At 42.4% G+C, this 144,179-nt stretch overlaps 2 protein-coding genes across 11 annotated transcripts; one reads left to right on the forward strand and one right to left on the reverse strand.

Moving 5' to 3' along the window:
• The first annotated feature begins 2,331 nt into the window (after nucleotides 1-2,331).
• Nucleotides 2,332-99,984, forward strand: PIGG (phosphatidylinositol glycan anchor biosynthesis class G (EMM blood group)). Of its 10 annotated transcripts, XM_065860586.2 has the most exons (13): nucleotides 2,332-2,553; nucleotides 6,739-6,944; nucleotides 7,407-7,616; nucleotides 9,100-9,288; nucleotides 10,794-10,932; nucleotides 13,344-13,556; nucleotides 24,528-24,745; nucleotides 26,726-27,007; nucleotides 36,039-36,496; nucleotides 44,571-44,762; nucleotides 50,678-50,987; nucleotides 68,643-68,806; nucleotides 98,804-99,984. In XM_065860586.2, the coding sequence occupies exons 1-13, from the start codon at nucleotides 2,394-2,396 to the stop codon at nucleotides 99,027-99,029; spliced, it is 2,967 nt and encodes a 988-aa protein (XP_065716658.1). In that variant the 5' UTR covers nucleotides 2,332-2,393; the 3' UTR covers nucleotides 99,030-99,984. The 10 variants fall into 10 exon arrangements, 7 of the variants coding, with proteins under 7 accessions (XP_065716658.1, XP_065716659.1, XP_071658555.1 ...); XR_010653155.2 differs by lacking the exon at nucleotides 50,678-50,987 and having other exon boundaries at nucleotides 2,333-2,553; nucleotides 98,804-98,940; XM_065860587.2 differs by lacking the exons at nucleotides 44,571-44,762; nucleotides 50,678-50,987; nucleotides 68,643-68,806; nucleotides 98,804-99,984 and adding an exon at nucleotides 40,344-40,405 and having other exon boundaries at nucleotides 2,333-2,553.
• Nucleotides 99,985-138,454: 38,470 nt separating this feature from the next.
• On the reverse strand, nucleotides 138,455-144,081 carry TMEM271 (transmembrane protein 271). The gene has a single exon (XM_065861373.2). The coding sequence runs from the start codon at nucleotides 143,883-143,885 to the stop codon at nucleotides 142,797-142,799; it is 1,089 nt and encodes a 362-aa protein (XP_065717445.1). The 5' UTR covers nucleotides 143,886-144,081; the 3' UTR covers nucleotides 138,455-142,796.
• Nucleotides 144,082-144,179: the final 98 nt, after the last annotated feature.

Raw genomic sequence — 144,179 nt, forward strand, 5'->3', positions numbered from 1 at the left:
CCGATTCATCTCCCAGGTGGATGAGCTGCACTGTGCTCTGTAGAAACACTTGCTGGTTCAATGAAACAACAGCCTTCTGAGTGGCATGAATTGCACGTTATTGCACAACCTTTCCTGACACTGACATAAATGTTTAACCTCCTGTCGCAGGGGAGTAATTTAGGGTTCTGCTTGCTGCAGAACAGTGTTTAGATTTCTTAAAGAGAAGCGTGACCTTAAAGAGTTCGGTGCCTGGTTTGCTGTGTTATTTACTGCATGGGGGAAATATCCCAAGCTGAATGCTGCTTACCTTCTCTCCAGGCACAAACTTTCAGGTGTCTTTCCTCCCCGATAACCGTTTGCTCCAGGGGGCTGTGTCTTGGAGCTCCAGAGAGAAACTTTCAGGTGAGGCCATAACCTTTGTGGTGCAAACTGTCAGGATTCCTCTTTCCCTGATAACCGTTCGCTCCAGAATCTGTATTTTAGAACTCCAGCAGCAAACTTTCAGATGATGCCTTATGACCATATGCACAGCAGACTTTCAGGAGACAAGATTGTCAGAAAAAAAAAAAATCTAATGGAGCAGAATAGCAGAAGGGCTGGCTCAAGCTGGGTACTTGTGCAGAGGTCCACGCAAGCATAGAAAACTACAAACTTTTATATAGTTACAAGCCATTCACACCGAGCCTCACTCCAATAGCAAAATTTTGCCACCAGGTCCCTTGCTCCCCGTGGGACCCCTTTTCCCTGACTCCACGTGGGCCTCTGTTTTGTTCAGTTGTAGACATTTTTTTTGGTCCATATCCTTGAAGGTGTCATTTTGTCTGGATAAATCCTTTCTTCTTAACAAAGTGCAAACAGGCCCCGCACTGCAGATGCCTGTGTTGTCTCTGTTGTTGTTTTCCCAGTCAGCTGCATTTTTCCCAGCAAAATGCAAGCTAGACTTTATCTTGCGGGTGTTTAATGTAGTGTGCAGTTGCTTTTGGTAAATATGAGCTTAAAATTTTAGCAAATCTAGTCTACTAAGTAACATGAATCGAAGGGTATATTAAAAATCATACAACCCTATATCTCTAAAGAATCCATTACATTTGGTGTGCATCTACTTAAGCTAAATTACTAATATTGAACTTGAATTGGGCTCATCCACTGACCTCTGAGTAGTAAATCCATTGCCATACAGCTCACTTATTTAGCAGGGAGAGCTCAAAGTGGGCTCATCCAGGCTGCCGTATTTATAAAATGAAGGGGTTGACTCGTAGTCAAATCGCACACAGTAGAAAAAGTATGCACGAGACTCTCTGCACTCAGAAGCCACCGGCGTTCAGTGTGCCGTTCTGCTTCCCTGTGGGTCTCCTGGAAGTTCTTGGCCTGGCTGTGGCTCAGGCCTTTACCTCCTCTGGAGTCTGGACCAAACAGCTGCTGGTTTGGCTGGGGGGGGGTTGAGTGCACCTGCCATACCTCCTAAAGGCTATATGATTTAGCACCTCTTGGCATAAACTGGTGCACACAATGCTGGCTGTATGCTTACAAAATGGGGAGCACACAAACATTTCCTCTGAATTCTCCTGAACTGACCAACTCTCAAAGGGCATAAATCTGTTATGCACAATGGAAACTTGTAAAGTGGCGACAGAAATGCACAGCAGGGATTGTGAATATGTTATGGTATAACATACTCGGATAGACAACTACTCGGTCAGATCTAATCTTGTGCAGCACTCAGATTTTTTCCTAATGTCTGATGCCTGCAATTAAGTGCAATAATGAACTTGAAAGCATTTTTCTACAAGAACTTGCCAAAGGCTTCAAACCCGTGTTTCAGAGGAGGTAGCTCACAGCACTGCTGGTTCCTGGAGCAAACAACAGCTCTTAGAATGCACAAGCAATTGGCAGCAGCACAGGCTACCACTAGGCCCTGACATCGCGGCATTTTCCTGTTCCTTCAGCATCGCAGTCCCGGGACGGGCGGCCTCACCCGCAGAAAGGCGCACAGCTGACCAGCTCGCCAGACTCCACCCCGCTGACAGCCTCCCGGCCCGCCGCAGCCCGCGCCATCCTTTAACGCAACGGCCTTTCTCCACCCGCTCCGGCGCCTCCCCACCGCCAGGGGGCACTGGCCCCAACCTCTAGCCAGGCCTAGCTGGGCCTTGCGGCACAGCCGGGGCTGCTGGGAAGCTCAGCTCCTCCTCCATTCTGACTTCCCATTGGCGAGAGTGAGGGGATCTACTTCCGGATTGTGGTCACACCTCTCACGAAGGGGGTTGTCTGGCAGCTAGCCAATAGTAGTGCTCAATGGACAAGCAATATGGCCCCTGGTTGGTCAGCGGCGGGGACGGGGTGGGGTGAGCGTGAAAGGGCGGAGCGCCGCGGGAGAAGTGGGGAGTGTTGGGGATCGGTGGCGCCGGCGAAGGATGCGGCTGCGCTCGGGCGTGTTCGCCTCCTCTTGCCTCCTCATGGAGGCCCTGGGGGTCGCACTGTTCCTCCGCGGCTTCTTCCCGGTGCCGATCAGGTCCCTGTCCCGCAGAGAAGTCCGCGGGGACCCTCCGGCCGAACCAGCCCCGTCCGGCCCAGGTAACCCGAGCAGCCCGGCCGTGCCATGGCCGCAGGGCAGGGCCCCTCCCCCGCGGCCCCGCACGGCGGCTCCTTTTCACCAGGGCGACCGCACCCCCTCCGCCCACAGCCCTTGCAGCGGTTATGGCCGTAGCCCTGGGTCCGGCCTTGCCGTCCCCGCTGTTCTTCGACCGGGTCCGAAGGGGCGGGGGACGGGGCGGCGGGGTCGCTGTCTTGCCGCTCACCGTTTCGTCTGCCGCCGTCAGTTTGTGTCAGGTCTCTTGGGCTGTGAGATTGTAGAGGCAGGAGCAGCCGGTGCGAGCCTCGTGCTGTGAGCCCCCTCGGTGCTGCAGGACGGTTTGGTGTGGCGCCGTCGTGTTTCCAGACCAGTTTACGAAATAGGTTAGAACTTAAGTAATTTTGCATGTAGTTATCGATCACTGCCAGCAATATCTGCGCATGGTCACAAAAAACCTTAGGCATCAACTGTTGTGTTTTGGGAGGTTGTACTTTTTTCGTTTTATTCCTCTTTCTGTATCTCTGATGCAGCCATCATACCCATATACCACTTCCTGTACCCGCTCTTGTTAACTTACTGGTTGTGTTTTGCTTGAGAAACATTGTTTTGGATGCTCACTGAGACATAAGAATATCTTACTGCTGCTTTAGGGAGACTTTAACGCTTCATGAGTGAGGAAAGCAACTGGTTTCAGTTTAAGTGTATAAATGTGTTCCGCAGGGCTCACAAAAGGTTTAAATTTTGGCATGCCATGGGCTATCCTAGATATAGGTAGGCAGAAATGGAGTGACAGTGGAAGTATACTTCCTTTCTGTAGTTCTTGGATTACAGTTTGCTGGCAGAGTGATCTCTTGGTCTGGATGATAAGCTCTAAAGGCAAGTAATTGCTTACGAAACCATGATACAGAAGGCTTTCAGCCTACTTTAGATCTGTTAAGAAAGGAATATTTCTTCAGTGCTCCTGTATTTCCTGGATGTCTCACTTAGTTAGCCCTGACTGCCATTGAATCCATGCTGTCTTGCCTATGGGATGACTGTTAAAAATGTGTAGTTGCTCGTATAATAGTGAATCCTTGCAGCACATTGTTGTGGGAAGGTTTTGGTAGAACCTATGGTTTTGTTAACTTTGCGCAGAAGTTCAGCTTCATTTAAAGTAACTGCTAAATAACAATAGCAGGGATAAAAAGACATCCTACATGCCAAGGGTTGCACAATGTGTTGCTTTAGCTATCTTATGATAAGTATTTTCAGATGGCATGTAATTGTTTCCTAATTCCTTTGCACTTCTCATGTGTTGCTTTTCCATGCAAGAGACGGAACCTGACACACCAGTGTGACACACACAACTTTATTGTCAGACCGGGCTAACTTTATACCAAAGCTGCCCTGTCCACACGCCTTGCAACAATGTAATTGGTTGTAACACATGCTATACAATAGTGGTAGGCTGCATGTACTGTCCATGCGCTCTGCACGTGCGTGTGCGGTGATTGCTCATTCATTGTTACCATTTTATGGGGCTCCTTTCATTTCTTTTGTCTCTGGCTTCACCTCTCAGCCAGGCTGGCGACAACTCCATCTCCCTGGGGGAGGGGGTCTCTGCCACTACATCTCCCCCTCTTTTATTTAGTATAATATTAACAATACGCCGTATCATGCTTTGAAGACTGTGCGAAATACAGGGTAAGAACACTAAGGCTAATACAATTACAATTAGCAAGAACAGACTTGTTTTCAATATTCCTTTTAACCAAACAAGATATCCAACCCAAAAAACCCAACATCTTCTGTTATATTCATGTTCTGCAAATTTTTTATCTTTTTATCTTTTAAGTTCAAACAACGCGTACAATCAAACTCTTCATAACTGTGACCATGGCCAATAACAAAAAATTAATTGGTTCTCTGTTTTACAAAGTGGTATTCTCAACACTGGCTACGTCTGTTGCTAAAAGTGATAACACCTATGAGGTTAAGGGTTATCATCATTGCAGTCGGTTTCTTCTTTGTTAGCTAGCCAAAGTCTCACCCACTTTGCTGGGATCCGTGAATTTTTATGGTTACCTGTAGAAACACAAACATATCCCCTTCCCCAGGTTATTAATGACATAGGACCTTCCCATTGTTGTGTTGTCGAATTAAACACACTAACCTTAGGTACATTTTCAGAAAAACCTTTGACATTTTTGATATGGTGCATAACAACAGGTTCCATTTCAGTCTCACTTTTAGGGTTAAGCCAGTTCAGCACATACAATGCCTTCATCAAAACCTCTTCTGGATTCACACCAATCACACCTTGTTTTTTCAAAATAGACAAAAGATTTTTCAAGGTGCAGTATGCACGCTCAATAATTGCCTGGCCAGTAGAATTATAAGGGACTCCGAACAGGTGTTGTACCTTCCACTGGACTAGGAGGGTTGCAAGTGTATCAGAACAGTACGTGGGACCATTATCTGTTTTGATCTATGTAGGAACACCCATGACAGCAAAAGCTTGTAATAAATGGTGCTTTACCGCTTTTGCATTTGCTGAGGTCAAAGCTGTAGCCCACAGCAGTCCTGAACAGGTATCTATGGACATACGAATGTATTTTGTTGGCCAAACAGTGCAAATTCAGTAATATCAGTTTGCCATATCTGACCTGGCTGCAAACCCCCAGGATTTACTCCATTTTGTTACAGGGGCACTATGCGGGCACAATCAGGACAAGCTGCAATAATGAATCGAGCTTGTTCTGTGGTAAGTGCAAACTGTTTTCGGAGTGATGCTGAGGATTGACAGAAGAACTCCTGAGCTTGTCTGGCTTGTTCAAAAGGAGATACATCTGTCACTGCCACAAGTTTGTCTATAATGTTGTTTCCCTCAACTAGACCACCGGGTAGGTTAGAATGGCTTTTTATATACATTATAAATACTGGCGCTGCCCTATAATCTAACACGTTCCACAAATCTAATAATGCCTCAAACAACAAGGAATTGGAAACTCGCTGCAAAAGCGCTCTATGTATTCTTTGTACAACTCCCACAACATAGAGACAACCTACTACCAGATTGATTGGGCAGTTATGCCATTTTTGTAATGCTGCTAAGCGAACTGAGATCAGTTTCTTTTAAGATGTCCTGTCTGTCCACAAGTAAAACACTCTAGGCCGCGAGAAGGAGGGCTTTGGCTTTTGATTGCAGGCTTAAATGCTGCAGCCAAGGCCGCAGCATGGGCTTGAGCATGTATTTTTGCCATTTCTACCTCCTGTTGCATAAGCTGTGTGCAAGCTTCCACTATCTCTGCCAGAGCAGCAGTTTTTCCCGAGCCAGCTAATATCTGTTGACATTGGGTGTTTGCATTCATCATGGCCAAATCTTTCCCCACAGCAGCTTTTGCCTCTGGAATCAGGTTAGGAGAAACATCTATAGCTTCTTTTAAACGGTCTACAAACTTAATATATGGTTCCCCAGGGGATTATGGACTTCGATTTGGGCTCTGCAGCTGCCATCACTGAACTGTTCTGACCCACATTCTTCTACCTTGAAGGGTGCAAGTGCACACAGATAGTTTTCCTTTCAAATTTCACTGAAATTCTGTGTCTCTTTGTAATTTTATTGTTCTCTTGTGGGGGGATTTGATTGAGAGACATTGCCTGAGATATATTCTGATGTGCAAGATTGGGTGTTGGAACAGGTGAAATGCTACATATTTTTTCTAACACAAGTTGCCTGTTGGATATATAGTTCAACTTTACCATTAATAAATCAATAATATTAATATATAATTATGCATTCATATTTTAACTATTTTATCAATATGTTAATATTGATATATTAATGAATTAACCAGAGAGAAGGTAGCAGCTATCTCTTTTTATTCCTTTGAATATTCTCCATTCCATAGCTTTTTCTTGATTCTCCCAGTTTCATATCCTGCATTTGATTCACATTTTGTTTTCCTTCCTAGATGCGGTATTGGATTTTGCTGTTGTTGTTGAGTCTTTGTTCTGGGTGTCCTGAAAATTCAGCTTCCTCTGATTACTTTTCATGTTTGCTATTGTTTAAAACTTCTTGCTTCTGAATGTAAAGTCAGTAAAGAAGTTTGAAGCATTCATTTTTGTGGTGAAGTTGTCCTTTAAGTTTTGTCTTGCCACTGTGAACATTTTTGATGACTTTTATACATCGTTTTTTCAATGTTTAGGAATGGTTTCTAACTGGACCAAAATTCCACCACCACTTTTCAAAAAAGTTGTCATTGTGCTGATAGATGCTTTGAGAGATGACTTTGTGTTTGGATCAAAAGGCAAACAGTTCATGCCATATACAGCACAAGCTGTTGAGAAAGGGACATCTTACAGTTTCATTGCTGAAGCAAAACCACCCACTGTGACTATGCCTCGAATTAAGGTAAGTGTTTTTAGTTTTGGATTTTTTTTTTTTTCCTACTTAGGGTTGTTTCATTTGACAAAGTTTTGAAGACTGGATTATTTAATATGCTTAGAGTTGGCATAAAGCAGAGGTTGGCTGTGTTACTGTAATTTGTGGCTGAGACTCACTTAGCCGTGTTAGGGCATGTGACAGAGTCCTGATTTGCCGTGGCCCAGAGGTGCTTCCTGCAGGAATGGTCAGGTTGGGGGATAGAAGGAAAGTAGAGAGGCTGAGTAAGAGGAAGAGTCATTGCCTTGGTTTGTTTCTTTATTTGGTAGCTTTGTGGTGGGAAGGTCTGTGAGAATCAGTTAAAGGCAGTTAAGGTCCTAGTAGAGGCTTAAATGATTGACATAAATTTTTCATTTGTAGTCACAGGTAGGCAGTAACCTCTCAGTTTCGATTTCTGTTAATACGTCTTCATTCTTTTCTTGTTTTCTGTAGGCTTTGATGACAGGTAGCATACCTGGTTTCATTGATGTTATCATGAACCTCAATTCTCCAGCTCTGTTGGATGACAATCTGATATGGCAGGCAAAAACATCTGGGAAAAGAATAATCTTCTACGGTGATGATACTTGGGTTAAATTGTTTCCAAAGTATTTTGTGGAATATGATGGAACAACATCCTTTTTTGTGTCAGACTTTACAGAGGTAAGAAGCTTTATATAGTCCTAGGTTAAATAATGTGAGTACAAACATAAAGTGGCAACTTTTAAGAATGAATGAGTAAAACTATAACTGTTCCAAAATTGTTCTGGCAATTGAATAGAAATTAGATTTATGTGTGTTTTCAGTACTGGCAATGTGGGGCTAAGCATTTTGGTCTCCTTCATGGATATGCTGTGGGACGTATTTGGATGATACAGTATCAGAGTGTTGCTGTATAATTTTCCCAAACATATGATATTCTCACAAAACTTGTGGTAGGAAGTTAGACTGCTTGCTTTCTTTAAAAATTCAACTGTCCATGTTTGCAGTTTGCTACTACATGTGTATTTGTATGTGTCATCTGTAAAAGGCCCATTAACGTATAATCTTGGTCACTTAGAGGCATTCTTTTTATAGTATTGTATAGCTTTTGTAGTTGCAATATGAGTAGTGTTTCAGTATGTTATCAAAGAAGGAGTGCAACAAGTAAACGAAACAAATTGTGAAGATTCTTATTCTGGGCACAGTAAAAGAGTGAATTGGTTCATATATGAAACTTTTATGATAATTTGTAAAGCCTCAGGCCATTGACCTGCTGCTACTGACTTATTTTATTACCATGTTTAAGGAAGTTAAATAAGTGTCTTACCGTTCATGTTAGACCTTAATTAATTACTCTAATAAGACTTGCAGAAACTTCAACATGGAGAGGAAAAATGCAAACATGCTGCTGGGTCAAGCTCTTTATGGAGTCTTTATGCTTTCTAAATGTAGTCCGTTAAACAGAAAGCTTTTTATAGTTTTGTAGGTAGTTATATCCAGAGTCAATAAAGTGGTGTTGCATATGAAATTTTGTAAGGATTTTTAACATCCATTGAGGAGTACATGCAACTAAAAATACGTTGTCAACCTGGGGAAAACATGTGAGTATGAGGTAGACCCCACGTAGCACTTTTCAAATAATTTGTCTCCTTATGTCTTCAGTTCTTTTTCTCATTGCAAGCACAATCTTTACATGTTTGCACAGTAGCAAAAACTGAATTAAAAGAGCAAGAGTGTATTTTTTTCCCAGTGCTTCCAAGCACCAAACAGAGGCTTTTCCCTGTACCTCCTTCTTGTGAAGTGGTGAATCAGGAGCGTGAAGCATGAAAGTGACTGAAAATTTATTGAGTTTTTAGAAGTGTCTGTGGAAACATGGCAACCCATTTTCTTTGTTTGTATGTAATTTGATGCTTCATAACCAGAAAAGAGTGAAGTGTGGTGAAGAATCTGTTTAGTAATACAGATTTTTTTTGATTGTCTGGCATTGGACATATCGCTCTGATTTTTTTATTTTTAAATTTTTTTTCCATGTTAACCTTGTGAGTGACTGTAATTTTCATCAGCATCTACAGAATTTTCATGGGTAATATGATCTAATTTTTATATGCTTTTTACAAGGGGGGAATAATTTTTACCTTTCAATTGTTTTCCTTGTATTTGTGAGGTTGATAATAATGTTACCAGACATTTGGATAGAGTGTTGAAGAGGGAAGACTGGGATCTCCTTATACTACATTACCTGGGGCTGGACCATATTGGACATATGACTGGGCCAAACAGCCCATTAGTGGGACCGAAACTTAATGAAATGGATAACATCCTGAAGAAAATTCATACTTCTCTTATTTCCAAGGTAATATAGCTCCTTTTTGGATAAATGTATGTTAGTTGTGGACTAACTTTAAAATGCTTGCTCATTTGTGGGTGGTAGCTTGTTTATTCCTTGACCAAAGCATGTATTCTTCTGTTCTTTTCCTTCCCTGGCAATTCCCCACTTAATAGTATAGTGTGTAGCATTTTTAAGCATTTACTGATTGACCTTACTAACATCTGTTAACAGTCTCTACTGAACAGCTGTGGGGAAAAAAACTCCCCCTTGGTGTGCAGGAGAGGAGAAGAATGCATGCCAAAATCCTCTTATCACTCATGTACTAAAATGGTGGTTGGTGTGCTTCTTAGTGATGAAATTCAGCAGAAGGAATAATGGGTGCATATAGCTAATGGGTCTGATTTCTACAGTTGTGAAGGCATACCTATTTCTTAAATATTGAAGAGATTAAAATGGAAATGGTGGTTGTAAACAGCATTTTTCTTGTGCTGAATGTAGCACATAAATTACCCAATCTGAATCTGTTTTTTAGATTTGGAAATATAGGATGTTATGTATCTAAAGAGTCTGGATGTTGAAATACCAAGACGTAGTTCCAAGTGGTCTGAGGCTTTTTTCTTGGTTTTGGCAGCTGCAATTAAGAATTGTTGTTCATAAAATTTCAAATGGGTACTATCAGAAGTTAAATCTTGTTTGTGGAAGTTATAATCTCCTGAATGTTGCAGTGGTTTTGCTTCAGTTTGTTAGTATGTTTTGCTTTTGCCAACTGTATGCAAGCCCTTATCTCTGTTTTAGAATACAGAACTAATAAATCGCTTTACTTTTGGATTAAACAGGTAGTGATAATAACTAGAGATGACAAAAAGATGCTTTGTTATAGAATGGCAATATTTATTGTTTGATGTTTTTGATTTGTTAGCCCAAAATTGTTGGTTAAGCCTTACTTATGCTTCTGTTTCTCTTCCTTCAGAAAAATAATTTGACATCGGTCATGTCAGATTTCTACCCCAAAAGCACTTGGGAGACTAGAGACTAAATAGGATTAACTTCTTGTATTAAATTCCTATTGTGTTAGTATTTACAATATTAATAACTTAGCATTTACATTATATTATATTAAAAACTCAAGCTGAAAAAGTGAAAGGAGGGAATAGTTCTCTGTTAATGCTGCTGTTTCTGGACTCCTGATTTTCTTCCCACAGTATGATGACTTTTGTTTAATCTTTCTGTCTTTTTTTTTTTTTTGTGATTCTGTAAATGATGTTTTTTTTTTTTTAAACCTTTATTGTGTTTTTTGTAACATACTGGCAAGTATGTAAGATACGTATGTGTGCCTTAGCTGCTAAAAATGAGTATTACACTTAATCGCAAACATCTGTTGTAAGCTACCCTGGGTGTTGTGAGAAAATTTTTAAAAATGAAATTTATTTTGAGAGATATTAACGTGTGAAAGTGATAAAGATTGTGAAGCACTATATATATGAATCTTGTTTGTACAGTAACTTATATTTATTTTTGTGACTTGGCAGGAAGAAGCTTCTCTGCCCAATTTGCTTGTTGTTTGTGGGGATCATGGGATGTCTGAAACAGGTAGTCATGGTGGTTCTTCAGAAGGAGAAGTACGCACACCGCTGCTGTTTATCAGCTCTGCTTTTGAAAAGAGAAGTGGTAAGGATCAAAGAATCTCGGCTTTTTTTGGAACATGTTGCCGTCTCTAGTTTATATTGGCTCTAGAATTCTTTCTGAAAAGTGCTTCGATTTGATCAAGAGATATCTGGCAAGGCCCATTCTGTGTGACCTAAGACTCTTTGCCAGAGTTTGCATCTGTGTCATGGAATAAACTTTGTAACCGCTGAGAGAACTGGGTATTTCTCACATTATAACCTTCTGCAGCACTGTCCTACTTGAGTGTTGAGAGCTAATGAGATCTGCTGTGGGGATCCTGGAATACTGGTAAATGGATAGAATTAGAAGTAAAAACCTATTTTAAGTGATTTTTAAGTTTTATGTTTCTTGGCCAGAATATTACCCTGACCTCCATTCTTCCCTCTCAGGCAGCCAGGATAAAGGGATGAATGACAGTTTTTCATGCTGAGAGTGACAGGTGAAAGGAAGAATTGCTTTTGTGAAAGAGTGAGAGATGACAGTAGTGAAAACATGAGTATTGTTTGCTAAGTGTTAAGGAACGAACATGATGATATTTACTGTTTTGACCAGGCTGTTAATTTTAACCCACTGATGTGAGTTTATCTGTTTCTGAAACTCATTCTTTAATTCTGTAATATAGCTTAAGGTAAGAGGAAAGAAGAGAATATCTAGTCTAATTTGTAGAATCTTACTTAAGTAAACTCCTTGACTGAGTGAATCAGTAAAATGTAGTTATACCAGGTGTGAGTATTTTCTTCAAAATAGTACTTCCCTCTACTTTTCATTCTGCTTCCTGCTCATTTCCATATGATTTCCTTGGTTTTAAAGCCTGTTTGGAGAACTTTGCCGTGTTTATCTTGCTGGAGGCTCATGCAGCACAGTGGAAGTACGTTTATCTATCTGTTCTTTATAAAGCTGTTATCCAGCTGCAATAGAAAGCATTACTGAGGAGTCATTGAACTCTTTTCAGAAATAAAAACAAAGTCAAGAGCTGACCAAAGCTCTCAGATAAGTTTTTGCTTTATAAATTTCGCTGGTGTGTGTTGACAACTGAGATACACAAATGTAGCTTCTGTAAATGCAATCTCTTGTTCATTTGGAGTAGTTTCTGTTAGGTTTAAACTGGCTGTGCACTTTTTATAATACAGTGAAATACATATTTCTGTTCACCTCTGTTTTGGGGTCAAGTTTGTAATGATTACAAAATCATGACCATGTAAATTTCCACAGCTTGCTTCTCAATGCTACAGTAATCAGAATTTTCATGACTACTCCTTATGATTCTACTGTACTGTGGTTAATTTGGTAGACCTCAAAATAGTAATCATGTGGGCTTTTGCATTAGTATGCTGTCAGAATATTACTTTTGTAGCCTTCTGCAGCGATGTGTCACCCATGATTGGCTAAATGCATTTGGCAGTTTGGCTTTTTTTAACCAGTAAAGAACCTGCATATGAAGATGAAATCTGAAAACTGCTGACACACAGGCACTCATGCAAAGAGGCTTTGGGGATTATAGATGGCATTCTGTACCGGTACGGGATTAATCATAGATGAGAAATGAGAAAGGTTCGAGTACTCTTAAAGGGAGCCTTGAGAGTAATAAAGACTGTAGAATTCTTTGTGCTGTACTTAAGTCAAAACACTCAATGCCTGGAGTTACAAAGAGAATTAAGTGAAAGCATAGTTGAGAAACATGGTTATATAACTAGTAAAGTACACAGAGACACAACAGACAAGACAATCTTAAACGAAGGGTTACTTATGTTAGTGAAGTTACTGATGTGTAGAAGTCTGTGGGACTGAAGGCTAATCCTGATAACTGCAGTAAGGTGATAGGATTCTGCATAGAAGCCTATAAAAATCACTGGGTTTGCCTGTATGGAGCCATGGATTTAGGCATTCAGCATTCTTAACCTGAACTCTAATTCTGTTTGCCTAGCAACCTAATATTAATTAAATATTGAGCTGCTGTTAGTCTATCAAGAAGCTTCTAGAATGTTGTCAGCATTGTTTTAGATTCTCATTCTTCATCCATTCAATTAGTCTACTGTAGTGCTTGCTGTTCTTTCTAATGCAAAAATTATCAAACCCTCCTAGGATGTAGTCTGCAACTGGATATTAAGGTGATCTCCTGGACTTTTTTCTTACTTGTACAGCATTCATGTTATGTTTACAGTGGTTGCTAGCAATGAAGAGTGATACTTGCAGAGAGTTGAATGAATTTTGGTTTTACAACAGCAGATGACAGCAGTTAGAAAAGGTAGTTAGCTTTCTGTAGATCACTTCAAATAGCTGATCTAACACATATGAAAAAATTTTGAAACTAACAAGATCCCAGCTGTCTCTGGAGAAACATAACGGGCCTGTTATTAAAATACTTTTTTTCCTTTATCTTTTATCTTTTTTTTTTTTTTTTTGGTTCATTTTAGATCCTCTGACCCAACCTGAACTTGTGCAACAAACTGATTTAGCTAGCACACTGGCAGTATGTCTTGGTCTACCAATTCCAAGAAACAGTGTTGGAAAACTTATATGGCCAGTTGTGGGAGGCAAGACAATGAGAGAACAACTACGTTTTGTACACTTGAATGGGTTCCAGCTTAGCAGACTGCTGCAAGAGAATACACCTGTGTATGAAAAAGGTAAATCAGCTAAAAAAAAGTAATATATACAAAAGGAGATTGTTTATTGGGCTTTTAGATTTAAGAGTATAGCATGGCACTACAAATTCAGTTGAGAGCAATGTTCAGAGAAATTATGCTGAGCACAGTCTTACTGTAACCTACTCTGGCACACTACCTCTGAATAAAGTTTTTTTAATGACCTGTACTGATCCTGGTAGGCAAAAGGGCAGAAATAATGATGAAAGAGTAAGATTGAAGTAAAATTGCCAGTGTAGTGGTTTTATAGCTGCTGTTTGTTAAGTATCCTATATAGGGCACTGATTCTGAGCTATTTGGAGGAGTAGCACAATGGACTGAATTTTCTAGTTTAAATAAAAAGATGCTTCAATTAAAGCTGGGAAACAGTGTACAGAGTGTTAACTTTTTATTTATTGTTATGTATGAATTTACTTGGAGTGAGAACCTAGAGAACTGCAAAGTTGCTTCTTAAAATTCATATATGTGACTAGCAAAATGTAGTATTTCATTAGGAAGGATGATACAAATGGCAATACAAGTAACCAAGTTAATATGATAATTATGTGAGAAAAATTGAGTCAGAGGATGGAGAATATTTTACTGTGAACGTTAGAAGATGTTTTTGTCTTAAAGTGACTGTGAGGCTTGAAGTCCTTGCTAATTGATTTATAATTTGTTGAATCATTAAAACAACGACGTGAGAATGCAGAGCTATGTTACAAATAGGAATAATTAAAGTGGATAACAACATGGACTTTATCAAGATAATCATTATAGGTCAAGAATTAGTTATCTTTCAACATCACAGCTTCTAATCATAATTAAACCCTGTCCAGGAGTCTAACAAAACAAATGCAACCTATGGTAGCAACATGTCAATAGCAAGACCCACGCTCCATCTATTCTGATTTTTTTCTTTTTCTGCACAGATTTCCTCACTTAACCCATTTGTGTCAAGTGATGAAACTTGCCCTGTTGGTAGAGTTCAGGATATCACTGTGCTACTGAAAATTCCAACACAATGCTCCATCTGATAGTATTTCTGCAAGCACTGGTGAAACAGACTGAAGTTTCTACCAGCTTCTGCTTTCTGTCTTCACTTTCATTTTATTTTTGTCCAGGAACAGCTTACTTTCAACTTCTAGCTTTCATCTGAGAAATAAAATCAAAATTGCAGAGCATAGAAATGTGAGAAATCTTTATGCTACTTGTTTGTGTCTGCAAACTGCTGTTAGAGGTTCTACCATACTGGAAATGGGTTGGGTGGCAAAGTATCCATTGATGAGCTTCTCTCCTTTCAGTAATGGAGAGCCTCAGTAACATGGAACAAGATCCATGTCATTGTAGCTTTTTTTGGAGAGTTTTAAGGTGACTTCTCCCCGTTGCTGTAAACTTCTTAGAGGGTCTTGTGTTTTTTTTGTTTTGTTTTTTTTTTTTTTCCTTTGGAGTATCCTAGATATGCAAGGCTGTAGCTCAACGCTTTGCTCAGGACTATTAAGAATGGCTGGGAAAAGAAATGTGCTCTTCGCTGAGTGTTGTTGGAATTATGTGGATACTTCAGGCCCTAGAAATATTAAAGAAAACGTCACAAACTCAGTAAGTAATGCTGCATGTATTTAAAAGCATGCATGAATAGCCCTTTATTTTGGCTATCCCACTCTAGACACATACACAAATATGCATATCTGTGGTGATTCCTATGGGAAAGGAATTAACTTGCAAAGAATTCATTATATTCAGTAATGAGAATCATCTTCAAGAGGTATACCCATTTTTAAAAGGGCAAAAAGGAGGACCCTGGTAACAAGTGACTAGTCAGCTTCACCTCTGTGCCTGGTAAGATCACAGAACAGGTTCTTCTGGAAGACATGTCAAAACACAGGAAAGACAGGGAGGTGATTAGGGAAGGCCGGCATTACTTCACCAAGGGCAAATTGTGCCTGACTGATCTAGTGGTCTTCTAGTGGACAAGAGAAAAGCTGTGGACGTCTGTAAGGCATTTGATGTGGTCTCCCCCATCATTCTTGCTGCCATATGACAGGTTTGATAAATGGACTCTTAGATGATCAAGTAGTTGGCTATGTCCATAGAGTTACAGTCAATGGCTCGATCTCCAAGTAGAAACCAGTAACGAGTGGTGAAAGGTGTCCCTGCCTGTGACAGTGGGAATGGACTACATGATCTTTAAAGGTACCTTCCCATCCAACCCAAACCATTCTGTGACTCTGTGGTTGTAAACTGGGAAGGTGAGGAGGGAGAGTTCCTGTTCTTGTGAGAGGGCAGTGGCAGTGCATGCAGCTCTGCCTGGGAATGGAAGTCACCATTGAAGTTGAGAACTTCTGGATCAGAATTAGTGGACAGACCAACATGGGCGGTATTGTTATGGCTGTATGCTACAAGACAGTAGGATTGGAAAGAGTTAGTAGATCTTCAGGCTTGAGGAAGCCCTATGTTCACCATCTGTGGTGCTCATGTGGTGCTTCAACCATCCTGTTGCAGTTCAGGCTAGGTAACTGCACAGTGAAGTGAACCGAAAAGTGGCTCAGCTGCTGAGCTCACATAATTGTGGGTCAGCAGCGCAAAGTCCACCTGGAGGCCAGTCACCAGCAATCAACTCCAGGGCTTCATACAGGCCAATACTGTTACACATGACCTTGGTGGTGGGACAGAGTGCCTCCTCAGCAAGTCTGCACACAGTAGAGAACTGGGAGGAGTGGTTGATGGAGTAGGTGGGTGTACTGCCATACAGAGACACCTCAAGAGGCTGAAGAAATGCACTAACAAGACTCTTAAGATTCAGCAAAAGGAAATGCCAAATCCCACATCCGGAAAGAAGTAATCCCATGCACCATCACGGATTGGGTACTGACTGGCTGGAAAACAGCTCGGTGGAGAAGGACAAGGGGTCCTTGGGGACACCATCCTTGTGGAAGGAAGGCACACAGTATCCAGGGCTGTATTAGGAGGACAGTCATCAGCAGGTGAATCCTTCCTCTTTTCTCTGTTGTGGTGAGACCACATCTGGTGTCCTGGGTCCAGTTCTGGCCTCCCCAGTAAAAGAAAGGCATTGATATAATGTAGTGAGTGCAGTAAGAGGCCATGGAGGTGATAAAGGGATTGGAACATCTATCATACAAGGAGATGCTGAGGGTGCTAGAGCTGTTCAGCTTAGATAGGAGGAGACTCAGCAGGGATCTTATCAATGTAGGTCATGTGTGATGGGAAGAGATAAAGGAGATGGTAAAAATAAAAAACAGGACTACTTAATGGTGCCCAATGAATAGATGAGAGGCAGTGGCATAAATTTTGTGTGAGACAAAACTTTTATGTAAGGGTTGTCGACCACGCAAGTTGCCCAGAGAAGCTGTGAAGTCTCCATACCTGGAGATGTTCAAGACCTGAGTGGACGCAGTTCTGAGCAATCTTCTGTAGCTCATGCTACTCTGAGCCTTTGGTTTTTATTTGTGGACCATCTGGGCACTCATCAGAGTTGTGCTGACAAGTACTAGGCCATACCATTTCTGAGTTCCACAGACAAGATATGCTACCAAGTTTTTTTGAAGGAAAGAAACCCCAGAAGATAACCCAATTAGATATCTTACTTGCATTTGTTGCTGCAGGTTCAAGCTTTCCAAAGCACATTCTCAGCTAGGAACATCTGTTGGATCATCACTTTTCAATTGAGTGCTAAAAGAAACAGCTATGAGCTTCTGTTTAAAGTGAAAGATACTTACAGGGATAGCCTAGGTCTTGCTGGTTTTTTAAAAAATATTATTTTCAGCTCTTCAGCTCAAAAAGAGTAGATTCTTCTGAAGGGGAAAACAAGGAATTCCTGCAGAGAGTATTGTAATTTGCAGCACAGAGATAGGGCACCAGTTATTAGTACCTTGAATGCCATGGCTGAGTCATCATAAGAAAAGATGTACTCGTTGTAAACTATAGCATAATGTATACATTCTTTTTCGGTGCAGTGTTCGTTTCCTTTTTAATGCAAAAAGTCAGATGTCAACTGAGATGAGTCACAAGTCAGATAGAAGGCAGAATGACCTTTACATGTTGTTTGATGAAGAAGCCGTGGAGTTCCCTGGATTCAGCCACTTTGTTAAGAACAAACTGGCACAGTACACAAAAATTTATTTGTCTTCAGGTGTTTTTAAGTGTATCTGTTAATAAACAGCAGAATGGAGACAGCTGAGTAATGTTTTAATTTTTTTTTTCCCCCCAATATTTGTTCATACAAATGTGCATTTTCAAGCCAAGAGGTGGAAAAACAATTCATGGAACTTAGGTTTTGATTTATTGAGGCACAAAGGAATCGTCAAGGTTAAATCTATCCTCAGGCACATTAAATTATTGATGAGAAACTTGAAGCTTGACTAAGGGCTTCATTATTTTAAAAATGTCATGCTAGTAAATGCTAACATGAGGCGTTAGGCTTTCTTTTGATAGAGAGGGCACATGCAGCTTAGAAAGAAGTCTGGAAAAGGAGAATGAAGACAGCTGGCAAAAATGAACAAGCTGAAAGGAGACATATCGAGAAACACAGTTTGGTTTTCTGTGCAAGTTCATACCTCAGTGTAAGATGGGCAGCTGTAGGTATCTAGTAATGCTTCCCTCATGTTCTGAACATGCATCTGAATGATGAACTAGGATTGTTTCTTTGGAAGGCACTTCACAGTGGAACGAAGAGTCACACCTGAGAGCAGGCTGGATGTTGTTACTAAAAGGTGTCCACTCTTCCATTTGGAACTAATCCTGAACTTGTATTAGATGCATGTGTTGACTGAAATAATTTGATTGTTACTGGGAGATTTATATATTGAAACTGGAAAAGTCGCTTTTACATTATCCATTTTTTCTTATATATATGTGTGTGTGTATTTGGGGTTTTTTTGTTTGTTTTTTAATGGTTGCTTACTGCGACTGGGACTGAGTGAAAATTTTATCAAACAGATTGTGGTAATGTTGGAGGGAGACTGAAGCAGAAGTTCTAATGTAGTATGCAAGTAAACCATCACCAGGGCTTTGGGGAATCTGTAGCTGGGCAAGCTCACTTTGGATTTTGCCTCAAGTTTAACTTGTCTTGTCAGTATCCATGCAAGAGGATCTTGGAGTTGTTACCCACCAGTTGCCAAAATGCTTCTCCAGCAACTAAGGGTCTATGACCCTTCTCATTTTATAGTTACTATGTGTAAATGTGACATTGACCTGTGGTCCTTTATTCCTTTCTGCAGGATCTTGAAATCATTCACTTAATGTATATCAAAGAGATAAATGTGGGTTTGACTAAAAGTCATGTTTGACAACATGGAGAGAATGGGTTTGATTGGCAGTAGCGTAGAAAGAGGTAGATGAGATTTAAATACAAATGCTAAAAGGAATAAAAAGAGAGACTGGGCAAAAAGCATGAAAAGGAAGCAGAACAGGAGGAGAAGGAGGGAGAGAATTTATTTAGATTTCAAAATACAACTTGAGCTCTTTTAACTGTTCTGTTTAATAAAATAGTGCCACGTCAAATCTTAATTTGATTAAAGCTCATTTTAAGTGATCCTTTCTGAATTTCCTCAAAAGTACGAATATTTAACTCTTATTTCAAATTACTGGAGGAAGAGCTTTCTAGGGAATTCACTGTTCAAAGAACTATGGCAGGGAAATGAAAGTCTCCATGCACACTGGCAGCTATCTTGATATACAAGTGTTTGCTGCTGGCTGCATTGTAATTTCTAGCGGATACCTGCAAGCCTCCTGCATAGGAGGATTAACATGCTTTGGAGTCTGTTAGAAGTCCTGGAAGACCAGACTGGACATTCTGAGTTAGACATTGCCTTCTAAAATTTTCACTTTGAATTCAGCCTGTAATAGATGACAGTGTGTCTTGTAGTGATAAGAAACTTACAAATGGTATACACAGTTCTTTCGTAACTGTACCAGAATTGTGAATAGAAATATTTGTTTTCATTCACTTGAAATAAAATTAAAAATGTTTCTGGATTTAATAATGTACTTTTGCTGAAAAGGTTTAACAAAGAACATACTGGGTTTTTTTTTCCAAGACTGATACACTCTTGATCTACTAGGAGTAAGAATCAGCTGTAATTTTAGTCTTTGTGATATCAGACTTACTTCAGTCATTACTTTAACCCTTGTCTGAAACTGTACAGCAAATGTTTTGCCCTACTTTTAGCTGAGAAGTTAAGGACTGGAAGATGGGAAGGTAATGACAGGCTTGTTACATAAAAATTTCCAAATTGGCCTGTTTGCCCCTAAGTAGTCATTAACTGGTAAGTGAAATCACAGGGAAATATCAAAGATTATTAATGTGAAGTGATCTTGCAAGAAATGCAGATATATGTGAATGTTCACATATAGCATAATGTCCAGTGAGATACAAGTTATACTCTTGCTTTCCTTGTGTTGTCGACTGAAACGTGTCTTAAGCGCTTTCAGGAACAACACCATTTTCCACGTGTACAATGAAACACAGAAGCTGACCTAAATGTTCTATTTTAAATAAATGTTTTTGAGATTAAATTTACATGAATTGAATAGAATGCTCTTCAGGTTCATGTAGGACCCACCATAATAATTTTGGCAGAAATGGTTTTGATTTTTTTTTTTACCTGTATGAGTGCTTACATTTTTTTCTATGTGTGAACAAAATTATGCTCTTCTGTTTTCGCCTGCAGAATCTGGTTATTGTCATTGCTGAATACATTCTTTTGAGAAGAAGAAAGCCTATCAAGACTCAGCTTGTGCTGCAGCCTTTTGTGTAAATGTTTAGTCATGGGAAAGTTGATAATGAAATCTATAGTAGTTGATGGGAGAATAAAATAATACAGTGCTTTCCTGTATCCTTTGAATCAACTTGAATTATTGTCTCTCCACACCTGCCATTTGATGTGTATGAACCAGAACAGATGGTGTTCTGGATTCTGTGGAATAACCAGTGAGAAGAAAGGCATGTAGGAGAAAAGCTACTGCTGCTCTACTTGCAAAGGACTTCTAAAATGTAGAGCTTGACTGTTCACTTCTTTCTTGTGTCTTCTGTCATCTTCACTCAAGCTTTTAAAGTAAATTCAGTGAGAACAGAGTAATGCAGATGTGTTTATACAGTTGTCGAGGGTTAAGATTGCGGGTGACAATCAAACCCTGGCAGATGTATTGTTAACCTCCTCTCCCCCCCCACTTCCCCCTTCCACTAAAGCTTTGTACTCCTGGGGTTGTGTTGTACCAGGCCATAGTATTTGTACAGTCCAATAAACTCTGTTATCCCTTTCCTCCACCTGGTTGGAGGCAGGGCACCTCTAATTCCTGTTTTGCACAGTCTCTGGGTGTGAATTAGAGGTTCCTTCAAGAGCATCAGAATCTCTTCTGCTCCTTTTGTAAACTGGAGCAGCCACCTTCCTAGGAGTTTTTCCTTTTATCTCACATGCTCGTTCTTGAAGTTCTGAGGTAGGCCTTCCATGCCCGTAGAGAACCAGCAAGGCTGTCCTCAAAGTACCGGAGCTGCTCAATCACTTCATTAATTTCTTGTACACCTCTAGCTGACCAGACCATTCCTGCCAATGACTTAGCATATGCAGGTGGTGCACTTTGTACAAATCTGCGCCACATAGATGTTGTACAATTGATTCTATCTGGGTCTGTCCCCTCTTGGCTGTTTGGTCCTAGATAGATGATCTCTCGCACAGCTAATTCTCTCAGGAACTGGATACCTCTCTCCATAGTATTCCATTTCCCTAACTTGGATATACAATCTTCCTTGTAGGGAAATCTGACTTTCATAGCTGCCAGGAGTCGGGTCCAGAGAGTAGCGGCATTAGACTCTCTTGAAATTGCCCTATCAATGGTGGAATCTTTTGACAGAGATCCCAGCTGCCTGGCTTCACCACCTTCTAATTCAATTGTTTCTTCCCCATTGTCCCAGCATCGCAGCAGCCAGGTTAAAATATTCTCGCCTTCATGACAACTAAAGTCTTTTCGCAGATCTCTCAGCTCACCTGGAGAAAAAGACCGAGTGGTGGTCACTTCATCTCCACCCTGTCCTGATGATGCCTCTTGGGTTGATGTTGGCCCTGTGCCATCACCTGCTGCACGGGTAGTCTTTCTAGTGACTTTCTTACAACCAGCAACTGATGCTGATATGGGTTCACCATCATTTGATTCATTTTCAGAGTCTGAATGACTGTCACAGTGATTGCTGTGGTTACAGCAGCAACAGTGACCAGTGTGTGAAGATGGGGGGGCTGCCTTGTTAGCCTTTGAGGCTGGAGAGGTAATGTTCTCTGCAGCGACCTTGGCAGAGGAGCTCTGCGGAGGAGCTGTAGCTTCAGCCTGTGAAGCCGCTGTTGTGGGGGCAGTGGCTGCAGCAGCAGCTTTGACTGTTTTGCCTTTTCTCGAGCGGCTAGGAGTGCTTTTTGCTAAAGCTTCCGAAGACACACCGCAAATCTCAGGGCTAAAAAGAGATGCAAACCTCCTATTGAACCTCATTTCTCTTAACAGTAACACAAACTGACACACATTCAGCAAACCAGATAACACCATCACAGTTCTGTCAAAGCTCCAAGGATATTCAAAGTTCTCTAAAACATTTGCAAACTGTCCTAGCGAAAACACAAAAGTATTGTTAGTCAGTCTTTCTAAAGATTCGCTTGACCAATTAGCAAATATAGAGCCATTCTGCTCTTTAATCTCTCCTGGAGGTTTTTCAAGGTAAAGCAGAAGCGAGTAGAAATTCATTAGCGGCTGCAGTATAATGAAATAAACCAGTGCCATACCACACAGTATCATCATGACCGCTGTCCAGTTTCTTCTTGTTATATAATGAATACTTCGATTTAGAAAGAAACACCAGCACAGATATGGGATCAGCGAGCACAATGTAGAAAATAACTGATACAACTTATGCCACAACATCTTTAAGTCAATGTAATTCACTTTGCCTTAATACCACTAAATAATATCTGAAGCAAACAGACGCGTGAGTATCACAACTCTATGAGTTGGCACCGTGCCAAGAAAATTGAAAGGTACGTCAGAGCAGTAGAAAAGCCAAAAATCTCCAAATTTACCCCTTTCTCTTGCCCCACGTTGGGCGCCAATTATCTGTTGAGGGTTAAGATTGCGGGGTGACAATCAAACCCTGGCAGATGTATTGTTAACCTCCTCTCCCCCCCCCACTTCCCCCTTTTGCCCCTCCCTCTCCCCCCTTCCCACTCAGAACAGGTGACTGGGAGGGAAAGAAGGACAGAGAGAAGAGAGTTGGAAAAGTTAAAGATGTTTTACTAATGCTACTAATAAGAATAGAGAAAATAATACAAAATATACAAAACCAATCCTGTAAGTCTCAGCAACTGCAGAGCCAGCACCCAAAGTCCTGGATTAGACTCTGTAGCCAACCGGAAATGGATTCAGTCTCTCACTAGGCCTCAGTTCGCAGGGACGGCCAGCAAGGTCCTCTCCTAATGTCAGCCATGAGGAAAAAAGGGAAAAAGGGACGAGATCCTCGTGATCTCCCACTTTTATATGAACTATTCACGTGAATGGAATGTTATACACCGTTGGTTAGTCTCTCAGACATCAGTTTCTCGTTGCCCCTCTCGCGAGATGTCCATCCGTGCTTATCAATAAGTTTGCATTCCATTGCTAGGTTTAACCAAAACATGTGTTGGGTTCTCCAGGAAAATGCAGCTAACATGAAGGCTTTAGCTGACCAGCAAATTCACTAAAAGAGAAACTTGTTTTTAACAAAATCAGGACAACAGTCTAAGAGAGATGGAGTAGAAACTGTGATGTCTCTGTACCTGTGTTAAAAAGCATGATCACATCAAAACCTGAACCAACAGAATTCAAAAGTTTGTTTAAAATTACTTCCTTCAAGGGTGTGGTCTAGTGCTACTCTTGATCTCATCATCAGCTTTGAAGGCAGACCGTGGTCTTCATATGGGTTGTCAGTGTTAATCCAGGCTCCTGTTTACATGTAGATTTATCAGAAGACTTAATCAAAGTCTTAATCAAATTAAATAAAATCGAATTTCTCCAAGAAAATATTACTCAGATAAAGATAACGGATTTGTATCCTGGAGGTTGTTTTTTTTAATCCCCTGAACTCTAATTAATTCATTATTTGTTTTTGTTTTGTTTTTTGTTCATTTTTCTTCAGATTTTTTTTAGATGTAGATAAACCATCATGAAATCACCTTCTGCCACAAGAATCCTGCTTCCATAGTTTGGTGGCAGCATCACGTTTTCTCTTTTGTAATCAAGTTAGACCGTGGGCCATCTTTTTAGCAGAATTACTCAGTTTCACTGCTGAGAATCGCTTTGCACCAACTTCATAGTCCAAATGCCTGAAGCAAAATGGTGAACTTCAGCTATTAACTTTTCCGTTACTACTTCAAAATCTCACATCCTGTATGTTTGATGCTGTGTTACCAACTGACTGATAAGCTTTGAAGCAAAATCAAGGTGCCTAATATGATACGTGTGTCCTTTTGATGTTTCCTGCTGAGATCATTTATTTGATTAGTTCCCATTTGGCTTATAAAGTATGGCCAGAATAATGAATGGCTTCAGTGGAAAACATTACTTTTTTTAGGATTTAAAGCACTTGGATGAGTTTGTCATGGAAACCTTTTTAAGAATAAATTATGTGAAACATATTTGTCTTGGCATATTATCAGGTTAGGGGTTGTGTTTATTCTGAGTAACTGGCTTATTATGGGCTTGCTACAGGAAGATAAAGTAACTTTCTAGGTGTGAAAAAAGTTTCAACCTCTATAGCATTTTATTTTCTACTGTATAAGCAAATATAAAAATATGGTGTCATCTTTAGTTAATCATCCTTTGTTTATGGATTGTCTTATTTATTTACTTACTTACTTACTCACTCACTCACTTACTTACTTACTTACTTATTTATTTATTTATTTATTTATTTATTTATTTATTTATTTATTTTCCTCTCCTTAGATCCTGGATATGAACATTTTAAGATAGCAGAAAAGTCCCATGGTAATTGGATCAAACTGTATTTGGAGGGGAATAATTCAGAAATACTCTTAAATTTTGGCAAAAAGATTCTGAAGCAATATTTGGAGGCATTGAAGACTCTGAGTTCTTCACTAAGCAAACAAGTAGCACAATATGATGTGTATTCGATGCTGGTGGGGGCTGTGATCATTATGGAGGTATGAAAATACATCTTTCTTGAAAAAAATAAGTGCAGAAACAAAATTTTCTGGTTTCTGATTATTTAGTGTGTGTTCTGGTCTTTAGAATTACCAGGTATGAACTCTTAGAGTTGGCTGACTTTCTGCTTGGATAGAGTTAATATTCTTTTTGAAGTATAACTTGGCCTTTAAATATAATTCAATAAAGCTTTTTATATAAGCTGCTTATATGTGCAAGAAATATGCAGATGTGCTGCAATGTAAATTACTCACATTGTAGTTAGCCTTCTACTTTTTGAGTAGCTTTACTGCATTTAAAAAAAAAAAAAAGTCCGATACCTTTTTCTCTTTATCTATCAGTGAATGAGGCTTCTCAGGACAGCCAATACCTTGTGTGGGCAATTTTTACAATTCCAGGAATTGTTCTTTGTACCAATAGGTGTACAACCTTGCTGTAAGGTGCTGGGTTGCCACATATTGTGTGTAGGAATAAAGATAAAATACCCCATGTCTGGAATTTTAAGTAGTTCTCCACAACTGATATTTTGGGCAAATCTCAAATGCTGGAAACATTGTCCATGGTAATGCATTGAGAACCATGCTGAAGTGATACAGTGCCTGGACAATGAACTTTTATGTACAGAAGCTTGCACTGACCTTTTAGTTCACGTGAACATCAACTTTTATAAGAATAAGTGTTGTTCCCTAGGATTGAAATATCTGCTACAAGCTTAATTTAGTCCTTGTGTATGTGCAGTGCTGTACAAGATGGCATAGTTGTTTTAACAGTGGTTGTATTTCAGTGCTTGGAATGGATAACAGTACACGAGCAGCTATTTAGTGTTTGAGTCTCATTTGTCCTGGCGGGGCACTATGCCTTATCTCATATGCACTGTTCTCTGTGTCTGCAGTACTTCTGAAATGGCTCTCTGGTAGACCCCTCAGTGGAGTTTATCACTCTGACCACTTCACAGGAATTAGTTCCATAGTGCCCTTGGGAAATGAGATGATAGGTTCTGTTTCCACTTGGTAGATGGCAAATCTGGAGGTGGACAAAGCTCAGTGCAAAGATGAAGTGCTTGTATTTCTTTTTTGTTCCTTTGTTTTGTGAACCTGTGCATTCAAGCTTGGGACAGTTACTTTGGACCTGAAGCACTGGGTTGTTTTTTTTTCCCTGGAATCCACTTGTACGTACTTACTGTTTTTACAAAACAGATCTCAGTTATTTTACTCAATGGGCTTTTATCAAAAGAAACATGCAGCTACTAACCATGACAGTTTTGGTTAAGAAGAGCTTGCTCACTATCACTGTAACACCTGGTGCAAAACTGCTGGAGTTTTTTCTGTTCTCCAGTGCAGTAATCAAGAAGCTGCCTTGCTTTCCAAAGTCTTTTTGTCTTGCTTTGTATTTTCCAGCCTCACTGAATAGAGGTAGGGAGTCTCACAGATGACTGAAAACTGCACCATGCTATAAATGCCATTTACCCTGTATTTCAGATGAGGAAAATACCTCTGGGACATGTATTGGTAACAGTGCATTCACTCAAAAGAGCTAAATTTAGATATGTAGATAACTACAATTTGAACATTTTCCTATAAAGAGTGCTGGTTTTGTTTTAATTATAAGTGCTTTGTGGACTATTCTGATGTTGGGAGTTAAAGCTCTTACTTTTGCAGGGAGTGAAGATCATGCATGTGATCATTTACCACAGGTGAGGAGGCACATGGTAATTTATTAACCTCTGCTAACTTGTGTGGCCAAGCCCTTAATAAATGAAAACACAATCATTGATTCTCCGATTTATATGGTACTATCTTCATGGGGAAAAAAAAAATCCAGCATAGTTCTTCACAGATTATTTTTAGGAAATATGTATACTAGCAGAGTGATATGGATGACAACAGTATAATTTTTTTTTTGTGTGTGAATTCTCAGTTTATGATTTAAGTAAACTCCAGTTCATTAAGTATTAATTCTCTACTTTTTTTTTTTTCTAGGTTCTGCTACTGCTTTTGCTCAGCATTCCAAAAGCCCTGAGCAGCCGGGCAGAATTTGAAGTGCCCCTCTCCCCTCCACTATTCTCTCTACTGTTTTACTTGATATGTCTGGTGTTGTGTGCAGTTCACGTCATTGTATGCACATCAGCAGAAAGTTTGTGTTATTTCTGTAGTTTGTCCTGGTTAACAGCAGTTGGAGTGATTATGCTGATTTCTGTGCTCATGTGTGGTATTTTATCTACTATTGCAAGGGTCTTTGAGAATTCCAGACTTCCACTGAAGGTGAGAGTGCATGTTGATTATGGTTCAAACTGTTTTACAGTTTATGGCATACTTTCAGATTAAGTATTATAAAAGCTTTCTCTCTGTGCACACACAGAGAAATATTATATTTGTAATATAATATGAGGAATTTAAAATTGTAATTGAAATGTGATGTGTTCACTGTGGCATGATACCGATTGCCATAATTAAGATCATACATAGAAGTGCTTATTTCCACATTACTTTAAGAAATATTTTGATTAATGTAAATTATTTCGCAGTTGATTTTATGAGATCAGAAGCAGTTATGCTGTGTACAAATTTTATGCTCTTACACAGAGGTGTTTCACAGTTACAATTAAAGCAAGATGTATGTTTTGCAACAACGTGCACCAGTGATTATCTATCCTTTCCCAAGTACCGCAGACAGCAATGCTTTAAGACTAATGAGAAAATGCTTTGCCACTACCATTCCTTATATTGGTATTCTTAATGGTTTTTAAAAATAGTTTTGAAACTGTAACAGAGGGAGCAAAATTAATGTCTCTTCTACTTTTTAAATTAAACTTTTAAAGGTGTTTAAGTTTAAGAAATTGAGTTTATTACAGTCTTTGGAGTGCTCAGAAATGTTCTCAGTTGTGTGAGTACTTTACTTTCTGTAAAGTACTTAATGAGTTATATTGTAGTGAATACAAGTCAGGTAATTCCAAGAAACAGAATGTGTAACTCTTCTTTCACTCTAAAATTTGGTATGCCAAGAACTGTCAATCACATCACAAAATCACCTTCTAGCTGTTTTTTCTGATGCTTATTGGTCATATCTTTGAATGGTCTCTGAAATTCAGTAACTTTAATGCTCATAGCTCTCTGTTCAATGGTGCAACCTCTGAGCAGTACAGTCTTTTGTCAGTTTGGATTTATTTGAATCACATTTGGGGTTTTAGTACCTTTTTTGCTAGCGTGTGACAATGTGAGGTAATTACCTTGCTTTAATGATATGACATATTCCTTCAAGCTAAAAAACAAACTTTCTGATTTGGCGAAACATTTAATAATTGCTATATTTCATATAATTCAGAAAATGCACTGCTCTTCAGTGGAGATTAATACTGCTCTCTGTACAACTACATGCTGTAAGTCTTGAGCTTAATTATAAATTTAAATTCTTATAAGTAGGGCTGCTGATTTTTATTATTCAAACTATACCAGCTTATAATTTTGTTTTTGTAGTTTCTGAATTTGTGTTATTCCTTCTTGGAAATGCTGCTTTTCTGAGAGAAGCCTTGGGCTAAAAGTAATGCCCTCCCCTGAAGACAGCTTTTTTTTCTTTTCCCCCCACCTCTTTTCAACTTTCATCAGTGCAATTCATTTCAGTGTATTGAAAGTAATCAAAAAGAGTGTTGTTGATAGAACATGGTGTTTTGTTCTTATGTGGCTGATAGATATAAACATAAGATTTAGGTGTGTCTGTTGATCATATAGATAGACTAGAATAGAGGAACAAATCAGCTGGCAACATCTGCTTAAGGAAATCAGGGGAAGAAGTTTCATCTCAGGAATAGCTGCTAGCAGAACAGTCTTTGTAAGTGTACATCACAGCCTGATTTTTGTATTGAAAATTTTTATGTCAAACTAGTGTTAATGTTTTGCTGCCAAATAAGAAAGTAAAATTAATCAATGCGAATGGAGATATCTGTTCAGTGAGAAGTCTAGTTGTACAATTTCGTAACACTGCTGGTACTTAGGGCCGTGTTTGTCCTTAAATAGACTCAGTTCACTTCTGCTGTTTCTGAGTTGTTCTACTTAGGACATTTGCTAGTTTTCTGTCTTTTATTGTAAACAAGGTATAAATTATTATTAGAAAAAGTAGAAGAACATGGTCTTGAAATAATAATTAATGATCCAGTGTATTCTGTAGAAACTTAATATTTACTTGCTGTGCAGAGATAAACACAACTATGGAAGACAAGCTAATTTTTTGTCTTAACTGTTACCAGTTTATCTAATTTTAGCACAGTAAGAACCTAAAAATGATTGTCTAGACTTGCATAAAATTTAGAGACATTCTTCTTCAATAGAGTTGAGAGCATTGACAATGGAATATAGCTTTCTCTACCACGTTGCTAGTCTCAAAACAATTAAGCCTGTCTGTGACCAGAATTCTTTCTTATATGACTGGAGATAATTCCTTGTGACACTCACAACTCTAGAAGTAACTTTATATGAGCCATGAAAAATGCTTTCCTACTAGATCAAAGACTGAAATCTAGGAAGATGCTGCTATTCCGTGGTTATTACTGAATTTAGAATAGGCTGTTACTTGTTTTGCCTGAGTCCTAGGGTTTCATTCCTATCTGTTCTTCACATTTTTCATTCATGTTGGCGAGAGGCAGCTGGTGGTGTGAACGACTTCCTGCAGGTGGCTTAATATATTGCTAATACAGCTGCTCTGTTGATGACCATAGCAGCAATTAGAAAATTCCTGCTGGTATTCACAGCTTGAGCTGGGTGGAAAGGCTTTTTCTTATGAAAGGAATTAATTACTGGCTTCCTGATGGAGGCAAATAATTCCTCAGGGAACACATAAAAACAAGCACCCATATAATCCATGCTGTTCCACTTTTAAAGTTAATCTTTCTGAGGAACTTTAGAGGAGGAAGTGCCATTTCCATACCTATAATCTATTGGCCGTTTCTGATAATTCCACCTGGTCAGCTATGCCTAGGGAGCATAGACAGGGATATGTTTCTATATCTATATCAATCTTTATGTAATTCTGTCCAGTCTTTATCTATCCCTTCTATTTTAATTGTCTTCCTTCCCCACCTCTGCTGTGTCTGTACATCTGCCTTTGAGGACAAACAGAGCAAAACCAGAAAAACTGATCAGAAGTTATGTCCAGGGTACTGTATCAAGTTCCATACCTTTGTCTCCAGCACCCTGCATTCTGCATATGAGAGACTACTGCAGCTGGAGTTTTCTCCCTGGTTGATGTTGGGCCTTTAAATTCTTTTGGGGCTTTAGATTCTGTTGCTTGAAGAAGGATGTTTCAGCAGGAGCTGTCACCTTTTCCTCTTTGATATCAATTATGAAACCATCTGTAATTCTGTAAGTGGAAAAAACTCTTTTTATTCACTAGTGAAATTTGTTGTCACTGGCAATTATGCTTTTGTCATTTTAGGACACTTTTGAAAGAGCTCTGAAGCCATGCTCCTCTGATGGTTGGAGTAGAATCCTCAGTCAGGGCCTTGCCAGTTAAGAATGCTAAAAACCTTTCCTAAGCTCATGATATATGATACAATGTAGGTATTTTAAAAGTAATTAAGATAATCTATCCTGTTAATGGCTTCACAGCTTTTTTCTTCAAATTGCTTCTGTTCACATCTAAAGGTTTCTCTGAAGTGCTTCTCATTTGTAATTCTTTTTTTCCCCACTATGGCTGAATACAGAAACTGATTACCAGTTCAGGAATTTTCTGAAGACTAATGCAGTCAGTGTTAGCATCTGCTTCCTGATGGTTATTTATAGGTTATGATCACTATCTCTCTAGCAGCACCAGTGCCTTCTTTTAATGATAGTTTAGGCTTTAAATAGTTCTGCAGTGCTTTACAAATTCCAGAAAATTGCCAAAAAATTTAACTTCTTGTTCATAGTTTCACTCTAATTGCTTGGGAGCTGAACTAAGTACAGTATTCACTTGTAGTAGTTGCATTTTTTGCTATTTCTTATAGAAATCAAAACCAATACCTTTTGGAAATAGAACCCAAAAGTTGAAGCTGGTCAAATACATCTTTTAAAAACTTTCATTGTGAAGAATTAAAGTGTTTTTTATTACATAAACAAAATGTCCTTCTTTCCTTGTATTTTAAAACACCCTGGACATTTAAAAATATTTTTGTTTTTTCTTCCTCCATGTGATATTATTTACTGAATACGATGATAAACCATTTTTATGCAATTGAACCTTTTTTTTTTTTTTTTTCGTTTTTTGACTTGGGGAAAAAAAAATGATTGGATGATGCCTTTACTGGGCAACTTTCAAAAATGATCCCAAAGAGGTGAGTTTCTGCATTACTTAATTACTGATATCTGCTGGGAAGACAGCTAAGCACACACAATCCAGGAGATTTCTGCAGATCATTGATCATAACTTTTTGACACAGGTGGTGGAGGAGCCAATGAGAAGAGATATGCTGCTGGACCTTGTCCTAACAAACCAAGAAAGAGTGGTTGGAATATTGAGGGTTGGGGGCATCTCCTCCATGAGATGGTGGAGTTCAGGATCCTGCATGAAAGAAGCAGGACAATATGTAGGACTAAAACCATGGACTTCAGCAGGGTGAACTTTGGCCCCTTCAAACTCTTACTTGGAAGAATCCCATGGGATAAGACTCTAGTAGGTAGGGGGGTCCAAGAGAGCTGGTTAATATTCAGATATCATTTCCTCCAAGCTCAAATTGATGCATCCCTATGGGCAGGAAACAAAGGCAGCAGGAGGCCTGCATGGAAAAGTATGGAGCTTCTGTGAAAACTCAGGTGGAAGAAGGGTGTTTACATAATGTAGAAAAAGGGACAAGCCACTTGGAAGGAATATAAGATATTAGAGTATGCAGGGATGTGGTGAGTATGCAGGGATGTGGTGAGGAAGGCTAAGCTCCACTTGAAATTAAATCTGGCGAGGGATGTAATGGACAAAAAGAAGGGCTTCTTCAAGTAAATCAACAGCAAAAGGAAGATTAGGGAAAATGTAGGTCTGCTGCTGAATGAGGAGGGTGTCCTGGTGACGGAGGACACAGAGAACGCAGAGTTACTGAATGCCGTCTTTGCTTCTGTCTTTGCTGTTAAGACCAGCCCTCAGGAATTCCAGACCCTGGAGGTCAGAGAGAAAGTCTGGAGAAAGGAAGACTTGCCCTTGATTGAGGAGGATCAGGTGATTTAGACAAACTGAACACCTACAAATGCATGAGGCCTTATGGGTCAAGTGCTGAAAGAGCTGTCAGATATTATTGCTAAGCTGCTCTTCAGCATTTTTGAAATGTCTTGGAGAACAGGAGAGGTGCCTGAGGACTGGAAGAAAGCTAGCATCACTCCAGTCTTCAAAAAGCACGATAACAATGACCCAGGACACTACAGGACAGTCACCCTCACCTCCATCCCTGGAAAGGTGATGAAACAGCTCATTCTGGATGTCATCTCCAAGCATGTGAAGGAAAATAAGGTTATCAGGAATAGTCAACATGGATTCACCAGGGAGAAATCATGTTTGACCAACCTCATAGCCTTTCTGTGATGGCGTGACTGGCTGGGTAGATGAGGCAAGAGCAGTACCTTGACTTCAGCAAGCCTTTTGACACAGTCTCCCACAACATCCTCATAGGTAAACTCAGGAAGTTTGCGTTGGCTGACTGGACATGAGAACTCTGATGGCAGAGCTCATCAGTTCTTCAGTGTGGTTGTTGACAGCAACCGCATAAAAGAGAGCAACCCCTATATAGATGTAATGAATTGTATTGAAGACTAGTTTATTCTCATATGTTGAGGATCTCAGATTTCTTAGTCTCTGCAAGCAGGTGATACTTATGTGCTTGCTTCTTATTTAGTTACCAAAATCTTTAAGGTCAGCATGATGAAATAATTCCGAGTTTAGAGTTTCTGTGGTTTAATCGTACTATTCTTGCCTCAGCTTTGTGAATTTCATGGTCTTTGGTCTCTGCATGGACTACATCTCTGCCTTGTCCTTTTGTTCCAAATACCAGCTTATGGTATTTAATTTTCAGATTAGAGGACTAAACAAAAAGGAGTGGTCTTTGGAGCACTGAAGAAATTTCAAATGCTACTAAATTTAGATTGGGCCTGGGCAGTTTTTCGGGATGACTGTTCCTGAGCTCTTTTTTGTGTTTTTTCACACATTATTATGTGTTACCTCATGACAACTTTTTTTTTTTTTTTTGTCTTCATTTTTTATGTGAGATTACTTTGTAATATATTTCTTTTACAACACAATAAATGGAGGTGATATGAATAGGTGGTAACTCCAACTATGCCTCCTGCACTCTTTCACATATATTTTATAAAACCTTGATGTTGTAAAAGTTGTTTTTGTCAAAGGAAAATTCCAGATAGTGTGAACTGTAATAGCGTCTTGCATCAAGCATGTTTGTTGTCTTCTTCATGTTACATGGTCGTCGTTATTGAACAAAACCACATATGCTGCTGTCAGTAAATCTTAAGCATAAGTGAGATGTGCATCTAAGATCCTCAGGGATATTTATATTGTTTACATCCACTTTCTTGTTACCTGCTCTAAGGTTGATGAGTTTCTATATTATTCTAACAAATTACTTAAATGCTTTTGGAATCGTGGTACGCTATGCATCTTTGAGTGTAAGTTCTCTGTGAGACTTACCTGTGTGGATATTCAAGGTGGTTTTTAAAAGTTTGTCATAAGGTCAAATGTAGGAGGATGGTGTGGTTGAAATATTATCATGAAAGTAGGTTTAGAGATATTTGTAAGTAAAAACAGCATACAGTAGTTTTGAATTGGCTTTTAAGTTGTTGTTTATCAGGTGTTTAAAATACTGGTTTAAGAGATACTCTGTGATATTCTCTAGTAGAGGAAAAAAAAAAAAGAGAAAACAAAATGTAAAGGATGATTTTTGAAAGTGTCTTTCCCAAAATGCGTCTCAAGTATATAACCCTGTTTATTAAGGTATATTAGGAAGCCCTTTCTGGCTCTGGTGGCTTCCAGGGCTGGGACATTTGTCCCACATGTCCAGCCTGGACCCCAGTCCTCACCTCTGCCTCAGACTCTGAGAAGTTAAACAGACAGAAGTCCCCACAGTCAGTGGCCCTGTGACCTCTCACACACAGGTTCACACTCTGGGGCCTCCAGTTCCTGATACAGACCTACAGGTTCAGTGATCCATGGGCTGCATCACAAGAAGTGTGAACAGCAGGTCAAGGGACATGATTCTGCCCCTCTGCAGAATCAGTACCCACCTGGGGTACTGTGTCCAGCTCTGGAATTGTCAAGATAGGAAAGACATGAACTTGTTGGAGAGGGTCCAGAGGAGGCCACAAAAATGATCAGTGGGATGGAACACAAATGAGGAGGCTGAGAGAATTTGGGTTGTTCAACCTGGAGAGGAGAAGGCTCTGTGGGGACACCTTGTTGCAGCCTTTCAGTCCTTAAGAGGTGGCTACAATAAAGACAGGTGCAGACGTTTTAGTAGGGCCCGGTACAAGATAAGTGGTGATGGTTTTAAACCAAAGGAGAGGAGATTCAGGCTAGACGTGAGGAAGAAATTTTTTACAATGTGGGTGGTGAAAGACTGAAACAGGTTGCCTAGAGAGATGGTAGATGCCCCATTCCTGGAGACATTCAAGGCCAGGCTGGATGGGGCTCTGAGCCACCTGGTCTAGTTGAAGATGTCCCTGTGCATTGCAGGGAGGTTGGACTAGCTGACCTTTGAAGGACCCTTCCAACCCAAACTATTCTGTGATTCTATAGTAGTTTTTCCTGTTGCTGACATCCTGACCTCTCTTGCACTCTGGTCCCTCCAGCTGCTGACACCTCAGGCACACAATCCCGGTGGCCTGTTGTCCCCATTCCAGTTTCTGACATGTGGACCCTCACGTCCTGCAGTCACTGGCTCTATAAGCATGTGGGTCCAGTGACCTGTGATCCTGCTCCAGTTGCTGGCATTTACTTTTACTTATTCTGGTCTCAAGTTACTGACATGCAGCCTTGTCCCCTGTTACTTGCAGTGAGACCTTGCAGTACCCACAGATGGGACAAAAGGTGGAGTTTCACAGAAAGAGAGGTGATTTGATAAGACAGAATAGGAGCAGCAATCAGGCACAGGGTTCAGTCATAGTGCACTGACTGGTGCCTGCTTGTACGTATCTGTGGCCCCTTCATCCTTCTTTCCTTCTTTCCTTCTTTCCCCTTCCTTCTCTCACTTTGCCTCATGCCTCCAGCCTGTTGCTTGCCACCTGCTTTTCTCCACCTCTTACATTTTCCTGAAGCATTGCTTAATGAGTTTGTATAGTTCCACAGGAGCCATAAGATACCCATAATACCGTGATACTGTGATAATATTAATGTTCTCTCACTTCCCCTTATCTGTTACGAAGTCCAGGCTGCCACTCTTCAAAGATATGCCTGTGGTCTCTTGATAGCCTATCAGTTAATGTCTGGAGAGTTTTGGTCATTTTCATGACCTCTCTTAGTGCTTCTGTATCAAGTTTGTGTCTCTGTGATCTTTTCATGGCTTTCCCTGTTATTTTGTATTGCCTGTGAGCTGAAAAGGCCTCTCACCTCACAACATCAATGAACCAGCTGCTTTCACCTTCCACCTGCCATTATGCTCTCTGTTAGCTGTATCATTGAGGGCAGTGATGATGCAGCAATTCCAAGTGGCTGCTGTGAACAGGAAACTGAAAGCATTAAGCAAAGAATATTATGGCTTCTGATACGCACAGCATGTGAAATAAATAATAGGTGGGTAAGGTTTAAAGTAGATTTTATGATGAAAGACACATTTCAAGCTAAGCAGGCTAAGGGGTGCCATCAGGCTGTCTGCAAGTAAGCTTTGTTAATTTGAGTAGTGAAGGCTACCACTGTACTGAATTGAGATTTAAACTATTAGAAAATTACCTATTGTCTATATCTCAAGTTTGATTTCTGCAGGATTCATATTTTTACTTGTATGAATGTACAGTGGGGAGAGAACTTGTTTTGAACCTTCTGCCACAGGGTGGTAGGGAGTCTTAATCTGTACAGTTGTGATGATTATTCATAATGTTTTTTCCCTTGTACAGAATGTCACTTTTAAAAGAATGATTATGTTGCAATGCTAGCTATATAGGCTGCATCAAAATGATTCTTTTATAAATGTTGGGAATTTGTCAAGATAGAAATAGTTTGTCTCACAGTGTATTTTGTTTTCTTAGGAAAAAAATGCTGTAGGCACATTATGAATGCTTAAACAAGTGAAATTTTTATACACTTTCACCCATACTCTATTTTTTGTTTGTTCGTTTGCAGAATCCAGTTGTGTCCAGTTCCAACTGGTCAGAAATAGATCTGCTGATTGTGACCGGAACACTTGTCCATGTATTGAGTTTGGGAGCAAGCAGTTTTATAGAAGAGGAACATCAAACCTGGTATTTTCTTATCAATACACTTTGTTTGGTGCTGTGTCAGGAACTCTGCAGAAATAATTTTCTTCTGAAAGAATGGGACCCTCAGCATAGCACCGCTGTGAAACGAAATTTTGATCGTATTGGGGAAGTCTCTGAGTGCAAGAATATAGACATGCTAGGCACACGTAATTCAAAATTGGGCAAAACCACCTCTTCAGCTGAATTCATAAAAGACTCAGATAAATGGATAAGCTTAGCAAGTCCATGGATCATCCTTATTTGCTGTCGGCTACTTCGATCGTTGAATCAAACAGGTGTCCAGTGGGCTCATCGACCAGACTTTGGTCATTGGTTGACAAGGTGGGTATCTGATATATAGTGTTATACTTTGTCTTATTTTAAAATTAATGTGTGCTTTGTTTGATGAAGTACATATACACTACAGTCTCTGTTTAGAAAGTGCTGTAAACATGCAAGTATGGTAAACAGTGAGGTAACATAAGGAATTTTACACTACTGTTTCGTGCAGGAGTAATTCCTTGTGTACCATCAATAGTTTGTATGTACCATGACTTATATAATTAATACCAATTATACACGATAGGTTTATTAGAAGCAAAAAGTAAATATCTTCCATGTGTAAGTCAAAAGTGTCTGGTTTGGGAAATTAAAAATTTCTTAATATAATTAAAGCTTTGAAATTAAGGCAGAAGGTTCTGTTCAATTCCAGGCTTTATGAAGTTGCAGTAGAAGATGCTGTGCATATAATTCTTCCTTATCTATCACAGCCAGTTAATGTGTGAGTGGAAAATGGAAGGTATTTTTCAAGTGTAGTGTGATAAACAAGAAAGGGATTTTTTTACAACTTGAAGTTCACTGGAGAAGGACTTTTTTTCTGCTACTTTTTATTATTGTGAAGAACTACAGTGATTATTCAGTGGCCAAAAAGTATTTGATATTTGAACTGTCTTCTGTACTTCAGCTGGTGGATGGAGAAGCAATAACTTGTGACTGACTTGTCAAGGTTTTGCAGACAGCAGATGGGGAGGCTGTGCTGTGTGAGATAAAGAGATTTCTTGCCGACATCTTAACAACACATAGATGAAATAATTCGTTAGAAGAGACATGAGCAAATGAACTAATATGAGACTTGTTATTTATTGGCAGCCTCACAGATAAAAAGCTAATTGCTGTGGCAGGCATGAGTGCTAAAAGATATGAGTTGTGAGGGAATTTATCTCATTAAAGCAGTAGTTCTATACCAAATGTATTGTACCATGCATTCCTCCTTTTGAGATGAGGTGAGGGATTGAGGAAGGAATATGATATTCTCAGTCTTAAGTCCACATGATAGAGAATGGCTTCATTATGAGCTAAGCCAGGGTATGAACAGGATTATGTGTGATTTGTTGTGACTGGGAGGATTTTTATAATTAATCTCGAGCATCTTCCAAAGGTTTATTTGCCCAGTAACTTCCTCAGCCAGATGTCTTTTTCAGACTGTAAACCCTTTTCTTTGGAGTGTACTAGTGCCACAATGCCATAAGCAAGGACTTGATATTCTTGCAGCTGAAAAATTGTGTTTGTTTCAGAGACATGCTTTTGCTTGTATGGTCCCCCAGGATTGCTTACTGACACTTGGAAATGTTACTAGCCTTCTAAAAATTGTGTGTGCACACATGGCCTTCCAAAGATCCTGTCTCAGTTAAGTGTGTTCCCACCTCTGTTTTCCTGGTGCTAGGTATGCCTGTTAGAGCAGCAAAACCTGTCAGAGCCTTGGACTGAGGAGACTCAAGGAGATAGCACAGGTATTAATAGAATGTAATCTGCAGTTAGAGCAAGTGCTTCTAGGGCTTCCTGATTTATTAACAAAGGTTGTGAAATTCTGTATGCGCAGCTCTAACACTGTTGCCTGTCAGGTACTTTCAAGCAACTCAGGTAAAGCAAGGTTCTTTACACCTGTTCTGGCTTAATCTTTTTGTTGTTGTTGTTTGGGAGGGAGTGGGAAGAAGACACTATTTCAGTGTTTCTTCTTATTTTTTCTCTTGTGAATTGGAATTTGCATGTTTTGCAGAATTCCCATCTGTCTTTGGAAACAACAGAATCACAAGATGTTGAGGTTGGAGAGGACCTTTGGAAACGATTTGGTTTGATCTCCCTCCTTAAAGCACAGTGATACCAGATTGCTCGGATTCCTGTCCCCCTGGGTCTTTGATATATGTAGGCATGGAGGCTCCACAAATATTCTGGGCAATGTGTTTTCTTTCTCCCTCCAGAACTGTCCTGTTTAAACAGAATTTCCTTTTTTCCAATTTGTATCCATTGCCTCTTGTCCTTTTGCTGGGCACCACTGAGAAGAATATGGTTTCATCTTTTTTTAATACTCTCCACCTCCAATCAGGTTGCCAAGATCCATATTAAGCCCATTCTTCTTGAGACTAAACAGTCTCAGTGCTTTGAGCTTCTCCTTATATGGCAGATGCTCCAATCTCATCATTTTCATAGTCCTTCATTGCACTTGCTCCAGTATGTCCATATTTTTCCCTGTACTGGATAACCCGTAACTGGACCCAGGGCTGAGCACAGGGTAAGAAACAACTTCCTCAACTTTCTGCTAATGTTTTTCATAAGGCAACCCCAAATGCTGTTCATCATCTTTGCTGCGAAGGCACATTGCTGGCTGATGATCAACTCAGTGTCTAACAGGATGCTCAAAGCCATCTCTCAAAAGATGATCAGCCCTTAGTCTGTCCTGATGTGTGTAGCTTTTGTTTCAGGTCGCATGACTTGCCCTTTTGTTGAACTTCATAGGGTTCCTCTTGGGCCATTTCTCTGGTTTGTTGGGGTGCCTCTGGATAGCAGCACACCTACCAATGCTACCAGCCACTGGTCCCAGTTCTGTATTGTGTGACCGCTTGCTGAGGGGGCACTCTATCCCATTGTTCAGGTCATTTATGAAGATGTTAAACAGTATTGGCCCAAGTGGCAAGCCCTGGGGTTAATCCTTAGTGACTGGCCTCCAGGTGGACTTTGTGCTGCTCATTGCAGCCGTCTGAGCCTGGTAGTTGAGCCAGTTTTGAGTCCACCTCACTGTCCACTTTCATAGCCTGGACTGTGTCAGTTTGCCTGTGAGGATGTTACAGGAGATGGTGTTAAAAGCCTTGTTAAAGCTGAGGTAAACATCATTGCCTGCTTTCTGCTCTTCCACTGAGCTAGTCATCTCATCACAAAAGTCTGCCAGGTGGTTTAAGTTTTACTTTCCCTTCATAAAGCCATCACAAATGTATTGCTAAGGCTGTCTGTCTCCCATTTCTGTAAGGGCTAAGTACAGCAGGTAGATACCAAACTCCAAACTTCCGAATTTTGGTTCTTCCCCACAAAATTACTGCCTCACATCAAGTATATTTACTTGGGTCTTGGAAAAAATAGAAGAGACTTACTTAGTCTGCATAGCCTTATAGTCTTAGGCTACAACTTCTTGCTTAGTTCTAACAGTACATGAAAGGACCTCTTACCTTAGAAGGCAAGGTACCTGCTGTCTTGTGCCCTCACTGGCACTGTATTTTACCAGCACAGCAGTTGCTTTGTCGGTATGGTGAACTAAATCATTGAACAGATGTGACCAGAAAAATAACCCAAGATGGCATGGCAGACTGTTGGCATTCAGATGGATCACTTCCCACTCTGATTTACCATCCAGCTTCATAGTCAAGTGGGTTGCCTTAGTAACAGGAATACAGGAAGGTAAGTGTCTGCCAGCCAGGACTGCTACTGTTGAAATTCCTACAGAAACAAATGTGGAAGTATCTGAATCTTTTGAAGTGCTGCAGACATAATCAGTTTTTTTTTTTCTGCCATTGTCAAACATTCCTTACAAAAAAAACCACTTGCCTTTCAAATCTGATTGTGAATAATTGCTTCTTTATCAAACTTTTTTCATTTGGGGCCTTTAAAGAGATTGTGGAGCAGTCCAGAGAGTATGTGTCATTGGGGCTGCCACAGTTCTGCCTTCTCCCTTTCACTAGTGTAACTACTTTTGTTGTCCTCAGCGAGCAGATGAAAGAGCAGAACCCTAGCAACCCTGGCACAGGCTGAGGTGGGCTGCTGTGGAGCTACCTCCTGACTTAAATCAATGGAGAAGTTTTTAACCTAACAGGAGAATATAATATATGTCACCATACTGACATGTACTCCACTTGCTTTGTAGGATTAAAAGATTGCCCACATAGCAGCATTTGAAGTGCACAGTTTTTGGACTTGAACATGTAGGTGAGTTCTTAGTTCTGAAATGGTTCAGTAGACAAGTTTCAGAAAGATCAGTCAATGACACAGCTAAATCTTTGCACATCCTGAGGTTTGTAGAGTATCTCTAAGTTCCTATTTGGCAAGCATGTTTGCATTTTCTTTGATTGGAGGTTTTAACGTCATCTTTTTTGCTTCTCCTTTACAAGAGAACAGGGTGGAAGAGATGTCTTCCTAGTGTTTTGATCAGGATTGAGATGTGTTTTGCTTATAGTGTAATTTAAAGGTGATGATAAGCTGAGTTGCATGAAGCACTTATTCCTCTGCCCAAAATGCATTGCTAGTCTCTAATATTGATTGTTATTCTATATTTAGTATGTGTTTAATTTGCATACTTGTGTTAATAGCACATTTTTTAGTAATAGAAAATTAGGACCTTATTTAGACGGTGTGTACCCCTATTAGACTTAAAGCTACTCAGGCTTTTTCTAGCCAGCCTTCTGTTTTGTCTCTCAGATAAACTAGTGAACAAACTATTCCCTTTTTTGTCACCCTGTATTGACATTTTGGATATCTGTTCTCATGCTCAGACTAATACTTTGCTTATCTGGACAGTACTTAACGGCTCAAGATTTGAGACAAAGAGACTATTATGCAGGTTTGTGCATGGAAAAAAGTAAGCAACAGAACACACAAAATCTATGTGTAGTGTTGAATTCAGCTATGATGATGCATTCAGCAGTGCTGAAATAAGGAAAACGTTCTTCGTTATTTGCAGAGAGACTGCTACGAAGAGAAAAAACTTTTGTGAGAAAAAAAGCAAAAGAGAATCAGACATTAGATGGAGTGGAAGAGAACATTCAGTCCCTGAATTTGCCCAGAAGTTGTGTTTTCTTTCTAATTAGTTAGTATTCCATTAGCTCCATTTGGCTCTTATCCTTAGTCAGAGCTGAAGATGTCAGGGCTGCGACAGGGCCCAGTGGAAGGGCTGAAACTGTCAAAGACAGCATCAGCGTGAAGTGATAAGAAGCAGCAACATGGAAAGATGATGATATTTTCTTTTAATAATGTACTTACCCACCCTCAAATGTCCTTTCCCACAAAGCTAGCATACCATAGGACTACTCTGTATTCTATTCTACATAGTAGAATGAAAGTAAACAATTTAAAAAGGCTTTAGTCACATAAAATATGAGTTGTGCACATTTTTAATTCCTTTCACTGTACTTATATTTGCAGTAGTGAGGTGACATCAAAGCAGTAGAAAGAAATGTCTTCAGTCTTCATACTGATATCAGAAGTATGAAAATGTAGACCACAAGCTTTTACAGGAAGAACATATAGCTGAAGCTATATGTTTTTTTCCTTCCACCTCCCCAGGTTCTCTCTCAGGAAGCTATTGGTTCTTCACTTTCAGTTTTGTGCTTTGGACAAAATGCAATACGTTGCAGCTAAGATCAGAGTAGCACGTTCATGCTTGGATTTCTGAGTATAACATCAAATTATTTAGAACTTTGCTACGTGGGTGGACTCTGTACTCAATAACTACAGTCTCCTTTCAAAATAGACTCTAATTTGCTATGCACTTAGTTGCCAAACTGCAAGAAACTTGGCTGAAAAACCTTAAAACTGTTGATGATTTTCCTGGGTTGGCTGGGTTAGAGTTCATTTTCACAGGAAGCTGGGAGGGGACACAGCCAGTACAGCTGACCCAAACTAGCCAAAGGGGTATTCCGTAACATGGCACCATGCTCAGAATGTTGCGGTGGGAGCTGGCCAGGGGAGGGAATTCTTGCTCAGGAGCAGGCTGGGCATCAGTTTTCTGAGTGGTGAGCAATTATATTATGTATCCCTTGCTTTGTATTTTTTTTCACTGTTATTATTGTAGTAATTTATCTTATTCTTTGCTCTTCTGTTAAACTGTTTTTATCCCAACTCACACGTTTTGCCTTCATCTCCCCTTCTCCCAAGTCTCCTCCCTATCGTGATGGAGGAGGACTGAGTGAGTGGCCATATGGTCCTAGTTGCTGACTGGGGCTAAACCATGACAGTGGTTTATGCTGACCTGACTTCATTTGCTATAAATCCTTTCATTGTTTCTTCAGCAAACTCTGTGAAACACTGGAGTAGGTTGTTTGGTTTGGTTTGTTTTTTTGCAACAAATTTACATGGTTCAGAGAAATACAAAACAGAAATCACAGAGGACAGTTACCAGAAAAACTGGATACGAGTTGCATATAAGCCCCTGTACTAGCAGTCAAGAATGTACCATTAGTGACTGATGTGCACATGACTTGGAACACACCTTTGCTGTCCACTGGGCTTTCTCTGAGAATTTTCATTCTTTTTGGGGGATTAGAGTATGATTTCAAATGTTCACTGTAGGAAATTGCAGCTATTAGTGAGTGTTTTGTTTTATATAGCACCAGCAGTTATTTCTTACAGGTAAGAATGTGTTGCGTTTTTTTTAATCTTTGTGTTGCTGTGTCAGATTTGTCTGCAAGAGTCTCTTAACAGAAGTGCATTGATGAGTTTAGATTAAGAAACAAAGATGGTGATGATGATGTACTGTTATTTATCCCTGATTTGTTTTATTTCACTTTCATACATTGAGCAGCCAAGGTGAATACAGCCTGAAAGCTTTTAATATTTTCCACGAAAGTTCATTTGAAAGATGCAGTGGATACTAAATCAGTTCTTTGTGTTGATCAGAAGGTATGGTATGTGCACTATCTTCACAGGCTCCTGCAGCAATCTATTCACAGCTTCTCTCTCTTCCTGTAGAGGAAGAAGAATAGTGAGGAGAAGCATCAGGACTACATTTTGTCTCCTGTAGTGTTCTAGTTCTTATTCCTCTCACTTTCCTCTACTGATCTGGAAACAGCAGTGCATGTCTTGGGAGTCTTGTGAAGTTGTATGAAGTCCTTGGCTGGTAGAACTAACAGGACAATTTTTCTGCCCCATATGCTTTCCTCTGTGACTTTCAAGGCACGGCAGTTGAAAGAGCTATTGGTGAAGCTCTTGATAAAGCATTTACTAGGGAATATGAAAGTAAACCTTTTTGAAATACTATAATTTTGATTAAATCAAAGATAAAACTCAAGTTTTTTAAGTGCAATCAGAGTCAATGCAGTTAACAACCCAGGCTCACTGTTAGTTTACTGAAGTTAGTGATTTTTATATCATGGCATTTTGAAGTGTGAAAGACAGAAGGTGGAGCCCTTGACTCTTCTGCTCTACATGATCTTCTTAATGGAAAGTAAATCTAACAGAATTAGTAGTTCTAGGTCATCTAGGATACCGGGAATATTTGCAGTAGGAAAGGGGTAGCAATTCTGGGATTACAGTGGGCTTTCTGCAGTTGCATATTGGCTATGGTAGGAGTTCAGTACAAATCTTTACCTTACCCCATTACATTTTGCCGTGCTAATTGATACCACTGTGGATTTAAATACATAATGCTGGCAGCAAGCTCAATTAAATGCTCTTGATTTTGGAGTGAGTGTTACCTATTTAGAATGCAGGGGAACAAACTGTATCTGTTGTCTTTGCTGTGATGCTGATTTTGTGTCTTTATATTGTATGTATTGATCCAGTATAAGGTGGCATAGTTGTGTAGGGGAATCATATTGTGGTAGTGTGTTTGTGTGTATATTTTAAGCTATGTAAGTATATTTCTGGTCATTTTGTCTAGGTAATATTTTGTATGGCTGAAATAAAACAAATAAAATACATGTGCAGTTATTTAAAAAGAGAGAGTAGTTCTAATTCAGTAATGCAAAAATCTTTACTGCCTTACTCTAGATAATGAAATCCTGTAGTATAAGCAAAATGCACTCTTTTCAAAGTCTCTAAATAACAAAACCTTAACTTAAAAGCATGAGACTGTTTTCCATTATGCAACATGCAGCTCAGTTTTTATATAATTAACTGAATAACTAATATGTGGTGGAACACAGTAATTACACTTTTAAACATACATGCTTGAATAGAAAACATCATTAATAAAACTGCACTTCTAAAAATACTAGAATATTTTATCATGCCTCTTGGAAAGTTCATAACAGATGTCAGTGCAGTGATTAATTTGGAAATACGATGCTGTAGCTAAGGCTATGTCAAATGTATTTAGCAGTAATTACAGTGGTTTGAATGCATTTTTTTGTTTGCTTTTCTTTTTTTTTTTCCCCAGCTCTGAACATAAATCTGAACTCTCCTTCTTGGCTGCAGTCTCTCTACTTATGGTCTTCTTTCTGGTTCAAAGAAGATGCTCCTTGGTTTCAAAAATTGCTATGGCACTTGGGCTCCTGGGAGTCTACAGTTACCGGGCAGCTATTGGAAATGTCATATTTCCATGGCAACATGACAGCCAAGATATTTCAAAGTAAGTTAATTTTGAAAAATGCTTAGGCAGTAATTCAGAGAGTTGCTTTTCCATATCTTTCCTTTGCAGATGAGTGTTCTGTAATGTATGGCTTTTCAAGATGTAACCAAATCCTTCTTGAGGTCTAGGCTGTGCTGCACAGTGCATATGAAGGATTTTTACCTGGACAGAGAGGGGCTTTTCACAGGGGCATGTAGTAACAAGACAAGGGGTAATGACTTTAAACTGAAAGAGAGTAGATTTAGATGAAAGGAAGAAACTCTTCACCATGAGGATGGTGAGGCACTGGAGCATGTTCACAGAATCACAGAACGTTAGGGATTGGAAGGGCCCTTGAAAGATCATCTAGTCCAATCCTCCCGCTGGAGCAGAAACATTTAGATGAGGCTACACAGGAAGGTGTCCAGGTGGGTTTTGGATGTCTCCAGAGTAGGAGACTCCACAACCCCCCTGGGCAGCCTGTTCCAGTGTTCTGTCACCCTTACTGAGAAGAAGTTTCTTCTCAAATTTAAGTGGAACCTCTTGCGTTCCAGTTTGAACCCATTACCCCTAGTCCTACCTTTGGTTGTCACCAAGAAGAGCCTGGCTCCATCCTCGTGACACTCACCCTTTATATATTTCCCTGTCCTTCTTGAACTGAGAGGCCCAGAACTGGACACAATATTCCAGATGTGATCTTCGTCAGGGCAGAGTAGAGGGGGAGGAGAACCTCTCTGGACCTACTAACCACCCCCTCTTCTAGTACACCCCAGGATGCCATTGGCCTTCCTGGCCACAAGGGCACAGTGCTGGCTCATGATCATTCTGCCATCCACCAGGACTCCAAGGTCCCTTTCCCCTACGCTGCTCTCCAACAGGTCCTTCCCCAACTTATATTGGAACCTGGGGTTGTTCCTACCCAGATGCAAGACTCTACACTTTCCCTTGTTACATTTCATTAAATTTTTCCCTGCCCAACTCTCCAGCCTGTCCAGGTCTCGCTGGATGGCAGCACAGCCTTCTGGCGTGTCAGCCACTCCTCTCAGCTCGGTGTCATCAGCAGACTTACTGATAGTACACTCTATTCCCTCGTCCAAATTGTTGATGAATATATTGAATAATATAGGCCGGAGTACTGACCCTTGAGGCACTCCACTAGATACAGGCCTCCAACTAGACTCTGCCCCATTGACCACGACTCTCTGACTTCTTCCCTTCAGCCAGTTCACAGTCCACCTCACTACCTGATCATCCAAACCACGCTCCCTCAGTTTAGCTGTAAGGATGCTGTGGGAGACTGTGTCAAATGCCTTACTGAAGTCAAGGTAGACCACATCCACTGCCGTGCCATCATCTATCCATCTTGTTATGTCCTCATAAAAGTCAATTAGGTTGGTCAAGCACAACTACCCCTTGGTGAAGCCATGTTGACTGCCCCTAATGACCCTCTTGTCCTTGATATGCCTTGAGGTGGCACAAAGAATAAGTTGTTCCATCAGTTTCCCAGGGATGGAGGTGAGGCTGACCAGTCTATAGTTACCCGGGTCCTCCTTCCTACCCTTTTTGAAGACTGGAGTGACATTTGCTTTCCTCCAGTCTTCAGGCACCTCTCCCGTTTCCCAAGACTTGGCAAAGATGATGGAGAGTGGTCCAGCAATGACCTCAGCCAGCTCCCTCAGCACCTGCAGGTGCATCCCATCAGGACCCATGGATTTATGGATGTCCAGAATGCCTAATTGCTCCCTAACCCAGTCCTCATCAACCGAGGCAAACTCCTTCATTTTCCTGACTTCCTCTGGGGCCTCAGGGGTACGAGGCTCCTCAGGACAGCCCCCAGCAGAGTAGACAAAGAAGGCATTCAGTAACACTGCCTTCTCTGTATCTTCTGTCACCAGGGCACCCACCTCGCTCATCAGTGGGCCTACATTACCTCTGGTATTAGTTTTATCTGCCACGTATTTGAAAAAGCTCTTTCTGTTGTTCTTGATTGCACAGAGAAGCTGTGATGCCCCATCACTGGAAGTGTTCAAGGCCAGGTTAGATAGGACTTTGAACAACCTGGCCTAGTGGGAAGCATCCCTGCCTGTGGCAGCAGGGCTGGAACTAGATTACCTTTAAGGTCCCTTCCAACCCAGACCATTCTATGGTTTTGTGTTATGTTTCTTCCAGAAGTAGTCTGTAATTGTAAGGAAGCTATTAGCTCTTTCACCAATAGCTACTTCTGGAATGCAGTGAAGTGGCTTTGGTTTTCACAGGATACTACTTACTGTTGACTTGTACCTGGCTCTGCAGCCTCAAGTTTTTCTAAACGTCGGAGAGCTGGAGAGTATTTCCAGAGTCAGCTAGGACATTTAATGAGGAGGAAGGGATCATGGAAGAGAAGTTGTAAAACAGCTGCCTTCTGGATATAATAAACATTCTCTCACTCTCATTTTGAATTTGATATGGGTACAAATGGTTTCTGTTAGACCTTCTTAAGCAGGTGCCAGAAATTCGTAAGATGTGTAGAGATGGAAAAAACTCTGTAGGAGAAGATATCAGGCGATACAGAAGATCAGATTTGCTAATAAGGCATGCTTTATAAAAAATATTTGAGTGTATGTATATGTAGATATATTTGCTTACATTCCATCTCTCCAGATATTGAAGGTAATTCTAGTTGTATAGCGCTAAGTAAGCATTGTGAACTAGTTCTGCCAAATGCAAAAGTAATGGTAATCTTTACTTAGTCTGCAGGATTTGGCCCTGTGTTTGAAATATGTGTAATTTCTGAGTGACCTCTAGTTTTGCTTTTTTTGAGTTAAAATCCTTGGAGAAGGATAGTGTTGTTGCAAGAAGAAGAAAAACATTGCAATGTGGGACAGAATGTTAAATGCAGAAATTGAGCTGCAAATAAAATGCAACTAGAGAAATAAGTGAAGTACTTAAATACTGAAGACAAAAGCATTTACAGGGGACTTGTGCATTCTGTAGTCAGCATATTGATCGCAATTACAGCTAGAAAAATACAGACTTTTTGTGTTATTTCACCTTAAATAAGTATTCAACATGGTGATTTGCTTAAATTAGGTCAGACCTTTATATATCACTGATTATATACTGGTTTAAAGGTAACTGTTTTGTTTCAAAGCTTTATACCCTTTAGATCCTCTGTGTATGGTGAAAGCTGGTAATGTTAGCAAACACAGGTTCTGACCTTTGTGTCAGCATGTGTTCTGTATCTGGGGCGGAAAGTGTGGTGCAGGGTTCAGGATGGTCTCTTACAGGAGCTACTTATGCTAACACGTGGGCTTCTCATCCTGAAGTATTATACCAGGCCTAATAGGGCAGATGTGTTTTGCCCGAGATCACTAACTCCTCAAACACATTATCTTTGGCAAGACTCCCAATACAGTGTGTCAAAACCAGTGATAGACACATGTTAGTAGATTTCGGGTGTTAGCTAATGTGTTGACATAGTGACTCTAGCTCATCTTTATTAGGTTGCTGATATATAGCTGATAAATGGCTAAAACCTATTTAAAATGCCACCTGGAGAAAAACCAGGACTTTCTTTTAAATGTGTCTAGAGGTATCTTTAATGTATTCACGATACATGATGCTCCTGATTCAGGTTCAAAGTGGAGGTGGTTTTGTGTAATATGAGAAAAAGCTGTAGTCAGCCACTTCGTTTTTTATGCATAATGCTTTTTGCTGTAAGATGGAGAATCTTTGCTCTGAAACGTTCCCTTTCTGTACTATTTACTGAAGACAAGTGTTTTTTCTTCATGTGGCAACTGCTGGGGATTGGATGAGGGAGAAGAGGCAGCTGATGTCTGTCCTGTCTTACAATAAGATAACCTCTAAAGTAAAAAACACAAGGAAGTAATTTGGCCTTCTATTTTCTCAGAATTATTTTTAAAAATCGTAGTTTGTGCAATGAAAAAGATGGGTATATACCATACTGACACAAACAAAATAATAGCAGTGCATTTGCTGAGAATTTTTTTGTTTTTAGTTTGAATTTCCATCAACTGGTTAATTTCAGTTTTCACATAACTCATTTAATAGTGGCAAATGCCCAAAGCTATTTTCTAAAGTTTTACTTCTAAGTTGCATGAATATATTTGAATATATTTTTTGTAATTATTAGATGAGAATTACCAGAGATGCTAAAAAAAGGCACTGAGTTACTGCATTAGCCAGAAACACAGAAACTCTCAAAACTTTACTGTTTTGTAATTTTGCCCCTAAAGGAAAAAGCCCTTGAGCCTTACAGGGGTTTTATAAATGCTTGCTATTTAAGGGAATAAAATAGTAAAGCCCGCTTTTGCATAGATCATTAGGTATGAGTTTAAACTTTTGAAAGGTAAACCACAGAGCAGAGAACACTGTGTTAAGGTTTAAGAAGGCCACATCACTATCATGTGGTGGTTTTGCCTTTTTTCTTGGTTCTGTGGGTGCAAAAAAAAACCTGAACATGTAAACACCGTTCCTTATTATTTCGCCTTTTTGGTTCTCTTTCCTGTATGTAGAAAAAAAAAAGACTGAATTCAAGCTTATTTATTAGTAATTATTTGAGAAGGAAGGTGACCTTCTGAAGACTGAAAAAAATACTTGAAGTTAAAAGGATAAATTTGCTTTTACAAATTTTGACTATTGGTGTTTTCTGTGGTCAGCTAGGCACACTAGTTACATCAAGTGTAACTATGCTTTTACTATTTTTAGTGTCATGGTCTAATACTCCATGTATTATTAAGTTTGGCTGACTCAGTCCTCACTTCTGTGTGAATTATATTAGCTTCATAGGAGACCATGTTAATTCACCACTAATGTATAAAGTGACTGGTAATCCCTAAGGGCACTGTCTATTAAATTATGGATAAAGTGTGTAGATAATGTGTTTTTATCTTTTGGAAGATCAAATAGATTTATAACCACAAAAATTTTGATAACTTGATTAGGTGAGTTCATTGGATTATTGTTATAGCTTAGCTCACACTGTGTTCTGTGATTTCTTTTGTTCAGTAAACATAAGAGTATCAGTGCATTCTGGTGGATACCTGCTCTCACTTTCTTTGTCCCTAGGACCTTGCACTTCTAGAATAGCAAGTCACAGTTTTTAAGTTTACTGGTCCTTGTCCTTTTCAGCTTTTTGGATGAGATGAATTTGTAGGTGCAATGAACATAGCAGTAGATGTTAACTACACTTACTACTTAAAACATTTTTTTGTAATGTTATTGCCCAGGAATTTGAAAAATGTGTGCAATTACAAGGAAAAATGTGCTGGTATAATCCAACATATCTGTACATCTGTGCAGCTATATAAGGTGAGAAAATGTCTGAAGTATTCAGAAATTTCAGACTACAATAAGGATCTTCAGGTACTATCACTGTCTTTCTGATTGGCTAAAAAGAAACATGTATGTGTCAATGAGTTGTGAAAAATCACCTAACAGCTTAAATGGAATAGTCATTTTAAAATCAATTTAATTCCTGAAATAAAGTTTCCATATCACTTTAAGGAGTATTTTTGGGGAAATTTATTGTGCTATATAAAGTGACATATTTACATGAATATATTTATGGATCTACAGCTTGAATAGTAATTAAAAAATTATGTTGGTTACATTAACTGGCATATAACTTTACTTTTGTATTTTAGGTTAGTTTAGTTTTTAGCACAAGCTGTTTTCTTTGCTAAAGTTGGTTTTGAGGTGTTATAATTTCAATATGAACCAATTTTAGAGTTTTTGTATTTGAGAAAGCTCTGTCATGAAATTGGCCAGTACTAGCCTTAGAATTAAACCTGTTTGACAGAACTGCATTGGTTTTGCACTTCTCTTGAAAGACTTTTTGGCATGCGAAATAGATATTAGTAAGTATCTCATCTTTCTGTTGTTTATTTATTAATTATTATTACTCTTTTTTTTTTTTTTTTTAATTTCTTCTTTAGGGGGATTACTGAAGCTCGTTTTGTTTATGTCTTTGTTCTTGGCATAGTCTTCACTGGCACTAAAGATATACTAAAGTCACAGGTTATTTCTGCAGACTCCAGTGTGAAGAATACAGGATTATGGGAAGTTTATAGTGGACTGGTTCTGCTAGCAGCCCTTCTATTTAGACCCCACAGCTTACCAGTCTTGGTGTTTTGTCTGCTGATTCAGACAATTATGACAAAATATATCTGGAGACCTTTGAATTGTGATGCAACACAGATTACTATCATGCACTACTGGTTTGGCCAAGCTTTCTTTTATTTTCAGGTAAGCTGAATACTCTCCCTGCTACAAGGGTGGGAGCAGGAATGGGGTTCAAAAGAAATATTGTGCACTGTGAGTAAAATACCAACTAAATTTTAGAGTGGAAAAGTTTACTGAGTTCTCAGAAAGGTTTCATTTCTAACTCTATTATTAATGTGTGGTGTGGTTTTGTTGTTTATTTTCCCCCAGAATCGGGGAAAAGATACATACCGTGGTAACTTCTCCTCGATATAGATTTCTGAAAGTGTTAAAAATATAGGATACTTATACCAGGGGTGATCTTGGTCTGTTAGTGGATCTCCTAGATACTGTTCTAGTGATAATACATTTAAAAATTTCAGCTGAGTTGATTAATACTGATAAAACGCAGATGGCTTTTTGTCCCTTCTTCTTGAGGCCTACAAAACCTTTAGTAGCATCACAATAGGTCTACATGCAGTTTAAGACTGAAGGGAAGTTCTGTGACAAAGTATTTATCTTACAAGAATCAGAACTAATTGCCATTCTTATTATATCAAATGGTATCTTTTTTCCTGAGGAGCCTCACTGATTTCAGTAACATAGTTCTCTGTATTGTAAATAAGGTTGCAATTCCTCAAAAACTTTTCTTAGCATCAAAGCTGGAGAGGTTTTTTCTACTGCTAATAGTGTTGGATACTTGGCGTAGCAGTTTGAAGAGGGCATTTGTTAAGTTAGGCATCAGGTTGTTTCTGGTTTAGGAAGAGACGTTTTCTGATTTGTTGCAACATTTCAAGGAGAGATGGTGTTTGCTTTAGTTTTGAGACCTGGCGGTGGATGTTAAAACTGTGGTCAGGCTTAGAGTACTTGCTACTCTGTTTCTGATCCTGTTAGTACTGACCGACTGTTGGCTTGACTTTGCTCTGAGAGTACATGTCAGGATAGAGAATTGTTGACGGGGATAAGATCATCAGAATTCTTCCCTTCCTACCCAGTTTTCCTGCTCAAAGGATGTAACATTTCTTAGTTGAGTGGCTTTTAAAGGTTTTGGATGTTACTGTTCAGGGAGTCAGCTCTGATTACAGACTTCTGAGAGCAGCCCCCAGTGAGGCTTGCAAGAAGCTGAAGGCAGGACTCTCTCAGTACTGAGGTACCAAGCAAGAACAGCTGCCAGAAATTTAGGATTTTATTCGCAGCCTACCTACCATTATTTATGGAAAAGGGACTATAATAAAGAACAGTTGGAATGTTTTCATAAAGCACCTGTTTTCAGTGATGACGAGTTCTTGGTACAGTTGGCTGAGAATTTCACAGAACCAACAAATCACAAAAGAGTTGAGACTGGAAGGCACCTCTGGCAGTCTTTCAGTCCAACCTCCCTCTATGCAATGGCAGGTGAGCCAGATCAGGTTGTTCTGAACTGTGTCCAGTCTGATTTTCAATACCTGCAAGAAAGAAGACACTGCAACCTCTCTGGACAATTGGTCCCAGTGCTTTACCACCTTAGCCACTGGTGGTAAACTTTTTCTGGTCTTCGAACAGAACTTCTTGTATTTCAATTTGTGTGCATTGCATTTCATTCTTTTGCTAGTCACTGCTAAGTGGCTGAGAAGGTCAGAATCTAGCTACATCTTCTTTACTCACCCTCGTGAGGTAGTTATACACATTGTTATGACCCCTACTGAGCTTTCTCCTCCTCAGAGTAAACAGGCCCAGCTCTTTCAGATAGGTGTTTATATGACAGATGCTTCCTTCCCATCATCATCTTTGTGGCATTTCAGTGCACTTTATTCATTACAGCCATGTCTCTCTTGTGCTGGGGAGCCCAGATGTGATCTCACCACAGCTCAGCAGAGGGAGTGGAGCATCTGCCTCAACCAGCAAGTGATGCTGTTCCTAGTGCAGTCCCAGGTGCTGCTGGTCTGCACAAAAGGCAAATGACTGGTTGACAGACAACACAGTGTCCATCAAGACACTCTGTCCATCTCTGCCAAACTGTTTTTCAGAGAGCTATACCCCAGCCTGACCCAGGGTGTGGATTTATTCCTCTCCAAGTGCCAGACTTGAGATTTTCCTTTGCTGAACATAATGAATTTCTTGTCAGTCCATCTCTTCAGCCTGCCAGGGTGCCTCTGAATGGCAGCGCACCCATCCTCTGTGTCAACCACTCGTCCCAGTTCTGTATTGTGTGCAAACTAGCTGAGGAGGCACTCTGGCCTGTTGTTCAGGTCATTAATGAAGATGTTAAACAGTATTGGTCCCAATGTTGAGTCCTGGAGTTGATTGCAGGTGACTGACCTCCAGGTGGACTTTGTGCTGCAGATCCACAACTATGTGAGCCCAGCAGCTGAGCCAGTTTTCAGATGACCTTACTGTCCACTTTCCTAGTCTGGACTACATCAGTTTGCCTGGGAGGATGTCACAGGACACAGTGTTAAAAGCCTCCTTTCATTAGATACGTATAGCCTATGTATCTTTGGCAAATATGGAGATGGGGTTTTTGCCCTTCATAATTTGAAAGCATCTGATGTGCAAAATATTACTGTAGAAAAGTAGAATGGTCAAGCTGGTATCTCATAAGATTACAGGGGCTAGAAAGGTCCCTCAAAATGTAAGTAATGCACTCTCTTGAGTTGGTAACTTTCTCCCAGTTTATTCTGATAATAGGTTTTCCTGTCTGGGACTGTATATCCAAGGATGGAAGAAGCTTCTTCCAGAAATTATGTTTAGTTTCCTGCTCTTTGTATGTAGGTTTGCTCCGTGTATAGCATTCTTATCTGTGCTACCAAGGGAAAATAAAAAGTCTGACAACCTACAAAACCCACTTCCTTCATTAAACATTCTTCTTGGATATTTTTAAGCTTCTCCTTCCCTTTCATTTGTGTTCGTAGCGTAGAGCATCAATGACTTGTTACAAGGGAAAAACTGCTCAGTTTGTGTAGCTTAAAATCAGGATTGAAGTGTTTTATTGATTTATTAATGACACATAATTAACTGGCCATCCTATATAATTAATAACGGCACTTAGTTAACTGGCAGTCACTGAACAATAGATGCAGGATCCATACCAGATATACAACAGGTGAATATCCACCAATTTCTATCCAATTCTGCATACCTGATTTGAAAAAGATGCAGTCCCCATCCATGCACCAGGACTGCTCTCTCACAAATTCATAGAGAGAACCTTTCCTTCAGGTTTGTTACAAACACTGTCTTCTCATGGTAATGCAGGTTCCTCTGTTTACACACACTCTAGTGATGGATGCTGGCACTCAGGCTTTAAGTGTTTATGTATATCTCAAGAGTACCATAGACGACTGACCTCAGGAGAAGCTATAGATGATTTTGCATGGTTATGTACACTTCCCAGTTCTTACTTACTCTAGTGATGGAAGGTGATACTCTGAAAGTATCCATGTTTTTAACGATGTGGCTTTCTGGTTTAGTAACCTTTTTTACTTTTTTTTTTTTTTTTTTTTTTTTTGTTTAAATAAGCTATTTAATCTTTTCACTTTGTGGGCAAAAACAGGAAAGTCTTTACTTGGTGATAGCTTTCAAATTCCTTCCTTGCTTCTGTGCCTCCTAGTGAAGATACACCGTTTTTACTGAGTAAGCTGGAGGTGTCCCATATTTAGCAACTACCTGTCTTGGCCATGACCATCAACACTGAGATCTTAAATTTTGACTGACTTAGGAAAGGGTTATATTTCAGACAGAGTATGTATAATTTGTTCTCAAATACTGAATAAGCAGTAAGGAAGTACAACTAGGCTGTTTCTGCTAGAGAAGTCCAAGTTCTCAGCTTCAGTATTGACCTCTGTTCAGCCTGTCTTGGTGCCAGCTAACAATTAATTTTCTGCTTCTGGAGCAAGATGATATCTACACTTGATTGCTAGGGGACAGATGTGAAGGAAGCACAACTATATTATTAGACATAATGTGCAGAGCTGGCATAGGTTTAATGTCTTCCCTGACTTATTTCCCCAAGTTTTGTGGTTACTAGAGCTACCACTATTCAACTTGCTGGGTTCAGACTAGTGCTAGGTTTTAATTCCAGACAGGCATAAAGAGCTAATGTGGCATAAAAAAAATCATAGCAGGTTTATGGTTGAAATACATAAATTGGAAAACACTGGAATTTGTTGTTGATTTACACTAGATTGGATACGAAATTTAAACAATGCTAGCTAAATAAGGCAGAAGAAGAAGAATATAAGTTAAATAGAAAACCCTTCCATCTGGAAATAGGAGGGAGATTTAGCAAACTACTTTTTGCACATGTTCGGTGTGATTATGAGGAGAATGAGACTTCTTGCCCTGGCTGCTGAGCTTGTATTAAATCATGGTAGACAAGAGGGTACGTAATGACAAAACCAGTAACTCTGTCTTGCTAAGTGTGGAATGTAAGTGATGGCCTTTTGAATATGATCATGAGTAAAAATAGCCTTGTTCAGGATAGCATATTTAATGAATGAGACAGTGTTCTTTTGAAAAATATTGTAGAGTCCTTAAAGACTTTGTGGAAGTATAGCTGTGAAAATCCTAAGTGTATAGAGGAAGCAAGGTTCATTGGAACAGATACTATTTTTTATTAATCAACTGGCATAGTGTATGAAATTGGGGGTAACAATGAAATGCCTGTGTGTGGAAACGAATATTTTGATCTTAAGTAGAATGGGGGGCAGAGGGGAAGGTTTTGCATTCTACACTTCATCCACACCAGGGCCCTGAGTACATCTACTGTCTAGGTGTTTAGTTTAGCAAAGTACAAGGGCATCTTCTTCACTGAGAGGAGCTTTGGGAGATAGCTAAAATGAAGGGCCTGGCCCTCCTTTCCTTTGGGAGATGCTTTTAATCTGATGCATTACTGGCTGTGCTGTGTCACAGCTGTATAAGCAGGTATATCTGTGTGGGTCTTGTTCCTTCTTGATCCTGATCTGGGCCTGGTGGTTGGGCTTCCTGTCCTAATTTTGGACCTGACTTGTAATGATTGTAACTATAGACTTGCTGTGTGATCCCTGGAGTGCATCTGGCCCTGATCACTGTCTCTGGATCCAGTACTTACCTGGACATGCCACTGAGTATTCCCAGTGCTCCTGACTTAGTGCTCTCACCTGCCCTGTTTTCCCCCATATTTCCCACCTTACTTTCCCTTGTAGAACCAGCTGGTCCTTGCTGCTCTCTGACAATATGAACCTGGAAGGCAAATTTATTAAACTTACATGGGAAGACTACACATTAACTCATTTTTCCAGCCCTTTATCAAGATCTTTGTGAATTGTATGCACTGGAAAAGGTTACTCACATAGGTCATGCAGTCTTCATGGGATGCACCCATGAGTGCTGAGAGATGTTATTGCCAAACCACTCTCCATCATCTTTGAAAGGTCTTAGAGAACAGGAGAGGTGCCTGAGGACTGGAAGAAAGCCAGTGTCACTCCAGTCTTGAAAAAGGGCAAGAAGGACAACCCAGGAAATACAGGCCAAAAAGCCTCACCTGTGTCCCTGGTAAGGTGATGGAACAACTTATTCTGGACATATTCCCAAGCATGTGGAGGAAAAGGAGGTTATCGGGAGTAGTCAGCATAGATTCACCAGGCAGAGATAATGTTTGACCAAACTGATAGCCATCTATGATGGTATGATTGGGTGGGTAGACAAGGGGAGAGCAGAGCAGTGGATGTTGTCTACCTTGACTTCAGCAAGACTTTTGATACCATCTCTCACAACATCCTCATAGGCAAGCTCAGAAAGTATGGGTTGGATTAGTGCATAGTGAGATGGATCATGAACTGACTGGACAGCAGAGCTCCGAGGGTTGTGATCAATGGTGCAGAGTCTGGTTGGAGGCCTGTAGTTAGTGGGGTTCCGCAGGGGCCAGTGTTAGGTCCAGTCCTGTTCAACCTGTTCATCAATGACCTGGATGAAGAGACTGAGTGCACCCTCAGCATGTTTGCTGATGACACACCAGAAGGCTGTGCTGCCATTCAGCGACACCTGGACAAGCTAGAGAACTGGGCAGAGAAGAATCTGATTAAATTCAACAAAGGCAAGTGTAGGGTCCTTCACCTGGGTAGAAGTAACCCCAGGTACCAGAACAGCTTAGGGGTTGACCTGCTGGAAAGCGGCACTGCAGAGAAGGACTTGAGAGTTCTGGTTGACAACAGGTTGACCATGAGTCAGGAATGTGCCCTTGTGGCCAAGAAGGCCAACGGTATCCTGGAGTGCATTAGGAAGAGTGTGACCAGCAGGTCGGGGGAGGTTGTTCTCCCCCTCTACTCTGCCCTGGTGAGGCCACATCTGGAGTATTGTGTCCAGTTCTGGCCTCCCCAGTTTAAGAGGGACAAGAAACTACTGTGAGGGAGTCCAGTGGTGGGCTACAAGGATGATAAGGTGTCTGGAGCATCTATCTTGTGATGAAAGGCTGAGAGAGCTGTGTCTGTTCAGTCTGGAGAAGAGAAGGCTGAGAGGGGATCTTATAAATGCTTAGAAATATCTGAAGGGTGGATGTCAAGATGATGGGACCAGACTTTTTTCAGTGGTGCCCAACCATAGGATGAGGGGAACGGGCACAGACTGAAGCACAGGAGGTTCCATCTAAATATGAGGAGAAACTTCTTTACTCTGAGGGTGCCAGAGCACTGGAAGAGGCTGCCTAGAGAGGTTGTGGAGTCTCCTCTGGAGACATTCAAGACCAGCCAGGACACATTCCTGTGCGACCTGCTCTAGGTGAACCGGATTTAGCAGGTGGGTTGGACTAGATGATTTCCAGATGTCACTTCCAACCCGAACCATTCTGTGATTCATGCTTGGAGGTTTTCAGAGCTTGGCTGGATAAAGTCCTGTGTTGTTTATGTGTAGCTGGGTAAAAGCACTACATTTTTTTTAGTCTTTTTTGAGTAGTTAGGATTTTTGCTTTGTTTATTGCTTCGCATAAATTGATGGAGAGAAGCAAAGTTAAAAATATGCTAGTGTTGTCAAACAGACAGGAAATTAATACATTTAGTCTACTTATTTGTCAGGATAGTAGTGCAAGCTTAAGAACCTCTTGATGTATTTTTCAACAAGCTTGAATGATACACTGTTTTTTCCTAATCTCTTGAGTTGTCCACATCTAAAACTCACCATTCACTTCCCAGAAGTATACTGTATCTTTGTCACTGCTACTTGCCCTTCAAATGCGGTGACAATAGAAATAAATACCTTGATTGTTTCTATCAACTATAGCAGCTCCTAAAAAAAATTATGTTGCTGTAAATATTTCTTAAAATATTTTAGTTACCTTGGATGAAAACTTATAAAGGAACAAAAATTCCATGTATTTATTTATTAGTCTTGTGGTTTTTTGTTCGCATCCTTAGAGCACTGTATCTGTAGAAGAGGAGAAAGAAAATACAGTCTCAAAACCTTTAAGACTTGTTTATACTTTCTGGTGTTTTTATCACTGGAGGAGAACAGAATAGATTTGTACATTTTAGGAATCATTTATATCAAATTCATTTTGCCTTTAGGTAGAGAGATGGACTGAGTGACATTTTCAAGTGGCTTATAGCTTTCTTGTTACAATTTCAAAACATTGTAGGATAGTTTTTATTGGAGAGGACCTCAGGAGGCCCACAGTTCAACCCCATTTTCAGAGCAACATCAGCTGTGCGGTCAGACCCGTTTGCTCAGGGTCTTGAAACCTCCAGGGATGGAGACAGCAGAACTTTTCTGGCCAACCTTTTCCAATGACTTCATTTGTTCACCTTAAATTATTTTCTTCAAATAATTACAATAAAGTCTATGCTTGTTTATAGAGTTCCAGTTACTAGAAAGGCATACAACTATGTGAAGGGTTCAGTGGAAGTGCAGTAACAGTTTGCTGTGTTAAATCAGTCATTAAACAAGTCAGAAGTGTATCAGTTTGTCTTGCACCTCTATACTTCTCAGTTCAGTGAAAGTCATTGAGATACTGCAGGTAATAGCTTATATTCAGTGAGTGATGTGGTATCTGAAAAGTTTTCAGATAAACATTGCAGCTTTGAAGAGGCTTTTAGATTCTTTTCATTACTGTCTATGGAGGGATTCTCCTCTGTTACTATAGCAAATATGCTGGGTACCAGTGTTCTTATATTTATGCCTCATTTATCTAGATCATGATGCATTATCATGGAATGGTTTTATGCAATAGTGCATTGTCTCCTATGACTTTGTGCCCTTATCACAATAAGCTATTGCACTGTTTCAAAGACGTGAGCAATACTTTAAGATAAATCAGACACTCTGAATTGTCAGTTGTCTATGTATTGCGTGAAGTATTAGAATTTCATAAGCTACAAAAATTGAGTTCAAATGTATGAATTAGTCTTGGAGAAAGATATCCAAGATGAAATAAAAATACTTCTTAGTGCTCAGCAGGGTTCTTCCAGTAGTACCTGTGGAGTCATCCATGAGGCTCAGCAGACTCCTGGAGAGAGTGAGGTATTTGGACACTTAACATCCAGTGTGGTTGGAGTTTTAAGTGTGTGGATCCAAGTGTGTGCATCCTTCCTCTCCTTGTTCTACAGTTACATCACTTTAAACGAAGTGAAAGATAGGTGGAATTAAACCTGTGGGAAAGAAACCACAGGGAATTTGGGGAGAACGTGGAAAGCTCTGTTCCTTCCTCCTCATTCCCTCCTCTGCCCTCACTACTTTCCTGAGGAGATGTCAAGGGTTTAGATTCTGGGGTGACAATAAAACCCTGGCAGATGTATTGTTAACCTCCTCTCCCCCCCACTTCCCCTCTTGCCCCTCCCTCTCCCCCCTTCCCACTAAGGACAGGCAATTGGGAGGAAAAGAAGGACAGAGAGAAGAGAGTTCGAAAAATTAAAAATGTTTTTGCTAATGCTACTACTAAGAATAGAGAAAATAATACAAAATATACAAAACCAATTTTGAAAGTCTCAGCAACTGCAGAGCCGGCATCCGAAGTCCTGGATTGGGCTCTGCAGCCAACTGAAGCTGGATTCAGTCTCTAGGCCTCAGTTCGTGGGGACGACTAGCAAGACCCTCTCCTAATGTTGGCCATAAGCAGAAAGGAAAAGAAGGCAAAAGGGATGAGATCCTCGTGATCTCCCACTTTTATATGAAGTATTCATGTGAATGGAATGTTATACACAGTTGGTCAGTTTCTTGGTCACCTGTTTCTTGTTGCCCCTCTCCTGAGATGTCCGTCTGTGCTTATCAATAAGTTTGCATTCCATTGCTATGTTTACCAAAACATGTATCTGGTTCTCCAGGAAAATGCAGCTAATATGAAGGCTTCAGCTGACAGGCAAAATTCACTAAAAGAGAAACATGTTTTTTAACAAAACCAGGACATTCCACCCCTTATAATATGACATTCACTGAATATTTAAACCTTATCAATACAATCTAATTAATCACTACTGATATATATATATATATATATATATATATATATATATATACACACGTATGTACATATATACACAGGAGTAATTAATCTTAATCAGTGGACCATCCTTTGACAAGTTCATTAAGTTCATTTTGTCACAACAGTCTCCCAGGGCAGGAAAAAATGGTACAAGTGCATCTCATGACCACTGTTTGTGGGTTAAAGACATCAACTTCAAAGAAGTTGTCAGGCGCCACTCAAAGAAGCTAGCTCTGGTTTCATTATCACTGTCTTGATCTGAAAGACACTTATTAAACACTGTTAGTATGGCAATTCACATCATGCAGTTCAGTATTGCATATTTTCACCTAAAATCAAATCCCCTTGAGGTACACACCGAACTTCTCCATCCTTAAGCATCACCCACCAGGTGCTGCCAGGTCCCTGAGCAAAAACAATCCCACAAATGGGCTTGCCTTTGCCTGAGGCAGAAGTAACCCAGACTGCCTTTCCTGACATATTTTTCATGTGTACTACAGGGACTTTGTCTCCTTCCACAGTGTGAAGAATTTCTGATTGAGCAGGCACGGCTCGATTGGTTGATCCCCTAGCGTTGACCAACCAAGTGGCTTTTGCTAAACGTGAATCCCAGTTTTTAAAGGTTCCACCACCGAGTGCCTTCAGTGTAGTTTTTAACAAACCATTGTACCTTTCAATATTCCCAGAGGCTGGTGCATGATATGGAATATGATATACCCATCCAATATCGTGTTCTTTGGCCCAATTGTCTATAATACTGTTTTTGAAATTAGTACCGTTGTCTGATTCAGTTCTTTCTGGTGTACCATGTTGCCAGAGGACTTGCTTCTCAAGGCCCAAGATAGTATTTCGGGCTGTAGCATGAGGTACAGCATATGTTTCCAACCATCCAGTGGTTGCTTCCACCATTGTAAGTACATAATGCTTACCTCGACGTGTTTGTGGAAGTGTAATATAATCAATCTGCCATGCTTCTCCATACTTATACTTTAACCATCGCCCCCCATACCATACAGACTTTAACCGTTTCACTTGTTTGATTTCGGTGCAAGTTTCACATTCATGAATAACCTGTGAAATAGCGTCCATAGTTAAATCCACCCCTCAATCGCGAGCCCATTTATATGTTGCATCTCTACCTTGATGCCCTGAAGCATCATGGGCCCACCGGGCTAGGAAAAGTTCACCTTTATGTTGCCAGTCGAAGTCCACCTCAGCTACTTGAATCTTAGCAGCTTGATCTGCTTGTTGGTTGTTTAGATGTTCCTCAGTGGCTTGACTTTTAGGGACATGAGCATCTACATGACGAACTTTCACAGGCAGGCTCTCTAGCTGAGCAGCAATGTCTTGCCACAGTGTGGCAGCCCAAATGGGTTTACCTCTGCGCTGCCAGTTGCTTTTCTTCCATTGCTGTAGCCACCCCCACAAGGCATTTGCTACCATCCATGAGTCAGTATAGAGATAGAGTATTGGCCACTTCTCTCATTCAGCAATATCCAAAGCCAGCTGGATGGCTTTCACTTCTGCAAACTGACTAGATTCACCTTGTCCTTCAGTGGCTTCTGTAACTTGTCGTGTGGGACTCCACACAGCAGCTTTCTGCCTTTGGTGTTTTCCTACAAGACAGCAGAATACATCTGTGAACAGTGCATACTGCTTATCAGTCTCTGAAAGTGTATTATACAGTGGTGCTTCTTCAGCACATGTTACTTCCTCCTCATCTGGAGACATCCCAAAGTCTTTGCTTTCTGGCCAGTCTGTAATCACTTCTAAGATCCCTGGGCGATTGGGATTTCCAATTCGAGCTTGTTGCGTGATCAATGCAATCCATTTACTCCATGTAACCTCGGCTGCATGATGTGGAGAGGGAACCGTCCCTTTGAACATCCAGCTCAGCACCAGCAGTCGAGGTGGTAGGAGGAGCTGTACTTCAGTACTGATCACTTCTGAAGCAGCTCAAACTCCTTCATATGCTGCTAGTATCTCTTTTTCAGTTGGAGTATAGTTGGCCTCAGATCCTTTTTATCCTCGACTCCAAAAACCTAAGGGTCAACCTCAGGTTTCTCCTGGTGCTTTCTGCCAGAGGCTCCAGATAAGTCCATTATCTCCGGCTGCGGTGTAGAGCACATTTTTAACATCTAGTCCAGCCCGAACTGGTCCAAGGGCCACCGCATGAGTTATCTCATGCTTAATTTGTTCAAAGGCTTGTCGTTGTTCAGGGCCCCACTCAAATTGGTTCTTTTTACGAGTCACTCGATAGAGAGGGCTCACAATCTGCCTGTAGTCACGAATATGCACTCTCCAAAAACCTACAACACCTAAGAAAGTCTGTGTCTCCTTTTTATTAGTAGGTGGAGACATTGCTGCAGTTTTGTTGATTACATCCATTGGGATCTGACAACAGCCATCTTGCCATTTTATTCCTAAAAACTGGATCTCTCGTGCAGGTCCCTTGACCTTGCTTCGTTTTATGGCAAAACCAGCATCCAAAAGAATCTGAATTATTCTCTCACCTTTCTTGAAGACTTCTTTTGCTGTGTCACCCCATATGATGATGTCATCAATATATTGCAAGTGTTCTGGAGCTTTACCTTGCTCCAGCGTGGTCTGGATCAGCCCATGGCAGATGGTAGGACTGTGTTTCCACCCCTGGGGCAAGTGATTCCATGTGTACTGGGTGCCCCTCCAGGTGAAAGCAAACTGTGGCCTGCACTCTGCTGCTACAGGAATAGAGAAAAATGCATTAGCAATGTCAATTGTAGCATACCACTTGGCTGCCTTTGACTCCAGTTCAAATTGCAGTTCTAGCATGTCAGGCACAGCAGCACTCAGTGGTGGCGTAACTTCATTCAGGCCACGATAGTCTACAGTTAGTCTCCACTTGTCACTAGACTTACGCACTGGCCAAATTGGGCTGTTAAAAGGCGAGCGAGTCTTACTGATCACACCCTGGCTTTCCAACTGATGGATCAACTTCTGGATAGAAATCAAAGAGTCTCGATTGGTGCGATATTGCTGGCGATGCACCGTTGTGGTAGCAATTGGCACCTGCTGATCGTCAACCATCAGCAGTCCTACAACAGAAGGGTCATCTGAAAGACCAGACAAATCAGACAGCTGTTCAATTTTCTCAGTGTCCACAGCTGCTATACCAAATGCCCACCTATGCCCTTTTGGGTCCTTAAAATACCCTCTCCTGAGGTAGTCTATGCCAAGGATGCACGGAGCATCTGGACCAGTCACAATGGGATGCTTTTGCCAGTTTTTTCCAGTTAGGCTCATTTCAGCCTCTACAACAGTCAGTTCCTGGGGTCCCCCAGTCACTCCAACAATATTGATGGATTGCGTTCCTTTATACTTAGAAGGAATTATTTTGCACTGAGCACCAGTGTCCATTAAAGCTTTGTACTCCTGGGGTTGTGTTGTACCAGGCCATCGTATTTGTACAGTCCAATAAACCTTTATCCCTTTCCTCCACCTGGGCACCTCTAATTTCTGTTTTGCACAGTCTCTGGGTGTGAATTAGAGGTTCCTTCAAGAGCATCAGAATCTCTTCTGCTCCTTTTGTAAACTGGAGCAGCCACCTTCCTAGGAGTTTTTCCTTTTATCTCACGTACTCGTTCTTGAAGTTCTGAGGTAGGTCTCCCATGCCACTTTTTCATGTTTTCTCCCTGCTCATGTAGGAAGAACCACAGTGAACCTCTTTTTGTGGGCTGCCTCTGTCCTCTCTCTCGAGATTGGAAACGCCTTCTCCTAACAGCTGAAACATAGGTTCGTACAGGTCATGAATGGTACGAGTCTTCTCTGAGCTCTTTGATTTCTTGCAACAGCTTTTCAAACCGATCACCAGATTTTTCACACAGTTTCTCCACAGCAGAGACACAATCCCATAGAGAACCAGCAAGGCTGTCCTCAAAGTCCTCAATCACTTCAGTAATATTTTGTACACCTCCAGATGACCAGACCATTCCTGCCAATGACTTAGCATATGCAGGTGGTGTACATTGTACAAATCTGCGCCACAGAGGTCGTGTACAATTGATTCTATCTGGGTCCGTCCCCTCTTAGCTGTTTGGTTCAAAATAGATGATCTCTCGCACAGCTGATTCTCTCAGGAACTGGATACCTCTCTTCATAGTATTCCATTTCCCTAACTTGGATATACAATCTTCCTTGTAGGGAAATCTTAGCTTCATAGCTGCCAGGAGTCAGGTCCAGAGAGTAGCGGCATTAGACTCTCTTGAAATTGCCCTATCAATGGTGGAATCTTTTGACAGAGATCCCAGCTGCCTGGCTTCACCACCTTCTAATTCAATTGTTTCTGCCCCATTGTCCCAGCATCGCAGCAGCCAGGTTAAAATATTCTCGCCTTCATGACGACTAAAGTCTTTTCGCAGATCTCTCAGCTCACCTGGAGAAAAGGACCGAGTGGTGGTCACTTCATCTCCTCCCTGTGCTGATGATGCTCCTTGGGTTGATGTTGGCCCTGTACCATCACCTGCTGCACAGGTAGTCTTTCTAGTGACTTCCTTACAACCGGCAACTGATGCTGATATGGGTTCACCATCATTTGATTCATTTCCAGAGTCTGAATGACTGTCACAGTGATTGCTGTGGTTACAGCAGCAACAGTGACCAGTGTGTGAAGATGAGGGGGCTGCCTTGTTAGCCTTTGAGGCTGGAGAGGTAATGTTCTCTGCAGCGACCTTGGCAGAGGAGCTCTGCGGAGGAGCTGTAGCTTCAGCCTGTGAAGCCGCTGTTGGGGGGGCAGTGGCTGGAGCGGCAGCTTTTGCTGTTTTGCTTTTTCTCCAGCGGCTAGGAGTGCTTTTTGCTAAAGCTTCCGAAGACGCACTGCAAATCTCAGGACTAAAAAGAGACTCAAACCTCCTATTGAACCTCATTTCTCTTAACAGTAACACAAACTGACGCACATTCAGCAAAACAGATAACACCATCACAGTTCTATCAAAGCTCCAAGGATATTCAAAGCTCTCTAAAACATTTGCAAACTGTCCTAGCAAAAAAATGAAAGTATTGTTAGTCAGCCTTTCTAAAGATTCGCTTGACCAATTAGCAAACACAGAGCCACATTGCTCTATTATCTCTCCCGGAGGCTTTTCAAGGTAAAGCAGAAGCGAGTAGAAATTCATTAGTGGCTCCAGTATAATGAAATAAACCAGTGTCAAACCACACAGTATCATCATAACCATTGTCCACTTTCAGTTGTTATATAATGAATACTTCGATTCAGAAAGAAGGCCCAGCACAGATATGGAATCACCGAACACAATGTAGAAAATAACTGATACAACTTATGCCGTAACATCTTTAAATCAATGTAATTCACTTTGCCTTAATACCACTAAATAATATCCAAAGCAAACAGACGCAGAAGTGTCACAACTCTATGAGTTGGCACCATGCCAAGAAAATTGAAAGGTACATCAGAGCAGTAGAAAAGCCAAAAATCTTCACATTTACCGCTTTCTCTTGCCCCATGTTGGGCGCCAATTATCTGTCGAGGGTTTAGATTCTGGGGTGACAATAAAACCCTGGCAGATGTATTGTTAACCTCCTCTCCCCGCCACTTCCCTTTTTGCCTCTCCCTCTCCCCGCTTCCCACTAAGGACAGGTGATTGGGAGGGAAAGCAAGACAGAGAGAAGAGAGTTGGAAGAATTAAAAATGTTTTATTAATGCTACTACTAAGAATAGAGAAAATAATACAAAATATACAAAACCAATTTTGAAAGTCTCAGCAACTGCAGAGCCGGCATCCGAAGTCCTGGATTGGGCTCTGCAGCCAACTGAAGCTGGATTCAGTCTCTAGGCCTCAGTTCGTGGGGACGACTAGCAAGGTCCTCTCCTAATGTCGGCCATAAGCAAAAGGGAAAAGAGGGACGAGATCCTCGTGATCTCCCACTTTTATATGAAGTATTCATGTGAATGGAATGTTATACACAGTTGGTCAGTTTCTTGGTCACCTGTTTCTCATTGCCCCTCTTGTGGGGTATTCAAGTGAATGGAATGTTATACACAGTTGGTCAGTTTCTTGGTCACCTGTTTCTCATTGCCCCTCTCGTGAGGTGTCCATCGTGCTTATCAATAAGTTTGCATTCCATTGCTATGTTTACCAAAACATGTATCTGGTTTTCCAGGAAAATGCAGCTAATATGAAGGCTTTAGCTGACAGGCAAAATTCACTAAAAGAGAAACTTGTTTTTTAACAAAACCAGGACAGGAGAGTACATCTTTTTGCAGGACCAATAACATGCACTCCCAGGTACTGCATTTAGTCTTGCTCCTTCTCACATGCAGTGGACTGGATGGTTGCCCCAATGTGCCAAGAACCAACTGTTTGCGGGTGGAACAGACAGTGTGAAAGAGACCTTTCAGCTCTTCATGAGATGAGCAGGCTTGCCTGCTCTGCTATTCTGCACACATCATACAGAGATGGAGATAATAAGTAGATGTGGCAGGGAAAAAGAGAGGAGGTTCTCTCCCTACCTGTCTCTGTCAAAAGTCCTGCTTTTGAGGAACAGCACGCCGTCTCCTGCTCTCAGAAGTGCTGCAACTGAGCTTTCTGCCCTTGCCATGTCCTCAGTCTATAATCCCTTAAACCTGAGGAGGAGCCTTGTTTTACAGCTTGCTTTTCCAGTCGTGTCTTACAGGTTACAGAGCGCAGATAGGCTTTTTCTTTAGCTGTACATCATTAGTTATTCTTTGCTCTGCTCCTGTCATTGCTGACATTATGCTAATTGTGTAACACTAATTTATTACACTGGTGCAGAGTAATAATAATTTACTACAGTGGTGCATGGTGAAGGTCAAAATTAGGAAGACTGACAGTCATAACATTTTTCTGCTGTATGATGTTTTGGTAAAATCCATACCTTACTGCCCTATTACAGCTTTAGGCTCCCCTTATGTTCTGGGGATATAGTCATGGTAGGATTTGCAGGGACAGTGACTACTAATGGTCTGAATGATTCTGTCAACATGGATAGCTTTTTTCTCATTAGGTTTTAGAGCTTTTTCAAGAACAGGAAATTTGCTATTCCTGGTTTATAGGTATGTACCTGAAAAAGCTACCTATTTTTCATGCTTCCCTATGTGCTTTCGGTCTTGTGGGCAACCCAGATGTGTATATTTGATGATAGCACTTCCTCACTGGGGTAAATTACGGTTCAAGAAGACTGCAGTCACTAAGGTGAAAGGAGATGAACGGAAAGGGGAACCTGCCATTCCGCATATGGTGTGCTGGGACATGGGTCTGAGCCTATCGGTGGTGACAGCCCTTACATTTGAGTTGCTCTGGGAGTCTATATGGGGGAAAGGAGAGTTTGATGGCAGTTAGAATACCAGTGCTTTAGAAACCTATCAAATTCTCCAGGTACGGTAAGAATATCTCAGAGCTTTTGCGCTAGTGTGAGGAAACTATCTGTGACCTGCTAAGCTAAGAAATGTTCTGCCTTTAGGTATTTGAGTACAGTTAAATACTTGGGCATCTTCAGTGGAAAATACTTATTTCAGTTTTATATTATCCCTTGTTATTTAGTTGTCTTAGTCACTGAAAAGAAAACTAGGTGAAACATACAAGTCTTGGACAACTGTTCACACTTTCATTGCTGTATGTTCTGTATGTTTTTCTCTTTCGAGGTTTTAAATTACTTTTATTGATGATTCAGGCTATCTAGCCTAACTTTTGGTCTGTTTCAGTGCAATCTATTGTGGTATAGAGACTTGGGGAGCAGAAACCTCTCTGAATTTTTCTGTCTTAATCCAGCTACATGCAGCAGCTTGTGTCTTGGGGCATGCAAGTGGGCTGTGTAGTGTTCCACTACAGCTCTAAAATAAAGCCATGTTGTCTCTAAGGGCAAGAAATATTTGTTTGCTAATGTAATTTTAGGCAACAGGCCTAAAATCTTGGGTTGGAACCATGTGTGATGAAAAATGCATTTTTTTCATTACTGTGACCAAGTGTAGCTGCTTGCTTTAAACTCTTCTGTGATTTATTAAGTAACAGGCATGTTAATTTGCAGACAAAATAAGACAAGCGAAAGATCCTGTTCATGCCTTCAGTAGTCTGTAAGTCCTAAATAGAAACTCTTGTATGGTAAGCTGCTTTATTGAAATTCCAATGTAATGAATATGGCTGTACTGTAAAGTGGCTTAAACAGTAAGTCTTTAGCAGGTGCAGTAATTAATATTCTTCTAATGTATTCTGAATGTTTCTTTGGATATATTTGAATCTTTGCTTTTTTATTCCTGTTTTCAGGGAAATTCAAATGGCCTTGCTACTGTGGATGTTACAGCAGGTTTTGTGGGACTAGAAAGCTATCTGGAAATACCAGCTGTCTTCCTTACAGCATTTGCAACATATGCAGGACCGTTGCTTTGGGCCATTCATTTGTTGTGCTACTTGAGCTCTGAAGACAGCAGGTAATCATGTTTTGAACTAAAATAATGCTTCTCTATGTACTATAAATCTTATCCATATAGTGTATACCTTTTCAAACAAATAGTTTTGTTCCCTTTTTTTTTTCCTTGGAAGTTAGTTTTCTATTAAGAAAATGCATGTTCATTTTTTGGTATGAGTTTGTATCACCTCACTCTCAGTTTCATTTTCTCTGCAGAAGTTTTGCACTGAGAATATATGTGTGTGTTTTACTAATTTGTTTCTTAATGAGTTCTCAGTTTGCTGATCTAAATTACTTTAAATTTTATTGTGTTTTGTTGTAATACCCTGTGCTGCCTAAAAACAATCTACTTGGAACCTCCTAAGTAGGAGATGTGAGAAGGACTTTTAGAAGTAATAGAATTCAGACTCAACTAATGTGCTGTTCTTTGAATGTCTGTCTTTGTTTGGCATAGTGACATACAATGTTTTGTAAATAAACCAGATTTATTTTATTGCATGTTACTGGTTATTGCAGTCATTTGTAGCATTGAGTATCTTGTGTAACAGATGAATTAATCTGAAATTAATTAGGGCATTTGGAATTTTAAGAAGACACAATTGGAAAATGCATATGTAACTTAGAGCGTGCATGTAAAAACCAATTGGACTCTCCAATATTGCATTTAAATCATCATCCAGGGCATTCAAGCTGAGAGATATTGTATAATATCAATGCAAAAATGCAAAAACTTGGTATATTTTCACAGAAATAATGTTTGACAGTGACTCAGTTCTTGACATGTCAGAGTCTTTTCTCTGTTATCTGTGGAATTTAAATATACTACTTTTTTTTTTTTTAAATCGGAAACAAGATGTTGCACAGCAGGCTTGGCAGGCGGGATTTTAGACAACTCTTTACCTTATGCATTGTCATCCTCTCTAAACCTCTGACTTCCGTTTATCTACAAAGCATCATCTGGTCTCGTCCTCTTGGTGCTTTTTGTTTTCTGGCTTCTCTCTTCTCCTTTTTTTTTGTTTGTTTTAGGCTATCTGTACACTGTGAACTTGTGTTGGCACATGTGTGTTCATCCAACTTGTAAGGAGATAGGATCCCCAGCTGACCAATCTGCATAGACTGGTGGAGACTTTTGAACTAGTTTTTGAACTTATTCTAACAGGCTAAATTCTTGCAGAGTTGTTGTGTCCATTGCTCCGTATTAACAGGCACCTTAACAGGTAGAGTTAATCACCTTATGCACTGATTTGCCTGTCTGCCCTATTGCTCTCTAAAGATATCTAGCTCTCTCTACTTGATGTCAGGGGAATTCCGCAGCCCAGTGCTGGACCATTGTATTGCTCTAGTAGTGTACTCCTTAGTGTAGATTGAGACTCACTGTAGAACATTACCTCTTAGTCTGAGGCCAGCTACACTGAAGTCATCTTTGGTCTTACATAGACTGATACTGTTTAAGTACTGGTCTTTAGGTATAATGCCTCTGAAAACCAGACTTTTCTCTGTTCATTCTGCTATTTTTTTTTCTTCAGGAGGATAGGATGTGGAATACACTAACTCTTAATGTCTGAATTTGCATAGCTGCAGAAACCCCTTCCTTGAATTTTCCTTACTACCTGGTGTCTTGACACCAAACTCAGTTTTAACTCTGTTTTTAATGCTCCTCAGTTTAGCTTTTTTTACTGCTTTACTCCATCAGTACCTCCTCCCAATATCCAAGCTCTTCAAGTTTTCTCCATTCTTAAAAAGAGTTATCATGTAGATGTAAAAAGCCCTGCTTCTTGTCTTCTAGTAAATATATGACCCATGACCATGGATTTTGCTTACATTCTATTAATCTACTGTTTTTCACAATTCCTTTATCCCTCTGCCTTCTTTTGTTTAAAATAGTGCTGAAACTGCAGAAGGCAGAGGTTCAGCCGCTTCATGTATTTTCTTAAATGTATGCAAGACTGAGCTTTTTAAAAAAACCTTTAGAAGCTTTACAGTGTTTTCTTATTAACTGTTTTATAAGCAATGTGCCCTGCTCAGTGAAATTCAAGCCCTTTCCTTTTTTTTTTCATGTGCTCCTGAGTTCAATATGAAGAGCCTTTCCCTGCTTCATCCAAAGAGGAAGGTCTAAAAGAATCCAGCTGCCATGTTTTTTTTGAGCATGCTGGATGGGTTCCATCTGGTTTCCACAGGACGTCAACAGGATTCCTGACCCATCCTGGTGCAGTCTTGGCTGAGTGGGTGTTGCTGGAACTGCTCAGCAGTGCCATTCTTAGCAAAGTCCATAGCATCCTGCAGTCTATTATAGAGCTGTTGCATCTGAGGGAGTTGACCTGGACAGGGAGGTCTGACTTCAGTGCTAACTATCCAGCTGCTATTCCAGCCACCTAGATCCCCTGTAAATTATAGTTGCATCAGTTGGGTTTGCTTACCGAGAGCCTCTTCCTGGAGTTCTTAGAAACTGAGATCCACTGGGCCACCATTTCCTACGGGCAAGTACACATGCATACCCTTCCTTCTCACTGCACTTTGTCTTTATGAAATCACAGAATACTTGAGTCTGGAGTCCAACCCTCTTGTCCAAAGGAGAGTCAACCAGAGCAGGTTCCTCAGGGCCATGTCTAGTTGGTTTTTTTTGGTATCTCCAAGGATGGACACTCTGGGGTCTTCTTAGGCAACCTGTTCCAGTGTATGACAACCCTTGCAGTAAAACAGTTGTTTTGTGACATTCAAGGGGACTTTATTGTATTTCAGCTTTTGTTCATTGCTTTTCATCCTTTCACTGGGCACCACTGAGAAGAGTCTGGATATATCTTCATTCTGTCAGATATTTATGAACATTGGTGAGATCCCTGCTGAGCTTTCTTTATTCAAGCAAGGCTAAACAATCTGCACTTTCTCATCCTCTCATTTTATGTCAGACATTACAGTACCTTCATCATCTTGTATCAGTGGACTTGCTCCACTACACCCATTTCTGTCTTGTACTGGGGAGCCCAGAACTGTATCCAGAACCCCAGATGTGATCTCCCCACAGCTCAGCAGAGAGGAAAGATTATCTTCCTCAATGTGCTGGTTCTACTTTTCCCACTACAGCCCTCGGTTGGCTCAAGGGAACATTGCTTGCCCATGTCCAGCTTGTTGTCCACCAGGAACAACCTATGTCCTTCTGCCAAGCTGTTTTCCAGATGGTCATCCCTAAGCCTGTCCTGGTGCATGGGTTTATTCTTCCCCAAGAGCCAGATTTGACATTTTCCTTTGCTGAACTTCATTAATTTCTTGTCAGTCCATTTCTCTAGCCTGCCAGGGTGCCTCTGAATGGCAGCGCACCCATCTGCTGTATCAGCCACTCGTCCCAGTTCTGTATTGTGTGCAGATTTGCTGAAGGAGCACTCTGACCTGTTGCTCAGGTCATTAATGAAGATGTTAAACATTATTTGCCCTAGTGTCAAGTCCTGGAGTTGATTGCAGGTGACTGACCTCCAGGTGAACTTTGTGCTGCAGATCCACAACTATGTGAGCCCAGCAGCTGAGCCAGTTTTCAGATGACCTTACTGTCCACTTTCCTAGTCTGGACTACATCAGTTTGCCTGGGAGGATGTCACAGGAAACTGTTAAAAGCCTCCTTGTGACGTGAAAGTGCATTAGATACATGTAGCCAGTGTGTCTTCAGCCAATATGATAAGATGGAATAGAAAATAAAGATGTTTTCAAATAATACATTTGCTGTGGAAATATAGTTGGAACTCCTTAAACAATTTGCTTCCATTTATGAAACATGTGAAACTAGAAAATATTTTCCTCACATGGAAAGTTAAATATGTTTCTAAAATAATTAAGTGGCATGTGATAGACAGTGACATGGATACTGCTACCGTTTTTAGTTCTTCAGGCTATCCTAGGAAACTTGGCAGCTTAAATTTTATGGGATTTTCACAGACAAAAATAGTAAGAACTCTCTGGTTTCAGTCTCCATGGAAACTGTGCAATAACTCGTGAAACTATTTTTGAGACAGGGAGTACTGATTAAACTGACGCCTAAACTTAACCAAGTATTCTGTGTGTGACTTGCATAAATTGCAGAGAGCACCTGATTCATGTAAAGGGTAGTTTTTACTGTGACCATTGTATTGCTGTGATCTAAAGTAGAACTTCAGGGTTTGGGATCCTTAAGACCAAGAAAAAGGCCATGTTGTTGGATAATCTGGCCTCACTGTGCAGTAAGCTCCAGATTCACTTTTCAAGCTCCTACCCAAACAAAATTGTCATGTGGGTGATGTTCACAGTGTTGTATAATTACCACTCTTTAGCTAGGCATTGTAGTAGGTTTAAGATTACTTGCACATTGGAATCTGTGCTTTAATTGGTTTAATGAGTCAGGTGTCAAGCTGAAGTGGTGGATGTGTCCTAGCATCAGAAGGCTGCATGCTTATTGGCTTTTCTTCCTTAGCGATCAGAATTTCTAACAGTGCCTTCATGTTAGCAAATGGCTTTCAGGTGTTGAGAATGGAAATTTTACCCAACGGGAGGGTGTAAATAGTTGCAAATCTTTCAGTATTATGCTGCAATTTTGTTAATGTAGAAAGCTGGTACAGCAAACTAAAGTTTTGCTGTGAATTCTTTTATAATGCTGATCTAAGGAGAATTACAAAGGCATGCTAGCTAAAGGAATTTCAGCGGTAAATATCAGCTTTTCCCATCTTCAACCTAATCTGTTTAATTGATTGAGTCCTCCAGTCGCAATCTATGTTAATACATGAATCCTTTTTCTTTCTGACAACCTGGACATGCAGTGAGTGTTTCAATATACTTTTTTTTTTGAGTCCCAGTTAGAAAGTGCAGCCCTCCTCAAAGAAACAATCCAAACAATTTTCCCTGAGCCCTCTAGTGTTTTACATAAAAGTAGGTTTTAATTCTTCTGGTTTCACTCCATTCTCTCTTCCTTAGGTTAAATAAAGCTGAAGAAGTGTTTACAACTAATATATACTGCTACTGCATTCTCTAGAATGCTAATAACTGTTACCTGTTGTGTTTGCCAGCAGTCACATTGTCTAAATAAACTAAATAAAACACATAGAAGAAGGTATCTACTGGTTTGTTGATATGCATGGAAATTTGGAAGTTATTTGATAAGATTCGAATGGGGTTTTATTGCCACAAGCCAGAAGAGCATTTTACTCATTTAAGTATCTTGTGACATGCTCTCACTGCAGTGATGACTAGAGATTCCTCTTAGACATCATTAGTGCTCTCTGATGGATACCTCCTCATTCATTCGTCATGTTGGGGATGCACTGACTTTTTGAATGAGGCTTCCTTCAGGCAGCTATGGATCTTAGTGGCTTAGTTAGAGACAACTTAGAGTAAGCAACTCAGGTATGCTTTTTAATTTTTAAGTGGTCTATCACTTTGTGGGTAATCTTGAATTGAAAGTGCTCTGAAATTGTTTTTTATTTCTGCCCAAGTTCTGATTTGAGGTTTTTATGGTTAGATTGTCTTCCTCCTCTTGCTCTTCTGGCGTTGTTCTTCTTAAGTTTTGTGTCTGTAAATAATCTTCTGGTAGTCCTTCTTGTCATTAGGGAACCACAGCTGTTGGAACTTAACAGAACAAAGCTAACTTGCATCAGTGTTTTCAAATGTCGTAGGCACTGGGGTGAAATAAAAGGAATTTTACTAAATTCTAATGAAAGGTGTTAGGTTAGTCTGTACAGACATCTAAGAAGAATTTTTTGATTGGTCCATGCAGCTGTTAGTAGAGGAAGGACCCTGAAGCTTGGTGCTGCTATAAAATGAAGCTACGCTTTCCTGTGTCCTTCCCTCTGTCTCTGCCTCACTGTCCCTCATTCTCTCTTGCTTGCTATCTCTCTCACTCACTTGGTATCCCTCTCTTTACTTTGCTTGGTACCCCCAGTCTCTCTCTCCTGCTATCCCCTCACCACCACTGAGGACTGCTGGACACACTTTACACGTCTTCAATGTGCATTGCTTCTCACTTGCATGTGCTTTGCTTCTCTCCCTCTCACCCTTCCCCTTTTTCTTATGCATTTTCTGTCTTGTCACAAAAATTGGGAACTGGCCCATGCCAACTGAGGAGAGGGGCAAGGACGGAAAGCATAGAATTACGAGAGTTAATATTTGTTCATGCACATGAGGTGTCGCAGCCAAACTAGCATACCCTGAATGTGGTTTTACGTGCTTCTGCCTTGCTACCTCTCGCTCTCTCTCCCTCTGTCTTGCTATACACCTGTGTCCCCTCACCCTCCCAAGCAATTCCTTTCTCTCTTTTTTTCTCACTCTCTCACAGATGCTTCCTTTCCTTGTGTACTTTCCCATCTCTTATGCCTGGGCTTTCATCATCTTTCGTGTGTGTATGTTCCCCATCTCTTTTGTGTGCACGCTTTTCCCAGCTCTCACATGCGTGCTTCCCAGCTCTCATGCACATGCTCCCCCTCCTCGCATGTGCTTACCACTTTCTCATGGGCTTCCCCACTCTCATGCCTGACTCCCCCGTGCATTTCTGTCCCACTCATCTTTCTGCCCTTTTGTAAGCATACTTTCCCCATCTCATCCCATGTGCTTTCCTCCTTAGCTATTTCTTCCCTCGCACTTCCACCCTCATGATCCTCCATCATGCTGTTCCTCTCCCTCATGCACACTTTCTCTCATCACGCTTTCTTCCTCTCGTGCATTCTCCCCGCCTTGTGTGTGCTCTCTCCCACCCTCACATGCACTTTCACCTTCTTTTATGCACTTCTCTCCCTCTCATACACACTTCTGCCTTCTCTCACATGCTTGTCCCTTTCTTGCATGAACTTCCACCTTCTCTCACATGCCTCTCTACCTCTGTTTTGCCTCTTTCCCTTTCCTTTGTCTTCTTCCCCTGGCTGGCACACTTCCATCTCTTTTACATACTCCTCCTCTCCTTTGTGTGTTCCACTCTCACATGCTTCCCACACACACACATGCACTCTCCTCCCCATGCACGCACTTTCTGCCTCTCGCATGGGTGCTTCTCCTTCTCATGCATGCTCTACCTCTCTCACTTGAATATGCTATGTCTCTCCTTTGTTTTCTTTCTCTCTTGTGCACTTTTACTTTCTTGCATGTCTTTGTCTTGTTTATCCTTCTGTATCTTGCATTTCCTTTTTCCATCTTCCTTTTACCTTCTGTAGAGTTTCTCCTTTTTTGCTTTCATGTCTCACTTTTTCCATCTCTGTCACACACACACTCAAATTCATACGAACTCAAATTGAACATGTGATGGAGAGGGAAAGTACAAGCAGTCTGTTACCTTGGTCTTCTTTCCCCCTCCCAGCTTCCCTAGCTGACGTGCCTTTTCTTTATCTAGCACTTCCCTCCCTCATTCTCTCTTTGCCTCTTGCTTTCAGTCTCCTTTGTATGCTCTGCCTTTCTTGCATGCACTTTCCCTTTTTTAAGCTTGCAGTCTCCATCTTGGGCTTCCTCCTTCTTACTCACTCTCTGTCCTTCTGTCTGTGTAGTTTTTCCTCCCAATCTGTAAGACCTTCCCCCAGACATACCCTGTTTCGTCCTTGTCTTGGACCTGCTTTTCCTCCGTTTTAGATTTTCATTTCCCCTCTCTTGAGGATTTCCTGTCTGTCAGATGCACTTTGTCTTTCAAGTTTTCTTGAGTCCCTCTCCACATACACTGGCTATCTTTCCTCTCCTACCGCCTCTCCTGATGCAAATTGTGGGTGAGCCAACTACGAGAGGAGTGCTGCTGGGTCTTATTCTCACTAACAAGGAGGGGCTGGTTGAAGTGGTAAAGGTTATGGGCTGCCTTGGCTGCAGCAACCGTGAGATGGTGGAGTTCAGAATCTCATGTGGCAGGAACAGAATACCAAGCAGAATCACAACCCTGGACTTCAGGAGGGCCAACTTTGGCCTTTTCAAGCAATTGCTAGGGGAAATTCCATAGGCAAGGGTAAAGGGGCACAAGATAGTTGGTTAACATTCATGGACTGCTTCTTCCAAGCTCAAGATCAGAACATCCTGACATGTAGGAAGTCAGGGAAAGGAGCCAAGACACCTGCTTGGTTAAACAGGAAACTGCTGGGCAAGCTGAAGTGGAAGAGGAGAGTTTACAGATCATGGAAGGAGGAGCTGGCCACTTGGGAAGAATATAAGGCTGTTGTCAGAGACATAGGGAGGCAACTAGGAAAGCTAAGGCTTCCTTAGAATTAAACCTTGTGAGAGTGGCCGAGGACAACAGAAAGAGCTGCTTCAAATACAACACAGATAAAAATAACACTAGAGGTATTGTAGGCCCGCAGATGAATGAGGTGGGTGCCCTGGTGACAGAAGATACAGAGAAGGCAGAGTTCCTGAATGCCGCTTTTGTGTCTGTCTATACTGCCGGAGGCTGTCCTGAGGAGCCCTGTACCCCTGAGGCACCAGAGGAAGTTAGCGCAATGGAGGAGTTTGCCTTGGTTGATGAGGACTAGGTTAAAAAACAGTTAAGCAATTGGGACATCCAAAAATCCATGGGTCCAGATAGGATGCACCCACAGGTGCTGAGGGAGCTGGTTGAAGTCATTACTAGGCCACTCTCCATCAATTTTTCTAAGTCGTAAACGGGAGAGGTGCCTGAGGACTGGAGGAAAGCAAATGTCACTCCAGTCTTCAAAGGGCAAGAAGGAGGACCTGGGTAACTATAGACCGGTCAGCCTCACCCCCATCCCTGCAAAGGTGATGGAACAACTTATCCTTGGTGCCATCTCAAGGCATATCAAGGCAGTCAACATGGCTTCACCAAGGGGAGGTTGTGCTTGACCAACCTCATAGCCTTTTATGAAGATATAACCAGGTGGATAGATGATGGTAAAGCAGTGGAAGTGGTCCATATTGATTTCAGTAAAGCATTTGACACTGTATCCCGCAGCATCCTCACAGCTCAACTGAGGAGGTGTGGTCTGGACGATCAGGTAGTGAGGTGGACTGTGAACTGGCTGAAGGAAAGAAGACAGAGTTGTGGTCAATGGCATGGAGTCTAACTGGAGGCCTGTGTCTAGTGGAGTCCCTCAAGGGTCAGTACTGGGACCAGTACTATTCAGTGACTTGGATGAGGGAATAGAGTGCACTGTCAGCAAGTTTGCTGATGACATAAAACTGGGAGGAGTGACTGACACACCAGAGGGCTGTGCTGCAATCCAGTGAGACCTGGACAGGCTGGAGAGTTGGGCGGGGAAAAATTTTATGAAATATAAAAAGGGCAAGTGTAGAGTCTTGCATCTGGGCAGGAACAACCCCAGGTTCCAGAATAAGTTGGGGAAGGACCTATTGGAGAGCAGTATAGGGAAAAGGGACCTGGGGGTCCTGGTGGACAGCAGGATGACCATGAGCCAGCACTGTGGCCAAGATGGCCAATGGCATCCTGGGGTGCATTAGAAGGGGTGTGGTTAGTAGGTCGACAGAGGTTCTCCTTCTCCTCTACTCTGCCCTGGTGAGAACTGGTGTCCAGTTCTGGGCCCCTGAGTTCAAGAAGGACAGGGAACTGCTGAAGAGAGTCCAGCACAGGGCAACAAAGATGATGAAGGGAGTGGAGCATCTCCCTTATGAGGAAAGGCTGAGGGAGCTGGGTCTCTTTATCTTGGAGAAGAAGAGACTGAGGGGTGACCTCGTTAATGTTTATAAATATGTAAAAGGTGAGTGTCACGAGGGTGGAGCCAGGCTCTTCTCATTGCCTGGTGGAAAAGGATCTGAGGGTGTTGGTCAACAGCCGGCTGAACATGATTAAGCAGTGTGTCCAGGTAACCAAGAAGGCCAAGAGCATCCTGGCTTGTATCAGAAATAGTGTGGCCAGCAGGACACGAGAAATTATCATTCCCCTTTACTCAGCACTGGTTAGGCCACACCTTGAATACTGTGTTCAGTTTTGGAGCCCTCACTGCAAGACGCTGAGGTGCTGGAGCATATCCAAAGAAGAGCAATGAAGCTGGTGGAGGGTATGGAGCACAAACCCTTTGGGGAACAGCTGAGGGAACTGGGGCTGTTGTACTCTGTGGTGCACTTCTCTCTCTGATGTGATTTCCCACTTTCTTGTGCTTCCCTGATACATTTTCCCTCTTGCTCGTGCCTTCAGTCTCTTAAGTTGTGCTTTTTTTCCTCTCTCTCATGCTACCCTCCTTATCTCTTGTTGCCTCTCTCTAGTTCTCTCCATCTCTCTTTCTTTCCCTCCCTTTCCCTTCCCTGTCCCACTTCCTCCCCCCTGCGCACTTCGTGTCTCCATCATTCCCATTGCGTGTCTCTCTCCTGCTTTGCATTTCACTATTGTGTGTTATTCCTCTTTCTCAGACACACTTTAGCTCCCTCTTTCTAGTGTTTTCGCTATCACTTGTTTGCTGTCTCTCTCTTGAGCTTTCTGTGTCTTGCATGTTTATTCTTTCTCCAGTGCTTGAATCTCTCAGTGTCTATTGCTTTCATCTTCTTTGTCTTGCATTCCCCCTCTCATGTGTTTCCTGTCTCTCTCACACAATTCTCTCTTTTGATTGTACTTTTCCTCGTTTGGATGTTTACTTGTGCTTTTCTTCCCTCTACTTCCTATTATCCCTGTCTTGCTTTCCCTCTTTCCCTCTTTTCCAGTCTGCCTAGTTTTTTATCTCAGTTTTCTTCTGTCCCTCTCAGACATACACTTTCTCCATCTTCCTTTCCTTCTCTCTCTTACACACTTTCCTACTCCCATGTCTCATGCAGTTTGCCTCTTTTACCTGCTTTGCCTCTCTGTTGTGCAGCTTGCCTCTGTCTCTCTGTCACGTACTTTGCCTCAGTCTCTCACACACAGTTTGCCCCTCTCATGTGCTTTCTCCCTCCTGCTCATTTTCCCTCCTGCTCTTGCATGCTTTCCGCCTCAGGTGCTTTCCCTCTCACATGATTCCCATGCCCTTTTCCTCTTTCTGTGATGCTCTCTGCCTCTGTCTCACACACCCTGTGCCTGTCTCTCTCAGCAGCCTCCATCTCACACGATTCTCTCTTATGCTTTCCTTCTCACAGGAATTTTGCCTCTTTCTCATGCTTTCCTTGTCTCTCATGTGCTTTTCCTTGCTCACTGTTTCCATTCTCTTGCACTTCTCCCTTTCTCTATTTTGTCTTATTACCACTCCTTTTTCTCCTTCTCTCACATGGTCTCAGTCTCACACAATTTCCCTTCTTGTTTGCACTTCTCATCTCACTCATGCTTTTTCCGTCTTTTACTACTGTCATTCCTCACTCTCTCTCCTGCTATCTTTTGCTGTCCCTCTCTCTTGCTTCCTCTCTTTCTCTTGTTTTGCCTCTCTCATGTTATTCCATCTTTCTTCTCTTCAGTTCCCCCTTCTCTCTCTCTTCCTTCAACTCCCACACCCCTCATCTCTGTCACTTTTCCTCTCTCCCTCACATGCTTTCTCACTCAGTGTCACAGGGTTTGTATCTCTCTCACCTACCATGTCCTTGTCCACTGTGTGCTTCTCCTGCATGTCATGTCATTTGCCTCTCATGCTTCTCCCCCTTGCTCTTTCTCCCACACTTTTCCTGTCTCTCTCTCATGCACTTTCCCTCTCACTGTCATGTGGTTTGCCTACCTGTCATTGGCTTTTCACCTTGAGCATGCAGTTTGCTCTTTCTCACACACTTCACTTCCTTGCATGCTTTTTCCTTCCCTTGTGCTTTACTGTTTTCCCTCTTTCTCTCATGTTGTCTCTTCCTCTTTTGCTAACCCCCTCTCACACGGCATACTTTCCCACCTTTCTCACACTTTTCATCTTTCTTTTATGCTCTTTCTGTCTCATAATTTCAGTCTCTTGCTAATGTTTACCCTCTCTCTCAATACCTTTCTTTCTCTTTGTCCCTCTCCCACTTGTTATCCCTCACACTCTCCAGCTTTCCCTTTCTTGCTGTATGTTTCCCTCTCTGTCGTATGCCATTTTCCACTGTTTTGGGTGTTCTTATCTTCTCTCTTAAAGATGCATTCTCTCTTTCCTGGATGCACTTTCCTCCCCTCTTTTGCTTTCCATGTATGTCTTGTGTGCTTTCACTCTCTTGTGTCTTATTTCTCTTGCACGTCCCCCTCTCTCTGTGTCGTTTTGCTATTTTGATGTCTCCCTCTCTTACTTGTTCTCCCAGGCACACAACTTTCCTCTCTTGTACCTGCACTTTCTCACTCCTGCTGTTGGTCTTTCATTTTCATTTCCTCCCTCTCTTTCATGCTGTCTCATTTGATCTCTCGTTATCCCCTCTTTTGCTGTCCCTTCCTCTCTCTCTTTTTCCTGTTCCCCTCCCTGTTTTTCTTCCCCTTACTCCCATGTTTCCCTGCCTCTACTTTATTTTCCCCCTCTCCGTCTTGCTTTCCCACTTCTGTCCCTCTCCTTGGTGTTCTGTCTCCCTTTCCCTTGTTTTCCCTCTCTGAGACATGTTTTCAGGGTTGTTTTCCCTTTCTCACACAGTTCCCCTCCATCACATACTTTTCCTCTCTCTGTTATCCCCTTTTCCTCCCTCCTTCACATACTCCATTTCACCCTGTTAGATGCATTGCCTTTCTACCATATGCTTTCTCTGAGACTTCCTTTTCTTGCTCTCCCTGTCTTTCTTTTATCCTGTTCAGATTCCCCTCATTCTCCAGTGCCTCAAGCCCCCACCCCACAAATTGCCTTGAATGTGCTTTCCGTGTCTCCAGTGAGCTTTCTCACACCACTCCCTCAGTGCTTCCCCTCTCTCTTCCAGCCTCTCCCTTAGCCTTCCACCCCTCTCTGGTTTCCAGTTCTCTCACATACATTCCCTCACTCACATCTATCCACATCTATCTCATGCTCTTTCCTCTCTCATTCTCTCTTGCTTTCCCCTCTTCTGATTTCCTTCCCCTTCTTACCTGCTTATTTATCCCTCGCACCCTTTTCCTTTCTTGCTTGCACTTTCCCTCCTGCATATGCTTTCAGTCTCTTGCTCACAACTCCTCTCTGCCCTGTTCTTTCTCTGCTACTGTCCTTTCTCTCACGTTCCCTCCCTCAGTGTTCTCTCTCCCTCAAAATTCATCCTTTGCTGTACCTCCCTCATAACCCCTTTCTCTGTCTCTCTCTTCTGTCCTGACTCTTATTGCCATCTCTTCGCTGCCTACTCTCCCGCTTTTCTCTGTCTCCCTTGCTCTTGCTTTCACTTCTCCCGTCACTTCCCCCTGTCTCAGAAAGTGCTCCCCCCCACCATGGAATGCACTTTTCCCACTCCTTCACATGCTATCCTGATCTCGATCAGGTGCTTTCTCCACTCTCTCTTCCACCGTCTTCCTCATGCTCTTTCCTCTCATATTCTCTCTTGCCTTTTCTCCTCCTATTGCAAGCTTTCTATCTCTAATTTGCAATTTACCTCTTGCACGTGTTTTCAGTCTCTAACTTGAGCTTTCTTTGTGTCTCTTGCTCACTAGTACTCATAATCTCTCTTACTTGCTAGCCATGCCATGCCTGGCCACTCCCCTCCAGGATCCCTCTCTGTCTTTCAGTCGCATTTCCTCTTGCTGTTCCCTCACTTTCCCTCTCAAGGACCCTCCCATTTCTTTTCTTCCCAACACTCCCTCTGTCCATATACCTCCCTTCTTGCTTCCCCTCCCATCTTCCTCCCTCACAGAGAGCCTTTCCCTCTCTCACATGCTTTTGCACTCACTGTCATACACAGTTTCTGTCACTCTCACATGCTGTGCCCTGGCCTGTCTGTCTTTCTTGTGGTCCCTCTCTCTCTGGCAGTCCCTCCACCCCTCACTCTTCCCTCTCACTGCACCCCCACTCTTGTCCCTCTCTCCTTCTTTCTCTGTCTGGCCCTCCCCTCCTGCCCTGGCTGGCCCTCTGGCTCTCCGGAGTCAGTCCATGTCCCCTGCCTTGCTGCTCCCCTCCTCCCCCCCACCTCGTTCTGACTTTATCTCTCTCTTTAGCTTCCCTGCTATCAACTGCCCCCCCATTACTGTCCCCATTGCTCTGTCTTCCCCAACCCCACCCTCTCCCCTCCACATCTCCCTGTCCCACTTGCTGTTCCCATCTAACTCACTGCCCTTACCCCCACGCTGTCCTTCTGTCTCTCTAGCTGTTCATCCATCTCTCTTGCTGTCTATCTGTCTCTGCCTGTCTCACAGCCCCCATCTTTCTCACTGTTGCCCCTGCCATGTCCCCTTGTCTGTCTCCCTGCCCTTGATGTTCCCTCCTCTCAAGCAGTGTCCTTTCTCCCTCTCTGAATCTTTTCTCTCCCTCTCAGTGTCCCTCCCTCGTCCTCTCTCACTTCCTGTCAATCCCTACTCTTGCTGTCTATCCCCTTCACTTTTTCTGGAGTCCCTCTTTGTCTCTTTCTCCTTCCACCTCTTCCCTATCCCTCACTTTCTCCTCTCTGCACCTTCCTCTTACTGCCCCTACTGCTCTCCCTCTGCCTCATTGTCCCTTTCATTGTCCATATCTTGCTCCCCACTCCTCTTTCTGTCTGTTTGTCCTTACGTCTCACTCCCCTACATTTCTTGCACACTCACTGTCCATGCTCGTTTCTCATAGTTTCCACACACTTACACTCTTCCTTTATCATCTGTCTTTCTCTGTCTTTCTCATTGCTTATTTTTCTTTCTTGGACATTTTCCCTTTCTCAGAAGTGCTCCTCCTGTCTTGCACGTAATTTCTGTCTCTGGTATATTTGTTGTCTCTGCTGCCTGATCTCTACTTCTGATGCACACTTTTTGCTTGCCTTGAATAAGCTATCTTACTCTGCCTTACAAGTTTTTTGGCTCAACCTTTTTCACTTACAAGCTTTCTGACTGCTGCATCCTTTCTGTCTCAGTTTCCACATCTCATGCTTTCCTTCTCTTGTGCATGATGTTGTATGCATCCTGGCACAATCAAGCTCTCTTGCACATTTCCCCTCTCTCTTTTCACTCCCTCACTTCTGCACCCTCTCTGTCACATTTACCACATTGTGTGTTTTTGCATTCATATACTTTCCCTCTCATTTGCGTATCCCGTCTCATGCACTTTCCCTTTCTTCTGCCTTCAGTCCAGTGCTTGCTTGCTTTTGTGCTTTCACTCTCCACAGGTGTGCTTTTCTACTTTTGTATCTGTGCTTTCCTTTGTTCTTGCATGCATGCATATCCCCTATCTTGCATATGCTTATCCTATGTGCACTTTACCTTTAGTACATGTACTTCCCTCGCTCTCACTCGTATGCGTTACTTCTCCCTTCATTCCTCACAAATGAATTCCTTCTCTCTTGTGCATGTGCTTTTTCCTATTTATCTCTCATACATTCCCTGTCTCCCTCTTGTACACTTTTTATCTCTCCCTTCACCTCATGCACTTTTCCTCTCACTCATGCTTGTGCTTTTGCTTTCTTATTCTTGCTTTCCCTTTATCTTTCACACCTTTTCCCTTTCTTTTTCTCACACGCTTTCCCCTCTCACTTTCTTGCGTGCTCTCTCATGCTTTCCTCGTATGGCTTCCCTTTCTAGCATGCTTTCTTTGTCTTGTGTTCTTCCACATACGCTTTTCCCTATCTCTACTGCACCCTTTTCCTCTCTTATGTGCCCTTCCCCTCTGTCATTTTTCCTTCTCTTGTGGGTCATTTTTTCTTCTCATTTGTTGTGTGGACTGTTTGGTGGATGAGGAACTGGCTGGATGGTCACATCCAGAGAGTAGTGGTCAATGGCTCAATGTCTGGATGGAAACTGGTGTCAAGTGGTGTCCCTCAGGGGTCCATATTGGGAGCAGCACTGTTTAATGTCTTAATCAGTGACATAGACACTGGCATCAAGTGCATTCTCAGCAAGTTTGTGGATGACTCCAAGCTGAGTGTTGCAGATGACATGCCTGAGGGATGGGATGCCGTCCAGAGGGACCTGGACAAGCTTGAGGAGTGGGCACATGCAAACCTCATGAGGTTCAACAAGGCCAAGTGGAAGGTCTTGCATCTGGGTCTGGGCAATCCCCAGTATCAGTTCAGGCTGGGGGTTAAGGAGTTGAGAGCAGCCCTGCCAAGAAGGACTTGAGGGTACTGGTGGATAAAAGATTAGACATGAGCCTGCAATGTGTGGTTACAGGCTAGAAGGCAAATCATATCTTTGGCTGCATCAAAAGGAACGTGGCCAACAGGTTGAGAGAGGTGATTCTGCCCCTCTGCTCTGCTCTGGTGAGACCCCACCTGGAGTCTGTCCAGCTCGGGAGCCCTCAGTACAGGAGAGACATGGACCTGTTGGAGAGGGTCCAGAGAGGGCCACGAAAATGATCAGCAGGATGGAACACCTCTACTGTGAGGACAGGCTGAGAGATTTGGGGTCGTTCAGCCTGGAGAAGAAAAGGTTCTGGGAACACCTTGTTGCAGCCATTCAGGACTTAAAGGGGGCCTGTAAGAAAGATGGGGACAGACTTTTTCACAGAGGCTGTTGTCATAGGACAAGGGGTAATAGTTTTAAACTAAAAGAGGGGAGATTCAGGCTAGACATGAGGAAGAAATTTTCTACAATGTGGGTGGTGAAACACCGAAACAAGTTGCCTAGAGAGATAGTAGATGCCCCATCCCTGATAACATTCAAGGCCAGGCTGGGTGGGACTCTGAGCAACCTAATCTAGTTGAAGATGTCCCTTCTCACTGCAGTGAGGTTGGACTTTGAAAGTTCCTTCTAATCCAAACTATTCTATGATTCTTTAATTGTGCTTTTTCTTTTGCCCTAGCCTGTTTTCCTCCTCTGTCTGAGCGTTCCCCTGCACTTCACATATATTACATGTGCTTTTCTTACTTCTGCTTGTACATTGTCTGCTTTGCACTTTATTTTGCCAACATTCTCACTTTCCCTTCCTGTGCTACACACTTCTTCTGTTTCAGGCTTTCCCATATCTTATGTTTACCTTGCACACGCCTCCTGTCTTGCATGCTTTCCTCCTATCTCATGCATGCTCTGTCTTTGCCGGTCTCTCATGTGTAAGCTTTCCTTGCAGATTGTGTAGTTTCTCACTCTTGCATACTCTTTCCTTTTATTGTGGGCATTTGCTGTCTCTCACACATGCACACTGTCCTTTTCTCTGCCATGCACTTTTCCTTTTTCTCCTTGTTCTCCCCCTTTGTTTTGCCCTTTTCCTCTTCTTGTCATGCTCTTTCCTTCTTTATTGCAGGTGAGGGCTTTCTCGTGCATATTCTCTTTCCTGAATGCCGTTTCTTGCTGTCATGGCTTTTTGTGTCTCTCTCTCTCAATTTCCCCTCTTTTGCACTCTTTCCCTCCTATCACCATTTAATTGCAGGGCAATGATAAAACATGGTAGATGCTCTCTGTCAGCCCTTTCCCTCGCTAACCCCACCTCTCCGCCAAGGAAAGGCAATAGGAGGAAAAGAGAGAGTGACTTGCAAGTTGGAAAAAGCTTAAAAATTCTTTACTAATGCTACTAATAAAATAGAGAAAATAATACAAAATATACAAAACCAATCTTTAATTTCCCAGCTCTGCACTGCTCCAGCAGCTGCAGGGCAGGCATCCAGAAGCCCTGGTCTGGATTCCACAGTAAACCAGAACTGGATTCAGGATTCACTGGATCCAGGCCTCGGATAACAAGGACAACAGGCAGGGTCCTCTTCAGATGCTGGCCATGGTCGGAGAGAGTGAGACCCTCATGATCTCCCACTTTTATAGGGTGTACAACGTGGATGGGATGGAATACTTAGTTGGTCAGTTTTAGTCACCTGTTCTGTTAGCCCCTCCTTGCAAATATGCCCCTCTTATTTACCAGACATGCGTTTTTATCAGCAACCTTGCGTATCATTGCTTCTGTTTACAAATAACATGTAGTCAACTTCAGAAAAGTGCAGCTACTTAGAAGAACTGAGCTGAAAGGAAAATTCACTCAAAGAGAAACTGGTCTTGTTTTTAACAAAACAAGGACACCTCCTCTGTGACACTTCCTCATGCTTCTTCTTGCATTCTTTCCCTTTCTCAGATGCTGTCCCTCCAGTGCATGTTTTTCCTCTCTTGTGCATGCCATTTCCATGTCTGTTGTGTGTTTTCCTTCCAACTTGCTTGTACCTTCTCTCTCTTGCATGTTTCAATCTCTCTCATCCTTTTCCTCTCTCATACACTTTTCCTCTGTTGTGGGTTAATCCCAGTCTGTAGTTAAACACCACACAGCTTGCTTTCCTCCCAGTGGGTCGGGGGAGAGAATCTGTAGGGCAAATGTGAGAAAACTCATGGAACTGAGATAGAGACAGGTTAATAAGTGAAGCAAGGCATGGTATGCAGGCAAAGCCAATTAGGTATTTATTCACTGCTTCCCATTGGCAGGCAGATGTTTAACAACTTTCCTGGAAAGCAGGGCCTCAGCATGCATAATGGTTACTTGAAAAGACACACTGTGACCACAGATATCTCCCCTTCCTCCTTTTTTCCCCAGCTGCTATTGCTGAACACAATAAGATATTCCATTCATCAGTTGGGGTCAACTGTCCCAGCAATGTCCCATTCCTAACTTCTTGCACACCCCAGCCTACTTACTGGGGGGCCAGCATGAGAAACTGAGAAGGCCTTAATGATGCAAGCAATGTTCAGCAATAACTAAAGCATAGGTGTGTTATCAACACTGTTTTCATCACAGATCCAAAACACAGCACCACACTAGTTGCTGTGAAGAAAGTTAATTCCATGCCAGCCAGACTCAGTACACACTCTCAGGCTTTGACTTTCAGGAATTCTGACATGTGCTTTCCCTCTTTGCATGCTTTTCACTCCATCTTATGCTTTCCCTCTTACTCTCTTGCATGTTCCCTTGTGAGCTTCTCTTCCTTGCATGCAGTTTTTCTCCCTTGTTTTCCTTCTCGTGATGCTCTTCACCTCTCTCTTGCAGCACTCCCACTCACTGTCTCATGCTTCTTAATGCTGTTCGACACTCTTGCAGGCATGCTTTCTCCTTCTTTCTTACTTCTTCTCTATGCCTCTTTTGTTCTTTACATCTCTTTCGTGCTTCCCTCTCTGCCTTGTACATTCTCTCATTGTCTTGGTCTTTTAATCTCTCACATGCTTTACCTCTTCCTGGCACGTGCTTTCCTTTTCTTTTGAGTATGCTGTAATGTGTTTCCTCTCACTTTCATGCACACATTTCCTCTTTCTTGCATAAAAAAAACTCTCTCGTGTTTTCCCTCTTACTTGTGGTTTCTCTCCTCCATGTCCTCAGTGTGCTACTGCTCTTTCATATCCTTTTCCTCTCTTGTGCACTTGCTCTCTCAATCTTTCCTGCTTCTGCAGACGTTTCTGCTCTTGTGCTTTTTTCTTACTGTGTGATTTTTTCCTGTCTCATGTACTTTTCCTATCCCTTGCAGTTTCCCTCTCTGTTTTACTCTCACCCTGTCATTCTTTCTCTTTCCCTCATCTAAGTTTCTCAAACTTTATCACTTTCTCTTGCATGTTTTTCTACTCTTGTGCTTGCACCTTTCCCTCCCCATGCTTTTGTCTTGTGTGCTTTCTCCATCTCAAGTGCCTTTTTTGTCTCTTTCTTTTGCTTTCCTTCTCACACAAGCTTTCTCTCTTGTGCACATTCTGCTCTTTTCTTGCTGCCCTCTTTCTCTTCCATATTTCTTGGAGTCTTGAGCTTTGCCTCTCTTTTGTGTGCATTGCCTCCCCCTCCCACTCATGTCTCTTCTTTGCCTACACTGCCCCTCTCTCATGGTTTCCCTCTGTATTGCGTGCTTTCCTTATCTCATTCATTCATGTTTTCCCTTGCTTGCTTTTTCTTGTGTGTTGTTTTCCTATTTTGCATGCTGTCCCTTTTGGGGGGGCATTTCCCATCTCTCCCTCTCATGCTTCTAGCCTCCCTTGCATATTTTTTTCTTCTCGCTGTCTTGTGCTTTTCCATTCTCATCAATAATGCTTTCTGTTTCTCTCTGTCTTCCCCCACCCCCTTCTCTCAAATACTCTCTCTGTCTTGCACACTTCTAGTTTTCTGTCTTGCCCATGTTCTTTGCCCAGAAAAGAGTACACCTATCCAAGCCATGAGCAGCCAGTTTCTCCAGAACAATGCTGGAGGAAACTGTGTCAAAGGCTTTTCTAAAGTCTAGGTAGACAACATCCACAGCCTTTCGTACATCCATTAAGTGAGTCACCTTGTCATAGAAGGAGATCAGGTTAGTCAAGCAGGACCTGCTTTTCATAAACCCATGTTGACTGGGCTTGATCACTTGGTTATCCTGTATGTGCCTCATGATGGCAATCAGGATGATCTGTTCCATGACCTTTCCTGCCACCAAGGTCAGATTGACAGGCCTGTAATTCCCTGGATCCTCCTTCCGGCCCTTCTTGTACATGGGTGTCACATTTCCTAATCTTCCTCCATATCTCCCTCTCTCTTTGTTCCTGTCTCTGCCCTTTTCTCTCTCCCCCTTTCATCCTGCTTGTTCCTGTATCTCTCACCCTCCTCACACTCCCTTTCTTTTACTTCTGCTTTGCTTATTTTCTCTCTCTCACTTCTGCTTCATCACTCTACTTTCCCTCCCCCTCCTGCAGTCTGAACTCTCTCTGCTCTTCTCTCTCCTGTTCATTCTCATCTCTCCCTTTTCCTTACTATCACACTCATTCTTTCTGTCTTCTTTTCTCTCTTTGCCTATGTTTTGTTTAATAGGCAATGTCCACATTTTCTTCAGAACTGTCATCTTAGGTTCCTTGGCCACTGAACATACTCAAACTGCAAAGTAACATCTGTAATTTTGTGAAAGTTGTATCCTTGTCTGTTTACTTTATTTGCTGTGTCAGTGTCAAGATTAACATTACACTGTCACCAGAGCTATGGCATAAAAAATCCTGTGCTGATTTTTCAGCATTCTCCTCAGCTGGATTCTGATGAGGGAGAGGGTCTGCAGCTAATACAGTGAGGTATCTTCCTAAAAATCACATTGGTCTTGCACTTAATTTCTTGCCAAGGTGGAACCATTGTTTTGTAGAACTATAGAATATCAGGTCAGAAGGGACCACAAAAATGATCTGGTCCAACCTTTTTTGGCAAAAGCATTATCTAGACAAGATGGCCCAGCACACTATCCAGCTGAATCTCAGAAGTGTCCAGTGTTGGGGAATCCACTACTTCCCTGGGGAAATTACTCCAATAGCTGATTGTTCTCATTGTGAAAAATTTCCGTCTTTTGTCCAACTGGAGTCTCCCCAAAGGAACTTGTACCCATTACCCTTTGTCTTTCCCATGTAAAAAGTGAGTCCCCATCTTCTTTGTAGTGACTGTTTCGGTACTGGAACATGGTGATAAGGCCTCCCCTAAGACTTCTTTTCTCAAGGATGAAGAAACCCATTTGTCTCAGCATTTCCTCACATGGTGGCTTCCCAGTCCTTTGATTGTTTGTGGGGCACTTCTTTGGAACCTCTCCAGCCTGCCCATATCTTTTTTGTATAGCAGGGACCAAAGCTGAACACAGCATTCCAGGTGTGGCCTGACAAGTGCTGAGTGAGATAATGACTTCTCTATGTGTGAAGAAAGTTGTGGGCAATATTCTGATACACTGCAGGAAGTATATACAGTGCACTGAAGGTATTATCTCGTCTTTCTCTTCAGTACTTTGGGTATTCCTTCCTCTTAATTCTGAAACAGAAATCTTCACATTGAAGCATAGTACCAACTTTATTTCTCCAATTAGTAAGGGCTGCGTGATGATGCTGCTTCCTCAGAGATTTATATTACTGCTCAAGCAGGAGCGGAGCCATTCAGAAGGGCACTTCTGGAGAGAGGACCATATTTTTAGACTTTTGCTTACATACTTTATTGTAGAAATGTTTCTAGATGTAACCTGTACTTTTTGCTACTAATGGCCTTGCCTTACTGTTCTTACTTGCAGGATTTTTTCTTTTTCAGCATTCATTTTCTGTCTGTCGCTGTTCTGTGGCCAACATAATTGATTTCTTTGTTCTGGTAACTGTGGATAAGGCCTATATGTGAGATACTGTGTTTCTTCATTTATCTAGGATTTTTTGTCTTCTCACATATTTTCTTGAAGTGCACAAGTTCTTCTCGAATGTGTATGTTATTGGAGCAGCAGGAGTAATTTGAGGAGAGAGATGTTATTTTATTTAAGTCACAAGTTTAAAAATAGTTACTGTAATGGAAAAATACAAGAAAGAATTGACTCTGCCCTCAGTGCAGGAGAGCAAGCATTGCTTCACAGAACCATAGAAGAGCCCAGGCTGGAAGTGACCTGGAAAGATCATCCAGTCCAACCTTTCATGGGAAATGGGGTCTTGAAGAGATCATCTAGCATCCTATCCAGTTGCATCTTGAACACCTCCGATAATGGGGACTCTACTACATCCCTGGCAAGGTTATTCCAGTGATTGCTTCTTCTCACTGTAAAAAATGTCTTTCTTGTACTGAGATGAAACCTGCACTGGGGCAATTTGTACCTGTTGCCCCTTGTCTTCTCCATGCAGTACTTGGTGAAGAGAGAAGCTCCATCCTCTTTGTAGCCACCCTTTAAGTGCTGGGATACTATGATGAAGTCTTTCTGAGGCTTGTCTTCTCCAGGGAGAAGAGACCTAACTCCTACAGTCTTACCTTGTGGGGTGGGCTCTCCAGCCCTTTGATTATCTGTGGCCCTCCTTTGAACCCTCTGTGATCTGTCCACATCTTTTTTGAATTGTGGGGACCAGAACTGAACACAGTACTCCAGGTGTGGCCTGGCAAGCATTGAGTAGAGTGGGATGATCACATCTCTATCTCTGCTAGTAATGCTCCTGCAGATGCAAGCCAGGACCTGATGACCTTTGTTAATGCAGTGGCACTCTGCTGACTCATGTTCAGCTTGTCCACCAGGATCCCTGGATCACTTTCAGCAAGGCTGTTCCCCAAGCCACACAGATTGTAGCCTGTACTGAGGCCTTTAGTTATTCTGTCACAGGTGCAGGACTTTGCACTTGTTGTTGTTGAACTTCATACAGTCCTTGCTGGCTCACTCTTCCAGCCTGTCCATGTCTCTCTGTAAGATGTCTTTCCCTTCTGACATGTCCACCTGACCCACCCTGTTTAGTGCCATCAGCAAACTTGGTGAGAGTGCTTTCAATCCTGTCATCCAGATCATTTATGAAGATGTCAAACAGCTTGGGGCCCAGTATCAATCGTCCCAGGGGGGACCCTACTTATAACAGGCTACCAGCCTGCTAAAAAACATGGATCACCACCCTCTGCATGTGGCCACCCATACTTAAATAATCTCCTACCCATTACTTAAGTAACATGTGCCTTGCCTCTCTAGAAGTGCTTGGTGACACTGTCTACGTGTCCTGCTAGACCAGTATATTCTAAACTGGTAAGTGTGAATTGAATTAAATAACATGGTAGCAGTGTATTTTAAGTCTCTTGAGAGCCTGCCTGTCCAGAACAATTGTTGGATGCAATTTTTCTTTACACCTTTAGCTAAGATAATGAAGAAGAGCTATTTGTTTACGAAGATTGGCAGGAAAACCTGGAGATGCACCTTCACAGGAAATCAGGCTATAAATTTTCTTGTTATTCCCTGCATGTATGATGCTGATGTAAAATCCTTCAGGCATTTTTCAACCTCAAGTCTTCAGAAGTGCCAAGTGGATTGTAGAAGAATACTTGCAGAAAATGCTGGTCTTTGAAATAATTATGATTTATGTTTTGCTTGTTAGGAATTTCAATTATTTGGTTGTGTCTTCTTGCTTTAAAGTCTGGGCCAGTGTGAACAGGAATAGACTGATATAACTTTTTTGTCTACTTGGAGCTGAACAGAGTAACATGCACTGAGAACTGACCTGAACAGAACCTTACAGGAAAGCTTGAGGCAGTGATAACAGGCAGGAACAGTCACTGCAGATAGACCAGTATGGGCCACCACAGAAATAGTGAGGAAAAACATATCAAGTAGAACACTTGGGATTTCATGCAAATTCTGTCTTTAAAGAATAACTGGAACTCCTCAGTAGCCATTGTAGCTTACATGGACAAAGCTGGTTTCCTGAGTCAAAGGTACCTACTGAAAAGGTACCCTCACTGTGGTGAAGAAATGTAGAGATTACAAGGCCACGTTTTCTCGGGTGCAGTTCAGCTATTTATTTGCCTGCAATATTGAAATAGACGTGGATGTTTGAGTTTGTGAAGTGTTTTCTTGTTTGTTTTCTCGTGAAGCTGAAAAGCTCAGCGTTTCCAGTCCTTTGTAAGCTGATTGCCACAGGATCAGTGTTTGGGGAAATGGACACACAGAGGGGATGATCTGTATCTAGTTGACATCTTTCCAATTAGGTTGGCAACATTTTTAGAAGCCTTTTACTAAAGATACAGTTGATTTCTTGCCCTAAGCAGTTAAATGATGATGGCAGCTATTCACAGTGGCTGTCCAGACTTTCTGGCCCAATGCAAGCATAACTGGATTCCTACTTGAAATCTAATATAAATCTTTGTTAGCTAACAAATTTAGGGAGTTCCTCTAGAACTCTTTTCAGGGGCCAAGCCTGACTGAAGAAGGGAATAAGGACATCTAAAACTTAATCAATATGTGCCCTGTGTTTTAGACAGAGCTCTGTTCTAAGCAGGTTAGCTAGTAGTGGATCTTCTGGGTGACTACTACTTCTGGGTGATACTACTACTTCTCCTGACAGGAAGGTCCCAGCACAACTGATAAAGCCAGCAGTGAAAACAGGCAAAACAGTTGATATGATCCTATTTTTCCAGCTCTTGCTGCCGAAATTAGAAGAATTTAAGTTTTAGATCTTAACAGCCTTTTACAGCTAAGTCTTTGTGAGAACCTGCTAAACACCATACTATAGTCCACACATACTACTCTCCACTGTAATTTACTGCCACAGGCACTTGACCTTGCTGTTAGTTGTAGTTTTTCCACCTTTCTTACTGTGAAGGGAGATACACAGGAAAATCAATGGTCATCCCCAAGTTCCTTCATTTCCATGCCTGGAGAATATATTTGACAAAAGTAGCTTGCTGGCAACTGCCTTTTTTGATATCTGTACATTGATAGGGTTTGGCATCAAGAATTTTGAATCTGTTTAATTAATTTTGTTCTGATTGAGTCTATACCAGAGTTGATAAGGTAAATTTCCAAAGTACTCTTGGTTCCCTTGATTCTGCTAAAAATATAATGAGCTTCTCCATGACAAAGCCACATTGTGTACTGTAATCTAAAACAGCACTGTAAGAATTGCACTAGGTGAGAGTAGGGCATGTGGGAGAGACATAACAAATCTGTTCTTGCTGCTAAACTAATTGATATTTGCTTAGGCTGGAGGAATTTCTTGTAGATTGCAGATACTCTGTCACTGACATTTGGAGTGCTATCAGGTTTGGTTTTGACTGTAACCATTAATTAGTATATACAGGACAGATTAATGAAGCACCAACTATTTTTCAGAGAGCACTAAACAGAAACATCTTACAAACTGAAACTGCAGAAAGCCTAGGGGAAAAAAGTGCCACTGATACAGTAAAAAATGATAATACAGTAAAAACTGTCATCAAATGTGCACGTTCAGTATCCCCAAAAGAGATATCTAGGCAATGGTATACAGCTAGAAAAGAGGAGATAGAGGGGCAGAAATGCAGGAGGATAACTTTCATTGAAAAGATTCAGCACATTTCAGACTGAAACCTTCCAGACATGACCCCTCTCCCCCAGTCCCAGAAAAATTACATTTCTGGGGTATTCCTTAGTAATACGCTTGCACATTTCTAAAATACTTATTTAATTTGATGGGCTAGAACATGGGTTGGAACAGCATGAAGCAGTGTATTTTTAAATTATTTGTGGAAGCATTTATAGGGCTGTCTGTGGAGAGTTTTGCTCAGTTTTGAAACTACACAATTTGTGCCACCATCTGCTAAGAATTCTATGTAACTGGGCGACATGCTTTTTTTCTTCCATGTTTCTGGCATTGTAGTTTTTTCATTTTAAAAACTTTGTATTAGCCATTGTAATAGCACCTCAAAGGTGGATTCAGAGGTGAAAGATTTTACAAAACATTGGCAATTAGGATTTAGGAGATCAAAAGAAGCAGAAAATCTATTAATAGCACAATTTTGTGGCCATATTTTTCTACATAATAAATATTCAATTAAAAGAGAAGATTTTTGTTGAAAGCCAGTATTGGCTATAAACTGTACTTAATGTTTGCAGTCTAAATATGGCATGTTCAGTGATGTGAATCTGTAGTGTTCTTTGCTTCTGAAGTCTCTGAAGGCATTGTTTTTTCTGGATCTAAAAGTCTTCAGCATCAGTCTTGCATGAAGTTTGGATATGCTTTGTCATCTTTAACACATTTGGATTTCTCATTAAAGCCCCGTCTTCCTTCCCCCTGAGGCCCCCACAAGCTACTTTACTAAATGAGCTCAGTATTAGAGGCTGGGTGCTGATATTTTTACTCCTGCATTATGCAGAGTGTTGGGCTGGCTCTGTCAGAACATGGAGGTTGTGTTTACAGTTTACATCCCTCTATGCTCTTCTCTGTTAAATAAGACAAGGCATTAAGTTCTGCAGAGACAGTTCAGTATGGAGTAGTTACAGTTTGATGCTTTTAAGATGTGTTCTGTAATCTTGTGTTGTTTTCACTGAAGCAGCATTTGAGAGGTTGCAAGGTTATTCATTACTGCCTGATCCAGCTTGTAAACGGTAGGATACAGAAGTGGCACGCCACAGCCAGCTTTCTGTGCTCTCCTAGAGATTTCTTTTGCAATAATTTGGGAACCAGCTGAACTACCTGGATTGTCTTGGTCATGTTATCAGCAACAGCTGGTATCTGAGAGCTGGCCACTGTGTTCCTGGTGGCATGGCAGAGCCCTGTACCTTGCTGTCACTCTGTGTGTGTAGAATTAGCAGAAGGAGTACACAAAGCCATTGTTCTTAGCTATTTGGCAAACTGGTTGCCCAGAAGAAGCTAGAAGAAAGAACAGTGCTGTGCTCAAAGAATTGTCATTGCCTTAGCATCAGAACAGCTGAGTAGATCTAACTGCTTATGCTGAGTCATTCCACTGCTGTTTCTGCAACAGCATGCATATGAACTGTTACACCAGCTCCAAAATAAACCGAATTATCCTGACCTCATTAACAGTTTAACTTTGAGGATACAGTGTACTTCTGTTGCCTTCTCTAAATTGCACCACTGCATTATACTGTGAAACTGTCCAAGAATTTCCTCTGCAGGTAGGTGTCTGTTTTGTTGAGAGATAAGGCCAGTGCTGAGGCGCAGAACTGACCTTAGAACCCTTGAGGGTGTAAGGAAGGTATGCAATTACAACATCGGAAACACAGGGAATAAATTCACCCAAGATATGTGTATTTTACAGTAGTTGTGAGCTTGGTTAAATACAGTAAAGTGTTACATATTCATGAAAGTTTATTCATAACCTGTCCCCGAGAAGGCAGTTCTTATTGCAATGATTTACGGGAGACCTTTTTCATAGTCTCCACCTCCGGCTCCTGGTTGCAGCTACGCAGTGATCGTGAAACCAGGTCCTCTTTCTTTGTACACGGTCCCCTTTGGTCCAGTGTGATGACTTGGTTAGGTCTCAGACTGCTGAGTTTGTTAAAACTGGCGTATCTCCTGTCCTGTGCCCAAGTTTCTGTTACCTAGTGCACCCAAGGATTCACCAAGGATGCACCCAAGGATTATTATCTTTGCAAGGCGTCAGTGAAGTCCTGTTTTTCGTACAATAAAGTTACACAATACTAAGCAAGGCTAGGCAATAGTGATGTAGGTTAAAGGGTTAGCTCTCTTAAGTGTCTTTAGTGATGTGGGGTAGGGTTAGTTTTTTAAGTGTCAAGTGTTAGTTCTTTAAGTGTTAATTAGTTAATTGTCAATTCTCTGTATCAGTGCTGGGACCTTTAGGAAGTAAAGGTATTATAGAAACAAAAAACAGTTCATTGTTTTTACTATATGAGAATACAGAAAGAATTGTACCATTTATTTATTGACTTGCGATTTCTTTGCTAGTAATCATAATGTGAAAATACAGAATTTAAATGTTACTAGTAAAGATTACTGTGTGCTCTCATTCCAGTATAAAATGCAAGTATCTAAAGCATTATGTCTAGCTAAGTTTGGGGCAAAGAAGTGAACAGAGATTTTTATTGAAAATAATATTCCAGACACTTTCTTAATATTTAAAAAAGTAGCCATTTATACATTTTTTTAACACCATGGATTTACAATTAGGAGCCTTCTCATAATAGGGTACTAAATGTGTTGTTAGGTGAGTACTAACTAGAGAAAAAATAAGAACAAATTTAAATTTAAAATGTATGGCTCTTGGAAGACCTGGATATGTAAGTTTGTAGACACTATCACTTCTCTGTTTTAGCATTACCTTGAAAATCCTATCACTGAGCTTAATGAATGTGATAGCCACAACCACTGCTAGCCTTCATCTAGCTGGTCTATCAAGTGCATTTTTTTTCTCTAGAAAATGTTTTTAAAATTGCCTGTTTGCCCATCTGACTCATAAAACATTTCCTCTGTTTATTCAATTGTATCATCCATCTACTACAAATACTATTTTTACTCATATCAGCATGAAAACAGCTAAGACAGTTTGTTTAATCCTTGTCAACAAAATCAGTTATTAAACATACAGCTGGTTATTTACACAAGCTCACTGAAGACTAAGATAGTTATGCAGAAGCAGGAAGCAGACTAGTTTGCTCCCAGGTCACTGTTTCCTTGGCTAAGCAGCAAGGGAAATTGTTTTCTGTGGACTGAATTTGTGTTTTGCAATCATTCACATTTGCTGTTGTTATTTGATTTTTCAGCTCTGCTTTTGTGACCTCACTCTGAAAGCCTTGGGAAATTTTTTCTAGACTTTGATGGAAAACAGGACTGTATCCTAATTATTTTGATTTACATAATAAGTTATTTAATGCTTTATATAAAATACTGCATTCTGTAGCTTACTTAGTCATAAGTGACTAATTTACATCTCACAGAAGTGCTCGTCATCTTCAATTTTTATTACTTGGAACAAGATTAGAATTAAAAACTGGGAGGAGCAGAACAGATTCTCAGATCAGGATTTTAGTGTAAATCACTTCTGTTTTTTGTCAATGTGTTCTTTTGGGAACTGATGATGTAAAATATTTTGATGCTGAGAGGGGAATGTTCTGCTTATTATTCCAGTGAAATAGCTTTACTCCATTTTGTCTGAAAAGGTAAGCATCTGAATTTGGTGTGAATAAATCTCTGCAGATGTGGTTTGGGGAAGGTGGACATGTGCCAACCCAGCATCATTGCTGTGAGTTGGCACCTCAGGGGAGGGAAAACAATCCAAGTACAGAAAACCCTTTCACTTCCATTTTCATCTGACTCCTGTCACCCACCAGAATTCCTCAGTGTGGCAGATTCAGGCTGTGTAGGTTGCATGTGGGGCAGACATTTCTTTCAATACAGTGGGCACAGCTGAACTATACTGCTGTGACAGGAATGCAACGTATTGCTCATGTAAGCCTAAGAACAAGGTATTCTCTGGAGATTCTTATGTTAGCTAGCTTTGCAAAGTTTTCTAATAGCACAGTTTTTATGTAGCTTTGTACAGTGTTACTGGCTATGGACAGCACTGTACTCTGGCAAGTTTTATGCATTTTTCAAGGGGAACAGACTCCATCTGATTATCCTTGTGCAGGCTGGGCAGATTTGTGAAGAGTACTGAAGTCTTTCTTCTCTGCCTCTTACCATCCAGATTCTGTGGAATGGCACTGGAAGGCCAACGAGAGACAGAGCTATCTTGAAACTACTTAATGGAGATTTTAATAATTGGAACAAAGTATATTAAAGCACAGAACTTTTTAAGTGTTAGGTGAACTGAGGTGCTGTTAGTTCGGTCACAGCTGCTGTGCTTACACTTACCATGCTTGCACGTTATAGGAGATGTAGAGGTAACAAGGACAAGCTCTATTAGTTATATCATTGCCTCAATCAGTTTTCTAACACAAAGTGGAGATCCGCGAGTATTCATTTTGCTGTGAAATAATACTAAAGAGTGGAGGAACTCTGACGTCTTCACTAAGTTTGCCTGAGAATTAACTCCTCTGTTTTTGTTACCAGGAATTCAGTGGCAGTGAGTCATGGCTCTTTCTGCTATGCTCTAATGCGTTCGATTCCAGTTGCCATCTACATTGTTTTGGTAACAGGCCTGCGTTACCACCTGTTCATATGGAGCGTCTTCTCACCAAAACTGCTTTATGAGGGAGTGCATGTGTTCATCACAACGGCAATCTGCCTGTTCTTCACAGCCGTGGATCAGAACCACTCTCACAAAGTACAAGATTGAAAATAAGTGTGCAATATGCAGTTCTGCATTGCACTGTCAAGTATGTCACAGGAGTGGAAGAAGGAAAATAATGACTTTAAATTGTTGTGCAGAATTTGAAGAGTATCCTTGTTAATTTCAGTTGAGATCAGGATTTGAAGAGCCTGTTCTGTTCTAAAACTGAGTTTGCTTTAAAAATGTTGAATTGAAATAAACTTTTTTTAATGAATAGCTTTTGTTCTATAGCTGTCATTATAACACTCTCTAAATAACAGAATGGCAATGCTATATTATTTGAATTTTTTAAAATTTACATCTTAATATAAATACAGACCGATGCCTCATGGGCACTGAAAAAATCTTTTGGACATACAATTATTTCACCTTCTTAGACTACAGAATCCTAAGCATGTGCAGAATTTCTTGGTGCTCTTCACAAAATCTTACATTCATTAGGCTTGGAGGGTTTGTATGCTTTGTTTCTATGATGTGCATTTAAATTATTATTAAATTATTGAATTATTGTAAAATATCCCACTTAAGAGATTTTGTTGTAATGAATCTTCTATGGAGTCCATTCACTGCTAAAGTGTTGTGTTTCTTTTTATTAATGTATGAATGTTAAATCAGGTTGGTGCCATCTGCTATGAGCCATGAATAAGAGAATACTTTAATGGGACAAGTGACCAGTAGAATAAAAGGTATATTTGCGTCACCTTCCCTGTAGAGACCTGTCTAGCCACCTCACTTGAGTGTGCTGTAAATAAAACCTAATAATGTTGTTTTCCTTGCTTCTGTCAAGTAAATATACATTCGTTACTATCCTGACTATTCTTGATGTGTGTTATTTGCCTCATATTTTCATCCATGTTAGCAGCCAATAGGTGATAATCTAAATGTACTAGAGGTGTAGAGGAAGAGAATTGTACAGGGAACTTTATAAAGCTGAAAATAAAAAGCTTTAAAGCCTTGTGTAGCTGACAGTGTGTTTTCTAGGATCACTGATACGTCTTCCATGTTTCAGGTAGAACAAATGTGAGCTTTTAGTTTTCTCTACACTAATAATAGGCCATCTTGATCACTAGTAATTTTTTTCAACTGTAAAACCACAAAATTTTCAGTAATTGGCCATATATTACTGGTCACCCAAATAATAGACTACTGGATCTTAATGTCATTCACTGTGGCCTGTTGGAAGTTTGAAAATTAACTATTTTAAATAAATTGTTTTTCACTGCAAACTATGGAATATTTAAAATAGTTTGTGCATCTTGTACACATTTACCATTTTCATAATTCTCAGTATGTTTCTAGTTATCTGTTGCCTAGCAACCATATGGGGGTTATCAATATCTTCTCTGTTGGCTTACTTGGTTAATTCCTAAACAATGCTCCCTAACGTTCATACAGAGTATGTTTATAAAAGATTTGACTCAGAGACAGGATGCTAATAAAGAGACAGAAGGGGTGGAGGGGAAGTTACTTCTAAGGTACAGAATCCTGAAACAATTTGAGGTGACATTCACAAGATCTTTTATTCCTTCCTTCTGATATTTTTGCATCTAGTGTATCTCCTAGACATTTTATCAAATAGTGGAATCTAAACTATTGTGTGCGTAGTAAGGGTGCATTTCTTCAGATTACTTAGTTAAGTAATCGTAGTGCCCCCTTTATCCTCTAAAGTTGAAAGATGTCCATGCTGAATCCAAGAGAAAAATAAACGGCTTGGAAAAACTCTGTAATTTAAGTCTTCAAGTCCAGGAAAGGAAGGAAGAAGGAGAGACTTAGACTGCACCTCTGTCTTGAGTTAACACATAAGTTTGGGTGATAGCACAGGAAGACATGGTGCTTTCAACTTCAGAATGGTTGTTTCAATTCTTTTTCACCCTTTCTCCTTGGGTACAGGCAAATTAAATCTTGGTTCTTGCCCTAGGCAAACAGACTTGAACTGGGAATTATGTAAAAATCATTGTATTTTAAATCAACACAAAGTTTTGGCAATTGATCTGAAGCTACAGAGAAAGCAAATGCCTGAATGCAAATTCTCATCTTGCTACATAGCTGCTCCCTTTCCCTCCATATCCCATCTCTTTTTGTGATGTTCAGCATGTCCCAAACCCACAGACAAGGAAACAAATGATGTGGGAAGCAGGAATAGAATATGGGATGGTTTCTACCTTTCTGAGCATACCAGTTTCTTCTGTCCAAGTCCTCTGTTGTCCCCGCTCTGATGTGGTATCAGCCTGGGCTGCAGCTTCCTCAGGAGTACTGTGTGCACAGACACAGACTCCTCCTTAAATATGTTCTGATCAGGCATCTTGTGCACTTCTCCATTTGGATAAAGTCCTGACACACAGTAAGTTTTTTCAATCAATGTCTTTCACTGCTAGTCAGAGACAGGTTTAGCCAGTTACAGTGGTCTATAGCTTCCTCAACAAAGTATCACCTTTGTTCAGTGTGGCTTACTGACACTCAAAACTTGTAACAGATGTCCAGTATGGTCCTAGTAATCCAGAGTGTTATGAAACTTGAGCCAAGAAGAGAATCTTGTAAATTAATTCAGGTTTAAGGAAAAAAAAAATCATGTTTTTCCTAGGCTTTGCGTAAGAAAGTAGAACATCTGCACGGTGTGCCCCAGAGTTTGCAACAGGCAATGAATGCATGCTAAGCCACTGCTGCGTGGTGCTGTTCGTGAAGGTCAGGGCAATTTTTTTGAATTTGTCACATAAGGCATTTGCAAATTAAACAGGATTTATCTCCACAAGTGCACAGTCACAGGAGGAGGGGCCACAGATGCAAGTCGCCATGAAGGAATTCCTCTGAAAAATCAAGGTTTCCTTGAGCGCTTTAGCAGCACAGGGAGGTGGAGGAAACTATGGTCTCACTGATCAGTGGGACAGGAGAGAGAGCTGTCTGATATCATTGTAGTCTGCCCACTCATTGTGAAAGGCTGTCACTGGCTGTCACTGTTCATGAAGGCAGCATTGCACTGTCTTCCAGAAGTGTAAGGAGGGTCTGGGGAATGACAGCCATCAGCCTCTCTTTGATCTCCGGGTAGATGGTGGAAAGGGAGACTATTTTCCAAGATGTGGATGGAGCAGAAATAACGCAGAGGGTTTTACCATGACAACTTATGCCTAGCCCATTGGTGCCTGATTGCCTTTTTTGAAGAGATTACAGACTCTGTGGAGAAGGGAAGAGCTCTGGATGTTGGACAACTTGACTTTAGTAAGGCCTTCAGTATAGTGTACTTGCCCAAGTGATGAGCTATGGATCACTGGGCTCTGAGGGTTGACTTCAGTGGTCTGAGGTCGCACTGATTGGCTGGTGAGCAGTGGTGTCCCTAGGAGGCGAAGCTAAGGCAAGGCAATTCAAGGTTTTTCTTAAGCTGGATAAGGGGATGGCAAGACCAAAGAAAGTCTGGAAATGGTGCCAAAATTGGAGAGCACTGCATATCCTGGATGGGAGGGCGACCCTTTGGAGGGACCTTAGTAGGCTGGAGAAATGAGCTGTTGGGAACGTGGAGTACAACCTTGGCAAACACCAGGTCCCACCCCTGGCTGGGAGGAGCTTGGTAGTGGTGCTGAATGGGACTCATGGGTTGAGAACAACTCTGGAGGCTCAGTGGGCAGCAAGGGGGACCATGAGCAGCAGTGACAGCCCAATCCTGATTCCCAGCTGGTCAGTATTCAGGGAACATACACACACACACACAAACACATGTGTTTGCATAAACAGTTTATCCAACATGTGGCCCCAATGCCAGTGTCCTCCCTGCTGTAGGCATCCAGACAGAGGAACTCCACAGGTTTGCATCCGTGCTCCGGTTGCTTGTATCTTACTCTAATCTTACTGATGACTCCAACTTGAAGTTCACTGGCATTCACAATACCTTCTAAGAACAGAGACCACTCACAAAAAAGAAGTAGGATTTAATGAGAGGAAGGGCCACACAAGAGAGAGAAATACACAGAGTAGCAACCTGTTTATACTCAACCAGCCCTTTTTACCCACTTTTTCCTCTGCTATCCCGTGTTTGTTCCTTCCTGAGCCATCTCGATACTTATTCCCCTCCATTGGTCTTTTCCTAAGTATTGTATGTCTTACATATTCCAACAGTGCCCTTAAAAATGTCTTTTAAGTTTTACGGAAGGCTCAAATCACAGAATCACATAGAATGGCTAGGGTTGGAAGGGACATCTGGAGATCATCTAGTCCAACCCACCTGCTAAATCCAGTTCACCTAGAGCAGGTTGCACAGGAATGTGTCCAGACAGGTCTTGAATATCTCCAGAGGAGAAGACTTCACAATCTCTCTGGGCAGCCTGTTCCTGTGCCCTGCCACCCTCAAAGTGAAGAATTTTCTCCTCATATTCAGATGGAACCTCCTGTGCTTCAGTTTGTGCCCATTGCCCCTCATCCTATGGCTGGGCACCACTGAAAAAAGTCTGGTCCCATCATCTTGACACCCACCCTTCAGATATTTATAAACATTGATAAGATCCCTTCTCAGCCTTCTCTTCTCCAGGCTGAACAGACCCAGCTCTCTCAGTCTCTCCTCACAAGAAAGGTGCTCCAGACAGCTAATCGTCTCTGTAGCCTGCCACTGAACTACCTTCAGTAGTTCCTTGTCCTTCTTAAACTGGGGAGCCCAGAACTGGGCACAATACTCCAGATGTGGCCTCACCAGGGCAGAGTAGAGGGGAAGAAGAACCTCCCTCGACCTGCTGGTCATGCTTTTCCTAATGCACCCAGGATAGCTTTGACCTTCTTGGCCACAAGGGCACATTGCTGACTCATGGTCAACCTGTTGTCCACCAGGAGTCCCAGGTCCTTATCGGAAAAGCTGCTTTCCAGCAAGTCAACCCCTAAGTTCTACTGCTGCCTGGGGTTATTCCTCCCCAGGTGCAGGACCCTACACTTGCTTTTGTTGAACTTAATCAGATTCTTCTAGCCTCTAGCCTTCTAGTCCTCTAGCCTTACCAGGTCTCGCTGAATGGCAGCACAGCCTTCTGGTGTGTCAGCCCTTCCTCCCAGTTTGGTATCATCAGCAAATATGCTGAGGGTGCACTCAGTCTCTTCATCCAGGTCATTGATGAACGGGATGAACAGGACTGGACCTAACACTGATGCCTGGGGAAGCCCACTAACTACAGGCCTCCAACCAGACTCTGCACCATTGATCACAACCCTCTACCTTCTCCCTAACCTTCCTTTTGCTGCTGATGTACTTCAAGAAGCCTTTCTTGTTATCTTTGACATCTCTGGCCAGATTTGCTTCCAAGTGGAGTTTGGCCTTCCTCACTGCATACTCTAACATCTTCCTTGTATTCCTCCCAGGTGGTCTGTCCCTTTTTCCACATTACATAAACATCCTTCTTCCGCCTGAGTTTTGACCAGAGTTCCTTATTCATCCATGCTGGCCTCTTAATCCCTTTACTTGATTTCTTGCTCATAGGGATGCATTGGTCTTAGGCTTGGAGGAAGTGTTGTTTGAATATTAGCCAGCTCTCTTGGACCCCCTACCTTCTAGAGCCCTATCCCATGGGATTCTTTCAAGAAGGACCTTGAAGAGGCCAAAGTTTGCCCTGCTGAAGTCAGTGGTTTTGTCCTACTTATCTTCTTCCTTCCTCCACACAGGATCCTGAACTCCACCATCTCGTGGTCACTGCAGCCAAGGCTGCCCCCAACCACAACATCTCCACCCAGTTCTTCTTGGTTTGTTAGGACAAGGTCCAGTAGCATGCCTCTTCTTGTTTGCTCCTCCACCAACTGTATCAAAAAGTTGTCACAAATGACCTGTAGGAAGCTCCTGGACTGTGCATGCTGAGCTGTGTTGTCCACCCAGCAGATGTCAGGATGATTGAAGTCTTTCACAAGAACCAGGGGTTGTGATTCTGAGGCTACTTCCAGCTGTCTGTAGAAAGCCTCATCAACTTCCTCCTCTTGATCAGGTGGCTTGTAGTAAACACCCACAGCAATATACCCTTTGTTAGCTTGTCACTTAATTTTTACCTGTAGGAATTTGACTAGCTCAGCATCCTCCCCTAGGCAGAGTTCAGGACATACAAGTTTCTCTCTCACAAAAAATGCAATTCCTTCACCTCGACTTGCTGGCTTGTCTTCCCTGAAAAGTACATAGCCTTCTGTGACAACATTCCAGTCACATGACCTCTCTCACCATGCCTTTGTAATAGCAATGACATCATAGTCTTGTGAACATGCATAGACCTCCAGTTCTTACTGTTTATTCCCCATGCTATGCACATTAGTGTATAGACACTTTAGAGAAGTACTAAAGCATGCGGGTTTCTCATGAGAGGTGCAGAAAGATCTGCCACAGCCATGTGTACCCTTGAGGTGATTGGCCCTTTGGTTTTCACCCTGGGAGGTGGGTAAGGAAGTTTTTTCACTGCTCTGATTGGTCTAGCATGTTTCCCAGTTTGATGTGATTGCATCACATGCACCACATCACACCCTACCCTCCAAGCTCATCAGTTTAGAGCCTGCTTCTCCTCACCCCTCTATGCTTGCTGTCTCATCCCACGGCATGTCACAGGCTGTTCCCTGAGCATCTCATAATGAGTCCTGTGCCCCTTCAGTTTGCAAGGTCTTCCAGGAAAGGAGTTCCTTTGGGTATCTGATCCTGGTGGGCTTTACTCTAGTGACAGTTGTCTAATTGCTTAGGAAGTTATTAGATTATCACCTAAATAAATTACTATAAATTACTGATTAAGGAATAAGGTTAATAGAGGTCCTCAGTATGTCCTTGTTCATTTGACCCTCTTCAAACCTTTGTGTTAGTCGTTAATCATCTAAGTTCACAGTTTTGGCCTGGGGATAAGAAAGTGTCAGGGAGCCCTTTTCGCTGCAGTCAGCTCCCAGGATGGAGGACACGGAGATGATGGAGGTAGACTCTTCTCAGAAGGGCACAGGGACAGCCCATAGGCAACAGGCACAAGCTGCAGTATGGGACATTGCCAGGAGACTTTTCTCCTCTGGATGTTTACTTTCCAAGATGGGCCCAGGACTTTGACCCTTGGAGATCTTCCCACCTGGAGAAACCCCATTTAATTGGCCCTGCTGTGAGCTAGGGTTGTATTGGATGAGCTCCAGAGGTCTCTTCCACCCAACATTTTTCAAGGATTCTGTGGATTTATTACATTTAAAGTTGATTCTGACTTTTTTTTTTAACTGTCTGTTTCACATGCTTTGTCAATTATTTCATTTGGTAAGACACACAGGTGACTTGATTTCTGAAGTTGTTTTTTCTGGCTTCAGGCTGAGAACTAGGCCTTTGAACATGAATGCCTGCATTCGCCTGACAGAGGACATCATAGGTTTATTCCAAAGGACCTGTTGTGTCCCAGCATTTGATAAAAAGCTTGGGTTGCTATGAGGAGTAGCCCTGATCTGTCAACAACTGTCTCTCTATCTCAGTGTCGTACCACTGTGCTCCCCACTGGTGGAGTATAGAGGACACATTTTCATCATGACACTAGCTTAGGGTGTAACTGAAGTTCAGTCCATAGCTCAAAGTACACCCTTTTTACATGATGATGTTGTCATCTTAAGAATGAGGCTGCTAGCCACTAGAGATGGGCTTCAGCATAACACTTAATCTCAAGAAAGACTACACATGGTAAACCTTTGATCACCTATGCCTTTTTTATGCCTTTGATTTTACCACTGCAGTGTGTTATATTTGGTGATGTCTACTGCAAAGGCCACTGGTGATGCAGAACGTGACACACCACAGCTGCCACAGCAGAAGTGCACCCAGTTCTGCATGGTTTGTGTATTGGTCACCAGCAGGAAGAAAAGAGGTCCAAAACTCTCAAAAGTCTCTGCAGCTGTTACCCTGAGAACTGGTTGTATCTGGTGAAATAGGAGGACTTGTGATTAACTTCTTCTGACACGAAAAATGAAAGCTGCTCAACAAGCTCTGTCTTTGGAGGCTGTAGGACGTCCCAGTGGGTCAAAATAGCCCTACCTGGTCACAAGTTTTTGCCAAAGTGCAAAAGCTGTTTGTATGGCATAGTGTCCTGAAAAAGCTGTGCCTGCAGTCCCAGAGATGGCACTAGAAACCGGCGTAGTGCCTGCAGTTATTTAGACTTACTGGTTTGGCACAAATTTGTCATCATTTGTGTACAGCAGTTGCTGATCAGAGTTAGTCTGTAAATCCTTTGGGTGGCTGGGCACAAGATCAAATTCAAGAAAAGCTGCTGCTGAATCATACCTAGGGCCATGGGAATCAACATTTTATCCTCTAAAAGTGGGCTTTTTTAAAGTGACAAACAGGTCCACTGGCCCCAGTTCTGCCTCAGTCCTTGAATGTAGTACTTCCTACAGTCAGCTGTAGACTCCCAGAGGTGTTTGACTGGTGAGAAATGCAGGGCATGGACACAGGAGGGAAGTTTTGGGGCAGCATTTGCATATGTTGTGGGTGGCTTTTTCTTTTTAAGAAATGCTTAAAAAAGGACTAACACAACTGGTGCAGCTCAGAACAGCAGCTTAGGAGTGGGTGGACAGCCTCTTGCAATTTCGCTGCCCATGAACATCACTGCTCAGGACTTTCAGCAAGTAGTACTGAAAGCCTTGTTCCTCCACAAAAGCCATGCTGGAGGTGCCTTGTTGATGTCCTTGGTCTTCCCCTTCTGAACTGGGACACAGGAGACAGCTGCTGAGAAAATACAGAGGCCCGTTAGAGAGGACTGCCAAAACTGGAGATGCAGTTATGGCTGGGTTTTTGTTGTCTGCAGATCTGTCAGGGAAAAAATGAACCAAACCAAAACAAACACAAAATCAAGCAAAATCAAGACAGTTGTCTGGCTGTGAGCAATAGTTCATGTACACATGAGGTCACAATAGCTGACTTCTAGTATGCTTTCATCTCAACATCCTATTCAGAGAAAGAATTTTAGCAGAAGGGAAGAAATGGGACATAAGGAAACAAAATCTATGTGAACCTATCCCTACTGCTGACCTGTTTCAACCAAACCTGGAGCAAAGCAGAGGTCTTAGGGTAACCTGATTTCCTGTATCTCTCTACTAAGCATCAGCAATGTGTCATGGACAAAGATCTCAAGGCAGTCAGGAACTGGTGTCCAGTCCACATAAAAGCAGCTGTCTAACCAATTCATACAGGTGTGCTTTGGGCAAAGGATGGACATCGAAATCAGGCTTTACTAGTTCCCCTGGTCCCGGAACAACTTTCTTTAAATGCATTCCTCCTTACTCACTTCAGAGAGAGAGTGTTAGTTGGAGTCACCTGGAGAATGTGCCTCAAGGGTAAAATTTTACTGGACTTTTGATGTAGACTTCTTGGGTCAGACCATGGTCAACACCTGCAGCTCTGTCTTACCATCCTTGTAGTAGAATCTGGACAGCTGTTGCCTGTTTTGGCTTCTCAGTACAAGTGCAGGGTAGAAATGAGACACCCTTTCCATCCTTCTCTGCATTGCTGCATCTGTCACTGTATGTGACACTTTCTGCACTGGACCCTCACCTCAACAGAAACGAAGCCATAAATGCCACACACCCTGCCTGGGACTTGGACTGTGAATTGGGGGTGAAAGCCTTTTCCCCTTCTCAGAGTGTTGTGGGGATATGCCTGAGGCCTGTCTGCTACCAGAAGGGACACACATTATTCTCCTAGCTTGCAAATCAGCAGAGAGACACAATTAAAGGCAGGTCAGTCTTGCCTACTGCAACCCCTGGAAAACTCTTCTGTAGAGCCTGCTGACTTGCCCTAGGGTGAATTTTGCAGAGCCAACATGATGATACTAGAAGTATACCATGTGCTACACCACGGCTAGCAGACATATATATGACAAAGAAGCTATTTAAAGCCTGAAATTCTGATGACAAAATACTAGATGATTAGCAAAGTAATTTTACTCCATTTGCAACAAATGTGCTCATTTGCATGAAGAGTGCAGTGAACGTAGATTAGCTGAAACAAAAGCACAGAGACTGGGCAGTTTTCATCTTTGATGTTAAGATTATAATTAGTTCGTATTTTTGTATGAGATGGTTTGAAAATGTCTTAGCGGAATTCAGAGCACGTAACTTCTTCAGAAGTGTTCCACCTGCTGTTGGATGCTTTACGCAAATTGCTGGATTATTTTCATGAGATCAGTTAGATTTTCTTACATTCTTATACATGACATGCCCCAAAAAACCCTCTAAATATACTGTTTGTCTGAAATGAGGTTTTTAATGTTATTGCTTAATGGCCTTGCTCCATTCCCAGTGAAATCAAGGGAGTTTTGCTCATACTGCCAAGAAAGCCCTAACTTGAAAATCATTTCCAGTTCCCATCACAGAAATCTTTTGCTTGCCTGATGCTGTAGTGTTTAAAATGTCTTAAGTACTCTTAGAAAATAAAGGCCAAATTAGTTTAATTCTGCATTTGAAATGTCAGTGTCATGCTGCTTTTATGTAGGCATATGCATATTGAGTATTATTTTCTGAGTGTAATTGCCTTAAGTGCTGTTGATCATGCAAAGAGAATGATGCATTCTCTGACTCAAGGGTCTGAGAATCAAAGATCCAAATCCTGCAAATGCTTAAGCATGTGGAGAAAGCCCTCTCAAAGGATGACACAGTCATCCAGCTACCCTTGTGTTCAAGGCTGGAGTACGCATTTAGCAGACTGAAACAAGCAGAGGCACACAGCATCTTATCCCTGAGCACTACTTCTTGTTGGAGAGGCTTGGCAGGAGAGAAGGAGAAGGACTGGTGAGGATAGGTGCAGGTACCAGAAAAGTAGTGTGGATGTAGTGTTTGGAATTAGATGAAGTAGTCAGATGGGGCATAGAAAACATCAGGAAGACAAATGCACGGAGGAAAAAGAAAGGAAGACTGAAAAATGTGTGAATCTGGGGTCAGGCAGTGATCCTTCAACTTACTCGTGGTAACATGAAAATTTAGGTTGAAATCTGCTTTCAAGGTGTTTGTAGTAGATTCGTTGTGACTACCTTCATTCCACTCTGTTCCTGAATTGAAATACTGAAAAAATAAAGGGGAATTTGGAAAGACAGAATGAACAGTCCTGGAAAATGAGACAGTCTGAAGATCAGTAGTATTTGTAAGAGTTGCCAAATCAAACTGGCTGCTTTTACTGAGCACTGTCCCTCTCCATTTTGAGTAACATTGTTCTACATTGCATGATTTCTCATGAGCAGCATCCCACATTACAAACTTAGGGTGCTGAGATCTCACGATCCTGAGTGTTTTGTGTTGCCTATTAATCTTTAGCACTGTGTGCTGACTAGCCAGTACTTCATGAGATCCTGTTCTGGTCACCCTTGGAGCTACAGATGTGTTCATAGCACTGTGTATTCATGTAGGGGAGGTAGTAAAACAGTACAAGACAGACATGGACCTTTTGGAGAGGATCCAGAGGAGAGCCACAAAAATGATCAGAGGGATGGAATACCTCTCTTGTGAGGAAAGGCTGCGTTGGGGTTGTTCAATCTGGAGAAGAGAAGGCTCCAGGGAGACCTTATTGCAGCTTTTCAGTACTTACAATGGGCCTGTAAGAAAGAAGGAGACAGACATTTTAGCAGGGCCTGCTGTGATAGGACAAGGGGTAATAGTTTTAAGCTAAAAGAGGGGAGATTCAGGCTAGACATGAGGAAGAAATTTTCTACAATGTGGGTGGTGAGACACTGGAACAGGTTGCCCAGAGAGATGGTAATTGCCCCATCCCTGGAAACATTCAAGGCCAGCCTGGACAGGGCTTTGAGCAATTTTATCTAGTAGAAGATGTCCCTTCTCATTGCAGGGTGGTTGGAGTAGATGACCTTTGAAGGTCCCTTCCAACCCAAAATATTCTATGGTTCCTTGATTCTATGAAAAATAAAGGAAGGCTGAGAAAGCTGTAAACGTTGTGTACAAATATCCATAGACATTACACCCTGAGCATTGCTAGAATTGGTAGTACAGAACAATTTCCTTTTTTATGCCTGAATATTTTATAAAACATTCATTTGATGGCTCTTACTTCACTGAGTTGCATGCATACTGAAGGTAAAAATCTGAGGAAAAGTTTATCCCACAGCTTGTGAATTAAGGAGGGACACTTGTTTGAGAAGGACCAAGCCCCAGGTCTTGAAAGTGGCTGGGAATTTCTTTGCTTTAAAGAGAGAGAGTATTGCTCGTGAAATAAAAAACACAGCAATCTGTGAAGAGATGCTGTATCTGGAGAATCCCTTTACTGGATATGCCCTCTTATGGGAATATATAAGATCACTGCAAGCTGGAGACAGCATGTGTATTTGCTTGCATTGCCTATTTCTTTGACATCCCTTCTACCTCCCAGGCAACTTCTACTCTCTCTTGCTGTATCTACTGTTCACAAGCCAGCTTGTGGTAATGCCACTATCATGTGCTTCTTTAAGGGCACATCTCAAAATTTTGTCCATGCCTTTTTTGTGTATGTGTTTGTCCATTCCCTGCATTTCACATAGCTATGGTGAAAGAAATGCAGCTCTGCTTAAAGAAGAGGGAGAGCTGTTTTAGACAGTAGTATTTTTCCTCTTCCTCCATGGGGCAACTGCTTACTGCCTTTTTTGTATGTACACACATGAGGTGTGGGTGGGGTGTCTGGGATCCTGTGCCACTAAGTAAAACAACAGAGATCACACATCCCGTTCTGCACACTTCTTCATAACTGCTGTCTGTTGTGTGAGACAACACATTGACAGGCTTCCCTTGGTCAACTAGGTGGGTAACCTTGTCATAGAAAGAAATTAAGTTTGTTAAGCAGGACTTTCCCCTCATGAACCTGTGCTGGCTGGGATCAATGACTGCATTGTCATTCAGATGTTTTTCAATAACTCCCAGAACAATCTTCTCCCTGATTTTGCCAGGCACAGAAGTGAGGTTGACAGACGTGTAGTTGCCAGGGTCATCCCTGTTGCCCTTCTTGTAGACTGGGACAACATTTGCCAGCTTCCAGTCATCCAAGACCTCTCCAGATTTCCAGGAGCACTGAAAAATCACAGAGAGAGGTCTTGCTATGATGTCAGCCAGCTCTTTAAGCACCCTTGGATGAATCCCATCAGGCCCCATCGACCACTGGTAAAGGCAGAGGAGGAAGCCAAAGGAAAATGTGTGCAACCTTCCAGAAACCCTGATATCTTCTGATGTGTGGCTTTCTGCAAGGCCTTGTGGTAGAAGTCTGCTTGCTTCACTGCAGATCAGTTTGACAAACCCCTGGAAATATCTCCTTCCTAGCCGACATGTAGGACGGAATGGTTCTGCAATATCTGCAGCTTCGTGGGCAGTTTTTGACTGGTGTCCTTTGAGACTGGTGTCCTTTGAGATAGGGCTCAGCAGTCCCATCCATATTTGTGAATGTCCATGTTCATGTAAGTGTCCAGATAGGATTGATTTCTCTGGTGTGTCTCTTTCTCTGGTGAGTGAGAGATGACATTTCAATGGTTCCTTCCAACAGCCGAAGACTTTCTTGACCTCAAGACCAAATACTTTCATGATCTCAAACAGAATTTCTGGAGAAAAGGCAAAACCATCTCTCAGCTGTGTAGAGTGACTAGGGTTTTGTCTGGTCCAGTTGGAAAGCCCAAAATAAAATCAATACAGAATTACAATGGACTTGTGGCCTGTTAAGAACAGAGTTATCTGAAGGTGTGCAGAGACCTCCACTGCCTAATCTAGCAGGGAGGGTGCTCCTGGACATGCTGGTCTCTGGACTGCAGCAAATGAAAGCAAGAAAGCAGTCGAAGAGGTGCTGGCAGGTGAACAGGCAGCTCACTGGGCCCCCCAGGGGTGACAAAGGAAGAGACTTCCCAACTGAAATGGCAGATGGAGAGCTCTTATTTTCTCTGGGTGGCTTCTGCTGTATAGAAAGCCACCACTATTTTCCTGGATGTGTAACTGCTGGTTTGGGAGATCTTATTTTTCAGCGTGTGAAGTTTTGACATAACTGGGTTGTGAGAGAAGAGAGAAAAACCCCATAACTATGATGCTGGGCATTAGCAATGTCTGGAGGTCAGCGTTGCTTCTGTCTCACAATAATCTGTCCCAGGAACCTCACGTAACACTGCACAATTCAGCTTTAATGTGGCAGGCAGGTCATGGAAACTTCTGAGATCCTTGGTGAGAAGGCCACCCTCAGCAGACAGAGATGGCTGAGGTCAGTTTTTGGTGCTTATGCAGAGGCAGCCACACTGCAGCTATATGAGAGTGAGCAGCTGCAGCATCTGCTGGAATGGGGTATGAAACTCAGCCCTGGGTCAGTTAGGTGTCTCCACAAGCTGATTTCAGTGGGTTTTCACCATGTCCTTGAAAGCAGGTACATGCCTACACACCTTGCTGAATTGGGGTCCCAGCCCCTGGCCTCCTGTCTTACAAAGGCTGCTTCAGGGTCTGAGCAGCTGGAGCAACCTGCATGGAGCCCATGCTGAGATGTCTTCTGGTGAACCAAACAACAAACCAAAAACCAGTTCTTATGTTTGGTTGTCTGCTATCTGCTGCCATTAATCCACTTGAGATAATTTGGCAAGAGTGGTCAGAAAGAATTCATTTGGGATTTGCAGGCTGTTGAATGTTTTTCCTCAGGCAACTTTCTGTTGAGCTTGTGGACTCCGGGGATTAGCTGCTATTTAAAGCAGCAGTGTGTGTACTTCTGTGATGGCTTGTGTCCAGCTGAGCTGTCTGTCCAGCTGAGCTGGGGGAAGAAGTGATATGTGTGGGTGCAAGCCTGCAATTCAGTGCTCTGCTGCTCTGCCTTGGCTCTTCCATCCCTGGTGGGATTGATCTTGCTGATTTTCTAGCATCAAGGTGTAGGCCTTCAAATCTTACTGTGTGCTGGGCTCTGCTCTCTGACAGCTGATGTTGCACTGGAGACCTGTGTAGCCTCAACCTCTCCAGGAAGGGACTGTTTGTTTGATACTCACTAATTTGGGGCTAAAGGAGCTGTTATTCCCTGTTTGCTTTTTGACATGGGCAATTAAATCTGCTGCTTCCACTTGCAGAATTCATTCTCTGCTCCAGGGGGGCAAATCTTCAGTGCTGGGATTAAAGCAGGTAAATAGAAAGAACAAACTATGAAAAAGGGGCAGAGATGTTTGGGAAGTGGTGCAGGGACATGGCGAGCTGCTGTGTTAGGGGAACTGCTCCCCAAGCTGTTCAGAGCAGAAGCATTGCCCATGACCAGACACCTGGACATGCTGTGCAATGGCTGCCGTCTCCCTGGCCCAGCCCAGCAGCACCATGGGCAGCAGAGCCCACAGTGGTAGCACATCCAAAGAGGATGTGCCATGTTTTCCTGCATGCCTGAGCATTTAACTACATGATACCTTTCATACCCAGATATCCATAAATTTTTGTGACAGACTCTTTGACTTGGGTGGACAGAGTGAGGGCAACTGGAGTTACAGAAGGCTGTGGCAAGCTTCCAGCTTGGAGTCTGGAAGCTACCCGCTGAAAGGCAAATGCTTAAAAACTCACGTAGAAGCTGACATCTGCAGCTTGACTTTCAGAGAATATGACTTTTCCCAACAGCTTTAGTGGCAACCGCTTGGAAATGAAACAATAGAACTACCGAACAGATTTGTCATCTGTCTATGTGACATCAAGATTTCACCTTCTTTTTATGTCCAGGCCCATGTTTTTCTCCTTTTTTACTATAATGAAGCTTTTGCATGCTTTGCAGTGGGAATTTAAGGGTGGAGTTGGGATGAAAAGAAGATAGGTACATTGAGTCTTTTGGTCTTCATTTTGCAAATGCACTTTCCTGGGATGCTGCCACCCAATAGGAGGTCTGTGAGATCCATGGAGAAGGCTGTGTTCAACCATGATAGGCCAGAAACTGCACTGGCAGCAGCCTGACCAACAATCCTGTATTCAGAAGCTATAGCTCCATTTGCCCCAGCAGCTGCTGGAGTGAGTCTTGTAGTAATTCATGGATATACTAATTCTTTGGCCTTACCTGTAAGGTGTGGTTTAAAACCAAAAATATGTTTTTTAAATATTTAGAGAAAAATGAACACTCAGCCCACACCTTCCTATTTTCAAACTAGGAATTTTCAAGTGAACAGAAGTATAGATCCATGACAAGAAGAGATGGCAGCTAGAGTTCTCTTGGTGACTGATTTTGCATTTGCAAGTTACTATAGAAAACTTTTCAATCCAGAAATATTTTAGCTGGCACTTGTTTAAATTGGATCCTCCTAAAATAGCATAAGTTATTTTAGAAGATTTTTCTGAAGATTTTTCTGCCTTGAGCTTCTTAGCACCTATTAGGAAATACTAAGTGTGCGTTCACTATGTAAAAAGAATAATGGAGATCTCAGAGTAATCAGTTCTGTGTGGAATGCTTAAACTGTTAACATATTTTGAAGTGATTATTTCCAAATTAAGATATCTAGAGTTGGAAGTGATCATAATGTGACTTCCATGGTTGAATGACATAGAGTAGGAAATAGAGCTGGCAGTGTCTATACATTCTGAATTAGGATTAACTTTATGTGTGCACTTTCTCAGCCTGTTGCTATAGCATTATTAATATCCATACATACATAATCAATTTTAAAGCTGTTCACTCTAACAGTCAGTTTTTGTAGGAATTTTGCCCACATTGCCATTTTAAATGGAGAGACTTGTGCCAGAGAAAGCCACGTGATCAGCATGTGCAGAGGTGAACTTCTGTCAGGCATGGCTTTGGCCATCCTGCTGCCCCTTCGGAGTCTCATGATTTTGGGAGGATTAATATTTGCCTCTCTCTGAAAACCCAGGGAGCTTGGGGATCCTCAGCTGATCTGAGGCAGGAGCTCCAGGTAGTGACTGCAGTAACACCTCCATGCTTTGAGATGCCTGCAGTCATGAGGAGGTGGCAATTGCATGACCCTGTGGAAAGGAGCATGGTGACACTGTGGGGGAACATGCAGGTGAAGCAGTTGGTAACTGATTTTCTGCTTTCCCCCACGGTGAGGCCATGGTGCAGATACAATGGTGGCAGGAGGACAGACCTGTAAGTCAGACCAGTGTGGTAAGATTGGGTGAAGTGGTGTTTGGAGGTAGTTGTGTTACAGGCTGGAGCAACAGCAGTTTGGTAATGTGTTTTTGCAAGCTTTGGGGGGCTATTCTGGGAAGAAAGAAGTACCACAGGGCACGGACAGCCCATAGGAATGATAAAACTAGTACCCATCTTCCCTGCTAAGTCCCAGGACCATCCCTGCAGCACTGCTTGCAGTACCCAGAGTGGACCTTCTTCTGTTCATGTGTGCACATCCCTGTTCCTGGCACTTTTTCTGTAATGTCCATTCATAAAGAAGCTAATTCCCCTCCCCCCCAAAAAAAAAAGACAAAAAAAAGTTTGGCTTAAGCCACAGCATGGTAGAAATTTCATGCACTTTCTTTTTGCTTGTCCCACTGCTTGGAGCCAGTGGTTTAGGCATATCTCTCTCTAACTGCACACTCCTCAAGGACCGAGGTTTCTGTCCAATGCTTCGGCTGCTGCAGCTCTTTCTAAGTCCACCTGATTACCGAAGTTGTACTTAGACAAGGAATTCAACACAATCACACATCACACCTGCATGTACACATGCACACACAGACAATTTGATAGCTCTACAGGGCTCTTCATCCAAAAACCAAAACAAAATATGTCTGCTCTGCATTTATTCTAAAATATAAGCCCTGGTCTACTGAATTAATGGTTTCCCTTCACAATGCAATGTGCTAACAGATACGCTGTTATAAATGAAGAGTAATATCTGCACTTGGGGTTTTCTCCATACACAAAATTGCCTTGGCCCTCAAGCTCTTTTGTGTTGTGGTCAGTGGCCCGCAAGAGTGTCTCCACGTTTATTAAAGGAAATACTAGATTTTTCAGAGTGTCTTGAGTAATAGTGAAGCCTAGCAGTTTCTGGTATGTGTTAAAATACTTTTCTAGTTTGAGAGGGTCATACAGCAGACATTTGTTAATGAACAAAAGTGCTTACTGTCAAACTGAAAACCTTTGTGTTCATGCCTTATCTGGCCCATGTTAAATGGACCTTGAGAGGGTGTTTAAATACACCCCTGTGGAACTTTTAATCAAAATGTCTTCTAACTAAAAAGGCACTAAACAAGTGTCTAAAAAATGTTTCCAAATGCCATTCCTGCCCCAATGCCTGCAAGCATTTTGGGCTCACGCTTGTGCTAAGCACAATTTTTAAACCTGTAGTAACTACTGAAATGGGTACCATGGAGAAAACACATAATATGGAACTGAGATAGTAACTGGATTTAAACCCTTCAGGGAAAGTTGTCTGGGATTTGCACCTGCATATTGGGAGTGTTAGCCCCGGTTGTGATCATGTAGTGGTCATTCTTAAAACACCCCTTGATGAGCCAGGTGGCTCAAGCCAGCTGTCTAAGCACAGCTTCACTGACATGGAAGCCCCCTCCTGTTCCTCTTGGCAGGACGTGAGTATGGGCAAAATCCTCAGTATGGGGCAGACCCTTTTACGCATTAAATTCACAACAGCTGGAAATGCCTTGAAGGTTTGTTCCAGCAGTTGGGCACAGAGAGGGAATCCACCTTGTCCTCCTCCCAGTCTTCAAGGGGCCACCCTGAACTTTGCAGCAGTGATTGTGGTGTTGCTGCAGATGGATGCTGGGTGAAGGAATGGCACACATTTAGAGAACAGCAGCTTGCCACCTTGGTCAGATCCTGGTTGCCCCAGATGCTCAATATGCTGGCCATGATGCCATAAGCGGGAGCTGGGGAACACTCTGTCCTTGTGTGGATGTCATCACTGACACAATTATTTGAAATGGCTGGCCTGTGTCACTGCTCAGTGAATGGCACAACAGACACGGCAAGGGGACAAGAGCATGTATCCTACCTGCAGTGCTGCTCCTCTATGGTGGTGAGGCTCATGGCCACAGCATGCTGCCCGCCTTTCTCACTTTTGGCTTTCACTAAACAGGGTGCAGTGCTGGGGGCTGAAGTCCTGTTCTGCCCTGGGGAGACTGTCTCCTCCAGGAGGTTCTCCTGGCCAGTTCAGCATATTTCAGCCTACCACAACATGGGTTTGCTGGTCACATCCTCCCAGGATCCCCTCTCAGACTGACAGCTAATGGGGCAAAGCTTGCTGACATGGCCTGGGATGAGTGCCAACTCGTCACCCATTGCTAGATAAATTTCCCCTTGTTGTTAGGAAGAGAGGGAATCCTGCTGTCCACTGTAACGAGCCAGATAACTGGGGGTCACACTGCTGGATTGAAAAGAGGCATTAGGAGGGCATAAAAAAAGTTACAATACAAAGGTTGTGGTAAACACAGATGGGAAAATGAAATAATGACTGTGATAGGTCACTCCTCTATGAAATAACACAGAACACATTTGAGCTGGGTGCAGACAAAGCATTTGGACAAACAAAGGTCTTTTAGCTGGCAGTGAAAAATGCAGTCTGTATTCAGTGTGACAGAGCTTATCGTGGACATTTGCATGGGTGAGTGTCCCAGAGCAAGGCTGGGATACAACCAGCAGCATCAGGATGGAAGTGGAGTGATGGTGTCACCTCTGTGCTTGCTACTGGATTGACTGTAGCAGAAATGTTGTGTCCAGCACTGAGCCTGCAGCTCAGAAACACACTGCTAATTTGAAGGGGGATCTGAGAAGAGCAATGAGAATGGTTGAGAGACCAGAAAACTTGCCTTTTTGATGAAAGAGTTGTGAGTTCAATTTATTTGACTTACCACCCAGGAGGCCAAGGACTCACTTGATCCCATTCCCTTCCGAGAACAGGGATGTGATGACAGAGGGCTCTTCGGTCAAGCAGGCAGACAGATAACAACACCCAGCTGCTGCAGCCTAAACCAAAACAAATTCAAAGCAGAAATGAAGGATAGCTTTTACCAGCTGGGTTAACTGAGGGCTGTAGTAGGGTCTCAGTCTTGCTCCAGAGGTTGCCCTTGAAGCTCAGCACTCTTGACAGCTGCAAGAAGGAGTAATTTCTGCCTTGCGTTTCACCTGGGGGAAACAGGCAGGGCAACATGGGCTTGCTTTAAGTCCCAGGGCTGTGCAGATCTGTTGATGGTTGCACTGTAGCTCAGCTTTCTTCCTCACAATGACTTGCAGATGTTGCATCCTCCAAAGTGGAGGAATCGCATAGGCATGCAGCTGCAATGCCTCTCTCCAGATGGCTCAGCTCAGAGCTTGCTTTATCACTCTTCTGGAGTGCGGGGCAGGCTGGAACATTGGAGTCAGTGCTGCAGTAAGCACTGCCCTGGCAAGGGTTGCTTTGCCAGGGACCTGAGGTGAAGGTGCTACCTCTCTGGTGACAGATGCCCCAGAATGCCCAGCCTCTTGGATACTAGGGAAGGGGCTACTGCAGATCAGGGATATGGCACGATGTCCCTTCCCTCCTTTATCTCAGCATAACCTTTTGCTACTCTCCCCTGGGGTCCAAACCTGGCTGGTCCAAGTGCAGGGTAAGTCTGTCCTGCTTTCGTTTATGCTGGTGGGAGCAGCATGGTGTCTATTCTTCAAGTGGTGCAGCAAGGAAAGGAGGGAAGAAGGGAGTGGAAGGGGCCACAACTGGATGCCAGGTCCACCTTTTCCTCCTTGCTACTTCAGGGAGCGGTAGGCAATGCAGCTAGTACCTCCTTAGCTTAGGTGAGGAAGGCCAATGACACAAAAAGCATGGGCAAGGCACATGTGATTACCAGCATGAAGTCAAAGCCTAGGTTTGGTAGCACACATTTTGGGGCTGTCTATGTTGCCAACACTGTAGGTGATCTGCAGGAGAAACAGCATCACAGGCTTAGGTGGATGGAGTTGTGTCTCTCTTGCTTGGGACTAACACATCCACATTTCATGGCAGATGACTCTCATGTCCTCTGAATCTCATGCACTGTCTGTATGCCCCTGAAATAGGATAACCTATGCTCTATAGCATGATTACAGGGAGCTATCCTGGGCGCAAGGCACCCAAGACTGTCTGTCTGGACAGGATAATGGAAAAATTATCCTGTCAGGTGTGCATAGGTTTCCTCCAAGAGGGAGATAGATTGCACATAATCATTGCTACCAGTCAGGGATCAGAGTATGGGAGAGAAAAAGACAGGGCTTAGGCTTGAGCTGTTGTCATGACTTTCCCTACTGCTGCATTGAAGTAGTACTTCAGTGCTAGTGCTACACCTGGCTACATTTATGCTTCATAAGACCTTGCACAGAAGCTCAGAAGGGTTTTCATTGCTAGCTGAATGGCCAAATTTTCATTGTTATCCCAAGGATTAACTCCAGTGCTCAAAGAGCTAGGCAGTTTTCTTTCCTAGCTATGAAAGTAGATGATACTCTTTCTGAGACACACTATGTCTTCTTGAATGAAAAGGGAAAGCACAGAGATTTTCTGTGAGCTGCTCTGCTCCACTACTCAGTGACACATGGTTTTTGTTCATAGCAACCCCCTTCTCCCTAGGAGAGGATTTTCTCCTCTCCTTAGTGAAATATGTATTGTAACACTGAAGTCCTTTAAAGACAACATTTTCTGCTTGCAAGGGAAAAGCTTTAAAAATCAGTTGGATTCAACCTTTTCTCCCTTGGAGGGAGGTAAGAGGAGTACTGTATGCATGATACAAGTTGTTTTAAACCCAATTTTGTTCCCTTTTAAAATACATTCCACTGAGGTAACAAGGAACTATTTATTACCCAAAGCTGTAATGCTCTTCTAACCAGAGGTCTAATGCTGGCTCTCATTCAGTCATAAACACTTCAGACTAGAATCTGCAGACCTGGGCAATGTCCCCTCTGCATGTGCACCTCCAGTGGCTCCACAGTTGTGTGTGCCAGCTTCATATTTTGGAGGAAAGTGTGTTCCCTGTTTTCCAGGTTTCTCTTGGGGCTTAGACTGTGGGGAGCCTAGCTGCAGCTTTTGTAATTTCTTTTCTTTTCTGTACTTCTGGTGTTTCCCATGGTGGCAGCTGGCATTCCCCACAGGCCTGCTCATGTCCATACTTCCACTTGAGGCAGGGAGGACGCAGCAAGTGCAGGTACAAAGTGAGCCTCGGGGGACACTTGCAGATTCCTTTGATTGATTCTAGGGGCTTCTCTTGAGTTTGCAGTCTGAATGTCTTTGGACTGGATAAAGGCAAATCCTTCCCTTGCCAGGGGCGCAGTCACTGGAGACTGCATGTGTGCTCAGGGCTTGAATCAGCAGAAAAAGTTTTAGTGACTCCTTGGCTTTGAAAAAGCCATGGGAGAATAGGCCAGTGGTGAAAGCAAGGAAAAACAGAGCTAGTACCTGAGCAGGAGAGAATGAAGGGAGAGATGGGTTAATTCTTATTTTCTCCTCCATATGAAATTTTGTAATAAAATCCAAAAAGTCTTGTTTTCTGGTGTAGGAAAATCTGACTTTATAATGAGTGAGTAGGATATTTCAGTTCTGACAGGATGGGCTGGCTCATGGTTCGTAAAACTGTTATGCTTCCAATTCTTCCAGATACGCTGTCTTTGCTGGAAATTATGTTGGGCTGAAACCTGCCATCTTTGGATGCCTGCCTGTAATTCCAGATGTTCAATGGCCTGATCAGAGTTGTTATGCAGATGAACTGCTGTTTCCTATTTGTTACACACTGAAATGGATGTGTCGAACCTTTTGCAATTGATGCAGAGACGGTCATGTGCTCAAGATTCCAGGGGATCATTGCACAGGCTTCTCTGCGGGGGCACTTGTGCTGTGCAGCAAGCTGGACATACATGTGCAGGATTTCTGTCCTGGAAAACCATCCATAGGGAGAAACATGGCAGCCCTGTTCGAGGGAAAGTTATATGAAACTGAACAATGAAAGTTCTTTTGTGGTTAACAGGCTGCTGAAAACCTCTACTTGGCAAGAGGAGGGGTATTATCTTCCCCCTGAGGCTAGGACCCCTCCTTTTGCAAATAAAGTCTATAAACTTAAGTGGAGGAATGCTTGATGGGACCACAGACCATCCAGCTCAAGTATCCAGTCTCTGACTATGACCAGCAACAAATGCTCCACTAGATAAGCATAATATGGGAAATAATATTTAGTGACAGTTTTGCAATTCACCTAAAATCCTTGTCTTGACACCTCTGATAGTTAGTTCATGTGGAGGAAAATAGTTTTTCCTGTTTTGGGAGTAGGCTTCTGCAAAGCTGAATGATGGCTCTCATTCTGTGATGTAAGATCAGCGATTTGCTGACGCTCGCCCCACGACTGTCCTCACCTGCCCAAGCTGTCCCTTCTTGGCTAAAGTCCTTGTCACCTGTCCTCACACCAGGGACTTGTTCTTTCCCTGACCTGTCTGCTTCTGGTCCCTCTGCCCATTACAGCCACCGCTGTGGCACTACACAGCAGGTCATCTCATGTGAGTATGACAATTTCCCACTTGCTTTTCCAGCGCTTAACCTCAAATTCTCATAGCACAGCACCTCAAGCATCTTATTTCTTCCAGACATGACTCTCTCTGCTGACCTTTGGGAAGTGAGCTTGCAAGTGTCCCTGATTCAGTGCCAGCTGGAGGTGAGAGAGTGAATTTTAATTACCCTCTGAATCCAATGGGTTGAACAACCTCCCCCTGTAGCCCAAAAGCACTGTGTGTTCTGTTCTGTAAATCAAGTGTTTTATTAGATCCACTGTAGCAGAAAATGCAATATAATACTGAGTGTAGACTTATTTTAGGCACAGCAGTAAGAGAATTAAGAAGGGAAATATCTTTGACTTAGTGAGGGAAGTCATTTAGGAAGAAATTCAAATAGTTAATTAGAGAAAATTATCTCAATCTAATACCTTAAGGCTAATCTAAATGCTCCAGTCTCTTTCATGTAAAGTAAAAAAATTAATAGCTTATATTATTATCGAGGGATCTAAGTTTAGTGGTAGCAACACATTTTCATAAATTCTCCATCTAGAAATATTGTTAAAGTGGTGCCCAAAATATTGCAACAGAAATGTAAAAATCACAGTGGGCTGCATTTTTTCACTTGGGGGATAAGGGGTTTGGGATAGGGAGAGGATAACGAAAGAGATTTATGAAGCTCCTCAAATTTTTATGTGCAGCATAACAGCTAGAAACTTTGAGACCAAAAGCCATACCTGTGCGATTCCTGAATTTTAAACTATCAAAAGAAATATTTTACCTCTTGACAAAAATCTCAGGATTTATAGGGGTGCCAGTAAAAATGCTTCTTTTCTTTTTCTTCGTAGGTATCATATTGCAAATTGCCAGAACATTTTGTTTGGTTTAAATACAGATATTTTAAAACCTCTCAGGTTAATTATCTACCCTTTCTTAATTTAGTCTTCTAACAGTTGTTAAACTAAGAGCTTGGGAGTGATGTTTGACAGCTTTCCCAAATCAGAATTCTGACTTTCACCTGCCAAAGACCTGAAGTTTTGCAGGTTGTGCTGCCTCCGAGGTGGTAGTAGATGGTTGGCATGACCCAAGTGGGAAGGAAAACCCTCTTGTCTCATTACCATTCCTTTGTCTCAGTTGGGGTTGTCTGTCATTTCCTTGTCATTTCCTTTGCTTTCTAATGTAGTAGTTTGCTAGTGGAAAAGACTGCTCTCCCCAGGCCCCTGGTAGCTGATTGCTTGCTAAAACTCTGATTGTTCAAGAGAAGCCTGGGTTGGATTTTACTGGTTTTCAGTTAGAAGGGACCACTATTCTTTTCTGTCCATCTAGTTCCCTGTGATGCCCAGGCAGTCCCATGTAATGCAAATGAGGCAGCCTATTAGAGGAACAGGAAAAACAGGGATTGGAGATGGACTGTGACTGCCTCTGTCTCTCACAGAGAGTGCCACACCAGCATTTGTTGCTGTCAGCATAGTACTTTTTTTGCAGCAACACAAAGCATTTGGATACCAAGTTTTTAGTTCCTACTTTCATTTACCTTCATTTTTACAAGAACTAAAAGCTAGCCTGCTGACAGCTCCTCCCTCACTCAGAAAACCCCCTTCCTTCCAAAATCAGTAAAAACCTGTTGCATAATTACATGTTTAGCATGAATCCAGGCACCATTCTGTGTATGGCCGTTAGATTCTATGTATGGGAGACTCCAGAAAATTGCCTTAATGAGTCAGTACCATACAGCCCACACAGGGGTAGCCTTTTATTTTCTCCCAAGAGCTGGTAACCTATGGTGCAGCTGTACCCTCACACCTCCAGGAGGGATGAATGCCACTTAGTCACTGGGTAGATAACACATGATCCATGACAGTATCTGCAATTACCTAATGTGAAGTTGTAGGATATTTTTCCCTTTGGGAGATACATTTTTCAATGTAATTATGTATCTCCTACACAAGGGATGTTTTGCTACAGCTAGTGTAAGTTCTGTTTTTCGCTGGAATTTTTGCAGAGGAGTGGGACAGATTCTGCTATGTACATCTAGAATAAATATGCAGTGATTCATATTTTCAGTAGAATAATTCCATTATGCCAATGTTACTATAATAAATTTGTCTTTTTTTTTTTTTCTTGTACAGCACAGTTCTGACAATATTGTGTTTTGAAAAACATTAGCAGAGTGGATAATTCCTCTAAAAGTGGTCAGCACTCCACTTCTTATATAAGCATGATGTGGCAGCTTTTGGACCAGAATACAAATGGCTCCTGAAGGTATCTTTCTACCTATGAATTCTAATGTTAGGAACTCTAATAACAGTTAAATGCAACAATGACTCCTTTGTGCTACTCTGGCACAAAGCTGGTGAGCAGGGCACATACTGAGCTGATGACTGCATGCCCTAACATTCATTAGCATTTAGCTTACAACTTTTGTATACAGGACCAGAATGAATATTCACCTTGAATTACCAAAACAAGTTATAAGAAATTAATCAATACATTCAGCACTGTATATGTACTTTCAGGCATAGATCAACCTTCAGCCTCAATGGAGGCTGGGAAGAAGTGACCTGCAAGTGGGTTACTTGGTAATAAACCAATGTCCAAGACTTTTGTGTCTTGCCATGGAGCAGCCAATTCTGGCCAAAAGATTTTATTTAGCTGGAGTTTTCTGGTATCACAGACTCTATGTTTACAAGTGCAGTTAAAGACTTTTGGAAGGAATTATGTAATAGCACATGGGGCAAAGACTGAAAATACAGCAAATTCTGATCTCATTTGGGTTAATGTTAGTGTGGAGCAAATCCAAGAATTTAAGCAAAATTAGTTCACATATAGCTACTGTAAACTGCACCTGAGTTTGCTCCACGCTGCCACATGCCTCACTCCCTTCCTCTCAGTCTTTCTTCCCAGCACTCAAGCAACTTGCTAGCCCAATATTGTGCTGGCCACAGGCAAATGATTGCTGCATGCAGGCTCATGTTCCATGGTGCCTTGTTTGCTCTGTGCCCAGATGCTTACACCAGACCTAGGTTCCTGCCAGCTGTCATCATTAGAAGTCATGGTAGCAATGAGGCTATACTCAAAATGACAGTTCATATACCGTCTATCTGCATCTGTGATGCCCTAAATATGCCAGTAGGAATACTGATGTAGGAAGGGAACTTGCAGGGGAAGGACACAGCTATAGAAGCAAGGGAAGACAACAAAGGCTGAAGTGGCAGGGCAGAGAAGGGCTGGGGAAGCTGGGTATGAAATGTAGTGGCACAGAATGGCAGGTCAGAGCTGGGAAAGGCTAGGGAAAGAAAGAGGCAGACAGCTGTTAAAAGTGGCTTGGATTTGTGTGGAGAGCTTTTACTGTATAGACAAAAGAGGGAAATCTCTCCTTCGATTTTTAGCCAATCAGTTGAATAGCTCCACTTCCCTGGACTGGCTTTGGGTGGTAATGGAAGGCACCCTCTGAGCAGCTGCTGACCAGGAGCGGGGCTGTGCTTTGCTGCAGGTACTGCTGATTCCCAAGTGCTGCGTGATGGTATAGCACAGACCTCCCCTGAGCTGAAGTTCAGGAAAATGAAAATGCTAAGGGATCCGACCATGGATGGGCATGTATGTGCTGCTGGCCACCCCAGGAGACCCATGGGCATTGAGAGAGCTGTGAATGGCCATTCCCTCTCCACTGCTGGGAGACCAGGACTATGCCTGGCCAGAGTTATGTCCCACCCTGCAGGTGGGCTCCCTTGTGAGCAGCCAGTCTCCATTTCAGCCCTTGATGAGTTCCCTGTGTCTGTGAGCTTGCATGCCACATCATTTTGCATATCTTTGGTAAATGCTCAGCTATCTAGGGAGATTATCTTCGTAATTATCAGCAAGCAGCTTGTACTTTTCCAGCGGGCAATTCAGTGCACCTAAATTATGTTCCTGCCTGCTCTGTGCTTTGAAAGAGCCTTTATTTCTGTCTAATGACTGCAGAGTACATGCTTCCAGATCACATGTTTAAGTTTGGTGGTGTTCTTTATATACTACTGATTTCCCCGGCTGCATGTCCAGCAGTCAACACCACATATTCCTGGCCTTGTGGGAAGGCATCATCTCAGAAATACAGATCAAGGGTATGCCTAGATGAGCAACAGGACAGGAGATGCTGTGCATGGCTGATGGTTATAAAGGAAGCGAGAGAATCAGGGCCATGTTGACATGAGTATTAGTCACACTTACAAAGACCTGCCTGGGTTTCCTTCTCTGCAGTGAATTCTCGGTGATGTGTCCTCAGAGACCATTTTCATCAGTGGTGGTCTGTAAGGAAGTAAAAAAAAAAAAATCAGTTCATTGTGCAGATTTTTTTTAATTGACATTTTTATTTTTACTGTAAACTTTTTTTTCTGCCATCAAAACCCTGAAGAAGGTGCTAGTTTCTCTCTGACATGTAGAAGGCAGCAATTTGTGTGACGTGTCTGGCTAACGGTGGCATAGTTCTGGTGAAACCTTTCCTGTCCCAGGTGCCTTGCAGAAGCAAGGTATTTGTGGCACAGTGTTTTTCCACCTTAAATTATCTTGGTCTGGTGTAGCTGACGAATGTAGCCACCAGCATGTAGTAAGCTCCATGTGTGGTCTTATCCTTTTATCTCCCCCAGCTCCTCATGTCCTTGTCGCAGAACTTGTGTGAGGACCACATTCTTGTCCCATCTCCTGCAGCAGATACCAGCAACACAGGATGCTGCTTGTAGTACTTTCTCCTCCCACGCAAAATGGCTGCACAGCTCTCTCAGTTTGCTCAGGGCAGGGTTATGGGTTGTTTGAGCAGAGAGTAAGGTCAGAAGTCAGGCAGGCAAGGTGCAATGACTAGAGTCACACCTGGACAATTTCTGGAATGCTTTCTGTGAATTTCTTGGTATCTTTCTCCTAACTCATTTGCACATGGGCCTGGGACTCATACCCCCTTTATGTCACTGTTATTTCCCTGGCTGCTGATCAGGATGAAAAGGTTGTTAGAAAGGAGAAAAGCTTGGAAGCAAATAAATTGCTTTTCTGTGCCTATGCTCAGTCTTTACAGGGGCTGCAGGAAAAGCCAGGATTTGGGCAACCTAGCCCAGCTGCTTCTCTGGGTTTTTCAGCTGGTAAATGCACTACCAGAACCTTGAAGCAGACCTGAATGCAGTGGACACATGGCTTCTGCTGAGTTCTGAGCTGCTGACTCCCTGCTAGGCCAAGAGGAGGAAGGATAGCACCTACCCCACAGTCCCTGCTGAGCTTGACTGAAACATGAGGTTGCTGTAGCAGCTGAGAGGCACCACCAGGCTTCAGGTGGTACCTTAGAGTTCAGGACCTGCTGGAAGCTGTGACGTTGTACTCCCTTCCTTCCCTTTAGCACAGAGGCAAACCAATCTGCTCTATCCAGCATGCCGGTGAGAGCTCAGTGGGTGTTATGGCCAACAGTTAATAAATAGGCAGAAGCTGGGCATGCAGCATACTGCTGCATCCCACCTCTGCCCTAAGGGCTAGGCTCTGCGCTCCAATGGGGAGCTGTCCTAAAGTGGGGCCTGATGTAATTCTTCTACAGGGTAAGTTGCTTCAAAAGGAGAACCACAGGTACCTCCTGTCACAGGTTTTCACCAAAGGAAAACAGATGTGCAAATATCAGTCACTCAGCATCTCGGTCTTGGCTTAGAAAAATGGATTGAGTGAGGGATCACACTGCTTGGACTTCATCTACCCTCAGGCTAATCTTGGGGATTCCAAGAAAGTTCAGTTCTCCTGGAAGAGAGCCAGAAAATAAATTTTCACTAGGGATGCCAGGCTTTGAGGGTAAGCACTATGCCTCCCAGTGAATGGCTGGAAATGTGCTTATCTGCCTTCAAGAAAAGGCTATGGGTTGCTCCAGGACCAATTGAAGAGTATCAAGGAGTTTTTGGATCTATCTGGTATATTTATTTTAAAATTGCTGAGATTTTGGTATACTTGTCATATATTAGGGCAGTAAGAGCCTTCCGCAAACATATTTTTATTACTGTTTAAGCTGACATGATGAATTGCTGTTGGTACCTGATCTCATACAGTGGCTGTCTGTATCTGCTGTTCTGGTTTTGCAGCTTTTTCCGTTGTGCAATTTCTGCAGATAAGATCTGTGGTGTCATTTAAACATGAGGTATTTGGGATATAGAAAAACACTGAGATTTCCAGGAAGATGAAAGTTACTCAAACAAGACTTCAGGGATGCTGTGTGTTTCAGTTGTGGCTTGTTTGGAAATCCAAGAGATGAAACCATCTTCTTCAAATTTTGCTGGCAGAGGAATCATAGATGTATCTGGAGCATTTTCCCTTTTCTAGCATTACTTCATAATTTCAGCCAATTTGGTATTTCTTTTTCTGCTTCAGGCATGCTGTTTCCCAAAGCCTATTTCAGCCAGGCTGCCTGAGCCCTCACAGGTAGGACATGGGTCATAGTGGTTCTTTGGCTTCATCTCAAACACTAACTCACTATGCATATTTTGAGGTGCAAGAAGTAGAAAACTCAGGAGAGTTGACTAAGAGGCAAGGATGTAATGTGGATGCATGCTGGAAATGCTGCTGTGTTATGTAAGCATGGAGGATCTGGGCTTGATGTAACTATTTGATCACAGGCTTGAACACATCCTTGCCTCTCCCAGCAGGCTCAGTCTAAGCTGCTAACATACACAACAGCTGCAGTACAAGGCATGGATTTAATGCTCTCTTGCCTATGCCAACCCTAGGCAATACCCTTGTTTTTGGAACAAGTAAGGGGTAAAGCAAACAAAGCCAAAAGGATAAGAAGCAAGCAGAATTGCTGACAGCAGTTACTGTTCAGGTCAGGTAGATTACAGTGTTTTATTACCCCTTGCACAGTATCCAGGGGAACCTCAGGAGATCCCTAGCAATAATGCAGCAGGAAAAGGAAACGTCTTAATCCCTGGAGCAAGTGTATTTGTGGAGGGCTGTTGTTCCATGGGCGCTATCTGTCATGGTTGTAATGGAATGGAGAGAAGCTACTTCCTTCAACAGTAGAGCGAGGAAGCAAAAATGGCAAAGGCTGCAAAATGAGCAATCATGGTCTAAGGAACCATGTGATTGCTCCATAAGGAAATTCTTCTCCAGCCATTAGCTGAGAGTGCAGCGAGTCATTGTATCTTACAGATTAAAGCTGTTGTGATCCCCCATTCCCCATGGTCTCAAAAATCCATCTTTTCAAGTTCCTTCTTTCTTTTTCTATCTCCATTTAATCATCCCTTCATCCAAATCTAATGTCTCCTTATTTCTGAAGATGGCATACCTAATCTTGCCATCTTTTCTCTTCTTGCTGTGCAATAGGTGGGTCATTATGAGAAAATAGGAAACTGTAGCCTCTTTGTTCCCTCAGGACTGACTTTATTAAGGATCCCAAATTTCCTTGATGGAAAAGCTTTCAAAGACATAATATAGCTCTCTGCAACAGGCAGGTACTAAAGTCCTTTAGGAACTGAAAGACTGCTGACACTGGACACAAATGGTCCATGTATAAATGTCACTTCGCAAGTTTAATTTTAGATTTTTAATTTTGAAATTGTGCTTAGGTACCGTGCTCCCCACCCCACTCTCTTCATTATATGGCCATCAGTGCATCTTTAATTTCCTCTACATCTTGGATTTGTTCACCTGATGCAGTTCCTCTGAAAGGCACCATGACAATGTGCACTTTGTTTAAACACATGTTTAACTTTAGATGAAGGCAGTATCTGAGAGTTGGTTTTGTCCCTCCAGTTCTTCCAACACTGTGCTTTGTTTCACTTGCCTGGACTGGCACATAAACATCTATAACCAAAGCTGAGCTGTTGACAAACAAACCTCCCCAAATTTAGTCTTTTTTTCATGAAGTTTTGAAAAAACACCGTATTGTACTGTCATCTCCACATGTAAGCTCTGTTCTTGGCAGACGCAGGTGTGTGTTCTTCCCGAGATGGGATTGCTGGGAAAGAGTTCATAACTGGTCCCGGTTATCCACAGGATGGGTAGCTTCTTTCTGTTGCTCACCAGACTGTAACTTTCAGGCATCTTGCTCAAATAAGAATTGCAGACACTTGGAACTGAGTTTGCCTTTCTGCTTGGAGAATGTACTAGCTGTTTTGTTCAAATCTTGGTGTTTTTCCCTAGACTGTTCTGACAACTGGAAAGGGACAGTGCATTCCATTATCCCATTGGATGCATTGTCTTCCCCTGTCTTGACATAAGGAGTTTTCCTGACTAAAGGAGACATGACCACAGCTGGGTGATTTTGCTTTTCTCTAGAGCATGCTGACTAAAGGGGAATAAAATCTGCTTTACCACTGATGTACATTGCACTGCAGACACCTTGGCACGTCTCTCCTTTATTCAACTCTGCTATGGATATCTGTGTACTATACCACTTTCCACATCAGCATTGTAAAATTTTGCCAGCTTCATGGGCATCCAGCATCCCCTGTGCTCAGTCATTTGGAGATGAATCAATGTCCCCCTCAGTTTAGTCATATTGCAGCATTTGCAGCCATGATGAGCTGAGCAGAACTTAGGCTGATGATTCATTACTGGAAGAGTGTTGAGCATACAAATGGGAGGGTATAACCAGCACTGAAGTCTGTTTTGCTTATTTCTGCTCTACTTTGCTTCACCAGCAGGAACATTTCTAAGACCAGTCTGCAATCCTCTGTAGCCCTGATGGCCTGCTCTCTGGTGAAGTATTGTTGAAGAAACTCCTCTGACATGCACAGGCAGTTAAAAGAGTCTCGTAGTTACTGAATGTGAAGTCCTGCTGGCATGCACCCATGCTAAGCACCTCCTCTCCTGGTGACCTCTTAGTACTTTACATTAGTCAGGCAAGTGAGCAGTTCAAACAAACACCAAAAGAAAAATAACTGACATATGCACCTTACTGCCCTCCTCTTTTCAATCAGTGTGCAATGATGAACCCTTATTATTTGTGTGCTTCTAGCTACTTGTAGATGGCCACAATGCAGATTAGATGCTCTATGCCAGTACATCAGATTGTCAATAAGAGGCAGCTTGACTCAGCTGAAGCATAAGATTTTCTGCATATGACCGAAGAATTTTGCTAAAGTTGGCTGACTCCCAGACTGTGTAGGATATATTCCAACTTTTTTTTTTTTCCTTGCTAAACATCTTCCAGCTCTCTTTCTGAAGAAATTAATTCAGAATTTCCCATAAGGCATTTGGCAAAGCTGACAGTCAGCACTTTACATGTTTTGCTCTCCTTCAGGTGAAAAGAGGCAGTTTTTTTCATGTAATTCTATTGACTGCAGTGGGTTTTTTTCCATTTGCCCTCATCAGAGAGCTCAGGATCACGACCTCACACTTATCCATTGGTGGCACAAAGGTCAGTGCTAGCTGAAAGCCTACGAGGTAGAAGGGAACAAGCCTCAGAATTAAAAGGATCAAGGTACCAGCCCTGTTGCTGAGAAGTCCCCTGTTAGTGGTGGTGTCGTAGACCGGCAACACACACAATTTCAGTGTAGTTGCTAGTGCAAGCATTTTTGGTCCTTAGGGAAACAGCTGAACTGGACTGTTATGCTGCCTCCCAAGTGCTGACATAGCCTGTTGTCTCTTTGTATTTGTTATTCGTATTGAGGTTCTAGTGGTATTTCTAAGTTGAAGTGGGTAAATGTTTGTTCTGGAGATGCACTTTGATGCCTGAGCAATACAGTTATTCATAGAAGTGAGGAAATTTAGTAAGCAATATCTCAGGAAACTTGCTCTTTCCTATTTGGAGCCCTAATTAGAGCAATTAATCACTGCTGCTTCTGCCATCTAAGCTTCCAGGCTAGAATATGTTGTCCTCTCTTGTCAGAAGAGAAATGTAAAAATGGTCTCCTTTTACCTGACACTTTGCCAGTAGAGCCTTTATCAGTGTCTGCCTCATACCAGCTTCTATCTTGCCTGGGAGCTGGAGCTGCAAATGTAAAGAAGAAATTGATGTGATTGTTCCAAAAGAAAGAAAATATGTGAAATTTTAAGAGATCAGCTTGTACTCTGTGTTGGTTTTAGTTGGATTTCTCCACTGAACCACCTTTCTTGGAAATTCCTTGTGGGTTTCCATTTTGCTATAATGACAATTTTTTCTCAGAATATCTGGATATGTCCACTGTCGAAAGAGTGTTTCTTTTCACTTGATGCAATTAAAGCTTCTCCCCACCAATTCCCTACCTATCGAAGTTCTCCAGGTATGTGCCCAGGGCAAGGTGAGGATGAGGTTAACCCTGTGTGCTTTAACTCCATCTCTGCCCCTTTTACAGTCCGTCAGTGCTTTATTTAACTGGTTAAACGCAAAATTGTCACTCCACTCGCCCTGCATTCCCATGTATGAGTGTGCATCAGCTGATGAGCTGTAGTGGCTGGGGATCACAGCACACTGTCATGGCCCTTTCTGTCTCAAACTACACAGCTCTGTAAGCTACAGACATCAGTGCCTTAATTTCTCTTCTGTGTGGTCTTGCAACACTGATAACTCCTTCAGGGAAGAAAGGCACTTCTTGTGGCACCTGACCTCCTGGTGTGCTGTGCCTCATGGTGCACTGAGGCCTTGTGCTACTGAATATCTCACTGGCCTTGAGGGTAAGGCAATCAGCTGAAGAGCTCAACTGCACCCCCTCTTGCCTCTTTTCCTTCTGAGATCTGTGCAAAAGTGTGGTAGTATATTCCTATCCACAGATCTGCATGTTTCACTGGGGCCCCTGTGGAGCATGACTGGGGAAGAGTCTGTTGTGGATCCATGATACAGGAAGTGCCTGCACTTCTGAGATTTAGTGGCTGAGCAGCAGTGCTGTCCTGCTCCACTGCAGTGCCAAACAGAACAGGTGAGCTTGCCTCATCAGTGGCAGTGATCTAGCTGATGAAGACAGTCATTATCCACAGCCAGCACACACATTTTAGCTGTGCACACACAAGACTAAAAACTCCCAATATGTAGTTATGAACACAGTAGGTACCAGACTGCAAGTCTAGTCCACTAATGTATGAAATAGTTTTCACAGTATCACAGTATGTTTGGGATTGGAAGGGACCTCAAAAGATCATCTAGTCCAATCCCCCTGCTGGAGCAGGAACGCCTAGGTGAGGTCGCACAGGAATGTGTCCAGGCGGGCTTTGAATGTCTCCAGGGAATGAGACTCCACAACCTCCCTGGGCAGCCTGTTCCAGTGCTCTGTCACCCTCACTGAGAAGAAGTTCTTTCTCAAATTTAAGTGGAACCTCTTGTGTTCCAGCTTGATCCCATTACCCCTTGTCCTATCATTGTTTGCCACTGAGAAGAGCCTGGCTCCATCCTCATGGCACTCACCCTTTATATATATATAAACATTAATAAGGTCACCCCTCAGTCTCCTCCAAACTAAAGAGAGCCAGCTCCTGCAGCCTTTCTTCATAAGGGAGGTGCTCTACTCCCTTAATCATCTTTGTTGCCCTACACTGGACCCTCTCCAGCAGTTCCCTGTCCTTCTTGAACTGAGGGGCCCAGAACTGGACACAATATTCCAGATGGGGTCTCACCAGGGCAGAGTAGAGGGGAAGGAGGACCTCTCTCGATCTACTGACCACCCCCCTTGTAATACACCCGAGGATGCCATTAGCCTTCCTGGCCACAAGGGCACAGTGCTGGCTCATGGTCATCCTGTTGTCCACCAGGACCCCCAGGTCCCTTTCCCCTACACTGCTCTCTAATATGTAATTTCCCAACCTATACTGGAACCTGGGGTTGTTCCTGCCCAGATGCAGGACTCTACACTTTCCCTTGTTAAATTTCATCAGGTTATTTCCCGCCCAACTCTCCAGCCTGTCCAGGTCCCGCTGGATGGCAGCACAGCCTTCTGGTGTGTCAGCCACTCCTCCCAGCTTAGTGTCATCAGCAAACTTGCTGATAGTACACTCAATTCCCTCATCTAAATCGTTAATGAATATATTGAATAATATTGGCCCCAGTACTGACCCCTGAGGCACTCCACTAGATACTGGCCTCCAACTGGACTCCGCACCATTGACCACCACTCTCTGGCTTCTCTCTTTAAGCCAGTTTGCAACCCACCTCACTACTCTATTGTTTAGACCACACCTCCTCAATTTAGCTGTGAGGATGCTGTGAGAGACTGTGTCAAAGGCTTTACTGAAGTCAAGGCAGACCACATCCACCGCTCTGCCATCATTCATTCACCTTGTTACATTCTCATAAAAGGCTATGAGGTTAGTTAAGCATGACTTACCCTTGGTAAAGCCATGCTGACTGCCCCTAATGACCCTCTTATCCCTGATACGCCTTGAGATGACTCCAAGGACAAGCTATTCCATTACTTTCCCAGGGACAGAGGTAGAGGCTGACCGGTCTATAATTACCCAGGTCCTCCTTCTTGCCCTTTTTGAAGACTGGAGTGACATTTGCTTTCCTCCGATCCTCGGGCACCTCTCCTGTTTCCCAAGACTTGGCAAAAATGATGGAGAGCGGTCCAGCAATGACTTCAGCCAGCTCCCTCAGCACCCGCGGATGCATCCCATCTGGACCCATGGATTTATAGATGTCCAGACTATTTAATTGCTCCCTAACCCAGTCCTCATCAACTAAAGCAAACTCCTCCATTGACCTGGCTTCATCCGGGATCTCAGGGGTACAGGGTTCCCCAGGACAGCCTCCAGCAGAGTAGACAGAGACAAAGAAGGCATTCAGCAATTCTGCCTTCTCTGTGTCTTCTGCCACCAGGGTACCCACCTCATTCATCAGTGGGCCTACATTGCCTCTGGTATTAGTTTTATCTGCTATGTATTTGAAAAAGTTCTTCTTGCTGTCCTTGACCCCTCTCGCTAGCTGTAATTCTAAGGAGGCCTTGGCTATCCTAGCTGCCTTCCTACATCCTCTAACAGCAGCCTTATATTCCTCCGAAGTGGCCAGCCCCTGCTTCCATGACCTGTAAACTCTCCTCTTCTGCTTGAGCATACCCAACAGATCCCTATTCAACCACACAGGCCTCCTGGCTCTCTTCCTCGCCTTCCTACGTGTGGGGATGCTCTGATCCTGAGCAATCTCTGAATGCGATCCAGCTCTCTTGGGCCCCCTTTTCTTCAAGCAGTCTTGCCCACGGGATTTCCCCCAGCAATTGCTTGAAAAGGCCAAAGTTAGCCCTGCTAAAGTCCAGGGTTGCAATTCTACTTGCTATTCTGTTCCTGCCACACGAGATGCTGAACTCCACCATCTCGTGGTCACTGCAAACCCAGACAGCCCTCAACCTTTACTGCTTCGACCAGACCCTCTTTGTTAGTGAGGATGAGATCCAGCAGTGCACCTCTCCTAGTCGGCTCCTCCACCACCTGCATGAGGAAGTTATCATCAATGCACTGGAGGAACCTCCTGGACTGTGGCTGGCTGGCTGAATGGTCCTTCCAGCAAACATCAGGGAAGTTAAAATCACCCACAACAACCAGGGTCTGTGACTGAGAGGCCACTCTCAGCTGCGCATAGAAGGCCTCATCAACTTCCTCAGCCTGATCTGGTGGCCTGTAATAGACACCTACAACAGTATCACCCCTGCCAGCCTGCCCCTTGATCCTGACCCATACACTCTCAACTCGTTCCTCATCCGCTCCTGGGCAGAATTTAGTACATTGCAGTTGCTCTCTCACATAGAGAGCAACTCCACCACCACGCCTGGCTGGCCTGTCTTTCCTGAAAAGGGCGTAGCCACCCATGACGACATTCCAGTCATGTGAACTGTCCCACCACGTTTCTGTGATTGCCACCAGATCATAATCTCCCGACCAAACATAGGATTCTAACTCCTCCTGCTTATTCCCCATGCTGCACGCATTGGTGTACAGACAGTTCAGGGAGCGAGCAGAGCACAGCAAGTTCTCCCTAGGGGCACAGAAGGCCACCCGGTCCTCATCCATTTTAGAATGCTGCCCCACTGGGGCAAGCCCAGCTACAACCCCATCCCCCTTCGAGCCTAGTTTAAAGCTCTCCAAATGAGCCCAGCTAATTCCTGCCCCAGCATCCTTTTGCCCCTGCGAGTAGTCAGCTGAAGATTTTAAGGATTTCCATATAAATGTTTAAAGCAAGTGGAAATTCCTGTTTTTGTTAGCCTTTGCTACCTATTGTGAACAGGGTGACAGCAGAATTGTGAAATATCCAACAGGAATCCCCATTCTTAGAACTCTGGACCTTGCAGACATTAAGCAGGTAACAACTGCCACAGAGTTCAGCAAAGGATAGCCTGAAGTGTCAGACAGCTCTTGTAATGTGCTGAACACAGGCAAAGGGTTTTCATGTCTTTTTGCTCATTTCTATTTATTGCCTCATCAGCTGATTGCATAATTCAGTACACCATCGGCAGACTCTTGCCCTAAGCACAGAGGCAGTTGAGAATGTGCATTTTGCTACCCTGAACCTTTGGAGAAGTTGCTAGGGGGAGCAGAGGATGAAAACTGAACACAAGACAGAACTTAACACCTCTGTTGTGAAGGTCTGCAGTTTGATCACTTTCGTTTTGTTCATGGGGACAGTGACAGTTCTCCTCTCCCTGCTCCACTTGACTTGGGCATTTTGCTTTTGTGAGTCAGGAGCAGTTCCCCATATGCAGCTTACGCCATTCTGCAGCCAAGAGCACTGTGTAACAAGTCTGGAGCCTTGGCATCATAAAAGCAACCTGGACACAGGACAACATTTCCCCTGGGCAGCAGCATCTTCTGTCTTACCTCCTCTCAAGATACACAAAAAACAGCGCCACAGCACACCCGTTTTTGGAGGTCAGAAGTTCCCTGTATGTATCCAGCAAGTGCTGGCTTAGTGTTGTCACAGGAGACAGCTGCTTGTTCCTACCGGAGAGACAGGATTTCCTCCCACACTTCACTTCATCCTCTGCTAACAATGGCCACAGAGACCAACTGGTGATGATGCTTGTGGTATTTAGTAGGTGTTTAATCCCTACATGCTGTAGTGAATAGAACAGCTTATCTGCAAAGACCATGAAATTAACTTCCTAACATGCCCATTAGATAGAATCATGCCAGGAGCAGAAATCCAGAAGTGAAACACTGGGAACTTCTGCTAGGTTGTATTGCCACTGGTATACATCAACTGGATAGTTCCATTCAGGACATTGAATTTTCTGTGATTTGGTGATAAGCCAGAGCCCTTTTGTATGTGTTTTTCACTAGAAGTGTTTCCTTCCATAGATGTTATGGAGGTCTCCCAGATATCTAAACCTCAATGAGTGAAGGAGTAGCAGTCTGTGATGTCATGTCCATCCCTATCTCAGGGTAAACTCACTGAAGTTCAAAGTAGCTGGGTCTGAAGAAGGAATGAAAGAGGACATTGGGATTTTTTTCCTCTGTAAAGCAAAATACGCACTTCTTAAGATAGTCTTTTGGTTTCTTAAATGACTTGATCTTCAGTCTCAAATTATCTTGGATGACATCAGGGTGACATACCCATACATTTCAGCAGAACCTCTCCAGGTTCCTGAACAATGGGTGGAAAGTACATAGCACAGCTGGCCAGCAGAAAGCGAGGCAGGTATTTGAATCAAATTTCAAGAACATAAATTTGTGGATTTCACTCTTAGGAAGCTACATAGGCAAAGAGTTTCAGAATCTATATTGTAATAGAAATAACACACAAATGCCCTGCACCCAACTTATACTCTCAGACTTCTTCTGGGTTCTTTGGGCAGTGTCTCCTTTTGGGCAGGACATGCCATAAACTGAATTGTTACAACAGGTATTTGAAGATTTTTCTCCAGCGCTATATTAGCCTGTGGGCTTCCTGGGGACCATCTTCAATCTGCTAAACTGTTACTGATCCTGGAACATACACTAAGCACTAGTCACATGCCATTAAGTACTGAGAGATAATTACAACATTTAAAAACTGGACAGTGATCATATGGAATTCAATCATAAGATTGAGTAATCACCCTTACACATTTTAGTGGGAAATATCAGCCTGTATTAAGGAGAGGTAACTTTAGCACACTTAAAGAGTATCATCATATGAAATTAACAAATCTAGATTTTTTACCAATGGAATTTGTGTAAAATGTTGGAACATTATGTAACCGAGAAACAGCCAACTTAAAGAAACAGACTTGACTTCATGGTAAAATCTAGAATTTTATGTCAGGATTCCACTTGTACAAACCGTTAAGTCCCTGAAAAACATGTTTTTGTAATGAAAGTGGCAATTAAATCCCATGTTTCAGTTATACTATTATACATCTGTTTAGGACAATGAAGAATATTAAATGAAGAGCATTAGGCTTTTCTTAGAGGATATGCTGTGCTTTAAAACATATTTTATTGATCCTAAAATTACAAGATCAATTACTGACATTTTCTTGAGGATCAATCTTGCATCAGATGGCAAAATGAAGAAAAGGTTTTCATATGTACTATGCCCAAAAGCCGAAACAAATTGCCGTTCTCATGTGAACATTCAGGAACCTTTACTGATGATTGAACAATATGTCTGAAATATCTAAGTTATACCAGCCACCATAGCGCTTTTTGGTGAACCAAAGAAGTCCTACAGTGAAACCAAACTTTTGAGCAAAATCTGTACTACTTTAATACAATTTCCCTCTAAAATATTTTTCTGATTTTTAGATTCACATATATTCTGTCTGTCAATTACAATGCAAAGTATAAGAGAGTATAACAGATTTAAGCAAAGATGTTGGAGTGTGAAAACAATTCATGTGAATTGCCAATAGGCTGGTGGGAATACATTTTTTCCACATGAAGGCAAATACTGTTCCATCAAAGACAGCAGACCTGATTTCCCGCTGTTTCATCCCTTGACAAGCTGCTATTACCTGCAAAAGGGACAGAAAAGCTGGGAGCAGTCTGCTACCAAATCAGTGCTCCACTGTGACCAAAACAGCAGTATTGCGTCTACTCTTCCCTCTGTTTGAACAGATCCAAGTAAAGCTGTGAGCAAATTAAAACAAGCAACTGTGGAGCAAAAAGCATCTTGTCATTACTTCAGTTAAGCAAAATGGAGAGTTGATAGCACATACATGATGTTTCTCTTTCATTCTCCCTGTTTTTACTACTTAAGGGAAAAGCCTTGCAGTTAACATCCTCCAGTGATGTGAATCGATCAGGCTTGCATTCGCCTTGACAATCATGTGACAGGGACTGGAAAATAAAGGAACAGCATGAGTCCTCTCAGGTAATTAACCTATGCTCTGATACTTCCCACACCAGCCTATTTTCAATTTCAGCACAGTACAGTTTATACACTCTAACATTATTGCTCAGAAGATAGAGTGATGATTCAGGTTTACTAAAAATGGCTTCACAATACCGCAATCATGCTTGTGAAGCCTCATCTTGTATCCTGTATCTATAAGTTTATTCTCACCGAGAAAAAAAATACATGTGGTGTTTTATCAGAAAAGTTAGTCACCAGACACCTGAAATACTTGTATACCATCTTTAAGAAAACATGGCTTGTTTGGTCAATTTGCCTGCTTTATTTTTCCCATTTTTTTTAAAATGTGTGTAATACCATAGGTGACTTCCCTTAATACTGCTGTCCATACAAATAATAAATAGCTGAGAAATAGTATGCCACTGCTGCATCCTGTCATGCCAGAAGATCAATATTACTTCAAAGATTATTTAGAGTAGGCATTACGTATCATTTGTGCCCAGACCCACCAAAGTCAATGAAAAGATGCCTACTGGCTTCTGTGGGAGTCCAATTTGGACATTATTCTGGCAATCTGTCCACCACTAAATTAAATTATTACAGGGGATAAAAGCCCAAACGAAGAAAAGCAGAAATTCGGGAACTGAAACGGAGCCACAAATAAATATCTAATGCAATGGCCTTCTGAATAGACTTAAATACAAACACACACACACGCATACACATGCACAAAAAAAAAGTTATGAATTTAACAATCTTAAAAATTTGTAGTTTAAAATTGTTTACATTTAAACAATTGAGTATAATAGGTAGCTTTCTTGACTTTCCATTTATTTCCCTGAGCACTGATCTTTGGAACATCTGGAGTCTCAGAATTTTCTAGTTCATAATTCCTAAAGTATTTATCTTAAGTAAAATACTGTATTTTTATGTCAAAAATCAATGCCTTAAGTAAAACTAAAATACAGCTTTCATGAATTACAATGTATATAGCCAATTTTTTTTAAAGCAAACAACTACTGTTATACTTCTGCATTTGTATGTAGGTACGTAGCTGGTCTGTTTTTCAAAATCGCCCTGCAGCCCAGTTGTTCCCATTTAATTCAGTACAGGGCACTATGCCATCTCACAAACTCATCCGAGACCTACAGAAGGATCTGGCTTGCTTTAGATACTCATTTTGCAAAATCTCAGCTGGATGAGCAATACAGTATGTTACAGGACTGGTTTTGTGCCTAAATTACTAACAAGTAAAGACTACAAGACTTCCCAGCCATTTCCCTGTAAGGGGCTAAGGAAGTCCATCTGCAGAAAGCCAAGCACAAAACCAGTCTTCAGAAGTAAAATGTGATTTAGCTGGGGCATAAGTTTTAGGCTGGCATTTTGCACAAGGTAATCCGTATTTTTAATTTCTGCTGTTTAGACTTACTTGGCAAATGGCCAACTGCTGCTTTTAACTGTCTTTAGATTAGAGCTTTAATTGTGAGCTTCACAGACAATCGATTTGCAATTTTAAAACTTCTAAGGCATCCTGCATTTTAGATTATGCAAAGTGCGCAAGTCAAAACACTTTAGAAATCACAACAGTGCAGAAAGATTTGAATAGGCTAAAATCTCTTCTCTCCACTTCTAAGGCTGCAAATTACGTCAGTCTCTCTGCAGCTAAATATTTAAAAATAGTTTTCCACAGAACACAGAAATACACTGTAACTTTGCATTCTCTTAACTCTCTCTCTCTGGGTAGCTGATACACTGGCATCATGCAGCAGGCTCCAAACAAAGGTTAACAGAAACATTATACTTAATTTCCGTATGGCATAACTGGGGAAACAGGTACTGAATCAAATGCAATATGAAGAGCTGCTTTTTGGTTATTTGTGCAAGATGACATTAAATCTTTATGCGTTCTTGAATGTTGTAATAAAATATGCCATACCTGCTTCTCTTTAATTAGCACGTTCTCACACTATCTGGTACTGGCATTGCACAGCACAATCCAAAAGGAGGATTTACCAGTTTTTCCTCTTTGCAGAAAGCCTTTTTAATACTTCTATGTTCAGAAAGAGTTAACAACATATAATCCCATTATCTCCCCTCCATCCCCCTTCAGGAATTAAAGTGGCCTTTTTTAAAAAACAAAAAGGAAAATTTTTGCTTTGTAATAGGAGTATAAATAAGATTTTGAAAACACATGTGGAAAATGTCTTCCAAGATGGTTTATCTTTTTTTTTTTTCTCCTTTAAAACTGTGACCATGGCACCAGTTAAGGCTGTTTCACAATATATATATATTTCAAATAAAACTTTTAATATTCAGGCGTACCAGATTGATGAATTCTAACAGGTAAAATGGAACTTTTTAAAAGGTAAACCATGTAGTTGTACAAAATAGAATTAAACGCTTCACTTGTGTAAAACAAAAAGAAATCCTGCCTTGCATTAAAAACACAGAACCTGTTTACAAAAAGGAGCATGTATGACATTTGGACTTCCTTTTATCTGCCATATCCTAGCAACATCTCAGTTGTTTTAGTAAAGGAACTAATAATCAATTTTAAATTGCAGTGAATTTACCAAACATTTTCTCTACAGACTTCTGAAAGCTTTTACAGTAAGAAGTTATGAACAAAAGCAGGCACGTTAGTGTACAAAACGTTGTTGATTTTTTTTCCTGTTTCTTTTTCAAAGTGCAGGTTTTTCTCAATGTGCATCCTACGAGACCAACAAATGTTTTAGCTCACTAAACCTTAAAACAGAACTCAATTCTCCCAAGGAGTAGTGTAAACGTTAAAGATCCCCAAAACACCTCTGGTAAACGTGACACAATGTCTCTGCGTTGTTTAGAAATTTAGCTCTTTTGAGAGGTAAAGAAGCTTCATGACACCTTTTCCTTACACTGGCTGGTTATCATAAATGGGTAACTCTGGACTGCTAAAGCTGGAGAATGATGAATCACTTGAAGGGAACTAAACTGGCTATCGAGGAGAGGTGGCAGGAGGAACCAACCCTTAGGTGTTCCTTGCACAGCCTGTGGAAAATTCAGCCGCCGGTGGACGGAAGAGCCGAGAGACAGACGGCCAGAAGGTCGGTGTGAGGGAGAGAAGGGTGAAAAGGGGAAAGCAGGCAAGGAGGGAGAAGAAACTTCCGCAGAGCCACAGGCACGGCGGTAGCCCGCCCGCGGCCCGCTGTGCCGAGGCCATCCCGTTGGTCGTGCAAGGGCCGCCCCCGAGTCCTCCTGGTCCCGCTCCGATGGCCGCCAGGTGTCCCGCCGGCGGTCGGCGCTAGGTGCCGTGAGCGCAGTGCTCGCCAGGGTAGATCTCCTCGTATGCGGGGGGCTGCTCGCTGGGCAGCGGGTAGCAGTAGGGGTAGGAGGCGTTGAGCTCGGGGTCCATAGGCGAGTAGCCTGGCAGCTCGACTGAGGGATGACCACCGCAGTGCACCTCCACGCCGGCCTCGTCGAGGACGTGGAAAACGCCCACGTTGATGTAGGAGACGGCCTGGAAGGGGCAATCACCGGGGCTGAGCTCGGCTTCGCCGCCGGAGAAGAAGGAGCCCTGGCTGTGGCGCGGCGCCCGCCGCCCACCGCTCCCGCCCCGTCGGCGCCGCCGGCGCCCGCCCGCTGCCGCCGTGGCCGTCGGGGCCGCTCGCCGGCGCCGGCGCCGCCGGCCGCGCTGCTGCGAGGCCTTGTAGTTCTTTACGAGGAGCAGGTTGAGCAGGCCCAGGAGGCACTCAAGTGCGTTGAAGACGGTGGAGAGCACCAAGCCTTGCTGGTAGTCCCGCAGCTTCTGGCAGCGGAGCGCCGCGGCGGAACCGTCGGGGACTGCGGCGCTGCTCCGCGGGCGGGCCGCGCCGCCGGACTGCAGCAGGCAGTAGTGCGAGTACTTCCTCTCCACAAGCGACACGGTGTCGCCGTCGATGACGGCGCCGGCGAAGGCGCTCAGCACGCCCAGCATGAACACCAGCACCCCCAGCAGCAGGAAGTTCTGCCGCCCCCCGGGCAGCGCCTGCTCCACCGACTCTAACGGGACGGCCGGCACGTCCCCCGCGCGGGGGCCGCCACCCGTCGGGTCCAAGTCCCCGGCCGGGGCTACGGCTGAGGCCGCCGATGGGTCGGAAGCCGGAGCCGGCGTCGCGGGCGTTTCGTCGGGCGGGTGGCAGCAAAGCAGGGCGGCGGCGAGCAGCGAGAGGCCGGCGGCCAGCAGCAGTCCCGAGTAGAAGGCGCCGGCGGCGGTGCCCAGGCGAAAGGGCTCGCCCTTGAGCTCGGAGCCCAGCGAGAAGCACTTGAGGCCCACGGCGGCGGCGCTGAGGGCGCAGGCGAGCAGGAGGCAGCTGGAGAGCGCGGCGCAGGCTCCCCGCACGCTCCACTTCATCCTCCGCGCCGCCGCCGCCGCCGCCGCCCCGCCGTCCGCCTCATCCTCCTCCCGCGGCCCCTCCCGGCCCCGCGGCGGCGGCGGCGGCGCGGCGCGGTGCGGCCATGCGAGCGCGGCTCTCCCCGACGGGGCGCCTAGGCTCCGCTCCGCACGGCAGGCAGCCGCCGGCCGCAGTGAGCGGGGCGCAGCGAGCGCACACGCTCCCCCCACTCACCCCCGCCTCTTCGCCGCCGCCGCCGCCTCCTCGTCCCCGCCCGCCCTCTGTTATCGCGGCGGCTGCAGGGAGGCGGTCAA

The sequence above is a fragment of the Patagioenas fasciata genome, chromosome Z (genome assembly GCF_037038585.1).
Source record: "Patagioenas fasciata isolate bPatFas1 chromosome Z, bPatFas1.hap1, whole genome shotgun sequence".
Classification (NCBI taxonomy): domain Eukaryota; kingdom Metazoa; phylum Chordata; class Aves; order Columbiformes; family Columbidae; genus Patagioenas; species Patagioenas fasciata.

Coding starts and splice junctions, on each gene's coding strand:
- PIGG (XM_065860586.2), top strand. CDS start 2,394: ATGCGGCTGCGCTCGGGCGTGTTCGCCTCCTCTTGCCTCCTCATGGAG. Junction 9,289..10,793: donor ATACTTCTCTTATTTCCAAG/GTAATATAGCTC, acceptor GTGACTTGGCAG/GAAGAAGCTTCTCTGCCCAA. Junction 68,807..98,803: donor TTGAGCTCTGAAGACAGCAG/GTAATCATGTTT, acceptor TTTTGTTACCAG/GAATTCAGTGGCAGTGAGTC.
- TMEM271 (XM_065861373.2), bottom strand. CDS start 143,885: ATGAAGTGGAGCGTGCGGGGAGCCTGCGCCGCGCTCTCCAGCTGCCTC.